Source organism: Solanum lycopersicum, chromosome 11, assembly GCF_036512215.1.
Source record: "Solanum lycopersicum chromosome 11, SLM_r2.1".
Lineage (NCBI taxonomy): Eukaryota > Viridiplantae > Streptophyta > Magnoliopsida > Solanales > Solanaceae > Solanum > Solanum lycopersicum.
In genome coordinates, this window is record NC_090810.1 from 55,415,612 (window position 1) to 55,537,507 (window position 121,896).

The 121,896-nt window shown below is 33.6% G+C and overlaps 6 protein-coding genes and 1 long non-coding RNA gene across 8 annotated transcripts in view; 4 read left to right on the forward strand and 3 right to left on the reverse strand.

Moving 5' to 3' along the window:
• The window catches only part of LOC101254271 (protein LATERAL ROOT PRIMORDIUM 1), a 3,105-nt gene extending 3,001 nt beyond the window's left edge, over nt 1–104 (reverse strand). Inside the window, exon 1 of one of the 2 annotated variants that reach the window (XM_010314934.4) lies at nt 1–104. This exon is cut by the window's left edge and continues 1,627 nt beyond it. The gene's annotated coding sequence lies outside the window, so the exon portion shown is untranslated. The other variant, XM_010314935.4, reaches the window with a different exon arrangement.
• A 50,359-nt stretch (nt 105–50,463) lies between these two features.
• Nucleotides 50,464–58,905, forward strand: LOC138339477 (uncharacterized). Its single transcript, XM_069291077.1, has 4 exons — nt 50,464–50,928; nt 51,449–55,071; nt 55,317–57,508; nt 57,563–58,905. Exons 1-4 carry the CDS (start codon nt 50,464–50,466, stop codon nt 58,762–58,764), a joined length of 7,482 nt encoding a protein of 2,493 aa, XP_069147178.1. The 3' UTR covers nt 58,765–58,905.
• Nucleotides 58,906–69,322: 10,417 nt separating this feature from the next.
• On the reverse strand, nt 69,323–72,601 carry LOC138339543 (uncharacterized). Its single transcript, XR_011212371.1, has 3 exons — nt 72,530–72,601; nt 70,643–72,401; nt 69,323–70,558 (listed from the first exon to the last, which is right to left on the reverse strand). It is a non-coding gene; the product is annotated as an uncharacterized lncRNA (long non-coding RNA).
• A 3,889-nt stretch (nt 72,602–76,490) lies between these two features.
• On the forward strand, nt 76,491–84,147 carry LOC101260106 (uncharacterized). The gene is made up of 4 exons (XM_004250842.5): nt 76,491–77,575; nt 78,224–78,360; nt 80,720–80,824; nt 83,511–84,147. Exons 1-4 carry the CDS (start codon nt 77,504–77,506, stop codon nt 83,932–83,934), a joined length of 738 nt encoding a protein of 245 aa, XP_004250890.1. The 5' UTR covers nt 76,491–77,503; the 3' UTR covers nt 83,935–84,147.
• A 388-nt stretch (nt 84,148–84,535) lies between these two features.
• On the reverse strand, nt 84,536–86,304 carry LOC101260399 (uncharacterized). Its single transcript, XM_026028391.2, has one exon. It carries the CDS (start codon nt 85,892–85,894, stop codon nt 84,725–84,727), a length of 1,170 nt encoding a protein of 389 aa, XP_025884176.2. The 5' UTR covers nt 85,895–86,304; the 3' UTR covers nt 84,536–84,724.
• A 10,921-nt stretch (nt 86,305–97,225) lies between these two features.
• Nucleotides 97,226–97,672, forward strand: LOC138339478 (uncharacterized). The gene has a single exon (XM_069291078.1). It carries the CDS (start codon nt 97,226–97,228, stop codon nt 97,670–97,672), a length of 447 nt encoding a protein of 148 aa, XP_069147179.1.
• A 15,839-nt stretch (nt 97,673–113,511) lies between these two features.
• Nucleotides 113,512–121,232, forward strand: LOC101260693 (hydroxyproline O-arabinosyltransferase NOD3). The gene is made up of 8 exons (XM_004250844.5): nt 113,512–114,209; nt 116,287–116,354; nt 116,439–116,640; nt 116,770–116,867; nt 116,967–117,036; nt 117,123–117,194; nt 117,298–117,411; nt 120,781–121,232. Exons 1-8 carry the CDS (start codon nt 113,775–113,777, stop codon nt 120,841–120,843), a joined length of 1,122 nt encoding a protein of 373 aa, XP_004250892.1. The 5' UTR covers nt 113,512–113,774; the 3' UTR covers nt 120,844–121,232.
• Nucleotides 121,233–121,896: the final 664 nt, after the last annotated feature.

Genomic DNA, 121,896 nt, shown 5'->3' on the forward strand with positions numbered 1-121,896 from the left:
GTGTAATGTAGTAATTGCATCATTATCTCAAAGGGGTCTAAAAAAGAGTCACATGAGTAGCTTTCTTTTTCTTCCCTAAGTTTGAATTGCATGTTACAACACTCAACCTACAATTTTGTAGCACATGTAACTATATTGAATTCATCCAATACTTTTTTAGTTTGGCACATTATTTTATATTTATAACAAAATTAGATAATATTTTTTAGGATAATTTAGTTTATGATTAGTATTGATCCATCTCATTCAAAAAGATTATAATATTAAATAAAATATATTTTTACTTACTTAATTATATTTTTAATAATGTAACATGATTGACACTGTTTACGAATTAAATAAGAGAAAATGTACAAGTATCTCTTTAGACTATGATCGAAATTTCAGAGATACGCCTTAATTAAACTAAGGTCCTATTATTCCCTGTTCCCCCCTCTCCCCGAACCCTTTTTTTTGTAATTTTGTGCACCTTTTAGCTTACGTGGCATCCAAATATCTCCTATGCACCTCAATTGTGTGGAGTCACGGAGTGTGCCACGTAAGACAAAAGGTCTACAAAATGACCAAAATAAATTTCGAAGGTAATAGAACTATAGTTTAGTTAAGATATATCTCTGAAATTTCAGTTATAGTTTAGGAAGTACTTATGCATTTTTCCAATCAAATAATAATAAAATTCAACTTTAGCATATCTATCTACTCTATTACCGTGATGAAGTAACTATTTCATTTAAATTTATAATGTTCAAAATGATCATGTATTCCAAAATAATATGTACCATGATAATCATAAGATATTTGGTTCAATTCTTGCTTGTTTCAATGAGACAAATATGGGGAAAATGTGGAGGAATTAGGAAGCATTGAAAGAAATTTAGATGGTAGGACATGTAATAAGAGCACATAAAGGGGAGGGTACTTTGGCCTTTTTCAACCATGCATAGAATCTTTATTCTAATCTTTTATCTCTATGTTTTATTCACTTCATATTCTTTTGCTTGTTATTACTTCCTAAAGTCTAAAGAAACCCTTGGAATAATCCAAGGAACAGTTTGAACAAAAAAGAGAGAAGAATCAGACCACTCTTTTACTTTTTCTTACCCCTTTTGTGGTGCCATATTTAATGGTAAACTAATAACTTGCCTATAATTTTTTATTGTAAAAAAAGCAAACTTTAAAAGATCCTAAACATATTTTTCCAACTTCAAAATATCTCAACGTTTTGAAATAATGGGTCAATTTAATTAGATTTGTAACTTTCATTACGCTATATCCACAAGGACTTGTTTGGTGAAATAATGTGATTAATTATGATAGAATAAGTTATGATGAGATAAGTTATGCTGAGACTATTTCTTTTTGAACGTTTGATTTGTTGTATTCAAAATAATACGCTAGCATAAATTTTAAGAATGAGTAATTTTTTTATAAAAATGTCTTTCATGAATATATGAAAAGTAATACTATATAAAAAGGGTTTAAAGAGATATCTTTTTTATTTACCTATTTTATTCGAAATAAGTTATTTCAAGATTACTATATCACTCAATAGGAGAAATAACTTATCTCGAAGCTAATTATTAATTTCAAAATAAATTATTTTGAACTTGTCAAACAAACAATAAATTAAGTGACACTATAATCTAATCTTAAAACTATTTAATGTTATCGTTCGCACCAAATAACTAATATAAAGTTCCAAGTCAATAGAAATTCAATGGAAGTCATTAAGATTATTTATAATGGATATGAAACATACATTTATATGATATCTGAGTGCAGAAAGTTAGCTCCAATAGATAGGGAACCCAATGATCACGATATGCTATCTAAGGAGGGTACAAGACTAAAACTAGATGTAGATTTTGTGGAATTTTTATATAAATAAATTAATATAAAATTAATAAATATTCGAGCACGGGTAAATTTGAGATGGAATAAATTTTCTTTTTTAACCAAAAAAAATTGAGTTTTATAAAAATTAAAATATAGTTATATATTATTTCCTATTGAGTAAATGATTAAAACACACTTAATCTATCTTTTCTTTTATATGATTTTTAAAAAAAAAAAGAATATTTTTTATAGGAGGTGGGGGGGGGGGGGGTTCGAGGGCGAGGTAAGAATTTTTTTTGAATAATTTTTATAAAAGAAGTTAAAAAAGAATTGATTTTTTGGGGTCCGAGGGTACATGAGGGAGGTAATAATAGCGTACACACCTCGAGAACCCTAAATGTGGCGTGTTAGACAAAATAAATTACACATACAAGATTTTCAAAGGGAAGTCTGACCATAACCGATAAGAAAACAACAGAAGCCCCTAAAGCCAGGAAGCAAAAGTATAAAGAGTATTTTATCATAATCAAGATTCCAAAATACATCTCAAATCTTGAAGGAAATTAAGGATTGTAAATGATAGATGGAGACCAATGGCGATCTAGAAAGCAGAAGCTCACCCCACAACAATAAAAAAAGAAGAGATCGCTAGATCTGATCGACCTCTACGAAGATCACCTAGACTAGTATCTTCATTAAAGGAAAAGAATGAGTGAGTAAAATCTACATGTACTTAGTAGGTTAGATTGACTGAATATAATCAACTAGTTAGACTTAAGAAATAAACTATGGAAAACTTCTATTTGCATACAAAAAAATCCCTCTCCAGTATCTGTTCTTCCATTTTATGTAACAAAAACATGAATAAAGTAAACACAAAAGGGTAGAGATAATATTCAAATCAACACATAAGCGAGTTATATAACACAACAAAGTTGGCCAATGTAAGGCACTAGATGGTAAAATAATGGAATGGTGTGCTGGAACCAAGTTCGTCATACAACCTGTTGTATACATCTTACTACACTTCAACTTCCAAACAAGGACCCATGTTGGATTCGTAGTTCATATACCAATCTCATAATCTCATCAACTTTCCATCTAGCTTGTATTCAAGGATATATGTAAGGTATCACATTTTCTTTCACAAAAGATAGTATTTCTCCATTTTCTTGTATTTCTATGAATAATGGTAGACTGCATGAGGATGAATGTATCACAACACATAAAATACAAAGGCATAATCAGTTCATTAGGGATTTCAAATAGATTCAAGTACCCAAACTCAACAAGTCATGAAATACGTCATTAAATGATAGGGATAGTGAAGGAATCATTTGAAATCAATCTTTACCACTTAGAAAGCATTTCTTTCATTTTAGACATTCGAAAAATTAAGTCCAGCCCCGAACTCAGGCATCTCAATGTAAAATAGAAGAATATTTACGTAACCTCTCGCTTGGTCTACTCAAATATAACAAGTTTTCAATAATAATTACCAGCTTCATACGAGCCTCCATGTCACGCCCTGAGCTACCCCTGAGTCGTGGACACGGGACCTAGGACCATAGGTAATCCCAAGCTAACCCTGCTAGCATGATCATGAACATATTAAAGATAATAAACTAATGCGGAAGCTAAATCATAATTAAAATGAAAAGGTAGGGAATACCCATATACTATAACTGAGATATATGAAACTGATGAGCTTAATACAAAGAACATATTAACTCAATACTAAGCTGAAACTAACTATGTCTGAAAATAACCTCTAACTGACTAGAAATGCTGGGACAGGTCCCAGCTAAGTCAAGCAAAAACTGAAAATAAAGGACTAAAAATACGAAAAATAAACTCATGACTATTATCCTCGGATAATGAGGAATCACTACTGATTCTGATGAACTGGAGATTAGGAATCGATCTAAGTGTAATCTAGATGCTGAGAACTTGGACCTACATCATGAGAAGATGTAACACACGTATGTGTCAGTACTTGAAAGGTACTGAGCATGTATGATAGAGTAAAACTGAAATAAAACATAACTGTACAAGCACAAAATCAAGTATAATATTCTGAACATGTACTAAATTCTGAGCTAAGTGGATGCAATGATTTATAACATGCTGAGACTGAATACTAACTGAACTGTAAATATAGTCAATGCAATAGAGTCTGACTGAAGCGTGGGAACTACTAAATAACTGATAATAAAATCACATGAGCTAAATGTGGAATTCGATGTATACATCCCATCGAAAGGACCCAATATACTCTGCCATAGGTATAAAGACATGCTAGAGCGATCACTTAACTGATGCCAACAGAGGGGACTTACAACCTACATGGCTAGTAGTTTTAGGACTATTTGGATAGGCTGAACCCTAGTCCAACTCGGTATTATGCTACTCCTAATGAATTAAGTGATTAACACATTATGACTGAATTTCTGTAAATACTGGATAACTCAAAACTGAACATGCAAATTGCTAATGCAATAATTAGTTTGATAATGATGCATTAGAAACTGAGTCATGTATATTTGAAGTAACTGAAATATCTGACCTAGCACGTGTAATTCAAGAACTTACAGAAATACGTAGCTAGAGTTCTGAAATTCATGCAATAAACTGAGTAATAACTACTAATTCATGATAATCTAATGAAGTTCTAGAAAGCCTAGGTCGAATCATGATAAGAGAATTAAGAAACTGACTGATATCTAAGGATCTAATGGGTGAAAAAAATCCACTAGTGAAATCCCACATACCTTATGATGAATTTCACGGTGAAATCTTTAGATTTCATGGCTGGAACTGATGGAACCTCGCTGCTTCCTTGAACTAGGGTTCTTGACCTTTTTCTCCTCTCTTGCCTATAATTTTCAAAGTTTTGATTAATGATTTTGACTTAGGTAAGTGTTAGTTATAATTCAAGGCTTTAACTAACTAGAACCTCATGATTTAGGGTCTAAACGACATATCTTAGGGGTCCAACGAAGTAGAAAAAGACAAAAAGACCACTGAATTGACTGATGTCGAAATCACTAACGGATCATAAGTTGACTGACGGTCTGTACTAGTCGACCTTCGTTTATGACTGAGAGCTAAAAGTTAATTGGCAAATCAACGTAGTCGACTGACGGACCATAAGTCGTCTGATGGTCCATACTGGTTAACCATTGTTCGCGATTGAGAATCGAAAGTAAGCTGGTCAATTGATGGAGTCGACTGACGGATCGTAAGTTGACTGACAATCTATACTGTTCGACTGTCATTCACCACTGAGAACTAGAAATTAGCTGGTCAATCGATGGAGTGTTACTTCTTAAAATCTACATTTTTAGTCTATTTTGGATACGGGGTGTTACACTTCACACAGGCTAAACATCATAAATAAGCATTGATTTCATATATTAGGATACTTCATCTGATTCTAAGTGTGAATGATAGGTCAAAAAAGGTTTAAAATATTTTAAACAACTGAATTTTTGAACCAATTGAAACTTAATATTTTAAACCTTTTTTGACCTATCATTCTATGTGACATTTTATTTTCTATGTGGTAGTTAAAAATGGCGTGAAATTTGACGTGTAATGGTTATATTACACACACCACAAATTGGAGGAGAAAAAGGTTTAAAATACTAAGTTTCAATAGGTTCAGGAGTTCAGTTGACAAAGAGTTAAATACAAGGGTCTAGAGTATAAACTCATACAAGTACAAGGGTCCATCAAAATTTTTAGTATTGTCATTTGGTTTGACTAATGCCCCGGTTATGTTCATGTGCTTGATGAATAGGAACTTTAAATAATATCTTGACATGTTCGTCATTGAGTTCATCGATGATATATTGATTTACTATGATATTGAAGATGAACATTTGAGGATTGTGTTGCAAATTATCAAGGATCGTGAATTGTATGTTAAGTTTAGCAAGTGTTAGTTTTTGTTGAGATATGTTGTTTTACTTGGCCATATTCTTTCAATGAAGGTATTTAAGTTGATCCTAGAAGACCGATGTGGCTAACAATTGGCCTAGACCTTTGTCCTCTTCGAATATATAGAGTTTCTTGATTTTGTCCGGATACTATAGTGAGTTTATGGAAGGATTTTCCTCCATCTCCTTAGATGATGTTGACCCAAAAGAAGGTAAATTTTTTATGGTTAGAAAAAGCTTATAGAAAAGTTTCCAAGAGTTAAAGGATAGACTCTCGGATGGTTTTTTTGTGGTCTATTGTGATGATTCTCGGATTGGTCTTGATTGTGTTTTGATGAAACATGGTAAAGTCATCGCATGTGCTTCAAGGCAATTAAAGGTACATAAAAATAATTTTTCAACTCATAATTTAGAGTTACAAACAATGTTTGTTTTCTTAAAGATTTGGAGGCATTGCTTATATGGTATTCATGCAGATGTGTTTCTCGACCACAAGATCTAGGAGCATGTATTCTCAAAAAGACTTAAATATTCTCAAAAGGAGATGACTTGATTTATTATAAGATCATGATATGACTGTCCTTTATCGTTTGGGTAAATCGAGCGTAGTGACGGGTGCTCTTAGTTGACTACTAATGGAAAGTGTTGCTCATGTTGAGCATGATAAGAAAGAGATAGTTCGTGATGTTCATAGATTGTTATGATTGAGTGTTCGCTTAGTTGATTCCAATAGGGTGGTGTAGTTTTTGAAAAATGGTTCAGATCATCTCTTATATCAAATGTGAAGGCTAAGAAAGATCTTGACTCATTATTAGTTCATTTGAAGAATTCAATTTCTGAAAAGGTCATTGAAGCTTTTTATCAAGGGGGAGATGATGTCCTCAAATATCAAGGTCACTTATGTGTTCTGATCATTGATGAGTTGAGGTATTTGATTCTGACAGAAGCTCATAGTTTTTGGTACTCTATTCACTTGGGAGCCACCAAGATGTACCATGTTGCGGGAAGTCTATTTGTAGAGGGGGATGAAGAATGATATTGTGGGATATGTTACTAAATGTCTTAATTGTCAACAAGTGAAAGTTGAGCATCAGAAACTGGATGGTTTGACTCAATATATTAGTATTCTTAAATGAAATTGGAAAGATTTGATATAGTCTTCATTACGAGTCTACGTCATACCCATCATTATTTTGACTCAATTTGAGTCATTATTAACCGAATGACGAAGTCGGATCACTTTATTCCCATAAAGACTTCATTTTCATCTGAAAAGTATGCTAAGATTTATATTCGGGAAATGGCAACGTTGCTGGAGTGCCTTTGAGAAGGTGGACAATCCTTCAATGAAGACCTAATGAGAGGCTGAATTCAAACACACTCAAAATTCACAAGAATCATACGAGCATCTATAGGGTGTAGTTTGGCTTCAACTCTCTTAACCTCACTCATTCCAACATAAAAAACCTGAGTCGAGGTGCTTCAATAGGGCAAAAAAGCACTTTTTAATATCTGATTGTGGTATAATTTACATCTCAATTTTGGAGATTGTTTTAGAAAGATTTTGGTACTCAAGTGAAGTTTATCACAACTTTCCGTCCTTAGACTGATAGACAATCCAATCTTACTATTCAAACCTTGGAATATATATTAAGATGTTAGGGTGATTAATTTCAAAGATAATTGGGATGATCATTACCCTTTGATTAAGTTTGGTTATAATAATAACTATCATTTCTAGTACTGGAATGACACCGTTTAAGGCTCTTTATGGTAGGAGGTGTAAGTCTCTCCTATTGGTTGGTTTGAAGTTAGTGAGGTCGCTTTGATAGGGCTCGAGTTAGAGCATGAGGCTATGAAAAAGGTTTGACTTATTCTAAGAGGTTGAAAATGTCTCAATGTCGACAAAAATCTTATGTCGATGTTAGAAGTAGAGAGCTTGAATTTGATGTTTGATAACACTTAAATTACCCTAAAAATAATTAGAAGACTAAGCGGTCATTGTCAATGAAAATACTCAATAAAGATTCAGGGTCGAAACCCACAAGGAATGGTTTAGGGATAAGATTTCAACTAGAAAATTAGGAATGTGAACTTATTCATTGTAGCACTTTAGAGCGAGTGGGCTACTGACCTCAACCAAAATTCACATTTACTGAACTTAGAAAAAAACTAACGGTTCTTAAGAATCCGTATGAAAATTCTCAAATGGCATGCATGCTCATACTCACTCTGAGAGTAGATCAAAATGCTATCTATAAACACCATGTTCATCAAATCTATCAAAGTTGCAAGAGCGTTCGTTAGTGTAGAATACATAATCAGTTATTCATGTTAGATCATACCGATTCTTGAAGATTGTGTCTTCAGAATGGCAATCTCTAATTTTGAGTTGATGATAGCTTGATCGAAGGTTTATCCCTATAAAGAAACTAGCACTTGAAGTTGATCGGACGAGTCATCAATCATGGAAATGAGATACTTATTCTTGATTGTGGCCTTGTTCAACTAAGGATAATCAATGCATATTCTAAGAGAAACATATTTCTTGCAATCAAATAAAACTAGAGAACCACATGGATAAATAATAAGTCTGATAAAACCTTTATTTAAAAGGTTTTTTTATTGCTCCTTCAACTCTTTAAGTTGAGCATGATTAATTTTGTAACGAGAGATTAAGATACGTTGGGGTGAGGAAAAAGGTCTGTTTGAAATTAATTTTTCTTTCAAAAGATTTTAGGAAAGTTCATCAAAAAATATTTTGGGAATTCATTGACTATTGAAACCAACTAAAGAGATGGGACTTCGGAGTTGGTATCTTCAATATAATCCTTATAAATCACATTTCTAGTGTTAAAGGCTCAAGATAAATTGACCTATATGGGCTGAGGTGTAGCCCTTTCATTCAATAATTGGTTCATTCGAAAATTGAAATTTAACAACTTTAGTTCTACACTCGACTGAAGCATAACAAGTGTGTAGACAGTTAATGCGATGAATGAAATCAAAATTGACCATATTTAACTCAACTAGATGAATCGAGGTAATTTTCTTAAAAACAGAGATGGAACAATTTTTGTATACCCATTTAGCTAAAACAAATTCACCAACATGAGTAGAGATTGAGAAGGTATCTAATAGGATTTCAAGACTGACATCAAATTTCATTGCAACATAGGGAGTCATAAAAAAGTGTGACTCCAGAATTTAACAATGCATAAATATTAAATTGAAAGATACGTAACACAATAATGACTACATTAAGAGAACCTTCCTAATATGTCGACTCCAAAGAACGTAAAAATTATTTTAACATTGTCGACCACCAATGTTAGATGAGCTACATTATTGAGTCAGGCGACCTGTTGAAGTGAAAGGTTGAGTCTGTTAAGGAACATCTTTACCCTTACCTACAACCGATGGTTTTTCTTTTATGAAAAATATGAACTTTCTTATATTTTAGTTCCTCCTCATTGGTAGTTTATGAAGACATGTTTTCTCATATAATTTAGTATCTTTACATAATATTTCATAAACTCTCATAATACAAAAAATTCATGCCTAGAGACTTATACTATAAATTTGCATATTCCATTCAAAATGTAGATATTTTAATGATCAATTGTACTCTTTAGAGTTGATGATTTATGAGCACATGATCCTCTAGTATTGCATGAATATATACTTATTCACTTAGGAGCCGCTTGGTTATTGTATAAGAAACACCTTATACATGTATTAAAAGTTATATTAGTTTTACTATGTTTGATAGAAGTTTTTTGTTAGGTATAAAAATTAACATAACTTATACCATGTTTGGTTGGTAAGAATTTAAATGTTGTATAAAAGTTATTCATGTATTAATTTATACGGTGTTTGGTTGCATTTTTTGTAGTCCTACATAATTAATATCAACATAAGTTATGAGGGACTCTATGTATAAAGTTATGCAGGGTAGAATGTGGAATAAGTTATGTGAGTATTAGTTATACATGTATTAAAATGATAAACTACATATTTACCATATAAATTTATTTTTTTTAATTGACAACTTTACTGTTTTCTATATATGTTTGTTTTTTATTTCTTTTTATATATAAATCATTTTCATTTCTTTTAATTTTTTTAATTGAAAACTTTACTGTTTTCCTATTATATATAGATTATTTTCAGTTTTTTTGTATATACTTACTATTCTTTTTATTAATTTATGTAAATATAAAAAAAAAATATTAAAAGTTTCATTGTATATTTTTTGATGGTACATATGCTAATCAAATATTAGCATTATATATTATTCAATATATTCTACATTTTATTAGCATGTATTATTATTTTGTAAATAATATATATTAATAATTTACAACAAGTTCAATATTCAATAGTTAATAATTCATGTATTATAATCTCTACATAACAAAATAATACCTACATAACTAATATCCGCATAGCTAATACCCGCATAATTAAACTCAACATAACTAATATCTGCATAACTCTAACCACTAATCAACGACCCCTTAATCTTTCAATTCCACATATTTAAAGATGCATTATGATAAAGTGTTAATCTTTTATCTCAGATTTCAACATTATTAGAATATAGTGTAATTTCACGTGCTCAATACATTCAAAGTACTAATCACATACCTTTTATGCCTATAATTTATCCATCCATTCAAAGGCGTTTCAAGCAAATGACCTATTTGTTATTAAGTTAGATTTTTTTTCTTTTTCAAAATTTTAGAGATAAAGAGAAAGATAGTTAGTCTCCTTGAACGATCGAGAGTGTTATGTAAAAAGACTAAGGATTTTGTGATGTAGATTCATGCGTTCACTATTAGGATTACAACTTCCATCCAACAGGTGATGAGTTCTCTTTATTCGAAGACTCAAGTCAGCCTACAATTTTAGTATTTCATGCACTCACTATCAAGATACTAGTTAGACAGATCAAAAATTTCATCTAGCGAGTGATGAGTTCTCTTTATTCGAAGACTCATGTGAATTTATAATACTGATATTTCATTTTTATTCATACGTATTTGATTAAAGGAAGAATATTGCTCAATATTTATTATTTTTTTATATATAAATATATAAAAATGGATGAATATTTTCAATCCCTCTTTTTAAACTTGTCAGCGTAAAATATTGAGGGCTTTTAATGCTTGATTAGGACTAAATGAAGCAAATAGTACTATAGCATTGAGAGAAGTGAACAAAAGAAAAAATTAGACAAAGTGATGGGTCCCACTTAAGAAAAATGATGGGTCCCACTTAAAAAAAATTTGTACGGCATCACGCTTCACTCTTTCCGTGTATTTATGTTCACTTTCTCTTTTTCTTGAGCCCCGAGCTCTTTATTTTATATTATTATATACTTCTATATTCTTTCCCTTTAAAAAAATAATTTAATAAATTAAATTTTAGTTTCATATAGTACTAGGTGATACAGTATTGAAGTTATATGCATTGTATTACAAAGTTAATCTCATTTTTTTAATTCTTTTTATATTTTTAGGTGGAGACACGATATAATAAAAAAGATATATAAATAAGAAGATATCAAATAAAACAAATTAATATAATTAAAAGACATGTGTTTTTGGTATTTATATTCATTTTTTAACATAATTTAGTTTCTTTGGACTTATATTAAATATATTGACATATAATCTTTATTAAATAAATAACTTAATATCGAACAATACTAAATACGAAATGGTATTGATGTCTGATATCAAATCCTAATTCGAATATTATAATTTTAGAATTTTATTCTTGATATATTGAATACTAAATAAAAAAAAAATTCAATTTGATTGGATAATTTAGTTCTCGATAATTCCTGCGTAACTTTACTAAGCATATAGTTTGAGAATATAAAAAAAATTTTAATTTTGTAGTTATAAATTAAAGTTATATTAATTTTTTTTTTAATTTTTAAATTAAAATATTCTTAAAAAAAGAAAGAAAAGGATCATAATTTTTAATATTACTAAAAATAATGTAAGTCTTTTTTTTTTGAAAAAAATCAGGAAATAGCACTTTTATTTGTTCATATTAATTTTCGATTAGCTTTTTCATTTCTCCTAAATATAATAATAATGTAAATTTTTACGATCGTTCGTTCCTTCACGTGTTTGCTTTTGATAACGATACTTGTCGTGTAGTGAATGATTGTATGTGAAATGATGCATGGTAATATTCTTTTTAGTCCCAATTCATACTTTTTCGTCCCATATTATAAGTTATTTTTAAAAAAATAATTGAATAATAAATATATATTATTTTGTAAAATTTATACATAAAAATATTATATTTTACTATATCTTTATTAATAAATCTTAAAATTATATCCTTAAAAATTTATAACTATTTAATTTCATTGGAAGAGTAATTAATTAATTAATTAATTACTTTCTTTATTTAATGCTTATTCTATAAAATATAATTTTGAATTCAATCGTAAGTAATGAAATTTGAATATTTTGTGATATGGTCATGTTTTGCTTTAAGAATTTATATACATAAATATAAAAAAATATTTTACACAAAATATATAGGAAAATTGAGGTGCGAAAAACTTGAATTTTTAATATTTTTTATCAATTGGTGAAAAATTTTGGCTCTAAAAAGTGAAATTTAAATAATTATCCAAAAGCATTCATATTTTAAAAATTTATCATTTCACCATTTATTACAAAGTTGTCATAACAAACATTAAATAAGAGCATAGGGGTAAAATTAACTTATTTCTTATTGCAAGTGCAAATAAAAAAGGTGACTTATAATATGGAAAGAAGGTAGTAGTATAAATTAATTTAATTTAATGTAAATCTTTTTTACAAAATTTTTAAAAAATATAAAGTAAAAACTAAACTATAATAAATTATTATATTACTCCCTCCGTTTAAAAAATGATGATCTACTTTGACTTGAAATTGAGTTTTTAATTTTGTGATTCTAAATTAAAGTTCTGTAAAATCTACCAAAATGCTCTTAAATCATGTGGTTTTAAATATGTCACGTGAAAATCTAAAGTTAAAGTGTTGTCAGAAAAGGAATGAGATCATTCTTTTTGAAACAGACTAAAAAGAAAATAGACTCATTCTTTTCAAAACGGATGAACTAATTATTAAGAATGAAATCATCATATCACATGATCGAATGGGCACTTAATAGTAATACTTAATAATTATTTTTGAAAAGAGTAAACATCGACTAATTAATAAGAAAAACCTAAGTGAAGAGCATTTATACGGTCTTTTATATCGTGACTACATATAGTAACTCTTTTTATTTATTGAAAAGGGATTAATTGTTGAAGAGAATTAACATTTTAAATGGTTAAAGCCTAAAGGTAATAAAAAAGAATAAGACAATTAAAACACAAAATTTCTTACCAAAAAAATAAATAAAAAGGGAAAAAAAGTTTAATATATCCTTCAACTTTTGTTACAGAGCTAATATATCATCATTATAAAAATAACTCATATATAACCCTCTTGTAATTTAAATGACTCGCATATATAATGTACATTTTTTTCACTTAAGAAAAGTGAAAAAATTATTAATTTTTAATTTGTTTCTAAATTTTTTTAATTTAAAAGAACATTCATATAGGGGTAAAGTTGATACTTGTAAAAAAAATTGTTTTATTCAACTGATAATTTGAATTAATTAGGTTGATGGTAAAATTTATATTTCACTAACTTGTAAAATATATCATAAGTTCTCAATTTTTTTATAGATATAAAAAAATAAATTACAGTATCCAAAAAATAATAATTGTTAACTCTTTCCTTACTTCTTTTTCTTTATATTTTTTACACTAAAGAATGAAAGAAAGAAAAATAAAAATAAGAAGCTCAAATAATGACAATCAAAAAAATTAGAAAAAATTATTATATGTCGTCATGCGTAATATGAGTTTATTTTAAATATAAAATAAATTCTGTTAGATAAATGAGTATATGTGTTGCCAGTTGTCACTTTTGTAACAATGAGGATATATGTGAGTGTAACGATAGAGATATTATATATGTAAGTCATTTTAATAAAGGTAAAGGTTTACGGTAATCACTTTTCTAATAAGGGGTATATGAGGTTTAATTGACAAAGTTGAAGAGCATATCAAATCGTTTTTTCAATAAAAATGTAATAGGTTTAATGGTCCGAAAGATCTTATTGATATACAAATTGCAATTTATAATATTTTCATATAGTTTTTGAATACCAAAATTTTTTATTTGAAACATCAAATTAATGTAATCTAATTTAACTTTGAAAATTGATCAAACTGACTTTCAAAAAAATATAACATGACAAATAAAAATAAACATAAAACTTAAATAAAAGACAAAAAGATACTAAAAATTAATTTCATATGTATTTTTATATTTATTACACCAGACGATCCAAAATTTAAATCTATCGTATATGTTTCGAAGTGAATGAACATACTTTTTCTGACATATATCATTCTTCATTCCTCAAGGATAAAATTGATTTAGCTAAAAAATGAAATAATCAAAGGATAAATAAGTTTTACTTCAAAAAATAATCAAAGAGATAAATCTCTTATAAAAAGATGGAGTATTTAATTTAGACTTTAGAGTATATTTACATTTTACGTTTTTACCCAAAATTGAAGTGTCTGACTATTAAGGTGCCGTTTGGCCATAAATATATAATCAGGAAAAAATTGACAAAAAAAATTAGAAACTAATGTTTAGCCATGTAATTAATTATTATTTGACAAATATATCTGATAAATATTTCAAAATCTCAAGTTCTAGAGAAAATTAGATTTTGAGCCAAATTCTAATATTTGAAGTTCTTTTAAAGTTTAAAAGTTGTCCTAAAATTTTATATCATATATCGATCATCTATTAATCTCAAGATATATTTATTTATAACTAACGGCATTAAAGAGACGAACTTATTTTTAATAAGTTATAATCTATCTTGAACCCGTAACATGTGCGGATATTCAATTATTGTAGTATTCTTGCTCATATTGTTGATTGTCATCAATTATGTTTAAAATAACATATGTTCATGACCAAATGATAAGATATACTTGTGCATAATTTTAATAATTTTCCAAATTTACAAATATAAATCATTTTTTTTAAAAGTCAAATATTTCTTCGAAAAATATATGATCAACCGCTTATTAACTTCACCCAAAAATAACTTATCGAAAGCATTTGAAATTTATGATCAAATGCTAATTAAATTTTGATTTGATGTCTACCCACCCATGTTACTTTTGACAAATCGTTACTTCCTCGACTATTATATCTTATTATGATTTGACATGAATTTTCAAAAAAAAAAACTTTCAAATTTTATGAATTTAAATAAAAATTTCAAATATGTTATTTATTTTAATTTTATAATTTTTAAATATAACAAATGAAAAGTTAAAATTTTAAATTACCAGAAAAATATTTTTTTGAAACGGATTGAAAAAAAAGAGAAAAATAAATAGATTGAAATAAAATAATAGTTATAAATTTAGAAAATATATATAATAGTAACATAATAATAGGAAAATAAATAGATAAGTAGGAATCGAAGCCGCATCGTTAGTTTGGAAGAAATTCTCAACACCGATACTATCACTTTTAAATTCAACTGTTACATTAGAGAGTATTTTGAATTGTTTTTTTTAAAACTTATTTTGTATTTATTTTTGTTTAACGGTAAGTTCTTTAAAGGTACTTTTTATCTTTCTCAAGCTCTATAAAAAAAGTCTAAAAATAAAAAATAGGAGTCTTTTGATAAAGTGTATTAGAAGAAATAAAGAAGAACAAAAAATTTATCTTAACTATTTGACTTGATAAAAAATTACCCTTCGTTCATCTTTTGATTTCTAAATACTTCGACGTCAACCTGCTGACTAAAAAGTATTCTTATTTCTAACAACCCACACTCATGAGGTGAATATTTTAGCCCCTTCTCCGTTAAAAGAACTTGAAATTACTTGATATATGAACTCATATCATTGACCTGAGTTTGGGTTTCATAATTAAATTAAGAGCATGTTTGGCTCAGCTTAAAAGCTGGTCAAACTGACTTAAAAGCTGGTTTTTGACTTATTTAGCTGTTTGACAATACTCAAAACAGCTTATTTTAAGTTAAAAAAAAACTTATTTTAAGCTAACAGTTAAAAGCTGGGGTAGGGGTGCTTTTTTTTTTCCAGCTTATAAGCTGTTTTAAGTTGACCACATTTTTACCTTTTTGCCCTTAATATTTTTATACAATCTCCAAATTACCCACATAACCCTAACATCTCTTTCTTCTATTTTTCCCTTTTCACGTGTGGATGATAGACAATTACAATTACTAATGAATGAAAGTAAAATAAATCTTAAATCTTTCAAGTGATCTATTCAAATTATATATTATTAAAACGTAAAATAAGTTGCACATATAACTTAAATAAAAATTTATATTCCTCTTATAAATAATTTGTGATAATAAAGAAATATGTGAATGATAGACAATTATTATTACCTATGGATGAAACTAAAATAAAATCTTAAATCGTTCTTTAATCTATTCAAATTATATATCTTTAAAATCTATAATAAGTTTATATTCCTCTTATAAATAATTTGTGATGAGAAAGAAATATGTGAATGATAGCAATATATAATTATTTATGGCTGTAAAATATAAATTAATTAACTTTTATTATGTTAACAGCTTTTAAAGGTATTTCAGACATTTTGATTTAAAAAGCTGTTTATCAGCACTTATTTGCCAAACACATCAACAACTTTTTTTTTAACTTCAGCACTTTTATCCAAACGCATAACTGCTTATTTTAAAAATAAGTTTCAGCACTTTCAAAAGTACTTTTTTAAAGCTGCTTTAATAAACCCATCCAAACGGGTCCTAAACCTCCCCTTCCCCCCTCCCCTCTTAACTTCCTCTCTCTTCCACTTCTCTTGTTTTTAATCTTATTCACCATTTAAAATTTTACTCTCTCTAATTAAAAAAGAATAATTTTATTTTTTTTAGCTTGTTTAAAAAAGATGATTCTTTTCTTTTTTTGGCAACACTTTAACTTTAACTTTCCACGTGACATGTTTAAAACCACAAGATCAAAGAACATTTTGGTATATTTGACATAAATTTAATTTAAAACCATAAGATTAAAAAGTCTTTTTTTTTAAACTCCGTATCAAATTAAATTATGGAGTAATTATTTTAACTTATGACAATACAATGGAGAAAAAATAAGAAAAATAACCAGGACATTTACATAGAAATAATTAATTCAGTAGAAGATAACTTCTTAATATTTTTTGTTTTGTATGTATTCAAAATTTAAAATAAATAAATTTATCTTTTCTCCATTCCCTGCCCCTACCTCACCATAAAAATAATATAAATTATAGAAATATGATCATGTAAGCTCATTTCAAGGTTGAGTCATTGATATCCTAATTAAGAATAAAAAATTTACAAAGAAAATGATCAAGACAATTGGATAATTAATAGAAAATCTTATCTTAAGAAAAATTTGTAAAAATTTATAATCTTTATATGGATGGTCATTCTTACGCGGATTTTAGACGGATCACAAATTATGAGTTGAGAATTAATAATTTTTTGAATATAATTTTCAAGTGTATTGAGTCAATATGAATATCTATGATTTTTATTATCTATTGAGAAGGATTTAAATTTTAACCAATTAAATTAGGCAACAAAATGAATAAATATCTAATAATTTTACTTTAAGGATGTTGTTAAAAATAAGGAACAAATATGATTCAAATATTTTGATATTTAGAATATTTTTTAACCAAAAAATTGATGTCGTGCGTATTTGAGGAGCCAAAAGGTGCTTAAGTTTTTTTTGTTTTTTTTTTTTAAAAACCTAATTTGAATAGTTGAGAGACATTTTAGGCCCCTCTCCACGGAAACAATATTATATGTATTGTCATGATCAAATATTGTAACACTAAAAAATTTATAAGCTAAGGCCTGAACCATTTTTCATTTGCATTAAGGTTGCATATTCTTAAATTGTTGTTATGTGTTACAATCATTTCTTTAGTGTGAGAATGAATCTAGATATGAATTAAGGCTACAAGAATTTCCTAACAAAAAGTTGAGTTGAAAGCTTTCTTTCCGATTAAGTTTTGACATAAGATTCTACTTAGGTCAACTTCAATCAATATCTCAGAACACATAGGTGGCCCATGACTTATAAAAATTGAAGGTCTATGAGTCATCTTTTCAACGCCTTCAAGTTTGCCTCGTTTAGAATTTGGAGTAAGAAATTATGACCGCTTTATCAGAGACTACCATATCAGAGGTTTTTTGAGTTAGTGAACTACGAATCCCTTTAACGGGGTCATAGATCATCTGTCAACTCGTGGAGAAACTTCAGAGAGTCAAATTTTGGGACCCAATTTCTACGGATCCATCTACGGATTGTAGAAACTTCTACAGGCCGTAGTTTGGACCCATAAAATAAACTTTTGAGCCTTAAAATTCAATATGAACTCTATAGATTAGATCAATAGTCTGTAGAAATTTCTACGGGTCATAGTTTGGATCCATAGAATGAAATTTTAAATCAAAGAGTAACACACTATATATAATTCACGTTCAATATTACTTGTTACTTTTTAAAATTAGAATAACTTTGTATAGTGTATTATACTTTTGTTATGAACTTTTGTATTATTTGGTGAGTTTGTAGGAAGATATGAGACAATTTTGATAGTTTTCATAATATATGGGGTCTTTATGTTTATAACCAAAAATTACAACTTAAAAATTCAAAATGTATATCTAAACATAACTTTAACTTCATCTCAATTCTCATATAATCTCGGACCCGTTTGACCACAAATATATTTGAGAGATCATAATTTTTTTTTAAGAGATCATAATTTTTTTTAAAAATTATTATATCAAATTAATTATATCATATAAAATGAAACGAAAAAACTAAATTTAAATGAAAATTTAGAACATTATTTAGTGGGAAGAAGTAGAAAAAAATCAAGAAAGTAAAATTAAGTGAAATTCAGAATACTATTGAGTGATGGGAAAGTAGAAAAGAATCTGGATTGTTATCCATGCAAAGAAATAATTGTAATTACACTATATAATTATCAATAATTCACAATCTCTCAATTAAAGAATATAATTATTCCTATCAATTACATCCAACTATTTGTTGATCAAATAATTACATTACTAATTACTAGGTCAAATAATCTAATTACACCTAACCACACCCAAATTAGTTACCAAGATGACTTTCTAAGTGAAATTTAGAAGACTAAATTAGTCATGGGAAAGTAGAAAAGAATCTTAAATTGTTAACCATGCAAAGGAATAGTTGAGGATTTGAGGGACAAAAAGTTAGATATGTCTGTCACATGGGTACAGATTTTTGCATAGTTTTTGTGTTCTTTTTTTTACTACTAACTATACTATATATTATACTATTTGTTAAAAAAAAAAACTATATATTATATTCTATAAATATAAAATAATCACCGACCATTGACTATTGCCCATACACATCAGCCAGTTTCTGTTCTATCCATCCAAAATGTATAGGGATTTGAGAAAATAGGGCAACTTTATCAGTGTGTGGGGTGTGTATTCATGAATTATGTTTATCTATATATTCTTCCTAATTAATTAATTAATTGCTAATTATGTACAACCTCTTTGTTTAATCACAACTTGATAGCACTACAATGTGCTAAATTCAGAGGGGATATATTGAGCATGTTGTATTGGATCCATATCCATGATTTTATGGCATAATTTCAGTTTGGACCTATTCAAATATGATTTTTATTTATTTTTTTAAGATAATGTTTGATATTTATATTGAAGCACGTATTATTTGAATTTAATTTATATAAACTTAGTATGTTTTAACAAGTGATTTGGTAGACTCTAAACTTGAAATGAGACATATTTGGTGGAGATGGAAAGAGGACTCATAGACCTTTAATTTGAAGGTTCATAGGCTACATAATTCGTTATGTGATGAGAGATATGATCATTTAAATTTCATCCAAGTAGAATGTTATAGTAAAACTTACTCGGTGAAGGAACTTTCAACTCAACTTTCTGTCAGGGGATTCTTGTGACCTTAGTTCATATCCATATTTATTTTCACACTAAAAATTGACCATAACATCTCAGAACTATTTTAGAATCACCCGACACAATCTTATGCGCAAATAAAGAATGGTATATGACCATGAAGCTTGTTTTCGGATAGATAAAGTTGTGTACAATGTAATTTTTCGACAATATGATGCAACTTGACACTCCCAGGCCAAGGTTCGCCCCTGAACACAATTAATATGAAACTTGTTTTCCATATTTCAACTAAGAAAGCCTAGGAATACTGTTAAAAATGCTTAAGAGATTTATTTTCAAGAGATCGGTATTTGCGAGAAATTGATCTTCTAGATTATCAACAATGTAAACTTTGTCATTATGATATAAGTTAATACTATTAAAAAATTCTATAAGTAACACTGAATCGTTTGGTTGGGAATAAATTATTTATCATTGAATAGTTATTTTGGGATAACTTATCCTACCATATATATGGGATAACAAATCCCATCAATATGATATAAATGATGGAATAAGTTATCTCAAACATGTTAATCAAACAAGGCATCAAAATTTAATCTTCGAACTATTTATTCCTATTCCTCACACTAAACGATTGATATAATCTGTTATCCCTGAGGCATAAGTTGTTATTTTAAATTTTAAGGCAATTTCTTTTCAAAAATTGAAGAGCAGACACTTTGGGGCAAACATTATTTCCTCGGAAGTCTTCACCATAATTTTTCTAGAATTTTCCTTTTTACATTTTGAATCCATGTTCAATATTTTTTATGACGGACACAATCAGTTACTTATAACTTGAATTTATAATTGTAAAGTAAAGATACACTTCGATCTTAAAATTCTTACTCACAATTGTTCTTGCTATCTTTTTTCTTGCATAGACAACTGTTTACTTGAATACTTTATTTTTGTCTTTGTCACACTTTGAGCTTATACTCTGGTCGAGATTAGTACTCGAGAACTATTACTGACTCCAAGCGAAATTTTGGCCTGACTAACTTACTCAGCGAAAGACTTGAAATATTATGAACATAATTCAAATGCTAACTAACTCAACTGTCTGGAACTGAAAGCAAAATGTTTTTAAAAAATAAACATTTAACTTAGCTAAAATGACAACTCAAATCTGAACATAAGTCAATAAAAAATTGATGACGAATGGACTAACGTCTACTGACTATCTATAAAGCCTCTAAAATTTGAGATGGATGTTGGGACAGACCTCACAACATCCTAATGAACTAAACTAATACTGAAAGCAATAAAAATGGATCCTCTGGAGCAAGAAGGCTCACCAATAGACTTTGAACTACTATTTGGATCAACGGTGCACTGAATGCCGATCCTAGTTAGTTGTGTTTGTTGGGTATGTAGCAAGAATTGATGGGAAATAGAGGAAAGGAGAGGAATTTGAAAAGTTTAGAACTTGAAAGGTTGGGAACTTGAAAAGTCCTCTAATGCTTTAATGAAAAAGGCAATAGTCCTTCATCGGTAATGGAAATGAAAATAGGAGAGTTTAAATAAATAAACACTCCTATTAATTGTTAAAAGGGTTGGAAAGAGGGACCCCCCTCGCGTCGTCGTCGTCGTCGCTCGCTCGCTTCAGCTTCGGCTTTGGCTTTGGCAAATGATCGATCGAGAGATAATTTTTTGGACAAATTTATTTTAATTGTTTATTTAATTAATTTAATGGCCAAAAATTATTTTCAATTAATTAGTTGATAATAGAAGTTAACCGATTTTCAACTTTTTAGTTAACCCGACCCGACTTGGATCCGCGCGCGTGACCCGTTTTAAATTCCGTTATATTTAAAAATTCCCGCCATGACTATTCTGAAAGGTTGCAACTTTCAGGAACAGTCAATACCATTTGAAAGTTTGCAACCTTTCATTAATGGTCGTGTGCAACCTTTCAGAATATATTCTTCTTGCCTATAAATACCATTCAGTCTTCAGATTATTTACAAACGAATTTTCTGATCTTCATTCTTCTTAAAAACACATATTTCTTCGTGTACTTTCCTGTTGTGGATTGATTCGCTGACAGTAGAGTTTTTGGTATCTATACTCTACTGATTAAGATCATTTTACCCTAGGAGGTTATATTCCAAATCAAACCTCGGATACTAGAGGAGAATAATTTCCTTAAGGGGACACTGTGAATTCAGTGGACTTGATTTCCTTCCTAAATTACCAAAAAGAGTATTCCAAATTCTGGTAAGTTTTACAGATTCAATTATTTTTTACAAATAAATTTCTGTTCATCTTATTTAGTGGTTCTAAAAATCTCAGTTACTTTGTGTTTCTGACTGATTTATTACAACCAGTAATTTATTATTTTCATAACTCAGATTGGCAACAATCTTAAAGAAATTATTTAAATCTGTGTTTCTGGTGGAGACAAAAATCTTTGTGATTTTATAATTTATTGCTTACTTATATTGTATCAATGTTGTTTATCAGAAATGGAAAACACTGGTGTTACAGTGGCTGTTGCTGCACCAACCCAAACTCTTGTATCACAAGCAGAGAAACCGGGTAAATTCACAGGTGTGAATTTTAAAGGATGACAGCAACGAGTATTTTTCTGGCTTACCACTCTTGGTCTGCAGAAATTTACAAGTGAAGATACTCCAGTTCCTGCTAATGATATGCCAGACAGGAAAAAATTTATGATTGTTGAAGCATGTAAACAGTCAGACTTCCTATGTAAAGGTTACATTTTGAGTGCTTTAGAGGATGACCTATATAATGTCTATAGTGCAATAACAACTTCAAAAGAGTTGTGGAATGCACTTGAGAAGAAATATAAGATAGAAGATGCATGCTTGAAAAAGTTTGTGGTCGCAAAGTTTTTAGACTATAAAATGGTAGATAGTAAAACTGTTGGATCACAAGTGCAGGAACTTCAACTTATTCTCCATGATCTGATTGCTGAAGATATGGTAGTAAATGAAGCTTTTCAAGTGGCTGCAATGATCGAGAAATTGCCTCCTTCGTGGAATGATTTCAAGAATTATCTAAAGCACAAGCGTAAAGAAATAAAGCTTGAAGATCTTGTGATTCGGCTCAAGATTGGGGAAGATAACAGAAATGCTGAAAAGAAGTCGCGTAAGAGTTCAACAATCGTTGGAGTTAATATTGTTGAAGAAGCTCCTACCAAAGACAAAAAGAGAAAGAAGTCCAACGGGCAGAAGTCAGAACAGACCAAGAAGAAATTCAAAGGCAACTATTATAATTGTGGCAAGGCTGGTCATAGATCTTCTGATTGTCATGCTCCAAGAAAGGACAAAAACAAAGGCTAAGGCAAAAGTCAAGCAAACATCGTGGAAAAGATGGAAGATGCAGATGACTTGTGTGCAATGATATCGAAGTGTAACTTAGTTGGAAATCCCAAGGAGTGGTTTCTCGACTCAGGTGCCACTAGACATATTTGCTCTGCAAAAGAAGCCTTTGCAACGTACACTCCTGCTGAGTACGAAGAAGATTTATTCATGGGAAACACAGCAACAACAAGGATTGCAGGAACTGGGAAAGTAATGTTGAAAATGACATCCGGCAAAGTGTTGACTTTAAACAATGTTCTGCATGTCCCTACTATTAGGAAGAATTTAGTTTCTGCTGCACTACTCGTTAAGAACGGGTTTAAGTGTGTCCTAGTTAGTGATAAATCTGTAATAAGTAAGAATGAAATGTTCATAGGAAAGGGATACCTCAATAAGGGTCTTTTCAAACTAAATGTAATGGTTATTGACAGTATTAATAAAAATTCTGCTTCTGTTTACTTATTGGAGTTAAGTGATTTATGGCATACCCGTTTGAGACATGTAAATTACAAAGCCTTGCGAAAATTGGTTAATTTAGAAGTATTGCCTGATTTTAAATGCGATAAGTCGAAATTAGAAATTTGTATCAAAAGTAAGTTTGTTAAACATCTTACAAGTCTGTTGAAAGAAATTCTAAAACTTTAGACTTAATTCACACAGATATATGCGATATGAAGTCAACACCATCTCGTGGTGGAAAAAAGTATTTTATAACTTTTATTGATGACTGCACCCGATTTTGTTATGTATATTTGCTTTATAGTAAGGATGAAGCAATTGATGCATTTAAGCAATACAAAAATGAAGTGAAAAATCAATTGAATCTAAAGATAAAAATGATTCGGAATGATAGGGGTGGAGAATATGAATCTCCTTTTGTAAAGATATGTTTGGAATATGGTATTATTTATCAAACTACTGCACCTTATACACCACAGTCAAATGGTTTGGCAGAACGGAAGAACAGAACATTAAAGGAAATGATGAATGCCTTAATGATCAATTCTGGTTCACCCGAAATCTTTGGGGGGAAGCCATCCTTACAGCTAATAAATTACTCAATAGAGTACCCCATCGAAAAACACAATCAATTCCATATGAGTTGTGGAAAGGAAGAAAACCCAACTTGAAATATTTCAAAGTGTTGGGGTGTTTAGCCAAGGTAAAGGTTCCTTTACCTAAGAGGGTTAAAATTGGACCCAAAACAATAGATTGTGTCTTTATTGGGTATGCTGTGAATAGTAAAGCCTGTCGATTTTTGGTTCACAAATCTGATAGTCCTGAGATTCATGTTAATAGGATAATTGAATCAGATAATGCAGAGTTTTTTGAAAACATTTATCCGTATAAAACTGAAAGTGAGTCAACAAGTGAAAGACCTAAACGACCACGAGAAGAATCAATGAAAAATATTCTAACTAGTAAGGAACCTAGGAGAAGTACTCGACAACGAAAATCTGTTTCTTTCGGACCAGATTTTGTAGCACTATTGCTTGAAAATGAGCCTCAAACATTTAAAGCAGCTATGTCTTCGTCAGAGTCAACTTATTGGAAAGCAGTCAATAGTGAGATTGAATCAATTTTAAGCAATCACACTTGAGAATTGACTGATCTTCCTCCAGGAAATAAACCTTTAGGATCAAAATGGATCTTTAAAAGGAAAATGAAACCTGATGGGACTATTGACAAATATAAGGCGAGACTGGTAGTCAAAGGGTACAGACAAAAGGAAGGTCTGGACTACTTTGACACATACTCTCCAGTAACAAGGATAACATCAATTAGGATGTTAATAGCACTAGCAGCAGTGCATGGTCTTAAAATCCACCAAATAGATGTAAAGACAACCTTCTTAAATGGAGAGTAAGAGGAAGAAATTTACATGGAACAACCTAAAGAGTTTATAGTTCCTGGTAAAGAAAAGAAAGTGTGCAGACTTGTGAAGTCACTTTATGGACTCAAGCAAGCACCCAAAGTGATAAATGTGTTTACATTAAAAACGTTATGAATCATGAAGTCATTGTTTGTTTGTATGTTGATGACATGTTAATAATGAGTAATGAAATTAACGATATAAATGCTACTAAGCGCATGTTTCTAGCAAGTTTGATATGAAAGACTTAGGAGTTGCTGATTTGATCTTAGGGGTCAGGTGTAACGACCTGTTTAGTCGTTTTGAGCAGCATATTTTATTTCTGGAAAAACAGGCTGAGACAACGGAACCCACGATGGACCGTCATGGGCACGACGGACTGTCGAGGGTGTCTCGTTCCAAAACACTTACAAATTCTGAAATTTGGGTGCTGAAATCGACTCTCTGAACTCTGTGATGGACCTGCAGGACGGACCGTCACAGGCACGACGAACCGTCGTGATCCACCATTTCAAAACACTTAAACTCTTGAGAATTTGGTACAGGGAACGATTCTCTGAACGTCGTGACGGAAGTGCAGGACGGACCGTCGTAGGTACGACGGGCCGTCACAGACTCCTTAAGGAAATCGAGTCTCTGACGAACCTGCATGACGGACCGTCACAGGCGCGACGGGCCGTCACAGGTTGCGTAATCCCAGTCGGAGTCGGATTTCTGGTTAAGTTTTAAAGGGGCGTTTTGGACTATTCCTGCTATAATTATATATTTCGTGGATTTATATTAATAACTCAATTTCTTGGGGGATAAAAGAGGTAACCTTGAGTAAATTAGTGGGTTATTATTTCCATATTTTATTCTTAATTATATGATAATTAGGGTAAAATAAAGAGGGTTTGAATAAGAAAAAGATAAGAACAGAAAGAGAGAGAAGGAGAATCGCTAGAGAGAGACGAACGAAGAGGAAAAACACAAGGCTTTGGGAAATTCTTGCTTGATCACTAGTCTTCGGTGGAGGTAGGTTATGGTTTCTCTTACGATATTCGTAGTAAACTCTTAATAGCGAATGATATGTATTGATAATATTGTAAACCCTGCTATGTGCTTAATTGTATGCTTGCATGAACGTAATTATATAATTGTGATTATATAAGCATGATGAAGTTATTGAATCCCAAATCTTGCAAAATCCTAATCTTTTTGTTAATAATGAGACCTTGGTATAAAAGAAGGCGTGATGAACTAAAATAATGGGATTGATGCTGCCTTGGTAAGAAAGAAGGCGTGATGAATTGATAGAAGGAGATTAGGGGATCGGGTGTCACGAACCGACACGTAGAATTAGTGGATCGGGTGTCACGTACCGACACGTAGAATTAGGGGATCGGGTGTCACGAACCGACACGTAGAATTAGGGGATCGGGTGTCACGAACTGACACGTAGAATTAGGAGATCGGGTGTCACGAACCGACACGTAGAATTAGGGGATCGGGTGTCACGAACCGACACGTAGTATTAGGGGATCGGGTGTCACGAACCGACACGTAGATTTAGGGGATCGGAGTGTCACATACCGACACAAGAGGATTAATGAATATGAGGGAGCGGAGTGTCACGTACCGACATAAGAGAAATAAAGATAATGAATCTTGAAAGATGTTAATATACTCAATCTAATGAACATAATTCCTAAATGAGTATGGTATTGAGGCTTGAGTCCTCATGTGTGAACTTGACGGTAATTATTAATGATATAGTACTTGCTGTTGCTATATGTTGAGTATCATAGTTGATTTATGATATTACTTGATATATATTGATTTCTATTTTGAGTTGGCCGATGATATCTACTCAGTACTCGTGTTTTGTACTGACCCCTACTTTTATATTTTCTTCTTGTTTAATTGTGGAGCGCAGCAAACACGCTGTCATCTTCGACTCAACAGTAACTCTAGTCAGTCTTCATTATTCCGGATATCAGGGTGAGCTAATGCTTCTAGCTTGGACTGGATCTTCCTCTTCATGTCTTGATGCCTTGAAGTTCCGGCATGGACTAGCTTTCATGTATTTTTAGCTTTTTAGAATACTCTTAGTTTAGTACTTGATCATAGATGTTCTTGTGGTGATGACTTCCAGATTTTGAGGATAATAATAGTTATTGATTTTATTAATGAGTTTAAGTCTTCCGCATTACTTTCTGTTGATATTATATTGAAATGTTAAGGTTTAGATTGGTTGGTTCGCTCACATAGGAGGGTAAGTGTGGGTGCCAGTCGCGGCTCGGATTTGGATCGTGACAAACTTGGTATCAGAGCATTAGGTTCGTTGGTCTCATCACACAAGAACGAGTCTGGTAGAGTCTTAAGGAACGGTAGAGGGACGCCTTTACTTTTCTTTGAGAGGCTATAAGACTTTAGGAAAATTCCATTCTTTCTTTCTTTCTTTCGTGCTATTACTTGGGTCCAATTGGTATCTAGGTGATAATAATTGGTATCTGACCATCTTCACTCTATTTCGCAGATGGTTATAACTAGAGCAACAACCGCGCCAACACCAGCACCGGCGGGACAGGGTGTGTCTGAGCCAGCCACTGGGGCTGTAGCTCGAGGAAGAACAGCGGCAAGAGGCCGTGGTAGAGGTCGTGGGAGGACTTCCTCTAGAGGAAGAGGACGAGCACCTATCCCATCTGATACTAGGGCGGTGACTCCTCCACCGACTGAAGAAGTAATAAGAGAAAGGGAGGATGGGGAAAATGAACAAGTACAGAATGAAGGATTGCCACCCCAACCTACCCCAGAGATGATCAATCAGGTTCTCGCCTATCTTAGTGGGTTGTCTGATCAGGGTCAGACACCTCCAGTGTTTTCAACACCAGCACCTCAGGCTCCGGAGGTACAACATGCGGCTACTGCGGCTCCCCGCATGGATGTTCCATTGGAAATAGGCACGTTTCCTCGTCTGACTACAGGGCCTATAATGACAAATGATCAGCATGAACTTTTCAGTAAGTTCTTGAAATTGAAACCCCCAGTCTTCAAGGGTGCTGAATTTGAGGATGCTTACGATTTTCTGGTTGACTGTCATGAGCTACTACACAAGATGGGTATAGTAGAACGGTTTGGTGTTGAGTTCGTGAGTTATCAGTTTCAAGGGAACGCCAAAATGTGGTGGAGGTCACATGTTGAGTGTCAACCAACAGAGGCACCACCTATGACTTGGGCCTCATTCTCTAGTTTGTTTATGGAGAAGTATATCCCCCGGACTTTGAGGGATAGGAAAAGGGATGAGTTCTTGAGCCTAGAGCAAGGTAGGATGTCGGTCAATGCATATGAGGCTAAGTTTCGTGCACTATCAAGATATGCCACCCAACTTTGTTTCAGTCCACAAGAGCGGATTCGCCGTTTTGTGAAGGGGTTGAGGTCAGAGTTACGGATTTCAGCCTTACAGGTAGCGGCTACGGCAAAATCCTTCCAAGAAGTGGTAGATTTCGTGGTAGAGGTGGAAGGAGTGAAGCCAGATGAATTCACCATGGCATCGACATCAAAGAGGTTTCGAAAGGGAGGTGAGTTTAATGGTTCTTACTCTAGAGGACAGGGTTCCGGAGGTTACTCAGTTCGACCCATTCAGTCTTCACTACAGACTGTAGTTGGGGGTCCACCTCAGACCGGTCAACACTTCTCGGAGAGACCTATGCTTGACTCTATATAGTGTTATGGATGTGGGGAGACTGGACATATTAGGAGAAATTGTCCCAAACAGAGTTATAGACCCCCAATAGCTAGAGGTAGAGGTGGTCATGGTAGAGGCCGTTATTCTGGAGGACGTGGTGGTCGAGGTAATGGTGGTAACCAAAATGGCCGGGGTGATGGGCTAACTGGAGCCACTACATCACAACATGGTAGGGGCAACGGACAAACAAACGAAAGGGCCCATTGTTATGCTTTCCCTGGGAGATCGGAGGCGGAGACATCTGATGCTGTCATCACAGGTAATCTTCTGGTTTTTGTGATTGCATGGCTTTTGTATTGTTTGACCCTGGCTCTACATTTTCATATGTATCTTCCGCATTTGCTAATGGTCTTGATTTACATTGTGAATTGCTTGATATGCCTATTCGTGTTTCTACTCCGGTGGGTGAGTCTGTGGTAGTTGAAAAGGTATATAGGTCTTGTTTGGTGAACTTTATGGGGAGCAACACTTATGTAGATTTGGTTATCTTAGAAATGGTTGATTTTGATGTAATTCAGGGTATGACTTGGCTTTCTCAGCAATTTGCGATCTTGGATTGTAATGCTAAAACGGTGACGTTAGCCAAGCCTGGGACAGATCCTTTAGTGTGGGAGGGTGACTACACTTCCAAACCGGTGCGTATCATCTCTTTTCTTCGTGCTAAGAAAATGGTTAGTAAAGGGTGTTTAGCTTTCTTGGCACATCTCAAGGATGACACTACCCAAGTACCTTCTATTGAGTCGGTTTCGGTGGTTCGTGAGTTTCTGGATGTGTTCCCTGCAGATCTTCCTGGTATGCCACCAGATAGGGATATTGACTTTTGTATTGATCTTGAACCGGGTACTCGCCCCATTTCTATACCCCCTTATAGAATGGCTCCCGTGGAGTTAAGAGAGTTAAAAGCCCAACTTCAAGAGTTGTTGAACAAATGCTTCATTAGACCAAGTGCATCTCCTTGGGGTGCTCCGGTTTTGTTTGTGAAGAAGAAAGATGGGAGTTTTCGGATGTGCATAGACTACCGGCAGTTGAACAAGGTAACCATAAAGAACAAGTATCCTCTTCCTCGCATTGATGACTTGTTCGATCAGTTACAAGGTGCTTGTGTCTTCTCTAAGATTGACTTGAGATTCGGTTATCATCAATTGAAAATACGGGCAACGGATGTGCCAAAGACTGCTTTTAGAACCAGGTATGGGCATTACGAATTTGTAGTGACGTCTTTTGGTCTTACGAATGCCCCTGCTGCGTTCATGAGTTTGATGAACGGGATTTTTAAGCCATATTTGGATCTCTTTGTGATCGTATTTATTGATGATATACTGATATACTCTAAAAGTAAGGAGGAACATGAGGAGCATTTGAGAATGGTATTGGAAATGTTGAGGGAGAAAAAGCTTTATGCCAAGTTCTCTAAGTGTGAGTTTTGGCTAGATGCAGTGTCCTTCTTGGGGCACGTGGTTTCTAAGGATGGAGTGATGGTGGATCCTTCTAAGATTGAGACAGTGAAGAATTGGGTAAGACCTACTAATGTGTCAGAAATAAGGAGCTTTGTTGGTTTAGCTAGCTATTACCGCCGATTTGTCAAGGGATTCTCTTCCATTGCTTCCCAACTGACGAACTTGACTAAGCAAAATGTCCCATTTGTATGGTCGGATGAGTGTGAGGAAAGCTTGCAGAAGCTCAAGACTCTGTTGACTACTTCACCAATTCTCACCTTGCCAGTGGAAGGTAAAAATTTCATTGTTTATTGTGATGCATCCTATTCGGGTTTGGGTGCAGTGCTAATGCAAGAGAAGAATGTGATTGCTTATGCTTCAAGACAATTAAAAATGCATGAACGTAACTATCCAACTCATGATTTGGAATTGGCCGCGGTAGTGTTTGCATTAAAGCAATGGAGACACTATTTATATGGGGTTAAGTGTGAGGTCTATACGGATCATCGTAGCCTACAGTATGTCTTTACTCAGAAAGATTTGAACTTGAGACAAAGGAGATGGATGGAACTACTGAAGGACTACGACATCACCATTTTGTATCATCCGGGGAAGGCGAATGTTGTAGCGGATGCTTTAAGTAGAAAGGCGGGAAGCATGGGAAGTCTAGCTCACTTACAAGCTTCTAGGCATCCATTGGCTAGAGAGGTTCAGACTCTAGCTAACGACCTTATGAGATTAGAAGTAAATGAGAAGGGAGGATTTTTAGCTTGTGTGGAGGCAAGATCTTCCTTCCTTGACAAGATTAAGGGAAGACAGTTTGATGATGAGAAACTGCGCAGAATCCAAGATAAAGTATTGCGAGAAGAGGCTAAGGAAGCACAAATCGATGAGGAAGGTGTTTTGAGGATTAAGGGAAGGGTATGTGTACCCCGCGTCGATGATTTGATCAACACTATTCTGACAGAGGCTCATAGTTCAAGGTATTTTATACATCCTGGTGCAACCAAGATGTATCGTGACCTAAAGCAACACTTTTGGTGGAGTAGAATGAAGCGTGATATTGTGGATTTTATTGCCAAATGTCCAAACTGTCAACAAGTAAAGTATGAACACCAAAGGCCCGGAGGAACACTTCAGAGAATGCCCATTCCGGAATGGAAATGGGAGGGAATCGCAATGGACTTCGTGGTTGGTCTTCCAAAGACGATGGGTAAATACAACTCTATTTGGGTGATTGTTGATAGGTTAACTAAGTCTGCTCATTTTATTCCAGTTAAGGTGACTTACAATGCCGAGAAGTTAGCCAAGATCTATATCTCAGAAATCGTTTGATTGCATGGGGTTTCACTATCCATCATATCAAATAGAGGTACGCAATTTACTTCTAAGTTTTGGTTTTCATTGCATGCGGAATTGGGTACTAGGTTGGACCTTAGTACTGCGTTCCATCCTCAGACCGATGGTCAGTCTGAGCGAACGATTCAAGTGTTGGAGGATATGCTTCGTGCGTGTGTGATAGAATTTGGTGGCCATTGGGATAACTTCTTACCCTTAGCGGAGTTTTCATACAATAATAGCTATCACTCAAGCATTGATATGGCTCCACTTGAAGCATTGTATGGTAGGAGATATAGGTCCCCCATTGGTTGGTTTGAGGCATTCGAGGTTAGACCTTGGGGTACTGATCTTTTGAGGGATTCGTTAGATGAAGTGAAATCTATTCAAGAAAAGCTTCTAGCGGCGCAAAGTAGGCAAAAAGAATATGCAGATCGAAAGGTTAGAGACTTAGAGTTCATGGAGGGTGAACAAGTCTTGTTGAAAGTTTCGCTAATGAAAGGGGTGATGCGGTTTGGTAAAAGAGGCAAGCTAAGCCCAAGGTACATTGGTCCCTTTGAAGTACTTAAGCGAGTAGGGGAGGTGGCTTATGAGTTAGCCTTGACTCCAGGGCTGTCCGGAGTACATCCGGTATTCCATGTGTCGATGTTGAAAAAATACCATGGGGATGGAAACTACATTATCCGTTGGGATTCAGTTTTGCTTGATGAGAATTTGTCCTATGAGGAGGAGCCTGTTGCTATTCTAGATAGAGAAATTCGCAAGTTGAGATCAAGGGAGATTGCATCCATCAAAGTTTAATGGAAGAATCGACCCGTTGAAGAAGACACTTGGGAGAAGGAGGTTGATATGCGAGAAAGATATCCACACCTGTTCACAGATTCAGGTACTCCTTTTCGCCCTTATTTTCCTTCTTGTGATCGTTTGGGGACGAACGATGGGTAAATTGGTATCTAATGTAACGACCTGTTTAGTCGTTTTGAGCAGCAGATTTTATTTCTGGAAAAACAGGCTGAGACAACGGAACCCACGACGGACCGTCATGGGCACGACGGACCGTCGATGGTGTCTCGTTCCAAAACACTTAGAAATTCTGAAATTTGGGTGCTGAAATCAACTCTCTGAGACCGTCACAGGCAAGACGAACCTTCGTGATCCACCATTTCAAAACACTTCAACTCTTGAGAATTTGGTACAGGGAACGATTCTCTGAACGTCGTGACGGAAGTGTAGGATGGACCGTCGTAGGTACGACGGGACGTCACAGACTCCTTAAGGAAATCGAGTCTCTGATGAACCTGCATGACAGACCGTCGCAAGCGCGACATGCCGTCACAGTTTGCGTAATCCCAGTCGGAGTCAGATTTCTGGTTAAGTTTTAAAGGGGCGTTTTGGACTATTCCTGCTATAATTATATATTTCGTGGGTTTATATTAATAACTCAATTTCTTGGGGGATAAAAGAGGTAACCTTGAGTAAATTAGTGGGTTATTATTTCCATCTTTTATTCTTAATTATATGCTAATTAGGGTAAAAGAAAGAGGGTTTGAATAAGAAAAAGAAAAGAACAGAAAGAGAGAGAAGGAGAATCGATAGAGAGAGACGAACGAAGAGGAAAAACACAAGGCTTTGGGAAATTCTTGCTTGATCACTAGTCTTCGGTGGAGGTAGGTTATGGTTTCTCTTACGATATTCGTAGTAAACTCTTAATAGCGAATGATATGTATTGATTATATTGTAAACCCTGCTATGTGCTTAATTGTATGCTTGCATGAATGTAATTATATAATTGTGATTATATAAGCATGATGAAGTTATTGAATCCCAAATCTTGCAAAATCCTAATACCTTTGTTAATAATGAGGCCTTGGTATAAAAGAAGGCGTGATGAACTAAAATAATGGGATTGATGCTGCCTTGGTAAGAAAGAAGGCGTGATGAATTGATAGAAGGATATTAGGGGATCGGGTGTCACGAACCGACACGTAGAATTAGTGGATCGGGTGTCACGTACCGACACGTAGAATTAGGGGATCGGGTGTCACGAACCAACACGTAGTATTAGGGGATCGGGTGTCACGAACTGACACGTAGAATTAGGGGATCGGGTGTCACGAACCGACACGTAGAATTAGGGGATCGGGTGTCAAGAACCGACATGTAGAATTAAGGGATCGGGTGTCACGAACTGACACGTAGAATTATGGGATCGGGTGTCACGAACCAGCACGTAGTATTAGGGGATCGGGTGTCACGAACCGACACATAGATTTAGGGGATCGGAGTGTCACGTACCGACACAAGAGGATTAATGAATATGAGGGAGCGGAGTGTCACGTACCGACACAAGAGAAATAAAGATAATGATTCTTGAAAGATGTTAATATACTCAATCTAATGAACATAATTCCCAAATGAGTATGGTATTGAGGCTTGAGTCCTCATGTGTGAACTTGACGGTAATTGTTAATGATATAGTACTTGCTGTTGCTACATGTTGAGTATCATAGTTGATTTATGATATTACTTGATATATATTGATTTCTATTTTGAGTTGACCGATGATATCTACTCAGTACCCGTGTTTTGTATTGACCCCTACTTTTATGTTTTCTTCTTGTTTAATTGTGGAGTGCAGCAAACGTGCCGTCATCTTCGACTCAACAGTAACTCTAGCTAGTCTTCATTATTCCGGATATCAGGGTGAGCTAATGCTTCTAGCTTGGACTGGATCTTCCTCTTCATGTCTTGATGTCTTGAAGTTCCGGCATGGACTAGCTTTCATGTATTTTTAGCTTTTTAGAATACTCTTAGTTTAGTACTTGATCATAGATGTTCTTGTGGTGATGACTTCCAGATTTTGGGGAGAATAATAGTTATTGATTTTATTAATGAGTTTAAGTGTTCCGCATTACTTTCTGTTGATATTATATTGAAATGTTAAGGTTTAGATTGGTTGGTTCGCTCACATAGGAGGGTAAGTGTGGGTGCCAGTCGCGGCTCGGATTTGGGTCGTGACATCAGGATTATCAAAACTCCCCAGGGACTAGCATTATCTCAATCTCATTATGTTGAAAAAGTATTGGGTAAGTTCAATTACTTGAATTTCAATGTAGTCAAAACTCCAATTGATTTAAGTTGTACATTTAAAAAGAATGAAGGTCTAAGTGACTCTCAATTGAAATATACCAGAAAGTTGGGAAGTTTGATATATATTATGAATTGCACGCGACCAGATATAGCATGTGCTATTAGTAAACTGAGTCGGTACACTAGTAATCCGAATCAAACTCACTGGATGGCTATGAAACGTGTGTTGGGTTATCTAAAATGGACACAACATTATGCTTTGCATTATCATAAATATCCTGCTGTGATTAAAGGATATATTGATGCAAATTGGATAACCGGGTCAAACGATGTAAAATCCACGAGTGGTTTTGTATTCATACTTGGTGGAGGAGGTGTCTCTTGGAAATCTTCCAAACAGACATGTATTGCTCGCTCCACAATGGAATCTGAATTCATTACTTTGGATAAGGCTGGTGAAGAAGCGGAATGACTCCGGAATTTCCTAGAGGATATTTCATTCTGGCCCAAACCTGTTGGACCAATTTGCATATATTGCGATAGTCAAGCAGCAATAGGTAGGGTAGGGAGCGTTATGTACAACGGGAAGTCTCGTCATATACGATGTAGACATAACACCGTAAGACAACTGCTCTCTAGTGGAATTATCACAATTGACTATGTAAAGTCAAGCGATAATGTGTCATATCCACTAACGAAAGGCCTAGTGAGAGAGGCAGTTGAAAGTTCATCTAAGGGAATGGGCTTACGGCTTAGGACAAGTCAGCATGACGGTAACTCTATCTAGCAGACTGGAGATCCCAAGAGCTAGATTCAAGGAGAAAAACAAAGTTTTGGCTGACGGTTCGACATTGTCAATTAACTCAATTCATTCTCATGATGAAGAGAATGTTCAGGAAAAGGTTAAGACTCTAAGGCTTGTTAATGAGGTAATAAAACTTAAAGTTTTTAATGATTTGCTAAGTTTGGTAGATTTGACCAAACAGTGTATCTACGAGATGACACAGTTAGAAATCACCTATGTGAGTGTGAAGTGGAAACCGATTCAAAGAGAATTTTATGTCAAAAGTCTATTCTCTATACACTCATGAAACCATGAGGTGTTCATGGCTGAAACGAACACAACTGTAAGAATCATAAACAGTAAAGGGTTAATTGTGTGACATATGGTTGTCTAGGTATACACCAAAGTTCAACGGTTCAAAGATATCACATCTACCGATTGACCAAGTATATCCAACATATGTTCACTATAGAAAGTCCAAGGGGAAAGCTACTTATCCAGATGCAATTAATCCTTGCTTGTAAAGTACACAATTGTCCGTGCATTCCTATGTTATAACTATTTCCCATCAATGTGGGGGATTGTTGGGTATGTAGCAAGAATTGATGGGAAATAGAGGGAAGGAGAGGAATTTGAAAAGTTTAGAACTTGAAAGGTTGGGAACTTGAAAAGTCCTCTAATGCTTTAATGAAAAAGGCAATAGTCCCTCATCGGTAATGGAAATGAAAATAGGAGAGTTTAAATAAATAAATACTCCTATTAATTGTTAAAAGGGTTGGAAAGAGGGACCCCCCTCGCACCGTCGTCGTTCGCTTGCTTCGGCTTCGGCTTTGGCTTTGCCTTTGCCTTTGGATTTGGCAAATGATCGATTGAGAGATAATTTTTTGGACAAATTTATTTTAATTATTTATTTATTTAATTTAATGACCAAAAATTATTTTCAATTAATTAGTTGATAACAGAAGTTAACCGAAATATTTTCAACTTTTTATTTAACCCGACCCGACTCGGATCCGCGCATGTGACCCGTTTTAAATTTCGTTATATTTAAAAATTCCTGCCATGACTGTTCTGAATCAGGAACAATCAATATCATTTGAAAGTTTGCAACCTTTCATTAATGGTCGTGTAAATTCTGAAAGGGTTGTAACCTTTCAGAATATATTCTTCTTGCCTATAAATACCATTCAGTCTTCAGATTATTTACAAATGAATTTTCTGATCTTCCTTCTTCTTAAAAACACATATTTCTTCGTGTACTTTCCTGCTGTGGATTGATTCACTGACAGTAGAGTTTTTGGTATCTATACTCTACTGATTAAGTTCATTTTACCCTGGGAGGTTATATTTCAAATCAAACCTCGGATACTAGAGGGGAATAATTTCCTTAAGGGGACACTGTGAATTCAGTGGACTTGATTTCCTTCCTAAATTACCAAAAAGAGTATTTCAGATTCTGGTAAGTTTTACAGATTCAATTATTTTTTACAAATAAATTTCTGTTCATCTTATTTACCGGTTCTAAAAATCTTAGTTACTTTGTGTTTCTGACTAATTTATTACAACCAGTAATTTCTTATTTTCATAACACAGATTGGCAACAGTGTCTGCATCATAGTACGATGCACGTCAACTGACATCAGTACATTAAATGCTAAAACAACATAGGCTTGAAAGAGAATCTATAAGAAACACTTACCATGACTCTTCTCAACTCATGAATACTTAACTAACTCATTTTAATATAAGGCAGTTTAAAGACATGTGCATTATAAAAAAAGTTATTTAAAACATGGTTTCAACTCGGTGTATACAAAAATACAAATAACCCTGAGATGTATGAAAAAAAAAACAAAATAAATTGATGTCAATTCATAATCATAGTAAAAGAGATGTCATGCTTTCTCTCAAAGTCTACTTGTACAATGCATAAATGAAGTCTCATCCCCGATTCATACTTAGAAGAACCCCTTGAAGAAACATGCAATTACTGGTGTGGGAGTTTCTCTAACCGACAACCATCATTTAAGATCTATAATGATGATCCACTAGTATATTGTGAAAAGGATTTATCTAAAAGGTATGACTCTTTTCTACCCATGGTGGCTACATGGTTTATGGGGGCTCAGGGTTATTTGAATTCTCCCTCATATCGATTATCAATACTACTCCCAAAATATACTAGCTCTTATGTAAAAAAAAAAAACATACTTCTTCTGTAATTTAAAATTAGTGCTCAAAAACTTAGCTCAAAGGCTATCTTGGAAATCTCAGTTTCCTCTTTTGCTTCATTTAAAAAGCGATTACTCTATTGTGAAAATTAGCCCGAAGACTCTTTGGAAATCTCAGTTTTCATTCTTTTTAAATGTGAAAACATTTTAAATATATTTGGGAATATATAGTTCCCATATAATTCTTTGAAGAAAAGAACTTCAAATCTGAATTCTTTACTTAACATTGATACTGAAGCCTTAAAACAAGTTAAAACGTTTGTGAAAGACTTTGAAAAACTTTAAAAACTTTTATTGACTTAATTCTTGACTTCTCTTTGACTTTGATCTTAACTGCTCTTGATTTGACTCTTAAATGATCTTTACTTGACTATTAACTGATCCTTGAATTGAATTATGGATTCAAAGATTAAGATTTGTGTTTGAAAGCATCTCATGTTATTTTGGAATGATTTTAGATAGCTAAACATGAAAAAAGACTGAAAATCAAGATTTGAAGGTGGTTTCTTGACGCGGGGGCATATTTAGATTTTGGTTTCAAAAACATCTTTTGAGGCAGAACACCTCGTGTCAGCTACGCGATGCGGAGTAAAAATTTTTGATTTTGGGAACAGGTCCCATGCCTAGATTTCGCCCCTCAAAATTTCTTCTTCATTTTTCTTTCCCAATTCACCTAATCTCAGTTCATTTTCTTAAATTACTTTTAGATATAGATACCCAACAATTGTACCTAAGAAGCTAAATCGAAATGACTCTATAATGCGAACTTACGAACTCAGAAACTTCCCAACTCAGTCAAAATTCAAGAATAACATAGATTCAAGCATATATATCAAATTCATAAACATTCAAAATCCTTTAGGATGACTTTAAGCTTAAATAAATATGTTTGACATGTGGTAGAACGATCCTAACGTTATGGAAGCCTAACATACCTGATAGAAATAATCCTTTAGGATGAATTTAAACTTAAATAAATATCTTCTTCCTTTCTCTTCTCCTTTCTCCTTAACCCTAGCGTGAAAATTCTAATTTTCTAAAATTGAATAAGTTTTGTCTTGACCCATATTAAACTTCTAAAAATGGAATATTATATTTATAGGATAGTGAAAAGACAAAAATACCCTTTAAAATTCTGGAGTTGGAAATTTCCTTAATCCAACAACTCAACTTTCAAATGGCGTAACTCACTCATACAATGTCGAAATCGTGCAAAATTGGCGGCTTTGAAAAGATTGTTCCAAGAGCTTTCCAATCATATTCGAAAGTACCTCTAACTCATCTGGAGCTAAAAGTTATGGTCATCTGAAAATGACCAAAAAATCACTTCAACTTGCTCAATTTTCTAGATTTCCTTACACCTTCCAAAATTAACTATTTTCAAATTTTACATTTCCTTCTAGTTCTTTCTAGTTGCGAGATGTTACAGTTTTTAGCACATACTCATTACTTGCTTTCTATCTTTCTTGGCCTAATCCATTGGTGACCAAACTTGGCACGAAGTTTCAGCTAGACAACTCAACTGGACGATGTTTATTTTAGACAACTCATGTACATTTATTGCTATGTCATTTTGACACTTTTTTTCCAATCAAAAACAACATATGAGGTGTGTGTATTACACTAGCAAATGACGTGTACAGTGACAAATTAAACATAATATTTGTCATTTGTGTCAAAAGAAATTCTTAAACAATAAATTTTTAGTAAAAAAAATAATCAATGAAAATGACGTGTGAATTTTTTTCAAATAACTTTTAAAAAATTAAGCCAATAAAATTTTCGCCTTCGCAGGCTTCTTCTCCAAACACCCGAATCCATTTGCAGATATACCCCCCCCCCCAAACTCCAAGGTGATTTTCTTCTGCATAAACATATGAGCAGATTCAAAAAAAAAAATTACTTCTACGTAAATGTTCAATTCTATTGAAAAAGATTCTCATGAATTAATTTACCAAGTAAATCTTAAAATGGGTATAGTTCTAAATTTCTAAAACAATTTTCATCATTTTTCAATTGCTTATGGTAACTATTTTGATTCACTATAGTTGGATGATTGAGTTTCAGAAATGGTGGCTGGAGAGGGAAAGAAGAAAAAAAAATTAAAAAGTCAATTAAATAGGTTTTTCACACGCGATCAACGAGTGTATTCCACTCACTAAGCCATGTAAGTAAAAAGTATTAAAATGACACAACGATTTTCTACATGACCTGTCTAATATGAACGCTACTCAATTAAGGTGTCTAAGTGAAGCTTTGTGCCAATTGAAGGGCTACCAATGAGTTAGACCATCTTTGTTTCTTGCGTAATTACTACTGTTTTCTCGAATATTTCTTCAACTACTTAACTCTAAAAGCTATCTTTTTAAAAAATATTGCTATAGGCATTACTTCATTTCTCATCAACTCTTGAATATCCAACATTCTTCTTTAAAGTGTGTTAAATACTAGTTCTTAACATTCCCAAAATAAATAGTTATTTTTCAATTATAGAAGCTGAAAAGTGGTTATTTATCAAATTTTCGCAAATGATTTTCCCTTCTTGTATAAAGTTGCAAGCACCCGTAAGAGATCTATCATTTATTCTCTAGACACAATAAATCAATTAGTAGATAATTTTGGGAGAAATGAATGTGACTACATAATTTCATATTTACGTTTTTCAATTTTGAGTGTACACAAATAGATACGTAAAGTAGTTTTTAAAGTCGATCCACATTTGTCTTTAAAAAAATGGAAATAATGAAAAAATTAGACATGTTACTTATGAATAATAAAGACGGATATTTAAGACCACAAATAACCACCAATATAGCAAACAATAACTAATTAAATCGCAATAAACCATGAGATGGTATATACCCAAAAAAGGTTAAATTCACAATAGCTCATGAATTAATCCAATATTTGAATCATTACAAAATCATGAAGGTAAATAATCGGATATTCCATTGATGAGCAATTTTTTTTTGAGATCTCGAAAGTGGCAAGAAATAAATGACCTTGAAGAATTCATGGAAAAAACAAATAACCTTCAAGAATTTTATGGAAAATAATAAATAACAATAATGATGATGTTAAATTTATATGTCGTCATATTAAATTTCAAAATCCTTAAGAAAATATGTAAATTTATTATTGTATCCTTATTTAGTTTTCTCTTAAAGTTAAGTTTTTAATAAATGAACATAAATTAATTTATTTTGATTAAATTGATCAATAAATCTGAATTAAGAATTTAATTTCTCTACATTGGCAAAAATCATATTTTGAAGGCTAATAACTCTTGAGAGAGTAAATAGGAAAAATAATAATATTTATGCATTGCTATATTTAAATAACAAATATTATGAATAATTCATTTTAATAAAGACGACATATAAATAGAAACAGAGAAACGGAGAGTAATAGGTATTAATGATTTATTACAAGGAAATGAAAGATTTGTGCAATAATAAAAGAGGCTATTTAAGTTTAGGTGGGCTGATTAAAACAAAAACTGTTACTTGGGCTTCATTGAAAAAAGTTATTTGGTTTCTATGTCGACTTCAGTGCTGCATCTATTGTATTAGTCTTTATTAAGGGAGAACTATCTTATTAACTATACATTTATACATAATATATATATATATATATATATATATATATATATATATATATATATAAATAAATTTGGCTTAAGCCATATACCGTTCCTCAAAGTTGTCCGCATAATTTACTTAGACACCTCAACTGAGACTTGTACCTATTGAACACCTAAATTGTTCAAAACATGTACCTATTAGACACAAAATGCTGATATGACAAAAAATGTGTATTGCACTTTCCTAAAGCGCGTGAAAAGACTTAAAATAGTGTCTTTTTTTATTTTTTTTTACATTTTTTCTTCTTTTATTGACACTTGACATTATAATTAACTTAAACAATATTTTCTTCTTTATTTACACTTTTTTCAAAAAAGAAAACACCCCACTCCCTATCTATCATCTTCTTCATAATTTAGTTTACAAAACTAAATTCATTTTAGCTCTAATACTTTTTTTTTTCTTTTTTTATATACAAAAAATTTAAATCTTCCAAATATTAAGATAAATGAAAATCAACTATAAAGATTCAGATTTGAAAGAAAGTCTTCGTATGATTTATTTCAAATCTCATAAAAACAAGGAACAAGTATGAAAAAGATGAAAAAAAAGATAAATGATTTTTACGTATAAAAATAGTTAGCCGATATTTATTTATCACAATTTTCGAACAAAGATTTTTACTCAAATTCATATGTGGTCATTAAATTTATCAAAAATGATATAAAAAATTTTGAAAGAAATAATTTTGGATCTATCAATTTCATTTTGTCATCGATGTAGAGTTGAATAACCGCCAACAAAAGCTTCTTTCTTCTTCACTCTTAGTATGAAAAAAAATTAATCTTGAAGTTATTTGAAAAGAATAAGATTTTGTAATTTGAGAAAGAATGTGTTTTGGAGAAGAAGATGAAGATGAAAGGGGGTTGGAGTGGGGTGGGGTAAGGTGGGGTAGAATAGGTTGACATTTTCACTTTCTTTTTTTTAGAAAAAAAGAAATTAGATATTAAATGTGTGTGTGTTTTTACAATTTTTGGGCCCAATGCCAAATGTTATTTTTTAATTAGTCATATTGCCACGTCACCGCAAGTATATCACACACTCTTCACATTTTTTGTTGATTATCAAAAAATGTCTAATAGAAACGATTATTATATAGGTAAAAGTGTTCAATTGATACTAATATTAGTTGAAGTGTCTAAGTGAATTATGCAGACAACTTTAAAGGCCGCTGATGACTTAATCCTATAAATTTTATTTATATTTTCAAATAATTATATCTTTATCAGTGATTAGGAGTTCTTTACCATATATTGAGAAAGACAGGCCTAGATGTATATACTTTTACTATCATACACACTAAAATAAGAAGAGACAAGCGAGATAGTCATGTATTCCAGATACATGTGGATTTAATATGATCGACATGTATCTGAAATACAAAATACAGAGCGAGATGAGAGGGAGGCGAGTGAGATTTGTTATGTATCCCAGATACATGTAAATCTTTTTGAATATAATGTGCCTAGAATAAATTACACATAATTTTAACCCCATGAATCCCGAGACACATGTATCTAAACGCATCAAAAAATAGTATTATTTGTAGTATTGCAAACTAAATTGCATCTAAGTTATTAGCTCCTAAATTAATGAGATTTCTGCAATGAAAAAAAACTATGTAATTAGACATACACATTCATACCAGGTATATTATCCTATATATAATTCCATTATTTAAGAATTTTGTAGCACATGTGAAGTGAAAGATATTGAGATACACCACTCCCTCAAAAATAGCCTAGAAGAGAGCAATTGTATAATTTATCTCCACAATTATTTCGAAAGGATGAAACCTCTATAGATCCCAATATCTAATTTCATTTGATAGAATATATATTATCATATATGTGTATCCAATAAGTAGTAATGTTAATTTAGATCTAAGTTATATCCCTAAGTGATGGGGTTTCTAATTCTTAATATGCCATTAAATTTGAGATACATGATTCTCGAAATTATTGGAGAAAAATTTAAAGAAAGAAGAAGTGTAAAGTGGGTTGATTCTCTAAAAACAATTGGAAGGATTTCAAATGTTTTAAAAAATTTAAGAGTAGTAATCTGAATTTTAGGAGGACTATAACGAGAAGGACAACAAATCCGCTCATGATAATAAGAAGAAACAATGGTTCGAATTCACATTGTGAGTTTTAGTGCAATATCATGAGTTACTCCAAAAATTTTACAAATGTGATTTCCTTTTTAAATTTTGTCTTTCAGTTACATTCTTTATAGAAATACACACACAATATATATAAACGGAAAATGGTCAAAAATATCCTTAAAAAATAGCTCAAATATACTATCAAAGTATATTTCGACTCAAATATACCCTTATCGTCAAATTATTGGGTCAAAAATACCTTTCTCATTAACAGAATCGGTTAAACGTCACTTAGATGCCATGTGAATGTCACATGGCATATCACATGAGCCAATAGAGTTCCACTCATGCCACGTAGACTAATGAAATTATCCCTGATTTCCCACAATTTTCTCTGTTTTTCGTAGAATTTAGAAACTATTTCACTAAAAAACATAGAACCCTTTTCCTCATTTCTCCATTTCCTTAGAACGATTTCACAAAATACATAAGTTCTAAGGGAAGGGTATTTTTTGACCCTATAATTTGAGGGGAAGGATATTTTTGAGCCGAAATATAATTGAAAAGTATATTTGAGCTATTTTAAATAGTTCAAAGATATTTTTAACCCTTTTCCAATATATATATATATATATATATATTAAAGTAGTAAAATTTGTGTTATTTATCCTTTATTAATTCATCGGTTAGTAGCATAAAGAAACAAAAATGAGAAGAACATTGCGAAAATTAGAAAAATGATAAATCAAAATATTACATCACTTTATCTATATCTAATTTTATATTATACATGAATTTGGTTAATTAGTGAGACTTGATAATTAAATGCGTCATCAAGCGCATAACTGAACTTTCGTGAAATATAATTTCTAATTTTAATTATTAAAAAACAATTTTTAATTATTTCTGAAACTGTATATGTTGACACCCAATTTTGACCCGCGTCGGTATGAGTTAGTTAGTTTTATAAACCTTGCGAAAATAAAATATATGTACATATATACATATATGTATATGTATATATGTATATCTTAAACCCACTCCACCATCAGCCCACTCTTATTCCCAAACCCAATTCCTTTAATCCCAACATCCCCAGGCCCACTTCGTCCGCTCTCCCCAGGCCCAATTACCTCCCAACCCAACACACATTTTTAAAACAAGCCCAACAAATTAATCCCAACACCCAATTCTTTTATTCTCCAGCCCAACCCAATTCACCATAACCCATCCTACCCGACCCAGAACCCATCCTACCCGACCCGACCCATTTCCCTTTCCCTTCTTCTTCCCCCAGAACCCCACAACAGAAACAGGAACCCAGCGAAAATTCCCTCTCTCCCGCGTCTCACGCCCACGCTCGCTCTCTCCTCTCCTTCCCTCTCTCCCGCGTCTCCCCCACGCTCGCTCTCTCCTCTCCTTCCCCTCTCGACAGTAACCCAGAAACACAGACGCGACGTACGCCAACAACCCCCCAGTCGCGTTTCTCTCTCCCACGTTCTTCTCCCTTCCACCTTCCTTTTCGCGTGAGCAAGACGCAACGACAGAGACCCATACCCTGTCAAGCAGGTCTGCGAAACGTCGCAGTCATCCTCGCCGGCACGCGATGGCCATGTGAGGTTTGACTCAAAGTGAATTTGAATTTTTTGAATTCAAGAAGGGGCTAATTCTTATCCTCTATAAATGCCCCTTTTCTTCATCAGAAAAGGAGGTTAGGGATTTTCATCGAAAAAATTCGAAAAAAAAAAAACAGAACTTGGGTTGGATATTTTTGGAAATTTGGTCGAAAGTTTAAGTTGAATCGTTGGTTGAAACTCTGTTAACATTTTATTAGCATAAGAACAGTCCAGTTCTTCAGCTTTCCTTACGCACTTCGGAAGAGTTGATCGATCCATCGGCTTCCTTCCCTCGCTTGGGTGGTCGAGTTGTCATTCGTGGCAGAAGCAGTTCGCACCTGCTCGTATCGTCTCAATTCGCTGCTCGTCGACAGGTAATCCCCTACTTCGCATAACTTTCTTGTTTCTTTCATTTCGAAATGGCTTCTTCTGACGATTCGTGTGGTGATGACGGTTATGAAATTTGAATACGGATGTATGTTGCAGCTGGCTCGCTAACTCTCTTATCGAGTCTGTTCGTTCGAATGCTATTGAACTGTTTGTGCGTTTTTGTGTGTTTAGAGTGTAGTCTTCTCTTGTTTTGCCTATCTCGTTCTAAGTTTGTTCGTGTTGTTTATCTCGCTGAAGTTGTAGCTGAAGCCTCTCTTCATTTGAACCATCTCTAAGTTTTGTTGAAGTACACGGTTCAAGAGAACATGGATGTTGCTTAGCTTGTCTACATTTTATATATATATATATATATATATATATATATATATATATATATATATATTTGAATTGCTATGCTTCTCATATAGTCTGCCTATAGTCAGCAGGAATGAATGTGTGTGTTTTGCATTTGACGTTAAGCCATTGTTCTTGTGTTTAAACCGGTTATGAACCAACGTCAGTTATCCAAAATTTTCGGGAAATTTGTAGTTTAAGAGGCTGTTTTTCCTCTTGCAAGGTCACTTGTGGTTGACTGCATTAATACGAAGTCTTGTAGCGAGTTAAAGGAATTGTTTTCTTGCCTAGTTTGATAAACAGTTGGATTGTGCGTGATTAAAGTTCGTATGTGTGTTGTGTATCTGTTTCCTTGCAATTTTTTAGCAGCTCACTTCCTTCATACTTAATGGCTGTATTTCTGCATATTTGAGTTTGAAGTATTACTTTTGAAATTTTGGAAGCTATAGGCTGTCGCTTTCATACATTCCAGCACGAATAGCCGAAGTTTGTAGGATTTTGTTTGAAATATATCTCGCTTCGTCTCCGATTTGCTTTTCTAAGTTGGGTTTGATTGATGTAAATCGTATGGATTATCATGATTATTTTGTTTATGGGTGACATTAATGTTATGATGTGATATTGAATTCTACCCTCCTAATTTCCTTCTTTTGTCTTGTTTTTTATCGCATGTGAAACTCCTCTCGAGTCCTTATGGATTCTACTCCAACTCGTTGCATTCTCTCGTGGAGCCGTAAAGGCTCAAAACATATTCTTCGAGTCGTAGACCCCCTCAAAACTGGCGTACAGGTTGAACAAAAGAAGATAGCTGCTGGAAATTAATTTACAGGTTGGAAAACCAGCAGCTTCAGTGCTGGAAAGCAAGTTTTGCAGATTTGAGAAGCTGTATACCAGCTGTATACATCCGTTATACACTGATATGCAGTTTGAAATGTGCACAGGAGGCCTAATCCAAAATCTGGGTTGATGGAAGTGAAAATATGCTTCTGGAAAGGGACTTTAAACTTTCAAAAATCGAAAATCAGTCTGATATACATTCTGTATACACTGATATACAGACACGATATAATATAAATATGTGTAAAAAATGTGATTGGCAGGGGAACGTATAGGGACGCCTATTCTAATTAAAATTCGGAATTAGGCAAACAATGCGGACGTAGGGTGCAGCCCGTATACATTAGTATACATTATCGGGCGACGATATACACTTGTTAAGTAAGTTTTAAAAATTGTACAGGTACAAATACGCAGGGCAATACAGGGAAGAGTAGCGAAAAATATATATTCAAATAGGTGCGGGGCTTGAGAGGTCCAAATGGGTCAAATATATGCTGTATACAGCATGTATACACTTGTGTATATTTTGTGATTCTTTTTCAGGATTGGGCCAGGGCCCTTCAGCCCCCCCCCCTTTATTAACAGGCCCAAAGGCCATTTTTTTTCTGCAGGTTTTAAAGAAGGCCCAAGTATAAGTAAATTGATTAGGACAGGTGGGCCAAAGCCCAATTGAATGAATTTGGGCAATCAAGCCCAAGTTCAAATATTTCTTTCTCTATTATTTATTTGTTTGAATTATTTAATATCTTGGTAGAATTTTAAAAAATCTCCTAAAGGGGTAGCCATTTTTCATTATTTAAATTTTATTATTTTTGTTTTTACTTACTTTTATCACAATTTAGTTTTCCTTAAATTAATTCCCTCAAAATATCTCCCTTTAGAAATAAATAATAATAATAAAAAATAAAATAATAAATATAAAGTAAATTTTCTTTTTTACTTAAAAAGTCATTTAGTCAAATCGCCGGTCAACCGCAAGTTAGCGGACATCCCGAGGGCCTAATACCTTCTCGGGATGTACATTGAACTTCGAACCTTTGTTTTTCAATTGATTTTAATCTGTTTTAAATCTTTTGAAATTTTTCTTGATTTTATCAAAATCAAGTGGCGACTCCGTAATTCGAAAAGTCGATTTTTCTTAAATAATAAGATTAATTGATTTTTCGAAACCTAGTCAATATATTTTTTCATTTTTAAACCAAAAAATAGTTAATAGTAATTTTTAAATAAAACAGAAATGGCGACTCCGCTGGGGATTAATTAAGTTCTAACCATAAGATTTGACTGTTTGACTAACTGTTTTTGTTAAAATATTGTTTGTACTGAATATGTTTAAATTTGTCATAAATTGTCGTTGCATTCATGGCATATTTCCAATATATATGTATAGTATATTAAAGGACGGTTTGCGGAACCGCAGCCGGACTTTTTTATACTCACCCTTTTTCGAAATTAGCGGCAATTTATTGGTTCGTCAGGCGTCCAATGGTTGTCGCGAGTTTCAACCCAAATTGTCCGTTTGGGTTCCCGGTCCTTTCAAAAGCCACTCTTAGTCAACTAGCGTAGAGCCGAGCCAAAATCCCGAACGTAAGAGCATTTGAACTAAGACGACCCAACGCCCAAGGCGTGTTGGGCCCATTAGAAGCCCACCTTGTGTCTATTTGGCCTAAATTGCCAAAAACGGACAATCATGTTTATGTGTTTATTGAAGGATGTATATGCATTTTAAAAACGCTTTATTGTCCACGGGGTGGGGGGTTGACTAAATTTTGTTCGCTATTTTTGTAGGATGAACCCGGCACACAAACCTCTGAAAACAAGAATGGTTACTGTCCCTGACCCTTTCCTCAAAGTATGGTGGAAGTTCATGAACAACGAAGATAAAGGAATTGTTCAGAAACACATAGGTCATCTTCCGTCGTTGTTAGAGATGAATGCGTGGCCTGGCTTAATTGGAACGATGGTGAAATTCTGGGATAGCGAGAATATGGTTTTTCGATTCGGGGAAGTAGAGTTGACGCCAACTATAGAAGAAATTCTCATCAGTTATGAAAGTATCGCCATGTGCAACAAAAGGAAACGACATCCAGATACAGACCTCCTAAATCCTATAACATGGGATTTCGCCAAAATTAAAGAGATATTGTCATTGGTTAAAGCCGAGTGGATGGACAAACTCCCTGGTCCGAATATACCTTTCAGAAAGTTATATTATCGATTTGGGCGTGCAAGGGCTTATGAGAAACATGAAGATGAGTTCGTCTCAAAAGAAAAATGGAAAGAGGCGCGTCCCCTTGCATTTGCGATATGTTTGCTCGGCACGATGGTTTTTCCCCAAGGGCCAAAATACACTATTCATCCTAGTGTATTTATGGTCACTCATGCCATTTTTTATGGAGTGGATTACAAAACATCGACGAAGTATTACACTTTAGCGCCCATGATTCTGGCCGACATCTACAGGGCTTTAGACAAGTGTCAGAACGGAGAACGCTTCTTTCAAGGGTGTAATTTGATACTACAGTGGTGGATGATGCGTCATTTAATCAAGACTCATAACCCCAAAGAACCAGATCCCTTTAGACGATCCGACGAGCTACATAGTCATGACTGGTGGTTGTATCATAATCGTTGCAACAAGACTGGAGGAGAGAGTTTTTGGTATCCGAGGCTTCGAGGGTTGAGAGAAGAAGACGTACAATGGTCGATAGATAGTTTGGTGGTAACTAAGAATATGGTGGTTCGAGCTGAAAAGGTCCCTTATTTGGTATTTGCTGGGTTAAGAGGAACTAGGCCATACGCCCCCGGTCGAGTGCTGAGGCAACTAGGAGGGAAGCAAGAGTTGCCCCAGATTGCTGATATGAGGAAATTCGTAACTGACCACGAGAATGGGCGAGTGGCATTTTCCGAAGACATGCGTAGGATGTGGAGATCTCGAAGAGTGTTGGGTGAGCCTGTACCAGATAGGTTTCGTCCAGAATGTTCGAGGGAGTACAAAGAATGGTTGAAAAAGAGTCTCGCTGGAACAATTGAGTCTGGTCCAAACGTTCCTCACATTATTGCCGATGTTGGAGCCAAATATCAAGTCCGACTTCACCGCCTTCAAGAGAAGTTTGATAAGAGTGAATTAGAGCATCAACGTCGTCATTCCGAAGATGCCAAAGTCATAGCTCGATTGAAACAAGAACTGCGAAGGGCCAGACAATGCATGACAGAGTTAGATGATAGCATGAAGCGACAGATTCAATCGACAGAGGGGTTCAGTCATCAAGAAGGAGCTCGAGTGGCAAGAGATCATCTCTGGGCGAATAGATATGCCATGTGGGAAGAGGTCAACATCGCCAAGAGGACCAGACTTGGCGAAGGATCAGAGGAGGCATGATTTTTACCATCCCCTGCGTGGGACAGTTTTATTTGTACTTTGTTTTGTAATTTATTTTTCAGGACTATTTTCTGTTTTATGTTTATCAGACATTTTGGATGCTACTAATGAAATTTTGTGGGGGATAATAATCGGGTTTAAAAAAGCATATACATCCTTCAATTCGTTAGGCCTACCCTTGGCACAAAAGGGTCACATGCATGTTTAGGACACGATATATTTGTTTAAATGTTTATGTGTTATGTTGCTTTGATTGAGGATATCGTAAACCCACTCCCAGCCAAAATTCAAAAGAGTATACAGAAGCCAACATTACAAATGTCCGACCAAAATTCCCGAGTCTCAAGTTTCTCACACAAAATCCATACCATAAATCCTAAATACCGCTCTATCATCTCAGGAAAGTCGAATCACCGCTATGGACAAAGGCAAGAACGTCCAGACGGAGCTCACTGAGAAGGAATTGCGAAGAAAGATCGAGCGAGTCACTCGAGAGATTCAGAAGGTTAAGGAAGAAGGACTCAAAGTAGACGCGACCACGGCGATCTACAAAGCTGCGGTCACAACATTGGATGAAGATCTGGCGTCACAGATAAAGAGAAAGAAGGAGGTTGAGATGGAAACCGAAAGCCTAAGGAAAAGGTTGAACTTGCTTCGTTTAGAGATACACGAAGGAAAGGCGAGAGAGGCGAAGATAGATATCGAGACTGCTGTGTTGTTGGACAGAAACGCGGCGCTCGACGAGGAATTGGCGACCCATAGCGACCCAAAGGGCGGAAAATACCTCGCCCATGATCTGGGAGCAGATAACAGTGGCCCCGACCGTGAAGTGACTGAGGAGGATGATGAAGAAGAAATCGTCTACAAGCCTCCATTTTCGACTGTCTGAAAGGAAAGGAATGACGCAGCCACAAGACAAGAAATCTCCAAATGTGGTCTTCTAGAAATCTCAATGTTGTTTTTCAATTCCCTTGTAATCACAACGAAAGAATGAATGGGAAATTTTCATCCTAAAATCCGAACTACGTTGGGCCTGAATTCTCCCCGTGAGATACGTAGGCAGCCTTCCCGGCCCGGCCCCTATCACAGAAAATTTTCATTCTCCTCCATGTTTCGGAGATACGAAGATAAGATCAACGGACGTCGCAAAGCAGCTGCAAGAAGACCGTAGCTCAACGTGATTCAGATTTCCCAAGATAGCGCCAAACAAACAAATTCCTGTTTGTTCGAAATATATATCCGTCCTTATTCGTGGGTTAAGATATCCTCAAACAAAACGACTTGTGTGTTTATCTGTTTTATGTGCGATATTATGCGTTTTGTACTCTGGATATGCACTAACAAATTTGCCTTTGAGTTGTTTTTACATCTCAGGTACCTTTTACTGATCTGTGTCGATAAAGCTGGCAGATCATCCTTACTTCACCAGATCGAAAGGTCCTACAGATTCCTTCCCTCGATCAAATTCAGACAAAGGAAAGACAGTTATGGAAGACAACAATGACGAAGGGCGTCTTACTGATGTTGTGGTGGCTCAGCCCACTGTAGTGGAACAGAACGAATTGATCATGCAGCTGATGCAACAGATTGCTGAAATGAAAGTTGAAATGCAACGGAGACAGGATGCGCCTCCACCTGGATTTGGTACTAATATTGCTGATGCAAGACCTCCGGTCTACTTCCCTTCATCAAACATAGATCCAACTCAGAACCAGCCTTCTACACCTGTGCATAATCCGTCTGTGATTGACCTCGCAACCCAAAACCCTCAATACGCTTCTGCATCTTACCAAACTCCTTCACCTCTTCCAAATAACCACCCTCAAATACCACCCCATCCTCAGAATACTCAAACTGCCCCACCGCCACAAAATCAAAACCAAACTCAAACTGCCTTCAATACCCAAGCATTTCATCCGCATTTGAGTCAAAACACCAATCCTCAGGCCTACCCACAAAACTACCAGACCGCCCAAAACATTCCAAGTCCCTCTATAGCTCCGCCCCTACCAAAGAGAGCCACCTTCCAAGTTCCCGTTCCTGCCGAGCACGAGGTGCACGGTTCTGAGTTGGATCACTATGAAGAACAGGAAAGAGAATGGAAGGCGAAAGAAGAAGTGAAGATCGATATAAAGGAAGAGATCAAAAGGGCTATGAAAGAGCTGCAGTGCATCCCAGACGCCGTCGGACTTAGCTACGCAGAATTGTGCATCCATCCAGATTTGAACCTTCCCGAAGGTTTTAAAATTCCGAAGTTTGACACCTTCGGAGGAGTGGGCAATCCTATGGCGCATTTGAGAGCATATTGTGACCAGCTTGTGGGAGTTGGCAGGGATGAGGCCTTGTTGATGCGGCTTTTCAGCCGAAGTCTGTGTGGAGAGGCCCTCGAGTGGTTTACTTCACATGAAACCAGGCAGTGGCCCAGTTGGAATGCATTGGCTAAGGACTTCATTGACCGATTCGCCTACAATGTTGAAATAGTGCCCGATCGGTATTCTCTGGAGAAGATGAAGCAGAAACCAACTGAAAGCTATAGGGAATTTGCCTATAGGTGGAGGAAAGAAGCGGCGAGGGTAAGGCCACCCATGACCGAGAAAGAGATTGTGGAAGTGTTCGTGCGGGTACAGGAGCCTGAGTACTATGATCGAATCATGTTGCTGGTCGGAGCTAAATTCGCTGAGATAGTCAAAGTTGGTGAGACTATCGAAGATGGTCTAAAATCGGGAAAGATAGCCCGTGTATCTGCGTCGCCTGGGTCTTCAGGATTGATAAGAAAGAGAAGAGAGGAAGTTGCCGCTGTCTCGTATGGGGGGAGAAAAACCCCTAGAAACCCGTCACATTCCCAAGATCGTTCCAGGCCTTCCCCAAAGTCTCAACGATCCTACTACCCACAATCCGATCATCCTAATAACCACAATACTGTCCCCACCTATCAGAATGCTCAAATTTCGTCGTACCAAGGTCCACCCTCTAATCTCCAAAATTTTTCTCCCATATTCCCAAATTACCCTCAACCATACCAGATCCCATCCCCTTATCAGAATATTGCTCCCAACTGTGCCAACGTACAGTCGAGCTACCGACCAACTCCGCCCACTTATCAAGTCCGAGCTCCATTATACCAGGACCCCCTCCCGAATTACCAAGCTCCAATGCCAAATTTCCAGGCAAACCCTTATCCCCGGAGCCAAGCTCCTCGTACAAATACCCAAAATTATCAGCGGGTGCCTCCCCCTCGGCAAAGCGGTTATGATACTTCCCGTCCGAGATTTGAAAAAAGGCCTTCAAGGAACTTTACCACACTTGCTGAAAGCCGGACCAAACTATTTGAGAGGTTAGCCGCAGATGGATACATCCACCCTGTGGGGCCCAAACCCGGGGATGTCAACTCAAAGTTCTACAGGCCAGATCAAAGGTGTGCTTATCATTCCAACAGTGTTGGACATGACACGGAAGATTGCATCAACCTCAAGCACAAAATCCAAGACCTGATCGATCAGGAGGTAGTTTCTCTTCAACCGGCGGTGCCAAATGTCAACACAAATCCGTTGCCGAATCATGGAGGTGACAACCTTAATATGATTGAAACGGATGAAGACGGGTGTGGGACAAAGATGATTACCCCTATTATGCATGAGGACTTGGAAAGGGCTGTCGCTTCTTTAAGCGTCAAAGAAAGGAGGAAGTTTGTTATTCTGACACCTGCAAAGGCTGTTGCCTTGGTGCCTTCGAAAACCCTCGTTAAGCCCAAATTTGTCATTGAAACTGCCGTGGCCCAAGGCATGACCAGGTCCGGAAGGTGCTACACTCCTGATGAGCTTGCTCTCGGAGGACAGAAGAAGGACCATGCTAAGAGGCCGATAAGCGAGGGGGAAGCAGAGGAATTCTGGAGAAGGATGCAACCTAAGGACTATTCCATCGTCAAACATTTAGAGAAGACTCCGGCTCAGATCTCTGTGTGGGCCCTGCTGATGAGCTCTCAGTCCCACAGGCAGGCCTTAATGAAAGCTCTTGATGATACATACGTACCCTCAGGTACAAGTAGTGATAACGTGGCCGCTATGATTCATCAAGTCATTCGGGGGCACCGGATCAGCTTTTGTGACGATGAGTTGCCAGTCGAAGGAAGATCCCACAACAAAGCGCTACACATTACCGTGATATGTCATGGAAAGGTTGTCAACTGTGTTTTGGTAGATGATGGGTCCGGTTTGAATATTTGCCCATTGACGACGTTGAGGCAACTAAATTTTGACCTTGGGAAACTGGAGCAGAATCAGGTCAATGTAAGGGCATTTGATGGTGTGCAAAGAGACACCTTAGGGGCTGTGACTTTGACCCTTCAAATGGGCCCCGCAGAGTTCAGTGCGCAATTCCAAGTATTGGACATAGACACTAGCTACAACCTTCTTTTGGGAAGGCCGTTTATCCACATGGCTGGAGCCGTCCCCTCTACTCTCCATCAGATGATGAAGCTTGTGTGGAAAAATGAAGAGTTAGTGATTCACGGCGAGGGAAGTCGCTCGGGCAAGCAGGTGTCGGTCATTGATGAGATGCCGCAAGGCGCAGACTTTTACACGGTGGAGCTGGTGAATGCCACCAACGAAGATTTGGCCCTCAACTCCATGCCAACCGTGTACAAAATGATAGCCACGGTGATGCTGCAAAATGGGTTCGAGCCAGGTTTCGGATTGGGAAGAGATTCCCAAGGAATTATTGAGCCTGTTCCGGTCCTTGCTCAGGGATCAAAGTATGGTTTGGGGTACATCCCCACAGATGATGATATGAAGATGAAGAGGAGAAGGGATCAAGAGTTGACTAAGCCGATCCCGCATCTCTATCACTCCTTTCCAATTCGGGAGCATGCCGAGCCTGAAGACGACGGGGAAGGAATCTGTGACCTGTTCAAGGAGATCAATGCCGTCATAGAGGAGGAGGCCGAGCCAGCTGGCTTTCGCGATGCTGAACCGGGGGAGATGCTGAAGAATTGGACGTCCACACCAATCCTGATGTCCCGGACTTTTGGGTAGAAAGGAATTATTTTGTGCATGCCAAAATCGGTGGTCGTTCGGAAGAGGCCCGAGACCCACCATTTCTGCATTTTCTTGATTTTGAATTTTGTTATGATTGTTTAAAGGGCGACACGGCCTTGTGCCATGACCCAACTTTGCATCTTGATTCAATTTAAATGAAAGCCTCCTTATTTTGACTTTGTTTATTCGATTGCTTGTTATATTTTACTTTTCTAATTTTGTCTGTTTATGATTTCAGTAACGTAAGTTACAAACCTGCCAACGTCATGTCATGTCATGAGCTAAACGAACAAAATGAGGCAAATGACGACGAGGCTGACGACTACGACGAAGAAAGTGGGGAACCAGACTATGTAGTAGAAGAGTTTCGACAGTTCGAGAATCAACATAAACCGAATCTGGAGGAAACAGAGACGGTAAATTTGGGAGATTCAGAATGTGTCAAAGAGGTTAAGATCAGCACTCACCTGAATAAAACTCAGAAGGAGAGCCTGATTCATTTGCTTGCCGAATACAACGATGTGTTTGTTTGGGAGGTCAGTGACATGCAGGGGCTGAGTACCGATGTCGTATCTCATAAGCTGCCTATCAACCCAGGGTTCGAGCCAGTGAAGCAAAAGACTCGGAAATTCAAGCCTGAGTTGAGTTTGAAGATTAAGGAGGAAATCACCAAGCAGATAGAGTCCCGGTTGGTAGAAGTAACGCAATATCCCACCTGGTTGGCGAATGTCGTTCCGGTCGCCAAAAAAGATGGAAAAATCAGGATTTGCGTTGATTACAGAGATCTCACCAAGGCTAGTCCAAAGGATAATTTCCCGTTGCCAAATATCCATATTCTGATTGACAACTGTGCCAAACATGAGATGCAGTCATTTGTGGACTGCTACGCGGGTTATCACCAGATTCTGATGGATGAAGAAGACGCGGAGAAAACGGCCTTCATCACGCCTTGGGGGGTATATCACTACAGGGTGATGCCGTTTGGGCTCAAAAACGCCGGTGCCACTTACATGAGAGCCATGACGACTATCTTCCACGACATGATTCACAAGGAAATTGAAGTGTACGTGGACGACGTCATAATTAAATCCCGCGAGAGTTCGGATCATTTGACACACCTGCGAAAATTCTTTGAACGTTTGCGTAGGTACAACTTGAAGCTAAATCCCGCCAAGTGTGCTTTTGGAGTCCCAGCTGGGAAATTGTTAGGGTTTATAGTCAGCAGAAGAGGTATTGAGCTCGACCCTTCCAAGATCAAAGCAATTCAGGAGTTACCTCCGCCTAAGACGAGAAAAGAGGTGATGAGCTTCTTAGGGAGGTTAAACTATATCAGCCGGTTTATAGCACAATCGACGGTGGTATGTGAGCCTATCTTCAAGTGGCTGAAGAAAGATGCCCCAACTAAGTGGACTGAGGAGTGCCAGACCGCTTTCGACGCTATCAAGAGCTACTTGTCTAACCCACCAGTATTGGTTCCTCCGCGAGAAGGGAGTCCTTTGTTGCTATATTTGTCTGTCTCGGATAACGCCTTTGGATGTGTACTTGGTCAACACGACGAGACAGGGAAGAAGGAAAAGGCTATCTACTACATCAGCAAGAAGTTTACTCCGTACGAGTCTCGTTACACTTTGCTGGAAAGAACATGCTGTGCTCTGACATGGCTTGCCCAGAAGCTGAGGCACTACCTGTCGTCGTATACTACATATCTTATCTCCAGGATGGATCCGTTAAAGTATATTTTCCAGAAAGCGATGCCGACCGGGAAGCTGGCTAAATGGCAAATGCTGTTGAGTGAGTTTGACATCGTGTACGTGACTCAGAAGGCAATAAAAGCACAAGCTTTGGCTGATCATCTTGCGGAAAATCCCGTTGATGAAGAGTACGAACCTCTCAAGACATATTTTCACGACGAAGAAGTGTCATTTGTGGGTGAAGATATCTCTGAAGTTTATCCAGGTTGGAGATTATTCTTTGATGGAGCGGTGAATCACCAGGGTAAAGGTGTTGGAGCAGTCTTGGTATCAGAATCTGGTCAGCACTATCCTATGGCGGCTAAGCTACGGTTCAACTGCACAAACAACATGGCTGAGTATGAAGCTTGCATTCTCGGTTTGAAAATGGCCGTTGACATGAGTGTTTACGAGTTACTGGTTATTGGAGATTCAGACCTATTGATCCATCAAGTTCAAGGAGAGTGGGCTGTGAAGAACCCAAAGATTGTACCTTATGTACAATATGTGCAAAACCTGTGTAAAAGGTTTCGCAAGATCGAGTTCAGACACACTCCCAGAATACAGAATGAATTAGCTGATGCTCTTGCCACCATCGCTTCAATGATCAAACATCCAGATATTGATTACATCGACCCGCTGGATATAGGTTTGAAGGAGCACCCAGTCCATTGTTCACACGTGGAATCAGAACCAGATGGTTTGCCTTGGTACTTCGACATAAAGAGGTATTTGGAGTCTGGGACATATCCAGAAGATGCCACATCTAATCAAAAGAAGTCGATACGTCGTATGGCTCTCAATTTCTTTTTGAATGGAGAAGTCCTTTACAAGAGGACTCCAGATTTGGGTCTTTTGAGATGCGTGGATGCTGCTGAAGCCATGAGGCTTATTGAACAGATACATGCTGGAGTCTGTGGCACACATATGAACGGGCTTACCTTGGCAAGAAAAGTCCTTCGAGCCGGTTACTTCTGGATGACTATGGAGAACGACTGTTGCAAATTCGTGCAAAAATGCCATAAATGTCAAGTGCACGGAGATTTGATAAGGGTGCCACCTCACGAACTCAATGCTATGAGTTCACCTTGGCCATTTGTAGCTTGGGGAATGGATGTCATCGGTCCTATAGAACCGGCCGCTTCCAATGGACACAGATTTATTTTGGTTGCCATCGATTATTTCACCAAATGGGTGGAAGCAGCCTCTTACAAATCGGTAACCAAGAAAGTGGTGGCCGACTTTGTCCGCAACAATCTGATCTGCCGATTTGGAGTTCCCGAATCCATCATCACCGATAACGGCGCAAATCTCAACAGTCATCTGATGAAAGAGATATGTGAACAATTTAAGATTATTCACCGAAGGTCAACTGCTTATCGCCCTCAAATGAACGGAGCTGTAGAGGCCGCCAACAAGAACATCAAGAAGATTCTGAGGAAAATGATTGACAAGCAGCGGGGTTGGCATGAAATGTTGCCATATGCTCTACTGGGTTATCGAACGACGGTCAGAACATCAACTGGGGCTACTCCATACTTGCTAGTATACGGAACAGAAGCAGTCGTACCTGTTGAAGTCGAGATACCGTCACTGAGGATCATCCAAGAAGCTGAGCTAAGTAATGCTGAGTGGGTTAGCAAACGGATTGATCAACTAGCCTTGATTGATGAAAAGAGGATGGTTGCTGTTTGTCATGGCCAGTTGTATAGACAAAGAATGACTCGCGCTTTTCACAAAAGAGTAAGAGCCAGAAATTTTGAAGTTGGTCAGTTGGTTCTTAAGCGTATTTTTCCTCATCAAGACGAGTACAAAGGAAAGTTCGCACCAAACTGGCAAGGTCCTTACATGGTCCGCAAAGTACTATCTGGAGGTGCTTTAGTCTTGTCAGAGATGGATGGCGCTGTGTGGCCCAAACCTATCAACTCAGATGCTGTCAAGAGATATTACGCGTGAAGTTCGTTTTGCATTTCCCATCATTTACTTGTAATCTTCTGTTTGCTTGTATTTGTTCGAATTTGAATTCTTATCCCTCTTGTAACGAACTACGTCTGACCTGAATTCTCGAGAACGAGATACGTAGGCGGCCTATGTCGGCTTCGGTCACCCCATTTGTTCCCCTTGATTATTCCTTGTGTTGGAACTACGTTTGACCTGATTCCTGCCTCAACGGGATACGTAGGCGCCACAACGGCTCGGTCATATACCCAGAAGATTTCCATTCCTCTCCATAATGGAAACTGGGACAGAATTTCTGAGAGGATCTCAAAAATTCATTTGAAGTTGGACTTCTTTAACAAGTCAAAACAGAAGACCAAATTCTACGACCTGAACTACGTTCGACCTGAATTCTCAAGAATGAGATACGTAGGCGGCCTTTGTCGGCTTCGGTCGGTTTCTTTATAAATTTTATTCTTGTTAACCTTTAAAGGGGAACTACGTTTGACCTGATTCCTGCCTCAACGGGATACGTAGGCGCCACAAGGGCTCGGTCATATCTCTCGTAAGATCTCTATTTCCCCCTTCTACAATAGAAACTGGGACAGAATTTTTGAGAGGGACTCAAAAATTCTCCAAAAGGAACCTTCTCCTCAGCGGATCAAACTAAGGACATTTCGAGTTTGCGACTGGGACAAAATTTTTGAGAAGATCTCAAAAATTCCGAGATTTGTTCGGTTACAATGGAAAGATGAACAAGATACTAAACTGGGACAGAAATTTTGAGGATGGCCTCAAAATTTCGTCATGGGACTTCCCCACAAGTCCGGAATGCCTCTGAAATTCATTCGACAAGCGTCGGACTCAAAGAAGCTCGTTAAGCCTGACATGACATGACTTGGCATTGACTTTTTCGAGATACTATTTCTTAAAAAATTTCTTGCTTCTCTTAAAAATTTCCCTTTTATATTTCATCTGTTTTGGCATAAGATATTTTCTTATCTATCAAGAGTCGGGAAATCGGGAAATCAACCGAGGACGTCAAGACAAGGAGCAAACAATCGAAGGGATCGACACAGATCAGTATGTTTAAAACTGACAATTTTTCTGTGGATGCAGGTTTATAGCTTCACTTCGAAATCGGCCGAATTCTTCCGACTGATGAATACGGAGAAGGAGAAAACTATCTCCAAAGCCGGTGATTTTATTGAAAGCAAGAAGCATTTCATATCTTTATGCCAAGATGCTTGTGAATGTGTTTGTTTATTTCAAGCCATTCCCCAATACATGAAATTTACAAAGTGCCTGGCCAGATTCAAAGGTGGATCAAAAAGGAATCTTAGCGAAGATTTCACGATTTCTATAGAAGACGCTATTTGCATCGCGTTATCAAAGCAAGATGATTATTGTCGATCAAGACAATGCATTACCTCAGAAGAGACAGCTATGCAGTTATTATTTTTATCATTATCGATCAAGTCGATATATTATTTGGAGGTTGTCTTGCCGTTACTATTCACGGGGGCAATATAAATAATTATGCATGACGAGAAGATTTCATGCCTCGTCGAAATTTATACATCGCGAGAAGAATTTATGCCTCGCTGGAATTCATGCATCGCGGAATCATGCATCGCGGAAATCATGCATCGCGAGTCAATAATCATGCATGACGAGAAGATCTCATGCCTCGTCGAAATTTATACATCGCGAGAAGAATTTATGCCTCGCTGGAATTCATGCATCGCGGAATCATGCATCGCGAGTCAATAATCATGCAGGACGAGAAGATTTCATGCCTCGTCAAAATTTATACATCGCGAGAAGAATTTATGCCTCGCGGAATCATGCATCGCGGAAATCATGCATCGCGAGTCAATAATCATGCATGACGAGAAGATTTCATGCCTCGTCGAAATCTATACATCGCGAGAAGAATTTATGCCTCGCTGGAATTCATGCATCGCGGAATCATGCATCGCGGAAATCATGCATCGCGAGTTAATAATCATGCATGACGAGAAGATTTCATGCCTCGTCAAAATTTATACATCGCGAGAAGAATTTATGCCTCGCTGGAATTCATGCATCGCGGAATCATGCATCGCGGAATCATGCATCGCGGAAATCATGCATCGCGAGTTAATAATCATGCATGACGAGAAGATTTCATGCCTCGTCAAAATTTATGCACGACGAGAAGAATTCGTGCCTCGTCAAAATTTGCACATCGCAAGAAGATTTTATTCTTCGCTGAAAGTTATGCATCGCGAGAAGATTCATATCTCGCAGGAATTTACGTATCGCGGGAAGATATTCATGACCCGCAAGAAGACGTACTTGGATAAAGAAAGAGCAATACTTATCCATTGGCCTCGACTGCATTATGTTATTTCTTATAAAAATAAACATCATGGAGAGCATCGAAGATGACAACAAAAGAAACATCAATATCGCATCAGCATTTATTTATTTATTTCGACATCAAGTATGGAATACATTGAAGATGATGTTGCAAAACACAAGGCATAAGCTTTATATGCTGGACGTCAGACCGATCGAGTCGACGTCGAACATGGAGGAGAACAATGAAGTGTCGACATGGTAAAAGACACTGTCTCCCATCCTAATTGCATTTTTTAAGCTGACGAGTTTTATCTCAGTCTTTGTCGAGAGCATCCAAAAGGATGAATTCTCCAAAAACCACAGGTGCGGACAACATCAAAAGGGATGCAGCACAACGTGGAACTTTTCTTAGCAGCGAACTGGGACACAGTTCAAAGAGGAGTGTCAAACTCTTAGGACGCGAGCAGAGGAGCGACTTCCACCACAATCGAACCACCCTCTCGAGGCTTACGGGTTTTTCTCTAGTTCTGTCAGTTTCTGTCTAGCTTCCGAAAGTTTTGTTTTATCAGAAGCAAGTTTCCAATCTGAGTGACAATACGCCAAAAGATTTGGGAATTATGTCCGTGTAAGTTCTTACCTATGGATGTGAAGAGCTCCACAGTCATGGCTAAGAGGTTACAAGCCTCTTTTTCATACTTGTTTAATGTGTCACTCGTCCAAAACCGAAGGTTAGCTAGCATAATAGTTTTCCTTTTCCAACGATCGAGTCGAACTACACACAGCCTGATTCCGAAGGTTTAAGGGTATGTAGGCGGATTCAATGTTGAAAACTCGGCTGTATTCCAACATTCGCTCTCGAATTCTATTCTCGAGCATTTCGACACCTTCATAATTCGGTGTCGAGGTGGCTTTTGATTCTTTGAAATCGTGCGGTAAATCAAGCTTATCGAACTACAAGTGGCCTGAATTCTCATATAGCCTGAGATATGTAGGAGACCCGTTTGCAAGGGTTCGGCCATAATTCCTAAACTCTTTGTCAAATCCTCCTTCCTAAAGGCGAGTGGAGTTGGTCGAAATTGGTTCGGTCAACTTCATTTTCCTCGAGTTGCTTGCATCCACCCAAGTAAAATGAGGGACAGTTGTTGACACCCAATTTTGACCCGCGTCGGTATGAGTTAGTTAGTTTTATAAACCTTGCGAAAATAAAATATATGTACATATATACATATATGTATATGTATATATGTATATCTTAAACCCACTCCACCATCAGCCCACTCTTATTCCCAAACCCAATTCCTTTAATCCCAACATCCCCAGGCCCACTTCGTCCACTCTCCCCAGGCCCAATTACCTCCCAACCCAACACACATTTTTAAAACAAGCCCAACAAATTAATCCCAACACCCAATTCTTTTATTCTCCAGCCCAACCCAATTCACCATAACCCATCCTACCCGACCCAGAACCCATCCTACCCGACCCGACCCATTTCCCTTTCCCTTCTTCTTCCCCCAGAACCCCACAACAGAAACAGGAACCCAGCGAAAATTCCCTCTCTCCCGCGTCTCACGCCCACGCTCGCTCTCTCCTCTCCTTCCCTCTCTCCCGCGTCTCCCCCACGCTCGCTCTCTCCTCTCCTTCCCCTCTCGACAGTAACCCAGAAACACAGACGCGACGTACGCCAACAACCCCCCAGTCGCGTTTCTCTCTCCCACGTTCTTCTCCCTTCCACCTTCCTTTTCGCGTGAGCAAGACGCAACGACAGAGACCCATACCCTGTCAAGCAGGTCTGCGAAACGTCGCAGTCATCCTCGCCGGCACGCGATGGCCATGTGAGGTTTGACTCAAAGTGAATTTGAATTTTTTGAATTCAAGAAGGGGCTAATTCTTATCCTCTATAAATGCCCCTTTTCTTCATCAGAAAAGGAGGTTAGGGATTTTCATCGAAAAAATTCGAAAAAAAAAAAACAGAACTTGGGTTGGATATTTTTGGAAATTTGGTCGAAAGTTTAAGTTGAATCGTTGGTTGAAACTCTGTTAACATTTTATTAGCATAAGAACAGTCCAGTTCTTCAGCTTTCCTTACGCACTTCGGAAGAGTTGATCGATCCATCGGCTTCCTTCCCTCGCTTGGGTGGTCGAGTTGTCATTCGTGGCAGAAGCAGTTCGCACCTGCTCGTATCGTCTCAATTCGCTGCTCGTCGACAGGTAATCCCCTACTTCGCATAACTTTCTTGTTTCTTTCATTTCGAAATGGCTTCTTCTGACGATTCGTGTGGTGATGACGGTTATGAAATTTGAATACGGATGTATGTTGCAGCTGGCTCGCTAACTCTCTTATCGAGTCTGTTCGTTCGAATGCTATTGAACTGTTTGTGCGTTTTTGTGTGTTTAGAGTGTAGTCTTCTCTTGTTTTGCCTATCTCGTTCTAAGTTTGTTCGTGTTGTTTATCTCGCTGAAGTTGTAGCTGAAGCCTCTCTTCATTTGAACCATCTCTAAGTTTTGTTGAAGTACACGGTTCAAGAGAACATGGATGTTGCTTAGCTTGTCTACATTTTATATATATATATATATATATATATATATATATATATATATATATATATATATATATATATATATATATATATTTGAATTGCTATGCTTCTCATATAGTCTGCCTATAGTCAGCAGGAATGAATGTGTGTGTTTTGCATTTGACGTTAAGCCATTGTTCTTGTGTTTAAACCGGTTATGAACCAACGTCAGTTATCCAAAATTTTCGGGAAATTTGTAGTTTAAGAGGCTGTTTTTCCTCTTGCAAGGTCACTTGTGGTTGACTGCATTAATACGAAGTCTTGTAGCGAGTTAAAGGAATTGTTTTCTTGCCTAGTTTGATAAACAGTTGGATTGTGCGTGATTAAAGTTCGTATGTGTGTTGTGTATCTGTTTCCTTGCAATTTTTTAGCAGCTCACTTCCTTCATACTTAATGGCTGTATTTCTGCATATTTGAGTTTGAAGTATTACTTTTGAAATTTTGGAAGCTATAGGCTGTCGCTTTCATACATTCCAGCACGAATAGCCGAAGTTTGTAGGATTTTGTTTGAAATATATCTCGCTTCGTCTCCGATTTGCTTTTCTAAGTTGGGTTTGATTGATGTAAATCGTATGGATTATCATGATTATTTTGTTTATGGGTGACATTAATGTTATGATGTGATATTGAATTCTACCCTCCTAATTTCCTTCTTTTGTCTTGTTTTTTATCGCATGTGAAACTCCTCTCGAGTCCTTATGGATTCTACTCCAACTCGTTGCATTCTCTCGTGGAGCCGTAAAGGCTCAAAACATATTCTTCGAGTCGTAGACCCCCTCAAAACTGGCGTACAGGTTGAACAAAAGAAGATAGCTGCTGGAAATTAATTTACAGGTTGGAAAACCAGCAGCTTCAGTGCTGGAAAGCAAGTTTTGCAGATTTGAGAAGCTGTATACCAGCTGTATACATCCGTTATACACTGATATACAGTTTGAAATGTGCACAGGAGGCCTAATCCAAAATCTGGGTTGATGGAAGTGAAAATATGCTTCTGGAAAGGGACTTTAAACTTTCAAAAATCGAAAATCAGTCTGATATACATTCTGTATACACTGATATACAGACACGATATAATATAAATATGTGTAAAAAATGTGATTGGCAGGGGAACGTAGAGGGACGCCTATTCTAATTAAAATTCGGAATTAGGCAAACAATGCGGACGTAGGGTGCAGCCCGTATACATTAGTATACATTATCGGGCGACGATATACACTTGTTAAGTAAGTTTTAAAAATTGTACAGGTACAAATACGCAGGGCAATACAGGGAAGAGTAGCGAAAAATATATATTCAAATAGGTGCGGGGCTTGAGAGGTCCAAATGGGTCAAATATATGCTGTATACAGCATGTATACACTTGTGTATATTTTGTGATTCTTTTTCAGGATTGGGCCAGGGCCCTTCAGCCCCCCCCCCCCCTTTATTAACAGGCCCAAAGGCCATTTTTTTTCTGCAGGTTTTAAAGAAGGCCCAAGTATAAGTAAATTGATTAGGACAGGTGGGCCAAAGCCCAATTGAATGAATTTGGGCAATCAAGCCCAAGTTCAAATATTTCTTTCTCTATTATTTATTTGTTTGAATTATTTAATATCTTGGTAGAATTTTAAAAAATCTCCTAAAGGGGTAGCCATTTTTCATTATTTAAATTTTATTATTTTTGTTTTTACTTACTTTTATCACAATTTAGTTTTCCTTAAATTAATTCCCTCAAAATATCTCCCTTTAGAAATAAATAATAATAATAAAAAATAAAATAATAAATATAAAGTAAATTTTCTTTTTTACTTAAAAAGTCATTTAGTCAAATCGCCGGTCAACCGCAAGTTAGCGGACATCCCGAGGGCCTAATACCTTCTCGGGATGTACATTGAACTTCGAACCTTTGTTTTTCAATTGATTTTAATCTGTTTTAAATCTTTTGAAATTTTTCTTGATTTTATCAAAATCAAGTGGCGACTCCGTAATTCGAAAAGTCGATTTTTCTTAAATAATAAGATTAATTGATTTTTCGAAACCTAGTCAATATATTTTTTCATTTTTAAACCAAAAAATAGTTAATAGTAATTTTTAAATAAAACAGTATATATGAATGTAAATTTCTTATTTTATATATTTTCAAGAGTCCGAAGTCTAAAAGGTATAAAATATTAACAAAAATTTTAAAACGGTATATAAATTTTTATTTTAATCAAAATGACTAAATTCCTGGTAGAGCAGCAATTTTGCTCGCCGGAAAAAGCAAAATCACTGCAATAACAGCGATTTGCTAAATTTAACTATTTAAAAAAAAAATTAAAGCATGGCAACGATTTCCAATATAATTTTTTTTAATAAATTGCTGCCTAGGCAACGATTTACCTTAAATTTTTTTAAAAAAAAAATTAAAAGCAAATCGCTGCGTAGGCAGCGATTTGTGTCCAAATATATTTTTTTTAAAAATTAAATCGCCGCCTTTTAATACAAAAAAAATTATTTTTTTCAATAAATCGCTGCTACTGCAGCAATTATATATTTTTTATTTTTTTAAAAAATTTAATCAAATCGCTGCCAATGCAACGATTTGTACCTTTTTTCAAAAAAAATTAATTAATCGCTGCTCTTGCAGCGATTTCCTGAAATTTTTTTATTTTTCTAAATTTTTTTTTAATTAAATCACTGCACTCGAAGCGATTTTCATAAATTTTTTTAAAAAAATTGCTCAAAAAAATAATCCTACGTGTTTTTGTCTAGTAAAATTTGTGTAATTTTTTTTCCGATTTTGTCCAAATTATTTTAATCTACTTTAATTTTTGTAATGGTAGTAAATCCTGCCTACTTTGATTTTTTTAATGGTAGTAAATCGTTGTCTTTGTAGCGATTTTACTTAAATTATTATAATTTTTTAAATATTAAATAGCTGTTACTATAGCGATTTTAGTTTTTTTTAAATACTTTTAAATATCACTTTTCACGTAGTGATTTCATAAACAACAATGTACCATGTATTCATACATATATTCATGATCATTACTTCGAATTGAAGTGTGCCATTATGGGAGAGTCTAGTCAAAATTGAAATTTTTTTTCATCGGATTCAACTGATAGGTAAACAAAGTAATGTTTTCTTACTTCTTAAAATTATTTTTCTTATATGTAATATATTTATATTATTATTTTTATAGGTATGATCAAATTCAAAATGCAGTGAATTATTGTACAAAAATTATAAATAATAATGTAATGGGTGATGAACGAGTTGGTGAGTTGCACAATGATGAATCTTTCGAGCATAAATTAACAGACAGTGATGATATGTATGATGAAGATGATGATGATGTGGATAATGCACCTAATGCATCCATTAAAGATCAAAGTATTAATATTATTCTACAGTGATTCCATACTTTGATCACACTGAAGAAAATGCAGAAGATTTTATCTACACGAGACATGACGGTTCCATTCGAACAACACTTTGAAATTCAAACAATTCTAAACATATCCAGTCAGGTTCGATTATTGAAAATTAATATTTTATAGTTGTTTGTTTATTTATTTATTTTATGTTGATTAATTTAATTTGTATATGAAACTAGGTATGTTATTTATGAATAAGATGCAAATGAAATCTGCAGTAAGAGCATACAGTCTTGCTATTAAAACACAATTTCTTTGTGATCAATTCAAGAGTAAAAGTTGGAGAGTTATTTGCAAGCGTCATGAGTTAGGGTGTGCTCGGATGATTCGGTTTAGAGAGATTTCAAGCGGTATATGGAAGACGGGAAAAATGGTTGAACCGCATACTTGTCTTACATATAATTATAAGGAGGATCATTTCAATTTGAATGATAACATGATTTCCACTTCACTAATACCATATATTATGCAAAATTCAGACATAAATATTAAGATGATTTGTGAAATTATCAAAGGAAAGCATCACTATACTCCTAGTCATAGAAAAGCACAAATAGGTCGAAGAAAAGCATTTCGAATGGTTTATAGTGATTTTGAGAGTTCATTTAAGGTATTACCTCGATACATGACTGCACTACAATTATTCAATCCAGGCACTATTATCGAGTGGGAGTATCATTCTACAACAATGCAAGGTGAGCAAATTTTTAAATTTTTTTGGGCTTTTAAACAGAGTATTGATGGTTTCAAGAGGTGTAGGCCGGTGATTTCTATCGACGGCACACATCTTTATGGTTTGTATGATATCAAACTGTTAATTGCGGTTGGGATCGATGCGAATGAAAATATTTTTTCACTTGCATATGCTTTAGTTGCACGTGAGAGTTTTGAGTCTTGGTCATGGTTTCTCAAGTTATTATGGACACATGTTGTTTGTGAACGACAAGGATTTGGTCTCATTTCTGACCGTCATCAAGAAATCTTGCAATGTGTTCAATTTTATGATTGGTTGAGTCCACCCAATACATACCATAGATTTTGTGTTCGACACTTAAAAGTAAATTCTGATAAAAAAAATTGTAAATAGTGAACTCGAAAAACTAATGTGGTTGGCTGCTACTGAGCATCAGAAGAAAAAGTTTGTGCAACGTATGCAACAAATCAAAACATTGTCTCGTGCAACATATGAATGGTTAAATGATTTTCCTTTGAAAAAATGGACAATGTATAAGGATGGTAGTCGTATATGGAATGCCATGACGACAAATGTGTCTGAGTCATATAACGATTTATTTAAAAAAGCTCGGGGGCTTCCTGTGACTGTCATGGTTCGAATGACGTTCAAAGCTCTTATTGATAGTTTTGTCGAAAGAAACAATCTTGCAATTGCATTACTTAAAAGTAATATGCCATGACCTCTTGCGACAGATAAAAAATTTAATGATTATTATCAAAGAGCTCAGGCCACACTGATATGATGACTTACAACATTGGTGATAGAGTTTTTGAAATTTTTATTTTTGCTCATGATGGTAAAGATGGAAATGTCCACACGGTTACTGCAAAAGGTAAGAAATGTTCTTGTGGAAAATGGAGAAATTATCATATGCCTTGCTCGCATGCCATCAAATATTATGGACTTCGCGAAATCGAGCCAAAATCTTATGTAAGTAAATTCTACAGTACAAAATATTACAAACGAACATATACTGAGATATTTAACCCAGTGGGTGATGAAATGTATTGGCCATCAACTTCTTTTAATTTAATTGCAAATACTGAATATTTGCGGACAAATGACGCAAGCAAGAAGCCGACTTAAGAATGATATGGATATAGCTCCGGCTCGCATGTCTAGAAAATGTAGTGTTTGTAAGGAGACAGGTCACACAAAGGCACAATGTCCTACTCGATTTTAAATATATTTGTCTATGTTTTGTTTTAAGGTTAATGTATTTTTATTTGCTTGTTATTAATATTATGATATATCTTTTATATTTATTTGTTGACATGAATTTCATTTGTCTCGTTGCATTATAATATTGTAAGTAATATATTTTTATAATATAATTATATAATTGATTTGACCTTACATAAAAAAGTAATGATTTTATGTATGACATTAAAAATAAAGGAAATCCTGCAAGTAAAAGAATCTCATTTCGTAAGAATCTCACTGTTTTTTTTTAAACTTGCACGAAATAACAAAATTCAACACATTTCAAAATACGAATTTTCAGCCTTTTAAAATAAAGGTGCATAAAAATTATTCTTCTGAATTCGAATCTTCTTCTTCTTTATTTTCATCTTCATTTTCAGAATCTTCCTCATTTTGATAGTGACTGCCTGTTCCACATCTAGTTGATTTGTGTAGCCTACATGTCCTCCGGGGTGGATTTTGTCTATTAAAAACTAAATCTTGTGAAGCTCCATAATTAAATCTTTAATCATCGGACACAACTACCTATAGTACAATACAATATAATATAATTAAATAAATATGCAAAAAAAAATTATAAAAAGTTAAAAAAATTCTATGAAAATTATTATACTTAAATTAGAAAAATTCAATCTTCCACCAAATGGGGAATTATATATAGGAAATTCACGCATATCATGTTAAATACCATATTGAGATCCACTAAATTGCCCAAAACCATATATCGAAACCTGTAGAGTTACAAAACCAGCTGAATGCTAACTAAAAAAATTAACATTATGTTAGAGGGCCCTATAGAAAAATCAAATGTAGGATAATAAGGGCCCATTTGGATGGGCTTAATAAAAGCAGCTTTAAAAAAAGTACTTTTAAAAGTGCTGAAACTTATTTTTAAAATAAGCAGTTATGCGTTTGGATAAAAGTGCTGAAATTGTTATGTCAAACGTGAAAAGGGAAAAATGGAAGAAAGAAATGTTAGGGTTATATGGGTAATTTGGAGATTGTACAAAAATATTAAGCACAAAAAGATAAAAATGTGGTCAACTTAAAACAGCTTATAAGCTAAAAAAAAAAGCACCCCTACCCCAGCTTTTAACTTTTGGCTTAAAATAAGTTTTTTTTTAACTTAAAATAAGCTGTTTTGAGTATTGCCAAACAGCTAAATAAGTCAAAAACCAGCTTTTAAGTCAGTTTGACCAGCTTTTAAGCTGAGCCAAACAGGCTTTAAGGCTCGAAAGTTGTCACATTAGTGTTAGAGGGTCCTGCAGAAAAATCAATTGTTTCAAGCGCTCCTTCTACCTCGACGTGCACCCTCTCGATATGTAGTTTGTCGTGATTGGCGAGATACTTGTACTTGTGGTGGTTCATCGTGTTGAGTGGGAGGATTGTAATCAGGATCAAAGTTCAATCGTGTTCGCTAAAAGGCCGCATTCATTGACTCCATTGAAATACAAGCGACTTCCTCTGCATATTGTCTCATTTCATTAGATTGATTTTCATCATTTTCAATCATACGAGCTCGACGATACTGCATTTCATGACCCCTAGCCTATAATGAATAAAAAACTATTAATAACAAAAAAAAATTGATAAAGATTGACATAATAATTTAAAATTTGCATAATATACATACTAATGCCTCATGTCTTCCTGCCATGTGTTGATAACCTTTTGGTACAACATGTTGTGTATTTCCAATGAACATGCGGGTATGCCTCATGTACCAACGAAAGTAATTCATTTGATCACTCACAAATGGAGGTCGAAATATACGATTTTGACGTTGTTCCCATAAATATTGTGTGTAGTTAAATGCATCTATATCTTCTTATTTTATTTTGGATCGTTTATCACGCTTAAAATGATATTCAAAAAATTGGGTACACGGTCCAGAAATATGTTGTAAATTACCAAACTGTCTCACAACACGATCAACCATGTGCCACTGACGATAAATTCCATAAATAAGTGGCACATGTGCCATCCAGACATGTTGACCCGACTGACACCACTCAGGCAATCAATAACTATAAAAAAATAACTAAGTAAGATAATTATAAAAAAACATTGGTAGAAAAATAAAAAAAATATACGTAAAAATGAACAATCTTACAAAAATAATTTTTTTGTACCATTATGTCATATAATATATTAATTTTAAGGACCTACCAAGAATCTATGTATATGTCATTTTACTCACATAATTTTCTTGGATGGTGAAACATAAGTGCCTCATTTAAAGATTTACAAAACATATTTTTATTTAAAATAAAATAAAAATATGAATAGTTTAAAATACTAATAATAATATTAAATACATGTTCATCAGTTAGATTATCTAGTACATCCCTAAACACACCGATTACAGTTCGTGCCTCATTTTGATGATTTTTACGTCGCGTCCATTTACGTGCAAGTGCAGTTGAAGCCTCGAGTTGATTGGTCCTTAGAGGCTTTGACAATGGTTGCAGGGAAATAATTCTTTCTCATGCCCAAATATACAATAAATAAAATTCACCATTACTTAGAATACACTTAAATTTAAAAGTGCATATTACTAGTATATAAAAAATATTTAATTATAAAATATGTATACCTGCACTAAAGAGAGAAATCCACAGACTTCATTTGATTTTTTCGTTGATGCACGACATAAGCAATTATACAAATATGATAATGCAGCTGCTCCCCATGCTTGTGTTGACATTTAATCTAAATTTCTCATGTCAATCAAAATGTCCAAATTGATCTTATTAATTAGATTTATCCGAAATAATTGATCCACCACATAATCATTACAAATATAATCTAAAGCTTTGTTGCACTTCATGCTCAGTTGAGTGATCAGTAATACCATCCAAACCTTCAATATACTCAATCAATTTATATGTTAACAATCTACTAACACCAAAAAAACAACTAGTATCAGGTAACCATCTTGTTAATTCAAATATCATTTTCTTGTCTACATGTAATCCCTAAAGCATCAGCTCAATTTAAAATTATAGGACTACCATCTATTACCATTCCGAATAAAATTTCAACATCTTGTAAAGTTATGGTAGCCTCGCCAGTTCGCATGTGAAAAGTATGTGTTTCTGGACGCCACTTTTCAATTAAAGCAGAAATTAATTCGGAGTCATACGACACACATCCTACATCAAGAATTTCTTTAAATCTACAATTTTGAAAATACTTACGAATGTGAGAATGTAATGGATGATATTTTATATGTTGTCAAAATTCAATATCATTGTGACACATATATAAGCAAGACTTCTCTTCTTTTAACCTCCAATTCCAAATTTCTTCGAAACGATGATGAACTTGAATTTTCAACGCATCATACTCTACTGGACCAGGACGTACATACACATTTGACGGATGCATATCTATACACAAAAAATATAAATAAATATTAACATTAATATAAGTATCAAAAGATAGAATATATCCACAATATCATATAAAATTATAAAATTTATTAAATAAATTAAAAATAAGATAAATTCAAACTCACCTTATATAGGAAATACTTTTAAAAACTTTAGAAAACGATTTTAATAACTTTGAAAAATTGAAATACTGCAATAAAATTTGAATGCACAATTCATCAATTTATAACAATATAAAAGTGTAACATGTGACTTTACACTGTTTGCATGTGAATTAAAAGTCAATCAATTTATATCAAAACAAAAATGCACTATTCAATGAATTTATAACAAAATAAAAATGCACTATTTGTATGTGAATACACACTATTTTTTATTAATTCATGTGAATTTTTTTTTGTAAAAATTCAAATTTTTTTTGTAAGAATTTGACATGTCAACTTTTTTTTAAAAAAAAATTGACATGTGACCAACTTAAAAAATTAAAAAATTGGAGAAATTTGAAAAAATAAAGTTTTGCACAAATTTACTACACAAAAATAGAGCAATTTAAAAAAAAATTAATAATAAAACAAAAAGTTTCTTATAAATGCATGAGAATTGACATTATTTATTATTTCTTATAAATGCATGTGAAAAATTATTTTTTGTAAATGTTTGAATTTTTTTTGAAATAATTTTACATGTCAACTTTTTGTAAAGTTGACATCTGATTAATTTCAAAAACAAAAAAAAATTAAAGAAAATCGAAAAAAATTTTGCACAAATTTTACTACACAAAAATACGGATGATTTTTTTTTAGCAATTTAAAAAATAAATAAATAAAAAATAAAAAATTATGAAAATCGCTGCCTGTGCAGCGATTTAATTAAATTTTTTTTAAAATAAAAAAAAATATTTTTTCTAAAAAATGGTACAAATCATTAAATTTTGCAAAATCGCTGCAATAGCAACGATTTATTAAAAAATTTTAAAAACTTTTTTTGATTAAAATCTCTGCCTTGGCAGCGATTTAATTTAAAAAAAAATAAAAAAAAAATTTTGGACACAAATCGCTTTTAATATTTTTTTGACACATTCTCTTTATCTAGTCATATTTGTAAATACACTTATAATAGAATAGGAAAAAAGAGAGTTTGCTCTTGATCTCTGTATGCTTTGTCTTATTTTTTGTTTCTTATTTTACTTTTCGTTTAATTTTAAAATACGTTATCAACACAAATTTTATAAATTATTAAAGATATCAACGACACAAATAGCCGAATGATGAGTTTACATATAGCAAAGGAGGACAATTAGCAGTAGTGTTCCTCATGGAGGTAATATATATGTAACTTTTAGAGTAATTTTAATTTCAAATACCTACCTTAGAAAATAAAGATCTGATTTAATTTAATCCCTTGATTAGTCTACTACAATTCAAATGTGATAAATAAATTTGTTTCACTACCAATATATGCATTGACCCCCACGTTAATTTGACCCCTTGAAATTGAAACAAAGGTTTTACAGTTGAATTTATTATTCTTGTATGCAGGTCACTGTTGACGAAATTGCATAATTCATTGATCCGACCTAACTTCACGCAAAGTAACCATCTCTACTAGACTAATTAGGACATCTATGTAATAAGCTCATTTTGATAACTTTACTGTAATTACTAGTCCGTCTACGGAGTATGTTTTTTACATAACTATTCTGTAATTCCTTAGCATTATAAATATAATATTATTCTTGTAACCTATATAATTGAGTAATAAATTTACATAGGCTTGGGGTGAGACTCATTGCACGTTGGCATAATATGTCATTGATTAAGGGTAAGATAGTAAATTTAAGTGTCATCGCATCAAGAGGATAATACATCAAGTTAAAATTTTGGCCTAATATTTTTAGTTCGATTCCTATCATATTATGGCCTAAAATGCTTTTATAATGATAAGATATTGATTCAAGTCATAATGCACTATATTGATGATAGGGAAAAGGGTCAAATATGCCCCTAAACTATTTGAAAAGGTTTAGATATATCCTCCGTTTAAAGTTTGGTCCATTTGTACCCTCGCCGTCCAACTTTTGGTCTACATATGCCCTTTTGGGCTTTAGTTGACCAACTCGGAATATTCAACTCATTTTACTTTTATTTAAATGTCAAATGGATTTTCCACGTCATTTTTATGTATTATCACTTGACATTTATATTCAAGGGAAAAGGGTCAAATATGCCCCTAAACTATTCGAAAGGTCTAGATATACCCGGGTGTTAGTTGGTCAACTCAAAATATCCAACTCAATTTACTTTTCTTTAAATGCCAAATGAGATTTCACATCATTTATATATATTATCACTTGACATTTACATTAAAAGGGAAAGGGGTCACTTATGCCCTAACTATCCGACCCAATTTTAAAACACATATACGACCGTCTTTTAAATGGTTCAATTATGCCCCTAATCCGACTCATATATGTGTAAATTCTTTTGTTATTTACATCATCATCGCCTGCTGCAGCTTGCAGTTGTGTCTGTAACGTTGTTGCGGTGAATTTCTCTGCTCTAGCCCTTGTCTGCCAGGTTTGCGCCTCCAGCTTTGCGTTGCGCCAAAACGCTTTTCAAACCTCGACTTCCTTTTCCTTTAGTTGTCGTGCCATTGATTCCTCGGCGGTTCCAATCAGAGCACGATAGTGTTCGCCAGTTAAATGATTCAGTTATGCCCTAATCCGACCCATATAGGGTATTTAAAAAAAAAGGGTCAGGTTGTATAGATTATTTAAAAGACGGGTCGTATATGTGTTTAAAAATTAGGTCGGATAGTTAGGGGCAAAAAAGACCCCTTTCTCTTTTATTATAAATGTCAAGTAATAATATATAAAAATGATGTGAAAAATTCATTTGGCATTTAAAGAAAAGTGAAATGAGTTGGATATCTCGAATTTGACCAACTAACACCCATAAGGGCATATGTAGACCAAAAGTTTGGACGCGAGGGTATAAATTGACCAAACTTTAAACGTGGGTATATCTAGACCTTTTGAATAGTTTAGGGGGATATTTGACCCTTTTCCCTTGAATATAAATGTCAAGTGATAATACATAAAAACAACGTGGAAAATCCATTTGGCATTTAAATAAAAATAAAATGAGTTGGATATTCCGAGTTGGCCAACTAACGCCCAAAAGGGCATATATAGACCAAAAGTTGGACGGCGAGGGTATAAATGGACCAAACTTTAAACGGAGGGTATATCTAAACCTTTTCAAATAGTTTAGGGGCATATTTGACTCTTCTCCTTGATGATATGATGATGACTAAGGCACAAGATTTGTCTATGTAACACCGCGCAAGTCGAAAAATATACAAATATGATTACGATGATGGAAATTACATGCAAAAGTAATTTAGAAGTTTACTGAAATAAATGCAACACCTCACAACTCTACTTTTAAAAATATGAATCATTCGCCGTAAGTATATGAGCTTAAATAGGGCGATGTCCTACTTGATCGTGTTTTTCAAAGTACTTTACCAAGTGTATCAAGGGTATTTAACGTGATCTAGGGTCATAATAGATCTCGAACACCAAGTCAAGTTCAAAACATTTCTATTGGCTAATTTCTTGCATGAGTTCATATTAAGGTGAACTTCAATCAATCACATCTCTCAATATAAAAAGTGTTAGAGGCCTGTGACCTAATAAGTTAAATATCTATGAGTCTTTTTTCCAAATCCACAAATTTTACATAAATAGGAGTTTGGAGTAAAAAGTTATGATCGTTTTAATGGAAAATGTGTGGGTTGAAAAATTCAGTGAGGACACCTGCCCAATTGGTGACTCGTTGAATTACCTCACCAAAATGTCTTGAAAATCTAGTCTCTCAATGTTTTGGTGATCTAAAGCCTTATTGGGTGACCCGCTGAATATTTCAGCAAGGGTACTTCCAGATCGCCCGATTTGATCGACAAGATTCATTTAAGATTGTTTTCTTTAATTTTTATGGTATTCTTACATTTTCATAAGGATATTCTTGACCTTCTATCCTCAATTAAATTTCTTAAGTCTATCTCATAGCCAATAACTTCCCCGTTCATGACCAACCCTTAGGGAAATCAAATTCACACGTTTTAAGTTCTCCCAAAGAAGAAGCTAAGAATAATCAACTTCAATCCTCCGTTCAAAGTTTCAAGTTAATCTCATCTTCTCAAGTATGTAAAGCTATTCTAAATGATTGACTTAGTTCGTCCTTACGTCCTACATCTAAATTCAGTCAATCAAATGTTCTATTCTCAATTTCATAGAATTATTGATATGAGTTATGTTTTTGTTTCGAATTCTTAATTTTTATTTACGAGATTGCAATATTTTACGCATTTGACATTTTTGGGTTGTTGTTCATGCTTGTATTTCTACATGAATTCAATTTATTGAGTTTTGCTCAAAAGTCTTTGGAATTAGTATTTTCTTACATTGATTTTGAAAATTAGAATGAGTCCAGGAAAAGTTTAAACTACTATCTTGAGAAATATTTATGCAAATAAATGAGAGAGTATATTACATACACCATTAAAGTGTGTTTCTCAAATTAATTTTTTTTTTAAATTTTGTCATTTACTATTCGATATTCATATTAAAATCTAACTAAATTCAAATTCGCGTTAAAATTTTTAACACGAGATCCGTTGCGCTCCCTAACAAATAATATTAAATCAAAATTACCAAACTATTAATAAAATATAAACATTATAAAGTTTGCATATTTGAAAGACACCTTCCACCCTTTTTCCCTTTATAATGTCATCAATTGTAATCCCCAATTTTTGTTGTTGGGTGAGTTGGTTGGTTATGGTGAGTTACTTGGGACATCCTATATAATAGTTCTTGTATGTGGATCCGCCTTGGCTTCGTCCCTTCTCTTCGAAGCTCCATTTCCTTTTGGAATCAAGAATAATCCTAGGGAATCAATCTGATAAATTTTCTGTAATTTCATCCCTTTCCACACATATATACTGAAATCTAGTCGGTAGAGTGTATAATTATCTCTCCGTTTCTCTATTTTTTTACCATTTTCTTGACCCCTTTTCAACCCTAACTTCACCATATGGCTACAGTTGTCGAGTTTGAATCTCCACAACTCTTCAACGACATGCAAGATCTATTCATTGAACCCCAGGTAAATCGGGTTTTTTTCTTCTTTCATTAGCTATTTGTCGTTCAAGATCCAATTTTTTCTTGAAATAGTTATGTGGGTTTTGAGGATTGTGAAGTAATAGCTGACCCAAGATTCATTTTTTCCCTTGAAATGATTATGGATGTTTTGATCTGTTATTGTTTTTGTTATTGTGGATAAGGGTCTTTTTCGTCTGCTATTTTAGTGTTAGATTCTTGGAAGTTTAGTTGTTTATCTGAATTAAGATTTGTGTGATGGTGAGTGTTGGAATGAAATGGATATAGAGGATGCAACTGTGAGAAAGTAAAATACGGTATCCTGGATTAGTTTGGTATTGACATGTAGTTGAGTGAAGATTTGTGTGATGGGGGAGGTTTTTGGTGACAATTGATACTTGTTGTTATTTGTACATGTTCACAGAAAGTTTTGATTGACGCACAAACTAGTTACAGTAAAGTAGACGTTTCTATGGATAAACTTTGCTAATAGACGTTCTATATGGCCATGCTTATCTGACTTTTATCTTTTATTTTGTGAAGTTACAATAACTTGGAATTTGTTATTTCTATATTTTTCCTGCATGGATGGTGTTTAGTCGAGATATTGGGATTGGGTACATTGGATATGGATTGATATGGGTTTTCATTTCAGAACAAAATGAAGAGCACAACTGAGGAAACATCCCGAGTTGGGTGCGAGAATAACCATCATGGGATTTGTGCTGTTTGTTTAAATAAGATAGTGCTCCAAGAAACTGCCCTTGTAAAAGGTTGCGAGCATGCCTACTGGTTTGTCTAAAGAACGATTCTCTTTTCTCTATTTTTTGCCATTTTATCAGCACAGACTTGATTCGTTTCTGTTCAGTTTCCTGTTTTAGATGACCTGATATCTTTCAATTTGTTTTTTTACGTAAATATCCAATAAGATGATATTGTAACAATTTTCGTCACATTGATCATCATATGTTAATAAATGGAGCTTAATGAATAGGATTGGAGAATCACATATGTTTGCATATTTAAGCAACTATTTTTAATTGAGAGATAGTGAAAGAGGAGGAGAAGGGCGTTTATATACTCTGCAGGGTGAAAGAAAAAATCTTGGAAGTCCATCAAAAACAAGGAAGGAAAAGTATTAATAAAATAGGCACACATTAGGTAAAGATGTTAAACATACTTCCATGAACTCTTGTATGAAGATTATTGTACTGGTTGATTTTGAGAACTCCGAGAGTCGTCCAAATTTTGGGTACCGTAGAGGTATAAAGTTTTAGGAGATTATTCGTAAGATGAGAAGGTAGAGAGCTATCGGGACAGATAAGATCTCAGTGGAATTTTGGAAGAGTGCAAGCAAGGCTGGTATTGACCAGCTGATTGGGTGGTTTAATATTATTTTTAGGACGACAAAAAATGCTCGAGGAATGGATGTAGAGTACAATGTTTCTGGTTTACAAGAATATGATTGATATCTAAAATTGCAATAGCTATAGGGGTATCAAGTTGTTGTGTCACAATATGAAAGTTTGGGAGATGATGGTGGAGACGAGGGTGACGAGGTGTGTCTATTATCGAGAACCAATTCAATTTCATGGTGTGATGATCAACTACATAAGCCATTCATCTCATAAGGAGATTGGTGGAGTAGTACAGGTTGATGAAGAGAGATTGTACATTTGATCTTCATTGATCTAGAAAAACCATAAGACAGTCCCTAGATGGTTTTTTGAGGATGTTTGAAGGTTAGAGATGTACCTATAACATACATTGAGGCGACAAAGGATATGTACAATGGAGCCAAGAACGGGGAAACCACAGTAGGGGAGACTCAAAACACTTCTCATATGTGATGGGGTCGCACCTAGGATATAAAAGTTATCACATTTTTATTTTACCTTAGTGATGGATGAATTGATGCAACATATCTAAGGAGGGGTGTTATGGTGAATCTATAACATACATTAAGGCGACAAAGGATATGTATGATGGAGCTAAGACCTCGGAAACCATAAAGGGGGAGACTCGAAACACTTCTCGTATATGATGGGGTAGCACCAAGGATGAAAAATTTATCCAATTTTTATTTTACCTTAGTGATGGATGAATTGATGCGACATATCTAAGGGTAGGTGTTATGGTGTATATTATTTGTAGATGACGTAATATTGATTGATGAGACACAAGATGGATTTAACGATAGGCTAGAGTTTTTGAGGCAAACCTTGGTGTCTAGGTTGAGGTTAAGCTGGACTAAGACAGAGTGACATGACTCAAGACGTATATGTGGAAGTGAAGATCAATACATAAGTCTTCTCCATGGAGATTAGAATGTTTCACCAAGACTTAAAAGGTAAGTTTTATGGAGTGGTCTTAGTGGTGGACAAGATGAGGAAAGAGAGATTGAGATGGTTCGGGTATGTAAAGAGGAGATGCTCAGATGTCCTAGTGAGGAGGTGTGAGAGGTTGACCATAGTGTGTCTGAGAAAGGTGGAAGTAGAGGTAGGCCAAAGAATTATTGAGGATGTGATTAGACATAAGTTCATAACATCACATACCTGCAGCTAACAGATGATACATGACTCTAGATAGAAGGATATGGAGTTTGATAATTAAGATAGAAGGGGTTAGTTGGTAGTCAAGCATTCTCTAGTTTTCCTTATCAATATTTTTTATTATTATTACTTCCGTGGTATTTTATTCTTCGTTATTATCAAATGTTCTCTTTGCTTTGATTACGACGTACTATTTGTTATTGCTATAGTTCTTTTTTCCATTATTTTCATCATGATTTTTTCACTAATGTATTTACTTTTCATACCTGCTTTAAAATGTTTTACTTGAGTTGAGGGTCTATTGGAACAACTTCTCTACCTTCATGGTAGGGGTAAGGTCCGCATCCACACCACCTTCTCCAAACCCCACTTGTGGGATTACCTTGGGTACATTGTTTGTTGTTATGACTGTCATACTTCATTTATGTTCAGTTTTTACTAGACTTTATTATGATGAAACTGTTTTCTACAGGTGTACTGATATTCTAAGTTTGAAAGTTTGCATTCTGCAGAACTTTCAAGGGTGTATTTATCTTCTTTTCTTTGTAATTACGGAAAATGTTGTTATGATTATATTATTCTCCTTGCTTTGTGTGCAGCGTGACTTGTATCCTTCGCTGGGCTACCTATAAAGAGGAACCAACATGTCCTCAGTGTAAGCATCCATTTGAGTTTCTGTACGTCCATCGCTCACTTGATGGAAGGTAACTGACTAATTTTGAGTTAACTTTCCTTTATTTAAATATTTGTGAAACCTCATGATGCTAATGAACTCGGTTAGAACTGTTATCTGATTAACACTGTTATATTTTAATGGTGAATGATATTATAAAACCATGAGCACAATGGTGGAAAGATGCGTTCATTGATGAGATTGAGAATAGCAGAACGTTTTTTTTATAAGTTTGTGACTTGCTACAATTTTCTTAAATTTGATGTCTATTTGGATGGTTTCTATGTTTATCAAGCTTGCAGGTTAGTACCTTGTCATTGTCACATTTGCTGGATTGACATATTGATTTCAAATTCTCCAATTATGTTTCGTACCATCCAGTTACCTTGATAACTTCACCTTTAATTTTTAAATAATTTTCTATTGTGTCTGTGCCTCAATTATCCATCTGGGGCCTGCAATCTCCAACTAGACACTCGATAAATCTGTGCATCAAGGTTTAGGTCGATGAGAAGTATTCATATAGCTTAGTATCTTTAGTGGTCAAACCTTGGTTCCGAACGTGTCAGTCCAACCCCTCTACGACTAGGCCAGCTCCTTGGGGGGGAGCTAACCTTTAAAATTGTGTGGTATATGAGTTGCCTTGTGCTAACATTTAATATTCAGCTCCATTACCTATGAACCATTCCTCCATTCCGCACACCAGTTTTAGCGCAATTCTCATTCTCCTGAAAATATATATTTTTTTAAAAAATGTCATTTTACTGTTCCAAAAAAAAAAAGACAAATACTGTGCTGTGCCCACACATTGATCAACTTTTAGCAAAAAAAAAAAAAAAAAAAACTGAACTATTATATTAAACTGACGATCCAGTGCTAAAAAATAAATGGAAATTATTATGAATGAGGGAGGTTTACCGGTGAGCAGGAGAAACACGAAGGCCTAAAATATAGGCGAGTTTGGTGAAGATAGGAAGCGGCTTAGCTGAATCAGAGCTGTTTTTGACACCACTCCTCGAGAGTTTCGTCCCACACGTAACGGTCTTGATGCAACCCCTTATCATCCCTACAATTGATTTTTCTTCGTTTTGTCCATTGTGCACCACTATTTCTGCAACCTGATCATCAACAATTAACTGTTATATATATATATATATACACGCAAATGAAGTTTTATATATATAAAAAAAAATGGTTAGTTTACCAGCATGAGATAAGCAGGAGAATTGCGAACTCTGCAAATTGGGTCACCCAAAAGATCGGTGTAAAGAGAGAGTTTACCACCGGGGCCAACTTCGCATCTTCTCTCTACTTCTTCCACTTCTTTGCTATCATTTTTCGCATCAAATTCTCTCACAACAATCGACACAACCAAATCACCATTCTCCACCATTTTTTTTGTTCTACTCCTTTCGCTCTATCAAAACTAAAAATGTTTTAGAATGAATTTGTAAGATGCAAAAGAGTGGCTTATATAGCTGTAATAGTAGCGAGGATAACGTGTAGGGGGAGGTTAAGAAGACAAGCGGCAGAAGAAAAAGAAAATTGAAGAAAAACACAAACGATGATGATAGTAGAAAGACAAAGAGCAAGCGGCAAAAGAAAAAAAAAAGAAAAAAAAGGGACGTTAAAAAGCTATTCTACTTTCTTTGGGTGTATTGTTCATGATTATGCACAAATAGAGAGATTTGCTAAATTAGATGCACTCACCACTCTCTCCTTTTATACTGATTTCCGGGGCTGTCTTTTCTTTTTACAAGCACCCACCTTTAGCGCTAAAACTGGTGTGCGCTAAAAATATATGCAAGGACTAAGGAGGGAGATGTGAAGCCTTGTGAAGCATAGCAAGAGTTTAATGTAGAGAGGTTTAGATAACTACTTGCTTTCATTATTCATGGAAAGCCTCTAAGCTATATGATTTATAACAACCAGTGAATCTGTCCTTGTTTTCTTTCGACTTATCCCTGCAGGTTGCAGATATGATCAACAAACACATACAATCTATTCTCTGATCTTAAAGTTGATACTTTCTTCTGGATTTCCTTCTCCAGTGGCCTCTTTAATACAAAGTTCGCTTATCAGTTATTCCATATTATTCAAACTCCCAAATTTTACCAGAACCCATCTTCCCATAGATGAATCGGGAAGGCAAATTGCCTGAACAACACAGCTACTTCATGTCATTTTTCATGGAAAGTTCCCATTATACGGTAGAGCACGTTAATTCTAAGTATCTTTCTGTCATTGGTTTACCAAGCTGAAGAGGTGTGCATCCAGTTACTATCAGATGTCTATCCTCTTCTAGTGTCTCATGAATCTCTACTGTTTCAGAATGGTACTTAAAATAATCTTGTCTATGTTCCTTGCAAATATACCTGAAAACATTGGGATCTAAATGGGGAGCAACTGTAGTAATTTCAAATCCTCCTACTTAAGAAGAATACTGTGGTGTTGTCATGATATTAACTACTTTATAATTTGCAGTTTGCTATTCAAAGTATGAATGCTGTGTTAGGTGGTTGTATGGAGGACCAAAAGTTTTGCTCGACCTCTTTTTCCTTTCACATATTGACATGACTAATACATTGTTAGTTCCATTTTTGAGAAGGGCGCTGTTTCTATGTTTGCCATCTATGCTTATTTTTTGGATTTTGAATTCTATTTCTAGCTGGTGACTTCTATTCTCTTGAGTACTAATTATTTGTCCATTTTAACAGCCTTCAGGACTACATGTTTGAGGAGAGTGTTTGCCTTCTCCTCAGGGCATCATGGTTTAAACCTTTGATTGTGGAGGAAAAGACGGAGATTGATGATGACATGGATGACATGTACATGTATGATGATGCAGATGATGATTTTACAGAAGATTATTTCATTAGCAGTTCTTCAAGACTCCGTATAGGCAATAGACGATGGGGAGACAATGGATATGTCAGTGCAGGAAGGCAAGAAGCGAGGCCTGTTTATCGACCAAACCCTCAGGAATCGGGTGCTGGTTCTTCCCGCGTGCCCAATAAGGAGACTGCTGCTTCTAAAGAACTTGTTGGGCGGCGTGCCAAGAGGGCACTGAAGCGTGAAGCTGCTGATAAGGCGGCTGCCGAGAAGCACCAGCAGCGTTTGGTGAGGATGGGTCGAAAGTGAGTTCTGCTCCTGAACGACGACCCTAAAGATCTTGACTTCAGGACTCGCGCCCCTTGTACATATTTCACTTCTTTTATGTGTAAAATAATCGACACAGTAAAGATGCTGGATTTACTGGTAAATGGTATGCACCATGTTCATACCCTCTTGTCAATTCCAGATACATATAATCATTGACAAATGGAAAAGGAAGCTCCTTTTTTCCCCAATAAATGTACATTGTTAGGTGAACTTCATATTTATCTTTTAGATCCTTAAGATTAGTAATATATTCCAACTCCCATCTCTGCTTCATATGTTAAACTAGCTATGGATGGAGGATTCAAGAAGACCTGTAAATTTGTCTAGTTGAATAATACAATATTGGTAGTAGTCTAACTTTACCAGCTTTATGCAGATTCTTGTTGTAATTTTTTCTTATATTTTTGTTGGCGTTGGTCTCTACACAAATAATAATTCTTCTATAGCATTTTAAGCTTCATATGTGGAAGGCATCCAATTGTCAATGCAGCCTTACCTCAAAAGTGGATGCCAAAAGTCTGTTGGCCTTAGCACCTTTACTTGACCAATCAATAGTCTATTGAATTGAAAATGAACAAAATTTCCTTCAACAATTTTCAATCTTCATGAATAATTCACTTTTACATACATAACTCAGTTGCAAGAAAAACTTGAATCAAAATCATATATGGAATTTTGGCTAATGAGAGCAATTCTCTTATGGGAATAACTACTATAAAGTTACTTTTAGTGCTAAAAGCAGATATTGAATACCATGATGAGACATAGTTCAAAAGAAGGCTCTGCTACCATAAAATACTCTTGAATTTTCTTTCCTGTTGTTGTTCATATCTGATGATGAGCTTCCATGATCTTTCTGATCAGCTTTATCCAAGTCCATTGGTAGTTTCATCTTTGCTAACGACTCGGTAAACTGCTGCATACTTCTCATGTACATATCCACTATCTGCTGTTGCATACCTGATTGTTCTGCATCAATCTTGATGATATTCCCCAATGGAGCTGAGAAAAGCACATGGGGTTCTTTCAATTCTTCATTTTCTTTCTTAATTGAGTCCTTTTTGATATCATTGCTGTGTTTATCTGGGGAGGAATCTGCTGAGTTCCTCTCATCACTTAGAGAACTTGAGGAGCTAAGGAACCAAGAAGTTTGTTTAGGAGAAATATCATCTTCTGATGGATTCATTGCATCCATTTCATAGTCATCTTGTGGCTGTTGTTGTTGATCATCATCATGATGACTGTGGAATGCAGCAAGTTGGAGAAATGAACCTCCCAAGTCAAAATATTGAGACACCATTTCTTGATTCTCTTTAACTAAACTGATCTCAGGGAACTCTATTCTTGAATACTCAACTGGATCAAGAATAGCTTGACATGTATTTCTGTCTAGTAACACAACTTCTGAACTTATAGAAGAAGAAGATGACGGTGAACACGAAGGATTGTTTTTTGATACTGAAATGAGGTTGTTGGTATTCAAGAAAAGGGACAGTTTAACTATACCAGCAGGGGAATGAAACAAATCAGTTGAAGAAAGGCTAAAATCTTGAGTGGTTTTTCCTTTGCCAACAACTGAAGAAATAGGAACTAAAGCAAATCCCAAGAGTTGATCTTCCATCAAGGCTTTGGCTCTACTAAGCATCCAAATTTCACATTTGAGGATGGAATCAACTTGGGAAACTTTCATTGCTAAATCTTCATTGAAATCTGGATTTTTGCCACCACCATTTATGATCCTTGTTGATATAGCTTCATCAGGATTGTACGTAAGTGAAAATTTGGCGTACACATCTTGATTGTTATAGATGCAGATATTGTGAATGTTCCTAGCATGGTGGACATGAATTTCAAGAACTCCTGAGAATTCAGATTCTGAATCTGTACTTAAATCAGGGTTGTATAGAAAACCTGTTGATGTTTGCTTGAACGAATCCATCGGAGGAAAAAAATCAAGATTCTACTTCTTCAAATCAAGAAAGAATAGATTGTTAGGTTGCTGCTATAAGAATACATATTTCATGTTGCTTTATCTGCTTCTTTGGGAGGCAAAAATAAGCTCAAAAATATGGTGTGTTATTAGTACATATAACACATTACTTAGAGTCCAAACATAGCATTGGAGGTTTGGAACTTTTATCTTTGTTCTAGGACAAGGCTAAGAGTCACTTAGAGTTGAACTAATAAAAGTTCATAAACAAATGGAGGATGTGGAATGAAGTGATAAGTAGGTAAATATAGCATGGGAATGGCTCATAAAGTAAGAGTTTATACATTGACAAACAAAAACAATTTTATACTATCAGGTCACTCAAAAAATAACTAAAAGTTAAAAAAAAATAGTATTAGAAACCTAAAAAAACTTTTAAAAAAATATAGGATTATTGACCTAGAAAAAGAAGACAAATCACTTGCTATGACATATTAAAATGTATCAGTGTCGTATTTTTTAATTTCCATTATCAATGTGTAATTAAAGACATTTGTGGCTAGCTCTTTTACAAACTCCACACATAATGAGAACTTTGTGCATCAGACTGTCCTTTTTTTTAAAAATCAATGCGAGTATTATGAGAGGAAGGTTTTGTTTTTAAGTAAACAACTAAAATATGGATTAATTTTCAATTTTCTTTTCCTTTTCACAAAACTTCTTGTTGGTTTGATTGATTAACAAACAACTTCCAAAATATATATTAGGAAATTTTGCACTTAAAAAATGGAAATACTTTTGCTAAATGGAGCATGATGATAGTAATGATGAAGTGAGAAAAGAGAGTGACATTTTTCTTCCTCCACTTTTAGGGCCCGTTTGACCATAAATTTTCCAAATAATATTTGGGAAAAATTTGGCAAATAATGTTTGTCCATACAATTTGTCATTGTTTGGCAAATATTTTTGCAAATATCCCAAATTTCCAAATACTAGTTTTTTCTAGTATTTGGGCCAAATATCATTATTTGGGATATTTTAAAAATTAAAATTTTACCCCAATCTTTTATCTTTTATAAAAACACCCTCTCTAGTATTTGCTTGTGTTGTATTACATCATTTTTTACGTGAACACCAAAATAGTGATGAAATATTTAGTGAATATTAAATAATGATATGATTGTTGATGAAAATTATTAAAAATTGGCTTTAGGTAACAAAGTCATGTACTTTATCTACTTCACGATGTATGGAATAATTCTTGTTGCACTCACTCCAAATTACCACATTGCTTCAGTGTCATGGACATTATTTGTTATTGTTGTAACCAACATTCAATTGACTTGTAATACAAACTTTTAGTTAGTTTTGATAGTTTTTAAAACTTGTGTGTATAAATCATATTTTTCTAAAAAGGTGAAATATATTTTCCAAATTTTATGGCCAAACACATGGTGAAATTTCATCTAAATTTTCACTCAAATAATATTTGCCAAGAATATTTGGAAATCTATGGCCAAACGCTAGCTTAATGTTTTCTCTAAGCTTTTAAAGAGTGGGTGAGAGATATTTGGTTGAGAGTGGGGTTTTGCTTTGCTTGGCATTGCAACTTCCTCAATTTGCTATTATCACCACCTATTCAAAAATGGAGGTCCCTACCATCTCCATTTCATTATTCAAAAGATCCCTTTGAATAGATTTTGTCATGTGCTAAAATTACTTTACCTACTCTTATTTTAACTAGAAGACTTGAGTTAATTTAGTAAATTAGGTTTTACGTTGAATTTAACTTTTTTTTTCCTAATTAAAATTGTCATAATCAAGTAGTAGAGCCATGATGTTAGGTTAAGGTCTGACATATTGACAAAACTAAAAATTTTATGGAGGGTGTTTAATCTAGACAGAGTAACCTTTAAAAAAAAAGTGCATAAAAAAAGTTTAAAATCAAATTATACAATATTAGTAGTTGACTTTCTTTTTTTTTTATATTTTAAAATAACCCCTAATATACGAATTTGTGGATTTTGTTCTTGGGTATGACATCCCACGAGTTCTAGAGAATTCTTTTATATGACTATTGTTTGTGAGTGTTGACTTGATAATTAAATGGTTTTTTCAAATATAATAACTGTGTTCAGGGGTGGTTCAAGCATATTAGTGATCTAAAGTTAAAATCAAATCAAGGCTTCGAATTTTTAAAAAAATATTAATAATGTTTATATAATTGATTTCTTCTTAGAAATAAATTATGGATCATTGTATTCTAAAGCCTCATTTGTTTGTATTTAATGGAGGTCTAAATCTATATTTAGACATTAGTCATTAAGTGTATTTTTTTTTTTCATATAAAAAAATTCTTAATGATTCTGAAAATATCTGTTCGATTAAATCTATGAGGAAGTCTTATTTCTATTCAGACTCCTTTTCATACACTTATTTATTTCCTATTAAAGATCAAACATAGCTCTCTCTATATATATAAGACTGCTCTCTCTCTCTCTCTATCAAGTATCAAGATCTAGTAAAGAAAATCCTTTTGAATGGGTAGAATTTCAAAACATTTTATAAGTAGGCATAATACATAAATGTACCTTTTAATTTAGCTTCATTTTTCATTTATGTCCTAGACTTTGATTGTGCACAGACAGATATTTGAACTTGTATAAAGTCGAACGAGTAAGCACATAAATCCTCCATGTCATAATACAACTAGGTCACCACGCATGATAATGCAAATTGCTATATAAAATGTCATGTAGGATGTGAGTAGGGGTGTCAACTGGGCGTGTTGGGCTGAAATTGAAAATATTAAAATGGGTTGAGATAGAAGTCGGGTTGGGTCTTGACCGCTCAAGTTTACTTTGGGCTAAAATGGGCTTAAAAACGGGTTGGGTCTTGACCCGCCCAATTTGACTCGATTAATCTCAATAATTTAACATATGGATATTTAACTTTTATAATCACAATTTGAATTTTAGCTCGATTTTTTTTAAAAAAAGTATCAAATGGGTAGATAAACCCTAAAAGCTAAATAGATAATAATTTATACCTTAGATATAGAAACATAGCTTAATAAAAAGTTTTAAAACGGGCTAAAATTAGATATTGAATTAGACTCAATTGAGAATTCTCTTCAAATGGGTTATACTTGAATGAGTTGAGATTGAACCCAATTCAAATCATCTTGAGCTCAACCCTTAAAATTTTGGGCGGGTTGAGTGGGCTATCTATGTTTGGGTTCACTTTTGACACCCCTAGATGTTAGTGTCTATTTGTTTAACTTTATGCAAGATTAAGTGTCTACTTGCGCACACCAAAAATTGAGGATACAAATGTAAGTCGAAGTCAAGTTAAAGAACGCATATCTATACTTATCTGCTTATAAAATATTTTAAAATCTTACCTTTTGTCCATATTTATAGATATCAAGATAATTTATTATGACGTGGGGCATACAAAAGGTGTAAGTACTCCAAAGTGGGTGAGAACAAGAGTACAAATGAGTGATTAAGTATTTAATGAACTCTTTGGACAAATAAATTTTAGGAACTTTAATTTTGTTTAAACTTCCAAAGAGAAACTACGGAAACATTAAGCATGATGATGATATTAATTGTAGGGGTGAAATGGAAAAAAAATAATTAGTTTTAAATTTAGTAAGTGATCAAAAATTTGGGACAAATATTTTTAAAAAAATGATCAATTAATATGAGACATAGGGAATAAAGATTAATTAATTAATAAAGGATATATTAGTCAAACTATACTCTTAATTATCAATTTTCTTAAAAATTGTGCAAAATCTTATCATGCCAATCAAAAAAGGAAAAAAATATTTGACATAATTATGTGTTGCTGATATAACAACATTGCATCACTAATCAAGTTATCATTCAAACCACACAATGAGGACACAATTTTACCTAATTAAATTGAAACAAGAGATATAAAAAGAAAAATTCTAAGAGATATTAATTAATTAGCTAAAACCTAATGACTTTAGGAACTTCAAACTGCATGGAGCAAATTAAGCTCATATTTAGATTTATTGACATGAACCCTTAAAAATGATGAAGTAAAAAAAATGCATGAACTGGATCTGCAAAATATTCATATAATAATTAATATGAATAATGCACAAGCACCCCATCAATCTATGTCTGAAATTTTAGAGATCCACTTATACTATACTAAGGTTCTATTACCCTCTGAACTTATTTTATTAATAATTTTCTACTCTTTTTTGACCTATGAGGGAACTATCTTGTGGTTCCAACGCTAGTTGATTTTTTTTTCAAACTAGTGCCACGTAGATCGAAAAAGGGTAAAAAATTACTTATAAAATAAGTTCAGGGGGGTAATAGGACCTTAGTATAGCATAAGTGTGTCTCTGAGATTTCGAGTATAGGTTGAGTGGGGTACTTGTGCATTTTTCCTAATTATTACCCTATTAAGGAAATAACTCAAACAAACAAAATAAAAAATCAAAGTTTTAACTAGAGGTGTTCATGGGTTGGTTTGAGTCAGTTATTAATCAAAATTAAAATCAAACCAATTTAATCGATTTTAAAATTATCATAACCAAACCAAACCAAATATAATGTACATTTACCGGTTTGGGTATTTTCGGTTTTTGTTTAGTTTGGTTTGATTATTCGGTTATTAGCCATACATAAAAATAAAAGATATAATTCATTCAAAACGTGAAAAAAGCGACAACAATTTATTCAAACGAAAAAAATAGTTAGAATGAATGCCATTACAGAGTTGTCGATCATTGAATATACTGAATAAAACTTAAACTTCACTATTTTGGCATTAGAAGGAAGAGACAATAACATTTTCAGTCCCACAAAGAATTTCGATACACTCATATACATGAAATCAATAAGAAAAATGTGCTCACCTTGGATATTTTTTTTTCATAAGTAAATTATAAATAAATTTTGATCAAACATATATAAAATCTTTCAAAAAAATTATGAATATAAATATTATGTATGTATAATAATTAAATTTATGTATATAACGTGTGGGTTCAGTTCGATTATTTCTTTGATTCTTTTTAACACTACCATAACCAAACCAAATACTATCAGTTCTTAACAATCTAAAATCAAACAAATCAAAATCCAAATTAAAGCAGTTTATTTAATCAATTTGATTTGATTTTTCGATTTGAATCAGTTTTTATCTAAACCATGAACACCCTGAATTTACCTAGAAAAGAAAAACACAATACTACTTAATATTATTAGAGTGGAGGCATTACATAAAAATAGTGAGATTATGAGAAAATAGTGAAAATAAATAAAAGAAGAAAAAATACAAACCTATAATCCTCCATACCTACCACAAAATTTTTAAAAATTGGTTTTTCAATTTATGGGTCGAATATTTGATATTAGTTTTTAAATATCCCTTTGGTAGTCATGCTTCCTCGACTTTTAATTGAAAATTTTATTTTGATTTGTGGATCAAATATCTGATACTGATATTTTAATATGGTACTATTTGATGTGGCGTACATGCTTAAATGATAAACATGAATTATTCTTAATCAGTTTTTAAAATCGAAAAATAAATATCATAATCATAAATTAAGAAATTATTCATTCCAAAGTATTTAAAAATCATATATAATATATACTACATAGAATAAAATCTGACATATACACTAATTTTGACTATAAGGTTGGTCAAGAGATTTAAAAAAAAAGAAAGTAAAACTCTCTTCAATTTATATGACAGGTTTTCTATTTTGAAACATTATCAAACGTTTTTATTTTAATATATCTTTCATAACTAAAAATATACTATGTATTTTATGTTATTACTATTTATAATAAATGTGAATGATTCTGTAGATAATAAAATTCGCGTCGAGAAAATAATAATCAAGAACGGAAAATTATAGCAATAATTGATTTTATCATTTCAAATACGAGTGTTACAATCTTTATAATTTCTCTGAATTCGCCTTTTCAAATATAAATTCAAGGGCTTTAAACTTTGTTCTTGAATCTATGATGAACTTGAACTTGAACTTTAAATTGATCTTGACTTTTATTTGAATTTTATTTGAATTCAAGGGCTTCGAGCTTGTTCTTGAATTCGGTGGTCTTGATCTTGATCGTTCTTGAACTTGAATGCTTGAATTCTTAAACTTGTAGCTTTGTAGAGAATTAAATGGCGTTTGTACCACGAAGTTTCTCTAGCTTCTTGTTTAGAATTTTCTGTCTCTTTTCTGAATTATGAGGACCCCTATTTATAGTTTTAGAATAGAGGAATTGCGATTGAAATAGGATTCCGTTCAGCCAATCAGTTTTAAGTGACATGACATTTGGGCTTTATGGAGCGGACTTGTCATCTTTGACACATGTCATGATTCTATTGATTTTCTTATTTGAATTGGCATGCCACATCATCTGCACACGTGTCGCCAAGATGGGCTCTAGAATGAAATGGGATTGGATTTAACAAATTGGGTTCATTTAGTGTAGCCCAAATCAATTAATTTAGACTTTAATTAAATCCATATTTATTGAACTTAAATATTTAATTCAATTATATCAATCCACAATATTTATTTGGATTAATATATTTATGAATTCAATATAATCCGAATAATTTTATAAATTTATATTTATTAAATTTTAAATGATTACAGATCCTAAACAAACGTCAGCTCGTCAAGATGGACCTTAGGATAACTCACATTTAGCTGGGAGCATAAAAAAATTTATCAGCTTTATTTATATTTTGTATTTTTTTCATTTATTTTTATTTTTGTATACCATTTAAATCAACGATTAATATGAATATTTTATCATAATATTCATATAATTGATATATAATTTTAGATATTAAAAATGATTTGGGAATAAGTAATTAATAATGAAGGTAAAATATGAAGAAAAAAAAATATTTCTCTTGGTACGCTATTTTATTTTGGCATAATACATATATTGGACCCTAAACTTGTCTTCAAATTTTAACTTTGACCTCCAACTTTCATAATGCACAAATAGGCACTTTAACTATCCAAATTTTCAATAAATAAACACATGAGTCCTACATGGCACAATACACGTAGGACACCACGTAGGACAAAAAATGACATGTAGGATGACATGTAAGACATGTGTGTCTATTTGTTCAACTTTATACAAGTTTAAGTGTCTATTTGTGCACATCTAAAGTTGAAGGACATAAATATAATTTAAAACCAAGTTAAACGACACATTATGTATTATGTCTTTTATTTTTGTAAATCGAAATTAGGACACCAAGGTCCTTTTTATTGAATCAAAAGGTCGTTCATGGACTCCCACCAAATCCATGAGAAAAAAAATAAAAAATGGGAAAATTACATATATGGGCCATTAAATTCAAAATAATTGTAGGTTCATATCCAAACTCGAAGTAATATTTCTCTTCAAGAAATATTCATTCTCTCATAAATAATTATAATCTATACCCTCTTCATAAGGCTGATAATTTCTGTTTAATAATCCTAAATAAGTATTATATATTGTATCGATATCATTAAGATTGATAATTTTATTTAACTGATACTATATATATATATATATGTGAGTTCCTAGAAAATTCTTGTTAAAGATATATATTCTTTTATAGAAGGGTCATATGCTGTATCATTTATTGTGTACTCAAAGTGCAAGAAAAAATGGTGGGAGAATATTTATTTTAATTAATATGGTTTGTTTTCATTAGACTTTGACTAGCAGTGGCATGATTCAATTGAATTTTACTTCATGATGGAATGATTTGAGACAATGTATTGAGCTACTGAATTAAATTGCATATTTTAGTCATTTCACTATTAAAAACACGTATTTAAAAGGGATATATACTTTGAAGTCATACATTATGCATTTTTATGAAAAACTTTATACAACTTTGATACCAAAAGCATCATACAGTTTACATACTTCATTTAGGCATATACAACGGGCACAGCATCACATAAAACCATACATTACATTTAAAGCATAATTAAAATCACTTTACAATAAGCTCTCTCTCTCTCTCTCTCTCTATATATATATATATATATCAAAATTATCAACCTTAATAATATAAATACAATATATGATGCTTATTTAGTATCAGTTAAGCGAAATCAGTTGGGGGTATATAGTTGTCATGATCCAATAATAGATGTGACTACATTCGTCTTTTTTCACCAAGACAAATCAGCTTAAAACTCAACTAATACAATAAATATGAAAGTAAAACGAGAATAAAAGTCCAATGCTATAAAATAACATAGAGATTTATAATCAACTTAAATCTCAAAACCTGGTGTCACGTGTACAAGCTTCTAATGTATTCAACATGTTTGAAAGAAAAACAAGTCTCAAATGATATTACCACTAAAGTAGAACAAGATCATAAATAGGAGTAAGAAGGTCTGATGCGATGACAAACAACTACCTCACAAATCTAAATAGGAAGTCTTAGACAAGAAGAGAATAGAGAGTATCACGAAGATCCGATCTCATAACCTACACAATTGTAAAAGCAAGGGGTGAGTACCAAACCATACGATACTCTGCAAGCAAACTCCTAACAGAAAGCTAAGGGTATAAAATATGGGTACTTTTACCACCCCAATTGAACCTCCATAAGTACAACCTACATGAAATCAACTCAACTTAATAGTCCATAATTTCAATAGCACATATCGCAATAACAACACTCCAATGATTTCAGATCAACAACACACATGATAAAGTCAATCAAAAGTCCAAAAAAAAAACACTTACAAGTATACCATAATTCCAATACAATGAAATGCAATACCAAATTTGGTGATGAATGCATGATCAAGTGATACGCACCCGTTCTATCTCATCCTAGACCCATGAGGGATAAATCTGTCAATGTATTCATTATGGCGTGTGACACGTCCCTCGATAATAGATTTTGTCGTGGCGTATGATATGTATCTTGTATTATAATATCTAGTGTGGAGTGTGATACATCCCTGGAAATACAATATTCGTCGTGGCATACGACACGTCCTTTGAAATGGTACATCCTTTTTAATTTTTTATCGTTCATCAATTCACATAACACTTATCACAAACATGTATGAAACCAATGCAAATGACATGTTCACAAATAATAAGAAGATGACCATTTCCATATTAATACACAATATACAACAACACAATCGTGATACAATATCAATAATGAATCAATAAACATTTCATATCATTCCCAATAAATCACACATCAATATACAATCTAATTATATTTTATTACCTTTTTTCTCATTAGGATTATTCAATATGAACAAGTCAACCTATCACCAAGTTTTATTACTACCCAATACATACCACAAGAAAATAAATACACTTAACAAGGGTTAAGAAATTCACTTTGTCTCAGATAATCGTCTAATCACTTTGAGACTTGAGTCTTCCCCTTTTGTTGAGATTCCAAATTAATTTAATCTATTCAAACAGATAATCACAACAAGATTTCGAACTAACAACACACATCACTATACGTTTAGCCTAGTCCTGAAACTCACCCAAAACCTATAATCAAGTTACTAAATCTTGATGCCAATTATAATATCAATTCTTTCAATTTTCTTCAAGTTTCAGATTTAGGGTTAAACTCCAATTTCTCCAACATCATAAATTTAACGATATTTATATAAATATAATAGATCCAATATTTTATTATTTTATATCAATATATCAAAACTTAAATAATAATTTGATAAACAAATACATTTTAAAAATCAAATATTTATATAGACCAGTACTACTTTGCAAATCACAAATTAAAACCTTAGCGAATTTGCAATCTATATACAATATGTATATTCTTTCAGATGATTGGTTAATCTATTGTATTGTTACCCAGCTTAAAAAGTTTACGAACATCAAGTGTAATTAAACTCAAATATTTCATTTTGATGTTATTTTATTTTCTCCCTCCAATATTATTATTATTATTGTTATTGTTATTGTTATTATTATTATTATTATTATTATTATTATTATTATTATTATTATTATTATTATTATTATTATTATTATTATTATTATAGACGTGAAGGATATATTTACCCGAGTCATTATCATCCTTCTTTCGTCGGTGAATTTTAGCCGTGATGGATTGTGTTACAGTTAAAATTAAACATCTTCTTAAGGGTTTTCTACAATCACGACTACTAATCTAGCATTTTTGATAGCATTGTTAGAGATTTTTTATGCTTGGGTGTATTGTGCACTATGTGATTATTCAATGATTTTCTTCTTTTGGTTAGACAACTTTGATCCTCCCTTGATGAATACCTGATGTCTAAAGATCATATTGTTATAACTTAAGATCCTGAAAAAATAATTTTGTAAGAAGGGAATCTTGATAAGAAAAAATGTTGATTTGTACATTTTGAGTGTGTTGTCATAGGTTCAGGTTCACATCTGATTGTAGCGGATATTGGTTCATAATTTTTTCGTGGTTATGTTAGAAAAGATTCGTCTTGATTGTGTTATGTTGAGATTACAGCTCCTTCGTCTTCTCCAGCTCCTTCATCCAAGAAATCCAGCAAAGGAAACGAGGACAAACAAGCAAAGAAGTTGAACCCTAGGATTTGTCGAAACATCTCCAAACACACTGTTGATACCAAGACATTTGGGCTTACTCAGACTGAGCCTTGGGTCCCTCAGACTAGGCCTTCACTTCTTCTAAGTGGGCCTGCAAAATCAAATTGAATTCGGGCCCATATTGATGAAATATCTAGTTTGTGTATATATTGATGACCTAGAAATACTTTTAGTTAGATTGTTTTTTAGAGAATAAAGTTTGTTATTAAATAGCAAATATCAGTAGGACACCTGTATAGTCAGTTAGGAATAGAATGTTCTTTTGATTTCCACATAGTTGTATATATACATGTATTTGGAAGAGATGAATATACAAAAAATTTCCAATATCATCTTCTTACTGTTTCTTGCAATTCCTACATGTTATCAGAGCAGTAATCAAGTAATCAATATTATCAAATCATGCCAAACAAATCTCTCTCAAACCCTGAATCAACACCTACAGTTTTGGTAGGAGGAACATCTTCAGGAAACAAAATTGATATCAATCATGCTTTCTATCTTCATTCTTCAGACTCTCCTGGAATGGGACTGGTGAGCAGTATTTTTGATGGAAAGGGCTATCAAGGTTGGAAGAGATCAGTTCTCATAGCACTCTGCGAAGAACAAGCTGGGTTTCATCACTGGAACACATTCTTCACCAGATCCAGCATCTCCAGATCTGCAGCCTTGGAGTAGGTGCAACGACATGGTAACATCTTGGCTTCTTAATTCCCTTTCAAAAGAAATAACAGATAGTGTTATATACTCTAGAGCTGCAAAGGAACTCTGGATGAGTCTGGAGCATAGGTTTGGTCAATCAAATGGTACTAAACTTTTCCATTTAAAGAAGGAACTTAACAGGCTGGTGCAGGGAACTAACAACATTGCAGGATACTTCACCAAACTCAAGAGGCTATGGGATGAGTTGGGTTCACTTGACTCACATGATAAGTGCACTTGTTTTTGTGTCTGTGAAGGAAAACAGAAAGTGGAAAAATCACTAGAAGATGAAATGCTCATACAATTTCTCATGGGACTCAATGATAGATATGCTCAAGCTAGGGGAAACATTCTTATGATGAATCCTCTTCCTAACGTTAATATTGCTTATTCATTGATTTTACAGGATGAGAATCAAAGGAGACATACATGAGTCCTATTATGTCTAATGACTCTTCATCATTCATGGTAAATAATATGAATCAAAACAAAATTGGTAAGCAATTTCAGAAGTTAAACCCCACTGCATCAGGACCAGGTTCTGATTTTAAGCCAAACATGGGCTACCCTAGGGTGAATAACCAGCAACCACCACCACCTAGATACCCAAAACAGAATCAAAGGTTCAAAGGAAAGAAAAAGTATAATCCTAATGTTTTTTGTACTTATTGTGGCAAAATAGGTCATATCATAGATGAATGTTACAGACTGATTGGCTTTCCTGAAGATTTCAACTTCACAAATGAGAAGAATCATTCAGCACCAGTTAGAGGAAATGCAGCTGCTTCTATAAGGAAAGAGGATCCTAACTACTATATGGATCAAGTCAATCAACACATGAGCAAGGAACAATTTGGACATTTCATTCAAATCATGAAAGAAATGAAGATCCCAAAATCAACAATTAAAAGTGCAGCAGCTGATATCAATGCTAATGCTGTAGCTGGTACTATTTTGAAGTACTTTGGGACTTGTTTTTCTGTTTTTAATTCTGGAACTTGGATAATAGATTCAGGGCCTCAGAGCATATGTGTTTCAATTCTGACTCCTTTATTTCCTTATCTACTCTTAGAATTCCAATCAATATAAATCTTCCTAATTCTCACTCTGTAAGTGTCACTCATATAGGTAGTGTACAATTTTTTTCTGACTTGACAATACACAATGTTTTGTATGTGCCAAGTTTCAAGTACAACCTATTGTCAATTCATAAATTCTGCAGTCAATTCAAAAATACAGTCTCCTTCAATTCTAACAATTGTATGTTGCAGGACCATTCAATGAAGAGGCTTCAAGTTTTTGGTGAAGCAAAAGAAGGTCTCTACTTGTTGCAACCTTTCCCTAAGAGGTCTAATGCAAGTCAAAATACTTCCCTGGAGTCTAAATATTGTAGTAGAATCAGTAGTTCTGTTTTTTTTCCTGATTCAATTTCAGTTTCCTTTCCAGTTTCTTCAAATGTTTCTTCCAATGTAAGGCTATGGCATGTAATATTAGGGCATTTGCCCTATGCATCAATGAAAAATGTCAGTTTCTTATCTAAGTCTCAGCTCTCTGATTGTTCTTGTGATATATGTCCAAAGGCTAGACAGTCTAGATTGCCTTTTCCTACTAGTAAAATCACCACTAAGAATTGTTTTGATCTAATTCACATTGACACTTGGGGACCATACAAGGTGTCTACCTATAACAACTATAGGTATTTTTTAACAATAGTGGATGATTTCAGCAGAGCTACATGAACATATCTAATGAGCACCAAATGCAATTCTTTTTCTGTGATTCAGAGTTTCTTGTCTATGACTGAGAGGCAATTCAATGCTAAAGTGAAAATAATTAGATCCGATAATGCTATGGAGCTAGGGAAAAGTGAAACAACTTTAAATTTTTTGAGATCACAAGGAAGTATACATCAAACTTCCTGTGTAGCTACCCCACAACAAAATGGGGTAGCTGAGAGAAAACACAGGCACTTGTTGGAAATTGCAAGAGCCCTTTTGTTTCATCCAAAGGTACCTCTTATCTATTGGGTGAATGCATCCTAACAGCTACTTTCTTGATCAATAGATTACCATCAAGAGTCATTTATGGAAAAACTCCTTATGAAGTTTTATTTGGTACATCACCCTCCTATCACAATCTCAGATGCTTTGGTTGTCTCTGTTATGCTAGAACATTAAGTCAGGGAAGGAACAAATTTGAGCCAAGAGCTGATAAATGTGTTTTTCTAGGATATCCAAGTAACCAGAAAGGATACAAGGTACTAGACTTAGAAACTAGGAAAGTCAGTATTTCTAGAGATGTTCATTTTGTTGAGAATCATTTTCCTTTTTCACATCCTACTGCTGATAATTCTATCTTCATTGACTATTCTCCTACTCCACCACAGGATCTTTCAGATTCTGAGGATTCCACCATAAACACAACAACTGATTTTTTTCCTACAACAAATGTTCCTCTCAATTCCCCTGTTATAGATACATCACCAGTACAGTTAACTGTTCCTTCTGCACATGTTGCATCACCATCACCAATTCCTGTTAGAATATCACACAGAACAAATATAGGAACTTTACCTTCTCATCTTAAGGATTATATTTGTAACACCATTTATCTTAGTGATGTTACTGACTCTTGCCTTGCTGTTCCCAGCAATCCTTCTAGTTTTTCTTATGCCAATCTTTCTCAACCTAGTCAAATGATCCTCAAGTCCACCTCCACTATATCAGAACCTAAAAGCTTTTATGAGGCTTCTATGCACACAGGTTGGAAGCAAGTCATGCAAGATGAACTTGATGCCCTACAATCTAATCACACTTGGGAAGTTGTGCCTTTACCTACTGGAAGAGAAGCTTTGGCTTGCAAATGGGTCTACAAGGTTAAGCAACATGCTGATGGGACAGTTGAAAGATTGAAGGCAAGACTAGTTATCAAAGGGGACATACAGAAATAGGGGATTGATTATAATGAGACATTTTCACCAGTGGTAAAAATATGTTTATTAGCTATTGCCACTAAGAAAGGGTGGGATATTTTACAGTTTGATGTCAACAATGCCTTCTTGCAAGGAGAACTGCAAGAAGAAGTCTACATGAAATTTCCTAATGGTTTAGATCCACCTCAACCCAACATGGTCTGTAAATTGAAAAAAATCACTATATGGTCTAAAGCAAGCATCCAGGCAATGGTATGCTCGATTAGCAGGGGCATTAAATTTTAAAGGATATGCAGCTTCACTTAACGACTATTCCTTGTTTTTTAAGCAGAAAGGTGAATTCATTACTATTATTGTTGTTTATGTGGATGACATTTTAATCACAGGCAATGCTGCTGATGAGATTAAATCTTAAAAGAGTTTTTGCATAAAGAATTCAAGATCAAAGACCTAGGACATTTACATTACTTTTTGGGAATGGAAGTATTACGGGAAGAACAAGGCATGATTATCAGTCAAAGGAAATATACCTTGGAATTACTGGATGAATTTGATGTTTCTCATATCTCTTCAGTTTCTTCTCCAATGGATCCTTCACCTAAGTTGTCTACAGATTCAGGTACACCCCTGTCAGATCCAACCATTTACCGACATCTTATTGGAAAGATCAACTATTTAACTCATACTCGCCCAGACATATCCTTTGTTGTGTTAACACTTACTCAGTTCATGCATATGCCTACCACTGATCATTACAGTGGTGCTCTAAGAGTCATTTGTTACCTGAAGAAATTTCCAAGCCATGGTCTTTTCTTTAATGCTTTATTCTCTTTATCGTTGACCACTTTTTGCGATGCTGACTGGGCGTCGTGTCGTGCTTCTCGTCGATCAGTAAGTAGTTTCTTCATCAGTTTGGGGGGATCGCCCATTTCCTGGAAATCCAAGAAACAAAGTTCAGTTTCTCTTTCATCTGCTGAGGCGGAATATCGATAATGAGAAGATTAGTCGTTGAGCTAACATAGCTTACCATATTACTCACCGATTTGTCGATTCCTTCTCCATTGCCGGTTCCTATTCACTCGGACAGCCAAGCAGCTAAACATATAGCTCGCAACCCTATTTTCATGAACGGACGAAACACATTGAACTGGACGGCCATTTTGTCCGCCAACAGTATCTCACCGGATTAATTTATTTGTCCTTTGTTCCGTCCAAGGATCAGTTGGCTGACATCTTCACCAAGCCACTTGCAGGTCCTTCCCATCATAGCAACATGCGCAACTTGGGGCTCACTTTGTTCCCCTCCAACTTGAGGGGGGATGTTGAGATTACAGCTCCTTCGTCTTCTCCAGCTTCGTCTTCTCCAGCTCCTTCATCCAAGAAATCCAGCAAAGGAAACGAGGATGAACAAGCAAAGAAGCTGAACCCTAGGATTTGTCGAAACATCTCCAAACACACAGGTGATGCCAAGACATTTGGGCTTACTCAGACTGGGCCTTGGATCCCTCAGACTAGGCTTCACTTCTTCTAAGTGGGCCTCAAAAATCAAATTGAATTCGGGCCCATATTGATGAAATATCTAGTTTGTGTATATATTGATGACCTAGAAATACTTTCAGTTAGATTGTCCTTTAGAGAATAAAGTTTGTTATTAAATAGCAAATAGCAGTAGGACACCTGTATAGTCAGATAGGAATAGAATGTTCTTTTGATTTCCACATAGTTGTATATATGCATGTATTTGGAAGAGATGAATATACAAAAAAATTCCAATATCATCTTCTTACTGTTTCCAGCAATTCCTACATGTTATGGTCTAGTATGTTTAGGTTCATATTAGATTCATGAGTTAGTCTGTGGTTTTGTAATCACTCTTGATTTATAAATCTGTCAAATTTTAATTCGAAAGTTCAGTTCTTAGTAGCTGATCTTGATGGAATGGTTTTACGGAGGAGCTCAGTTGGAGAGATGAACACTGACTCTGGAAAATCATAACTTAGGTTTTGCTAACGTCAATTATTCTTCCTTCTCTTTCTTTATGTTCGAGAATGAACATGATTTTTAGTGGTGGATAATGTAATGACCTGTTAGGTCATTTTGTGAACTAGTCATCTCTTTTTCATAAAAGACCTTTCCGTAAATTTTAACTGAAAATTCAATTATTAGCTTAACTATGTAATTTAATTAACAAGTATCTTTTAAAATAATTAATTTAGTTAATGGCTGATTGGCCTATAAAAAATTTAATACCCTAAAAGAGAGAATAAAAAACAAAAAAAAATTAATAAAATGTACAAATAAAATTAAACGGTAGGAATATTTAATAATTTTCTATTGTTTTTCAATGATACGATTTGTTTATCCAAAAATCAAAAGGACAAATGAAAATTTTGTTGCAACAACTATGTGTTTCTTTTTGTTGACATCGAAAGAATAACAATTGTTGTGGAGTGCTAGTGAACAGGTGTGGAGCTACCTTATATGAAGGGGGTTCATTAAAAAAAAAATTGGCGAAAAATTATATTATTTATATATGGTTAAAATAATTTTGTATATATATATATATATATATATATATATATATAATAGGTGTTGAACCCTCTCCGACTACTTCATGTGTCTATTTTACTGATTTTGAACCTCCTTGTTGAACATACTGACTCCGCCTTTGTTAGTGGAGTGCTCATTTTCTTTCACTTCTAATTAGTAATCCGTTTCGCGAATTATGATTCACCTTTTTTCAGAATAAATTTGAAAATTAGTGTTTGGGCATAAAAATTTCAAGTTTAGTTTGAAGTAGTGTTTCAAAATTTGAAAAACAACTTATAAAATGTTTTACAATTCACTTTTAAAATGGTAGTACATTTAAAATATGAATATTTTTTTGACATATTATAAAAAAAATAGAGATAATGCACAAGTACCTCCTAAATATATGCCTGAAATCTCAGAGACACACTTATACTATACTAAGGTCCTATTATCCTCCTCCCCCCGAACTTATTTTATTAATAACTTTTTACCCCTTTTCGGCCTACGTGACACTATCTTGTGGACCCAACGCTGGTTGACTCTTTTTTTCAAGCTAGTGCCACATAAGCCGAAAATGGATAGAAAATTACAGGGGTAATAAGACATTAATATAATATAAGTGTGTCTCGGAAATTTCGGGCATAGATAAAAGAAATACTTGTGCATTTTTCCTAAAAAATATTACCAAACAAAAATTTCTTTCTAAGTACAAATAAAATGAAAAATATGTGGAATAAATTAGGGTATTAAATGGAGAAAAATTAATTACTACTTCTCTTATTATTTTACTTCTATTTATGAAGTATTATTATATTTTATAACTAAATATAAATTATATTTACAAGTTATAACTTAAATAAGTTATAGATATAAAACTAATATTATTGAACACATGAACATCATAGATTATTCTTAACTATATATTATTCAGTCAAATCAATATAACTACTAGTATTTATTTCATTTTCAAGCATCTAACCGACATTTTAAAAGTACAATGTAAAATGTGAATTATTTCATTCATTAAATTTATGAATTATTATTCTTACCTAATTTAAGGTACAATGTTTTTATGTAGATGAGTTTTTTCTACATGATTTGGCATACATTAAAAAGGTGGGGCACTAATTTGAAGAAAAAAAACATAATTAATTTATTGCTACGAAAAATGTAGCTAAATTTAGGGTAAGCAAGTCTAATAATTGAGTGGGGATTCATAATATCGATTAAAGTAGGGTTGCGTATCGGTCAATTTGATTCGGTTTTGAAATTTATCGGGTTATCTTATTGGTTATCGGTTTGTAGAGATACTAAATCGTTATAGAACCATTAAGATATTGGCTTATCACTTAGTGGTTTATCAATTTTTCATCGTTTTCGGTTTGGTTATCGGTTTAACCGTTAAGATTTGATACAAAAGAAAAAAAATGAAAATCACTTAGAAACAAGCCGTCAAACTAAATAAACCATGCACTTGAGCTCACAAGTTACATCTTGGTCAAAAGCAAACACTTTTATATTGTTGAATAACCAAGTGTTTGGGACAATCAAAATGAAAGTAGGAAATCAAACTCTAAGTCGAGGACTTTATATACAAAATGGTATAAATATAATTATTTAATTTTACTATCGGGTTATCGGTTAACCCGTTAAGAAAAAATTTCAAACCGTTAAGAATTGATAACCCAATAACAAAAAAAATCAAAACTGTTATCAAAACCAGTAAACCCGATATTATAAACTAATAACTTTTTTATCAATTTAACTTATCGGTTTTGATTAGATTTTGAACAACCCTAAATTAAAGTCAAGAATTTTTGCTTGTTAATTATGGTATAATTGTAGGAGGCACTAATAATTAATATCCTATAAAGAGATTATCAACAAAAATTGCTATAAAATCATAAAATATTTTGGGATAATGCCCAAGTACCCCTTCAACCTATGCCCGAAATCTCAGAGACACACTTATACTATACTAAGGTCCTATTACCCCCCTTAACTTATTTTATTAATAATTTTTTACCCCTTTTTAGCTTACGTGGCACTATCTTGTGGGCCCAACGATGGTTGACTTTTTTTTTCGAACTAGTGCCACGTAGGCTAAAAAGGGGTAGAAAATTACATATAAAATAAGTTCAGGGGGGTAATAGGACCTTAGTATAGTATAAGTGTGTCTCTGGGATTTAGGGCATAGGTTGAGGGGGTACTTGAGTATTTTCCCAAATATTTTTTTATTTTTGATTAGAAATTACATATTACTAAAATAATTTTATTCTTCTGCATATAAATTTTTAATAAAAATTTAAATTTAATTAAATCTCAATATAATTGAGTAAAATGAAAAAATCAATCAATAAAACGATGTGATCCGATGAAGTTTGTTTCACATGCCACAAGAAGATTGTTTAGATTAGTTTATTGAAATATCTTAAAAGAATACCGTCTAACATAAAATATTAAATTCATAAAGTCTTGTTTTATGAGGACTCTTTAAAATTGAATTAAAATTGATAATTTGAATCGAAACTAAAAATTTGAATCGAAAAAAAATTATTGATTTATTAGTATTGAATTATTGATTCAGCGATTTTACTAATAATTTTGATTTTTTTTTGTTATCGAGTTATCGATTCATAAATTTGGAATTTTTTCGTAACATGTTAACTGATAACCCGATAATAAATTAAATGATTATATTTATATCATTTTTTATATAAAGTCCTTAACTTAAATTTTGGTTTCCTACTTTTATTTCTAGTTGTCTCAAACAATTGGTTATTCGACAATGTAAAAGTGTTTACTTTTGAGCAAGATGTAACTTATAAACTCATGTGCATGGTTTATTTGGTTTGTCAACTTGTTTCTAAGTAATTTTTAATGAATTTTTTTTTTGGTGTCAAACCTTAACTGTTAAATCGATAACTGAATCGATAACGCTCAAAAACTAATGAGCCAATATTTTAATGGTTCTAACTATAACGGTTTAGCATCTCTACAAACCGATAACCAATAAGCCAAATCGATAAACTTTAAAACCAAACCGACCGATATATAACACTACACAGTCAATTTTTTTACAAATAGTTATATATATATATATATATATATATATATATATATTTGATGTATACGATATGATACACATTTTTACACTATCACAAAATTACAATGCATCAAATTTCTATAAAGTTATAATAGAATAACTTCACCCCACAAAAGATATGCTTCTATATATTTTACACTATCATGTAAAATTATATAAAAATAAGATTTCGTCTCCTACAAACTTCAACCCACAAAATAGTAAAGAATATCACTAAATAGCTCAAATCTTTTTTACTTCAAATTATAAGTACAATTTTAAAATGATTTCAATTTTTTCATTTCAGTTCACCTAATAATGGTTAAATCTGAAATGATAAACATGAATATCACACTCAATCAATTTCATACTTAAGAAATTATTATTTTTCAATTAGCATTTCAAAATCATATTATATATGAACGACATAGAATAAAATCTGAAAGTCAAGAGATATAAAATTTTGAATTTTCTTCTATTTATATGAAACTTAGTTCCATTTTAATTATCACTAAAAAGTGAAAATATATTATGCATATATAAAATCAAATTAATATTTAAAAATATTGAATCAAGTTAAACAACGTTACATACACACATATATACCGATCCGGCTCCTCTCCATTTCTCTTCTTTCCATTTTTCCCAAGTTCCTATTTGAATTAGTGACACATGACATACGTTAAGAATTAATGGTTAAGATTTAATTTCCAAAGTAAATTTCTAGCCATGATTTAATTAATAAATACATTATATATTAAGTATTAAAAATTATTATGATATAACTATCTTAGCAACATATTATCTTGTCCATAAATATAGGGAAAAAAAGTTTCTCTTCCTAAATTCTTTTATACGTAAGATTTTCTTGAATTTTTTATAATCTTTTTATCTAATTAACTAAATAGAAGTATAGAAACTATAATTAACTACCGTATATACTGGTATCACCATATTTGTAATCTTTATGAAATTGAAATTAGTTTGTTAAAATGGTTTGATTATCGCTAGGTAATTTATTAATCACGGATAAATATGCTTTTAAAAAAAGAATTCAATAAAAATATTATATGAACGGAAAAAAAAGATGCTACGATAAAAAAAAGGAAGAAAACTATTTTTTTCTATATTTATGGACAAGATAATATGTTGTTAGGATTGTGAGATTATAATAATTTTAATACTTGATATATAATGTATTTATTAATTAAATCATGGTTAGAGGTTAACTTTAAAAAATTAAATCTTAAACATTTATTCTAACCTATGACACGTATCATTAATCCAAATAGGAACTTCAGAAAAATAGAGAAAAGAAAAATGAAGAAAAGTCGAATCCACGTGTATACTATACAATATGTATTTTAAAATTTGATTTTGCTATATAAAAAAATCATAAATTACATCGTTATTAAAAGTTTAGCATGTATCCAGAGTGACCAAACTAAAATAGGATGTACATAAATTAGGCATAAAACTCCAATTCTCTTCTCTAAATATCATAGTAGGACCAGTCTAATATAAAGTGGCATAAATTGGATTAATATTTAATGTCAACGCATTGGTTATTGGAAAAAAAATTATGAGAAATTTAGAGTTTAAATCTTAATTGAAATATAAATAAAAAGTTAAATAATTTATTTTTAATTTATTCAAAGACATGAATTTAGATAAGGAGGTGTGAAGGACGCGGATTAGGATAAAACGTTAGTAGGTAGCAGTGTGTGATTTTGCTATTTGTATATACTAATAGTTGTAGTATTGATCATGGTTTCTCGTCCTTTGATTTCTGTTATTACTTATTGTTTCTTGTATCTTGATAATTAAATTATTTTATTGTATTTTTTGTTCTGTCACTAATTTTTGTTTCTTAAGCTTTCATTACTTTTTTTTATAGGACTGTTTGGATATTTTTCTTTGAGTCGAAGATCTATCAGAAATAATCTCTTTATCTGTAATATAAGAATAAGATCTACATACATTTTATATTATTTGTATTTCACTTTATAAAGTTACACTAAATCTATTATTCTTATTTAAGTTAAATTTTGATGAACAAAATTATCAAATATAGTAGTAAGAGATTTTGTTAAGAAAAAACTAAAAATCTAGTTCAAATTGGAGTGTTTTGGTTACTAAATGACACCTGCAAGACTAGATGATTGTGTGTCCTATGTGATTGCGTTATATATCAATAATATTGATAGCTTTGATCGAAACAAGGCCTTTAGCACGATAGCATACGTATTAGAGATTAGAAAATTAGCTAAATTTAAAATATATTTTTTACACTCAATACTCATCGAGCACAGACCTATAATATAGATTGATCATAAAATATATTCCAAATATATTGAAATCGTCAAATCGTTATTTTAAGATTATCATGAACGAATGAATGTTCCTCGAGGCCAACTCTAAACTTAAGGAACACCGTTATCCTATCCAAAGGTCCAAATCATTTCTGAGTACCTAGGGACCTTGCAAACTATCCAACTAAGTTACAATTCACCCTTTGGACTTAGTGGAATCTTCAAAACTCGAACCCCAAATATCGACTTTGGTGACCCCTCTTGAGTTCCAAACCTCCAAACTCACCACCAACTCTTCCAAAACACATTTGACCACTTGGAAAGTCGTGCCACCCATCTCCACAAGTCATGAATGGCTAACCAAACCTATGTGGAGGGTGAAACCGGGGAAAAGAAATAAGAAACAAAAAAACAATCTTGAGAATTGTTACACACAACCAACAATCGCTATCAACTAATACCATCAACCATCACTATTAATCATTATCATCACCACCAGCTACTATATATTACGATCGCTATTAACCAATGTTATCACCAATCATATCTAGTCGGTACTTGCAATCATATTTGTTAGCCATCTTCCCCGCAAACCATATTATAATTTTGTAAATTTCTTTATTGTATTGTTAGGTTAATTAGCATTTTATATGAATTTTATATTTATTAATTTAATATATATAAATCTTATACAATAAGATATTCAGAAAACAACAATCTTACACTATTTTGGATCATTGTTATCCATTGTATTGTATTGCATCGTCACTATACTTACAATGTTTGTTTTGATTGTTACTTAAAATGTATTGTATTATATTGTTAAATTTCATTGTTACGTAACAATGAAAATCCCTATTTTATGGAACAACCAATTCGGTGTGTTCTCATTGTTTCTTGATTTCTTTTTCCAATTATATATTTACATAATATTTCAAAATACTATTTTACCTTTTATCTTAATTATTTAAATCCAGTCAAATCTCTTATCCTAGAATAATTAGGATATTTTCTAATAAATTTATAAATTACTATAAAGTAAGATACGATCAAACCAAATAATTAAAATATATTAAACAACAACAAACAATACAGTCTAGTCAAACATTGTATCTACAATACAATAGAGTACAATACAATACAATACTATACAATACATTATGAAATAATGATCCAAACAAAGTGTTAATATAGTTCAATTTTTAATAAAATGTTTAAATATTTAATTCTTATACACATCTTATATTAATCTTTGATTATGTATTCAAATTTAGACTTTTCGAAAAGAAAAAAAAAGGCATTAGCCCTCTTTCTCACTCCATATTTGACTCTAATGTAAAATAATGTATAGTAAGATATTGAATATTAAATATGTTGAATGCTTCAAAGGGTTTTTTTTCTTCTTTCTGTTTTAACACGTTAGAAAACTTGACTTTAACATACACATAATGTTTATTTATGTGATGGGAACATATAAGAAGAAAAAATGCAAAACATGATAAGAAGAAAATCAGTTTACATATTTAGCAAGTTCGAATGAAATGTTTAGTATTCCTCCTAGACACTTTATTTATATTATTCTTAAGTAAAATAAGGATCCACAATAATTGTTAATTTAAAAAATCATAATATAATTTGAGCATACTCATTTTATTTGATATTACTTTTGATAGTAAAGATTGACTAATTAGTATAAAAAAATTAAGTGAAGAGTACAAACATATACACTTTAATATTATTGTGATCGCTTAGATTAACTTTCTTTTTATTTTTTAGAAAGAAAATATTAGTAACTTAATTGATTGATTATCTACGTTCACTTTAGTTTTTTGTTTTCTAAAATGACTATATTGACATGAGTGTTCTATTTATATATGGTAATCATTTCCAATTTTCCCGTCTCCTATTTTTATTTTTATTTTTAGAAAGAATATTTATTGAACAAAAATATTAATTTTAAATAATTAAAATAATAAGTAAAACTATGACAATCAAAATATACAATTTATTTCTTTTCTAGAAAAGAATCGTCTCAAATTAAACTATGTACATCTTTAGTTATTTTGCTCTTTTTAAAGAGATCATCTATTTTCTTTCTTTCTTTATGCTTTAAATAAAATTAAATGAAAAGACAAAACTAGCACTATATATTAATTAGACCTCCCATTTGACAATCAACAAATCGAACAAAATTAATATACTTTCGTAATTAAAAAACTTTTTTCGTTATTGTGGTGGCTTAGATTAAGCTTTTTTTTAAAAATATTTAAAAATAATAACTAATGTTTTGAAATAAAAAATAATAATGATTAAAAAAAAAACTGAAAATTTTGGTAAGTATGTTAGGGATCCTATTTTTGTCATAAATACGAGAAAAAAACGTGTTATGTGTCAGCACCATAAAATTAGTGAATAAATTAAATAATAAATAACAGTTTAAGAAATGAAACACTTTTAAAAAAACGTAAATTGAAAACAACTTTTAAAAAAAATTTACGTTAAGAAAAATATTGGTTTTTTCTCCGTTTTTAATAATTATTAATTATTAATTTATAATAATAATAATAATAATAATAATAATACCTAAATCGTTAGAGTTGATTAAATTCTAAATTTAATTATAATTTTCAAATTATTAAATATATACTAATTAAGAGATATATTTAATTGTTTGACTTTTTTTTAATCAAAATTACATAAATCATACGAAAACGTTTTTACTATTTTAAAGTAATCAATTGTGTGAAGAAAAACCACAATTCTTTTGGAAATATCAAATTCTAAAAAATTGTTTTTGAGCATAGTAAAAAACGATTTTGCTTTTCTTTCGAAAAATTACAATTTAAAAAGATAAGTTAGAATTTAAAATTTACTATGATAGTTTAAACATAAAGTGGTTACAAATGGTTATAACTTTTTTTTATAGATAATATCTATCTATGTATATAAAAGGAGAAGAAGAAGTTTCACGTGTCGAACACTCAAAAAAAATAAAATTTTTAAATAATTAAAAATATTAATTACATAAAATAGAGTTTGGTAATACATTTATATTTTATTTTTAAAATAGTGTCTGAATTTTTTATGTTTTCTTTAATTGATTCTTTTGCCGTTTCTTTTTTAAAAAACATTTGTGATATTTCATAATCATAGATAGTTTATCTATTTAATTATAATTTTAAATAGATTTTCTATATTTATTTTATTAAAAAAAATCAACCATCAGCAAAAAAATGGTATGTATAATATAATAATAATAATAATAATAATAATAATAATCTATCATTTGAAAAAGCAAAATTGCTCAAATTTTCTATACTGTTTAAATTAATAATATATAGTCAATTTAAATATATATTACAGAAGTTAAAATTGTTCGACGGAAATGGACAGTTGCTTTTTCCTTTTTCCAATATTAAATAGTTAGTATGTCGATTTTAGCTAAAAGTAGGGTTAATAATTTAATACTAGGTTTTAAATTGATTTATGAACTTAAAATTTAATTAACTAGCAAATATATATCAATTCTAACACATGCCACATATGTTATTAATCTTTATGATATTAGAAGAAGGAGAAGGGTAAAATTTTGTTAGCATTATTTGTATATGAAAAATTAAAACATTATATATGATTATACATGCACTTTTGTTACTCAGTAATAATTCATATTTAGTTATTCGTAAATTTAAAAATATTATATTTTAAATATTCATACAACGCGCGGGTACATATACTACTTTTATATATTAAAGTGTTCACGAATTAATTTGAATTGATTATTGGTCAAAATTAAAATCAAACTAGTTTAATCAATTTTAAAATGATTAAAATCAAACCAGATCAAATATAATATACATTTACTGATTTAGTTGTTCTCGATTTTGATTTAGTTCGATTTAGTTCAGTTAATGGGTTTCCAGCTATGCACAAAAATAAAAGAAACAATTTTAAAGCTAAAAATTAAGTGATAACAATCCATTCAAAATGAATAGTTAAAATGACTAACATTATAAAAATTTCAATCACTTAATTTACTATGAATAAAACGTTAAAATTTACTATTTTATCCTAGATGGAAGAGACAATCATCCCACAATGAATTGTCATAGACACTCATATACATGAAACCAACAAGATAAATGTTCTCACCTTCGACCTTTTTGCTTTCATAAGTAAATTATAAATAAATTTTGATGAAAACATATACGGGATCTTTAAAATTGTTTATAAATTAATATATATATATGTGTGTGTGTGTGTCGGTTCTGTTGGATTATTTTTCCGAATAAAATTATACTCAAATCAAATATTATAATTTTTTAAAATCCAAATTAAATCCAAATAAAATCAATTTATTTAATCGGTTGGAATTAATTCCTATGAACACCCCTAACTATAATCATTTCCCGATTCCTCTTATCCTTATCTTTTCTTATTCTTTTAGAAAGAAAATCATTGAACAAAAATTATTATTTTAAATAATTAAAATGGTAAATAATCTTTTGATAAATATATTATCTTTTCACGGGGAGGATTTACTTAGAAACTGTGACAAAAATCACAAGGGCTATGAGTTATTCTCAATTTTCAAAAATAAAATAAATTTTTGTTATAATTTAAATAAATAATAAAATTGCTCTTTTTTTTAAAAAAAAAAAGTTCATCCTTTATTTATTTTTTTCCCTTTCTACTTTCAAATAACAAATAAAATGGTCAGGAGGCGAATATTTCTTCTAGAAAAGAATCATTTCAAATTAAAATTATGTACATCTTTAGTTAAATTGCTCTTTTTAAAGTGTTTATCCTTTTTCTTTCTTTCTTTATATATATACTTCAAATAAAATTAAATAAAATGACAAAACAAGAAAAACAAAACAAGCACTATATATTAATTAGACCTCCCGTTTTGACAATCAACAAATGAAATATACTTTCCTAGTTTGAAAAAATATTCTCTAATACTTTTCTTTCGTTCGTTATTGTGGTTGTTTAAATTATTTATTTTTTAATTTAAAAAATTATGAATAACTCAATTAATTGAGCGTGAGCTTGTAATTATTTTACTCTTTCTTACTTTCTTAAAAAAATTATTATTTTAAATAATTAAAATGGTAAATAATCTATTAATAAATATATTATTTCCTTCACGATGGAAGGTTTATCTAGTATGCACAAAGTGCTCAGACTGTAACAGAAATCGTAGAGACTATGGGTTATTCATAATTTTCAAAAATAATATTATCTCCGTTTCACCGAGAATCATCTAGTTTGACTTGACACAAATTTTAAAAAAATAAAGAATATTTTTAATCATGTGATCTTAAATTAAAGTTATGTCATATCACGTGAAAAATTATTACCGAAAAAAAATTACTCTTTTATAAACAAACTAAAAAAGAAAGAAAGTCATTCGTATAATTAAAACACATAATAAAATTGCTCTTTTTAAAGAGTTTATCCTTTTAGTTTGTTTCTTTCCACATTAAAATGAAATAAATTAAAAACAAATTAGCATCCACTAAATCACTATATATATTAATTAGATTAGATATCAAATTTAATGTAACTTTCCTATTAATTTAACTCACAAAATCTTCAAACTTTTAATTTTAATTAATTATAAAATCGTTGAAAAATTCTTTTCCTCTTCTCTTCTCCAAAATTCTCAATAATGATACCCAGAAAGAATATGGGTCGGGTTTCGCCATTGTTACTGATCTTACTTGCATTAGGTTTCTTCTTTGCAACATACAATTTGGTTACATTGATAATTCACTATAGGGCAACGACAAGTAGCAGTTTTAGTATTAGTACTAGTGGTAGTAGTAGTAATGGTGGAGGAGGATCGGAATGGTTTGACCCGGTTAAGGAATCCAATTTAGTGAAATCCGGTGACCGGAAATTCCACGTGGCATTGACGGCGACTGATGCGCCGTACAGTAAGTGGCAGTGTAGGATTATGTATTATTGGTATAAGAAGATGAAGGAGAGAGATGGATCGGAAATGGGTGGGTTTACTCGGGTTTTGCATTCGGGTAAACCTGATAATTTGATGGAGGAGATTCCTACTTTTGTTGTTGATCCTCTTCCTGAAGGATTGGATCGGGTGAGTTTATTTTTTATTTTTTTTAAAAAAATGCTGGTTTATGATGAATTATTCTTTTGGGTTTTGCGTATTTTTCAAATATTTAAACTGTTAGTTGTGGAATTTTACTCCTCTATGAGGTGCTGGTAAGGTCTGCGTGCACTCTATACCTTACTTGTGGGATTTCGTCGAATTTGTGTATCTTCATGTGTTTTATTTTTGGATATGATATGAGTACAGTTTTTAATGTTTATTAGAACTCTGTGAAAAACTTTGAATTGATGGTTTGAGTCTTGAGATGGTGAATTTTATGTTTTTTCATGTTCAGGTTATTTTGGAAAGATTTACTCTCTTTTGGTTTTGATGATTTGATTATAACCTCTGTGACTGATAAGTTTACCCCTTTTCTTGGGATTGATTAGTTTCTGGCTTTGAGTAAGGAAGTTTTAGTTTCTCATGTAAGTGAACAACAGAGTTGAATAGTTTCAGTTTTAAATTTTTTGGGAAGATTGGTAAGTGTCTTAATTGGCACACGGAAAGTCTGAGTGTATGGGAATATGTTCTTGTGAGTGGCATATACAGATTTTCTTCGAGGCTGTTTGACAGTTAATGAAGGTGGTGGCTGAACCCATGATCACCAAAGTAATCCAGGGAGTGAGTGAGAAAGCTTCTTAGATGTTTCTTTAAGCTTTAAATTCGAATGGGAAAAGAATGTTCATCAGAGTTTCTATTATTTTACTGAAGAAACTAAACAACTTGTTCATAAAAACGGAAACATAGCCCAATTGGGCCTAAAGCTTGTGTTATTCCCTTGAGGTATCAGGGGGAGTTGGATCCTATCTCAGTGATGCTGATTTCTGAGTAGAGCTTTCAATGTATAAATAACACAAGCTGAGTTTTGGACCCATATCAATTACAAGGTGAAGTGTCCACTTTCCCCTTCACTGGGGTGCTTAAATGTTTCAACACCCTTTACTTGAAATGTATTTTTCTGTTTTTTTTTTCCTTTCTGTTTTTCATACAGAAACAGTACTTTTTACGACAAAAGGGAAAGGAGAGTGAGGAGGGTTTTGCACAGATTGGAGCTTGTCTTGTACTCCTGTCAGTTGCAAATTGGTGTAATAAATCATATGAGAGATCTTCTTTATAGCCTAGGGTACAAGCCTTTCGAAATCTTAGACTATCAGTTGAAGAAGCTAATATTCCCCTTCATCCTGCTTAAATAAGCTATGGAATTTTTCATCAAAAAGAAGCTATTGAATTAAAACTGATTTTACAGGTGAGGATGATTCCGGACTATTTGCCATGTCTGAGATCATCTTAAGCTATTCTTTTTATTTCTCAAAAAATGAATAGGTGATGATGATTCCAGATATGGAAAATAGTATCTTTTCTCCAGGACATAAGAGGAAAATGTAGATATGTCAAAAATACGGTCTCTTTTGGCAAGTTAATTTTTTTATTTTGGGCAGAGCTTGTCAAGGAAATAAGAAGGGGAAGGATTCTTGGTGGGAAGGAAGAGAAAATAAGCAAGTAAAAAAGATGGCCATGTCTAATGAATCAGTTGGAGTTGGCCATTACAAATTTTCCTGCTATAGACTAGCCAAGATGAAATAGGCTCAAACTCTTTCCAATAGTTTGGCTCTTCAATTTCTGCTAGTGCATGCCAAGATAGTTTAGTTTTCCATCTGCTCAGTTTTAGGTCTTTCATATCTTCTGTCCTGGGGCTCAAACTATGTATGAACTTTTAGATAACTTTAGGGGGTGATATGGCTTTGATCTGTTCTAATTTTTTTCCTTTGTTCAAGGAAATATTGTCGTACGGGAACTTGAGTGATTTCTTCAGAAGCTCAAAGTTTAGAACAGGAAAATAATTTGATTTTTTTCTGTTTCAACGGCTTACAATGAATCAACGAATGATCATCTGCTGTTTGTAATCATGGGGAGCCTCGATTAGTTTACCGAATTGAGTTGTTCTGACAATGTCTTTTATTTCTGCGTAAGCTTTGGTTCTCTGAGTATTATTTCTCAAGTTGCTTCACCAGCGAAATGTTTTCTCATCCTAACTTTTCTGAAAATTTTTCCATTTTATCTTCAGGGTTATATTGTTCTTAACAGACCATGGGCTTTTGTTCAGTGGCTTGAAAAGGCAACAATTGAAGAAGAGTAAGTCACTAGGCTGGATAATGTATACCGTTTTCTCCTGTATGCATATAGTCTGAACGGTACAATATGATATGACTGATGCAGATACATTCTAATGGCAGAGCCTGACCATGTATTTGCAAATCCCTTGCCAAACTTGGCTCGTGGAGATCTCCCAGCCGCATTTCCATTTTTCTACATAAAACCAGCAGAACACGAGGGAGTTATACGAAAATACTATCCGGAGGAGCTAGGCCCAGTGACTAATGTTGATCCAATTGGAAATTCTCCTGTTATAATTAAAAAGGTTGGCTGTAATATACTACGTGATGAAAAGGCAGCCTGATCTCATTAGTATGTCTGGTTTTTGGGCTGGTCATTTCTCTGGTTGATGTAATCATTTTTGGTTTTCTTTGTTGTTTTTCTGATGTTGCAGTCCATTTTAGAAAAAATTGCTCCGACATGGATGAATGTTTCTTTGAGGATGAAAGATGATCCAGAAACCGACAAGGCTTTTGGCTGGGTTCTGGAAATGTGCGTGATATTTTTGTTTCTCATTTCGGTTGTTGCTTGTAGTTGATGTTATGTTTGGGTTATGAAGTCTAAATTTGGATTTGGATTTCCTTGTTCAAGGTATGGCTATGCGGTGGCATCTGCTTTACATGGTGTACGCCACATTCTTCGAAAAGACTTCATGCTACAGGTCTAGAAGAGCTAAATGAAAATACATTTTTCTTCGTTATGTTATGCTTGACTAATCCCTAGCTAACAAACGCCGGTCATTTTCAGCCACCTTGGGATCTGGAAGTTGGAAAGAAGTTTATTATTCATTATACCTATGGATGTGATTATAATATGAAGGTAAAATAACACTTGCAGATTCTGTTCTTGTAAAAATGGAATTTTCGGCCTAATCTGTAACAAACATTGTTCTGTTCATTGAATCCTTTTGATGATTAAACAGGGAGAGTTGACATATGGAAAGATTGGTGAATGGAGATTTGACAAAAGATCTTATCTACGAGGCCCTCCGCCAAAAAATCTTAGTTTGCCCCCTCCAGGGGTTCCTGAAAGTGTGGTACGTTTAAACCTCTGTCTACAGCTTTGCCGTATGCTGTAGAACTATTAACTTTATAAAAAGTATCTGGGAAATCATTCAAATTTGTACTGCTAACTTTAGAATTGAGATTGCAGAGACTTATATGTTGTGTAAACAACAGAGGCTATCTGTAGTTTTGGTATTGTCCCATTGCATTTGTTTTGCATACTTTTGTCAGATTGACTTCCTTTTCTTCATGTGGCCAAAAGGTACTAGCATATGTTATTGATTCCCTTTGCTTCATAGCTTCATAGCTTCATATTACCTCATTGATCATTGTTGTTTATCTTTCTTCTATCATAAAAGTTTTGCGACTATAGAGCATCAAGCAACAACTATTTTTGACATTTTTTCTCGAGATGAAATCTGTAGGATGGACTAATGGGAATAGATGGACATGAGACTCGCCTTAGTTCAGTAGATCAGGGCTTACTAGAAACAATAGTTCATCGAATATGATAACACGGGTAAATATGGCTCTTCTAGAAGAAAAAGGAAAAGACAAAATCCTATTGCCATTACCAAAATTAGTTTTTATTCAGGTCCTATATTTCCTAAAGAGTATAGAGCTTGTTTGGATTTTTGACTTATTCTAATTTATGGCTTTGACTTATTTTTATCATTTTAGCCTAAAACCAAGTGCTTATAAGCACTTATTTTCTTTCCGGATGATTGTGGTGTCTGTGCTTGTGGTGTACCTCAACTAATGCATGGGGTACCTGCTAGTGGCAGACCCATGATCTTCGTTCAGTGGGTTCGAAAAATAAAAGTATAAACGTGTATATAAGCCAATAAGCCAACAGAACAAACTTTCAAGGAAGTAGTACTGTAGTAGTATATAGTGTTAGTGGCGGACTCTTGATTTTTTTTGGGTTTTAAACCATAGTTTTAGCTTGTTTTGTAAAATAAAAAACTAAAAAAAAAACGTGAAAAACAGAACTGAAACTAAATAAGAAAAAAATAAAATGCTAACACAAAGATTCGAACCCTCGACTTGAAGCTTACTTTCAAGGGGACCTGCCGCTGGGCTATCAGATTCTCCTTGTAATTGAGGGGGTTCAAAATATATATATCCACATAAATACAGAAGATTATCCTACATATACAATTTAATTTTTTCCCAGCCCTGGAACCACACGGGTCCGCCCCTGGTAGTTGCCACCTCCCACCAGCAACAAAAACTGATACGAAGAATCACCTAGTGTTTTTGTCTCCACTAGGAGTTGTTGGGAGTTGTACCTGAGCTTCATGGCTCAACCGTTTCATTGATCACTAGGCCACACTCTTACGTGCATTATAAGCATTTTTTAATCTACTCTGTTAGAATAGGAATATGTATATACCATCCTATTTAAAATGGAAATAGGATTTAGTCATAAGAACATGAACAGTATATAGTTTCCTACTTGGTCAATGATTGTATTTTAGTGTCTATAAATAGGGTCTCTATGTAATAATGTAGATACACAATTAGATAATATTCTCCTTCAATATTTCTCACATGGTATCAAAACCTCTACGATATTTGTAGAGAGTCAAAGAGTTTTCGTTACTGGCAGGTGGCTATTACCCATATATACCGTCCGTCTGGCCAACAATTGTGTTTGCGAATGTTGGGTCACCGTATATCTTTCATGTGACTATTTTCTCATATCTAATTTGTGTAGCCGAGTGCCATCATTCTGTTGACTACTTTTTAATATCTAATTTTGTAGCACCGTGCTATCTGTTCAGTGACTATTTTTTCATATTTAATTTGTGTAGCACCACTATCTTTCTGGTGACTACTTTCTCATATCTTATTTGTATTGCACCGTGCCATCATTTCAGTGACTACTTTCTCATATTCAATTCGTGTAGCACCATGTCATCTTTCTAGTGATTACTTTTTATATCTGGCTTGTGTAGCATAAAACTGGTGACTACTTTCTCTTTTTTAATAGGGTCATGTCGTCACTCTGACTCTACCCATATAATTTCTCTCTTAACAGTAGGATTGTGTCATCAATTCGACTCTACCCATATAATTTTTATTTTTCAGTAAGGTCATGCCATTATTTCGGCCCTACCCATATAATTTCTTTCTTAGTAGGGTCGTACCATCATTCTGACCCTACCCATATATTATGTTTATCAGATTGTGGCCACTTTTAGTCATCAAATCTAATACTCCGATGCATGAATATATTATGTTTTGGTTCATTTTCCAATGACCTTCTTGTTTAATATCAATTGATCTATTGATTTCCAAGATGATCCATATATCCATACTTGATTTTGAGCACTTTTTGACGATTGTGTACGGTGAAGAAGTCTATATGGAGCAACCACCTAATTTTTTTGCTCAAGGGAGTAAGTAAAGTAGCCTTCTATGTCAATTGTGTAAGTCACTCTATGGTTCGAAACAATCTTCTGAAGCTTGGTTTGGGAAGTTCAACACTGTAATTTAGGAATTTATTACTTTGTGTTTTATTGATATTCTGCATCAAGTCGAGTATTGCATGAGAAGACTAAGCACATCCAGATTGACTATCAATTTTGTGAAGTCGAGTGATCAACTTGTAGATATCTCATAAGAACATTCAGATTGACTATCAATTTTGTGAAGTCGAGTGATTAACTTGTAGATATGTCACCAGGCACCATATTTGTCCTCGTATTAATTACATTTGTAACAAGCTAGGTAAATATGACTTGTATGCACCAGCTAGAGGGAGAATGTTAGAATAAGAATAAATATATACAATCCTACTTAAAATAGAAACAGGAATAGGAATAGCAAAACTAATAAGAATACTATATAGTTTCCTACTTGGTCAAGGTTTAGCGTCCATAAATAGGGCATGTATGTAATAATGTAGATACACAATGCAATAATATTCTTCTTCAATATTTTCCACATACTTAAAAAATCCAAAAGTGCTTAATAGCTTTTGGCTTAAAAGTACTTAAAATATGCCAATCCAAACAGACTCGTGGTCCTATTAGAGATGTATATGCTGCTACAAGAAACAATAGAGAACTTCTAGCATTTCTTTTATTTTCTTATTTTATAATATTGATCTGCGATGAGCTTAAATGGAGAGACATGGTAACATGTCTGCCTCTGTAAGAGCGTGACAGATATGTCTTTCCTCATAACCCGTTTCGACGCCCAGCGTATAATTTGTCCATAACCAGTGGGCATATGTGTGAACATATAGGCGATTAAATCTCATCATAATGACTGATGCAAGCAGACATGCATGTTAACTGCACACATACAAGTAGGGAGGAAAAGTGTCAGTATCTTCAAGGAACCAGACTTGTTTTTATCACTGCTCATATTCTTTCCCCCCCTTTTTGCAGGTAAGATTAGTGAAGATGGTTAATGAAGCTACTGCTAATATCCCTGGATGGGAGACAGAGTGAGAATGAGTCAAACTTGACTTGTGTATTTACCTATATTTATATTTTGCTATTTTCCGAAGCACAGCGCATGGTCAATAGTTCCCAGAAGGCTTCAAGATGGATTATCTTTAGACCAAATATATGATTTAAACAAGTTAAATAGAAGTGGTGTCACACTAGAGTAGCAGTTCTGTTCTTCATAGTTATTTCTCTTCTCCCTCCATGGTACTTTGGACTAAACTATAAAGCTAGTATTCTTTTTGTAAAAATCTGTTGTGCAATGTCTTTGAAAGTGTAATAGGTGACCTGAGTTCTTTTTGAGCTAAATTATGACACACACTAGTTATTGTGTCTATAGAAGTGATCAAACTATTCAAGAGAACTTAACTGATGACTGACTTATGCTAGAACATTTTGTGTTCTTTTATGGAGGCAATATTCTGAAGTTGCATCAGTATAATGTAATTTCACTTACAATTGTCTCTTCTGGTGTTTTTCCTTTTGGAAGAATCAGTATGAGTTATAAAGTTGGAAGTAAATGCATTATTATTCCAACTTATCAATATACATTTGAAAACTATATGCAAGAAATAGTTAATATTGCTTCTGCATCTTCTTTCTTCTTAACCCCATTTGCATAAACAATTGAACTAACATGATGAGTCACCTTTACCTATACCCTTTCTTCTTGCTTGACTTTAGTCTGTATAGCATAATTTTTATGGACTTGGGAATTTCGAGCATTTCATGTTTAACATTTAGAAAATGAACATTCAGCATTATCTTCTTTAGAACATCAATATATTTTTTTTTTACTGTAACTTTCTTTGCTCTTTTCATCAAATCTTTGAGGGAATGGAGAAATCGAGTGTGGAAGGGGTTGTCATGACTCAAAAACCAAATGTGATTGACACATGTCTTATCCGACTGAGAAAGGTTAGCTTGAACCTCAAAATATTAAGGTAAATGCAAAAATTTAACCAGAATAAAAAGTAAAACTCAAACATGTGGAAACATAATATAACTTATAAATGGCCACAAAATTAAATGTCACGTGTACAAGTTTCTAAGTAT

Excerpts from the sequence above, each read along its gene's own strand:
- LOC138339477 (XM_069291077.1), top strand. The coding sequence starts at position 50,464 with ATGGACAAAGGCAAGAACGTCCAGACGGAGCTCACTGAGAAGGAATTG. Across the intron at positions 50,929-51,448 it reads ACAAGCCTCCATTTTCGACT|CTGGCAGATCATCCTTACTT; the intron begins GTCTGAAAGGAA and ends GTGTCGATAAAG. Across the intron at positions 55,072-55,316 it reads CTGATGTCCCGGACTTTTGG|TAACGTAAGTTACAAACCTG; the intron begins GTAGAAAGGAAT and ends TTATGATTTCAG.
- LOC101260106 (XM_004250842.5), top strand. The coding sequence starts at position 77,504 with ATGGCTACAGTTGTCGAGTTTGAATCTCCACAACTCTTCAACGACATG. Across the intron at positions 77,576-78,223 it reads ATCTATTCATTGAACCCCAG|AACAAAATGAAGAGCACAAC; the intron begins GTAAATCGGGTT and ends TTTTCATTTCAG. Across the intron at positions 78,361-80,719 it reads GGTTGCGAGCATGCCTACTG|CGTGACTTGTATCCTTCGCT; the intron begins GTTTGTCTAAAG and ends CTTTGTGTGCAG.
- LOC101260399 (XM_026028391.2), bottom strand. The coding sequence starts at position 85,894 with ATGGATTCGTTCAAGCAAACATCAACAGGTTTTCTATACAACCCTGAT.
- LOC138339478 (XM_069291078.1), top strand. The coding sequence starts at position 97,226 with ATGGTAACATCTTGGCTTCTTAATTCCCTTTCAAAAGAAATAACAGAT.
- LOC101260693 (XM_004250844.5), top strand. The coding sequence starts at position 113,775 with ATGATACCCAGAAAGAATATGGGTCGGGTTTCGCCATTGTTACTGATC. Across the intron at positions 116,641-116,769 it reads CTCCTGTTATAATTAAAAAG|TCCATTTTAGAAAAAATTGC; the intron begins GTTGGCTGTAAT and ends CTGATGTTGCAG. Across the intron at positions 116,868-116,966 it reads TTTGGCTGGGTTCTGGAAAT|GTATGGCTATGCGGTGGCAT; the intron begins GTGCGTGATATT and ends TCCTTGTTCAAG.